The 144,179-nt window shown below is 40.2% G+C and overlaps 1 protein-coding gene across 1 annotated transcript; it reads right to left on the reverse strand.

Annotated features, from left to right (window-relative positions):
• Positions 1 to 11,455: 11,455 nt before the first annotated feature.
• LOC137503025 (uncharacterized) lies at positions 11,456 to 82,374 on the reverse strand. Its single transcript, XM_068230403.1, has 5 exons — positions 82,261 to 82,374; positions 56,699 to 56,825; positions 52,038 to 52,133; positions 21,031 to 21,117; positions 11,456 to 11,542 (listed from the first exon to the last, which is right to left on the reverse strand). Exons 2-5 carry the CDS (start codon positions 56,759 to 56,761, stop codon positions 11,456 to 11,458), a joined length of 333 nt encoding a protein of 110 aa, XP_068086504.1. The 5' UTR covers positions 56,762 to 56,825; positions 82,261 to 82,374.
• Positions 82,375 to 144,179: the final 61,805 nt, after the last annotated feature.

The following is a 144,179-nucleotide window of genomic DNA, read 5'->3' on the forward strand; positions in this document are numbered from 1 at the left end:
TCTTAGAGGATCGAATCAAGAAGGACAAGCCCACGTACATGGCATTCGTAGATCTAGAAAAGGCATTCGATAATGTTGATTGGACCAAGCTATTTAAGATTCTGAAGGTGATTGGCATCAGATACCGAGAACGAAGAATTATCTGCAATCTGTACAAAAATCAGTCTGCAGTGATAAGAATCGAGGGCTTTGAATAAGAAGCAGCAATCCGGAAAGGAGTGAGGCAAGGCTGAAATTTGTCCCCCCTTATCAATGTTTAAATTGAACAGGCAATAAAGGAAATCAAAGAGGAATTTGGAAATGGAATCCCAATCCAAGGAGAGGAAATCAAAACCTTGAGATATGCCTATGATAATGTTATTTTGTCTGAGACTGCAGAGGATCTCGAGAAGCTGCTGAATGGTGTGGACGAAGTCTTGGGTAAGGAGTGTAAGATGAACATAAATAGGTTCAATACAAAAGTAATGGAGTGCAGTCGAACGAAGACAAGTGATGCAGGAGATATTACATTAGGAAATGAAGTCTTAAAGGAAGTAGATGAATATTGTTACTTGGGTAGTAAAAACTAACGATGGCGGAAGTAAGGAGGACATAAAATGCAGACTAGCACAAGCAAGGAAGAGCTTTCTTAAGAAAAGAAATTTGCTCACTGCAAATATTGATATAGGGATCAGAAAGATGTTTTTGAAGGCTTTCGTGTGGAGCGTGGCATTGTATGGAAGTGAAACTTGGACGATAACTAGCTCAGAAAGAAAGAGAATAGAAGTTTTTGAAATGTGGTGTTACAGAAGAATGCTGAATGTGAGATGGATAGATCGAGTCACGAATGAAGGGATACTGAATCGAATTGGTGAGAGGAGATCGATCTGGCTTAATTTGACGAGAAGAGGAGATAGAATGATAGGACACATCTTAGGACACCCAGGACTTGTTCAGTCGGTTTTTGAAGGAAGTGTATGTGGTAAGAACGGTAGGGGTAGACAAAGGTATGAATATGACAAGCAGATTAGAGCAGATGTAAGATGTAATAGTTACGTAGAAATGAAAATGTTAGCACAGTATAGGGTGGCATGGTGAGCTGCATCAAATCAGTCTATGGGATGACGACTCAAACAACAACAACAACAACACAACCTCAAACTCATGTTTTTACCCAAAGGCCTTGTAGAATGGGTACGTGTTACCCCTGTTGATCTTAATTCTTTTGATGTTAAAAGTATTAGACTGTTGAGCTTTTACGACAGTGACTACTACTGGATAATGTTAAATTAGGTTTTGCCTTTCATAGACGTGGAAGATGTGAAATTTTGGAAATGGATTCCTAAGGCTAAAGTTATAGAGAAAGGATGCTCTTCCTTCTGGTGTAAAAATTGAGAGATCCGTCTCCTTGATTGTTTGTTAAAGGGAGAAGTTGCGCTGATGTAAAACTTGCAAATAAGGAACTTCTGGCTCATGGTTTCAACGGTTATTCTCTCAAATTCTGTTACGCAAACCCTCGAGCTAGAATTGTACTTGATCTATTGTTAATTACTTGGCAAAGTATTATGATTTAAAAAAGGAAAATTAAGGAAACAAATAACAAAGACACTTTCTTTCACCTCTGTGATCCACACAATCCCCGAAATAATAATGAGATATAAACCCCAGACCCGTGCTGTTCCTCGGAACGCATCCCATGATGTTCCTCACATAGTGGGTACTAATCTCAGTGACCCGAATCATCCCGTGGTGTTCCACACATAGAGGGTACTAATCACAGGGACCCGTACTATCCCGTGATGTTCCCCACATAGTGAGTACTAATCACAGGTAAACCCCCAGACCCGTGATGTTCTCCGGAACGGAAACTCGTGGTGTTCCTCACATAGTGGCATTAATCACACGGACCCGTACTATCCATTGGCATTCCTCACATAGTGGTACTAATAACAGGTAAATCCCAGACCAGTGGCTTTCCTCGAAACGCGAACCCATGGTGTTCCTCACATAGTGGTACTAATTACAGGCATCCGTACTATCCCGTGGTGTTCCTCGGAACGAAAAACCCACGGTGTTCCTCACATCTTTCTACAAATCTAAGGAACCCATACTATACCGTGGAGTTCCTCGCATAGTGGGTACTAATCACAGGTAAAACCCAGACCCGTGGTGTTACTCGGAACGCGGACCCATGATGTTCCTCACATAGTGGAATTATTATTATTATTATTATTATTATTATTATTATTATTATTATTATTATTATTATTATTATTATTATTATTATTGAATTTCCCATTACAAACCCAATTTTACAAGTAGAGTAGTAGGGATATAGATAGTGAGACTAAGTTAATACATGACAATTCAATTAAAATAGAGATGACTTATAAATTAGATGGAGAAATTTAGCAAACACTTTATAACAACATCTTCTCTGAAATACCATAATGAGAGGTGCTTGGTATTCTATATTACACATGTTTAAATTCATTAATAATTCATATCTACTCCTGTTAAAAATCGGACACTCAAATAAGAGATGAGGAACAGTTTGTTGCATTTCACAGGTACAACTGTAGGGCTTCTGAACACTGATTCCAAACGTCTCGAAGTATGATCCAAACTTTCCATGTCCTGTCAAAAACTGAGCTATAATATGTCCATGTTGCAAAAACCTACTTTGTAGTCTGTCTTGAATATTTGGAAAGAACAACTCCCTTGTTAGCCAGCCATTAGTGCTGGTGATCCATTGGTTGTTCCACATATCTTGTGTATACGTCCTCAGTTCCTTTTTTACATGAGACAAAGGAGACTTTTCATATATCAACAAAGCGTCAGAAGAAGTAGTAGCTGCTTTGGCAAGTTCATCAGCTCTCTCATTTCCTTCTACTCCATCATGACCTCGGACCCTTTTCATGCAGATATGGTTATTGTAGCCTAATATGTGTGATCTTATATTAACAGCTGCCGGATGAAAGTTATATTTTTCTTGGATTGCTCTCAAAGCTGTTTGAGAGTCACTCAATATTTGTGCAGCACAACTGTGTTTTTGAATCCACATAACTGCCGTTCTATACCGTGTTGTTCTTCACATAGTGGGAATTAATCTCAGGGACCCGTACTATACCGTGATGTTCCTCACATAGTGGGTACTAATCACATGTAAAACCCAGACCCGTGCTGTTCGTCGGAACGCGCACCCATGATGTTCCTCACAAAGTGGTACTAATGACAGTGACCCGTTATCTACCGTGGTGTTATTCACATAGTCGTATAAATCACAGGGGCCCGTACTCTACGATGGTGTTCCTCACATAAGGGTACTTATCACAGGGACCCGTACTCCACCGTGGTGTTCCTCACATAGTCGTACAAATCACAGGGGCCCGTACTCTACCAGGGTGTTCTTCACATAGGGGTACTTATCACAGGCACCCGTACTATCCCGTGGTGTTCCTCACATTGTGGGTACTAACGACAGGTAAAATCTAGACCCGTCGTGTTCGTCCGAACGCAAACCCACGGTGCTCCACTAATGACAGGTAAACCCGAGACGTGCTTTTCCTAGGAACGCAATCCATTGGTGTTCTTCACATACTTGTACAGATCTCAGAGACGCGTACTGTCCCGTAGTGTTCCTCACATAGAGGGGTACTAATAACAGGTAAAGCCCGGACCCGTGCTTTTCCTCGGAACGCAATCCCATGGTGTTCTTCACATACTTGTACAGATCTCAGAGACGCGTACTGTCCCGTGGTGTTGATCACATAGTCGTACAAATCACAGGGGCCCGTACTCTACCAAAGTGTTCTTCACATACTTGTACAGATCTCAGACGTGTACTGTCCAGTGGTGTTCCTCACATACGGGTGTTAATGACAGGTAAAACGTAGATCCGTGGTTTTCCTCAGAACACAGAATACGTAGTGTTCCTCTTTTAAAGTGGTGCTAATCACAGGGCCCCGTACTATCCCGTGGTATTTCTCACATAGTTTTATAAGTCTCTGGGACCCGTACTATCCCATGATGTTCCTCGAACGCAAACCCATGGTGCTTCTTACATAGTTGTACAAATCTCAGAAACCCATACTATCCCGTGGTGTTGCTCGGAACGCAGACGCAAGATGTCCACAACCAGATGATGAAACACCCGAGCGAGGTTAGTCCATTTATATCTCCCTGGGATCCTCCAACCGAATCTGGGTAAAGGGTTAGCCTCCGTCATAGTGGTGGGTACTATACATGGGTACTGAAAACCCATAGTGATCCTCGAACATACACATTATATTCCTCAGTTTGTGGTAGGTACTAATCACAAGGATGATGGATCTAAACACAGATAGTTTGGTTCAAAATTCAGCATCCCTGGGTCTTGTACGCTACCCACAGAGGTTTGTGTGATTGGTCCGCGAAAGCTATTTCATTTCGCTCAAGTCGGCCGGTAAATCAGGTAGGACCCACCTACCCGCCACCTGGGACGCAGCAGTGAGAGTAACACCTCTCCCCTGCTACGACAGCGTAGTAGGTTCGTGGTTAATCTGCTGTAATCTCATGTCGTCTATGCCTCTTGGCTTACCGCCCTTACAACAGTCAATTGCTGCCATGCAGAAGAGCTGCATACGATGACTAGACTCTAAATCTTCTTACTGTAAAATTTTGAAGTCTGATGACGAGGTTAACAATTTTCCACGAGCTGGCGGGCAATCTGTTTAGCTGTTACATTCGCATGACTCTTTCTGGCTGTTGGGTCATAACTTAGACGCTTAAGATTCCTCCAGGCTTGCTGGCTACTCTTCCTTAGATCAGTCTCCTCATTCTCTCCTGTCATTAGATATTGGTTTTAGCAAATCATCTCCAGCTTGGACGGTATCGGAGCTCAAATGATCGTTGTCAAAGAGATCGCGACATTTTCTCAATATTTCCCTAGTTTCTGTATACAGTGTGCAGCCTCAGGGAAGCAAGAAACGAGAACAATGCTTCACGATATTTACATAATCATCATGTGATCCAAGAAAAGGCTCTATGTTCAGAATGTTCTCGTCCCATGAAATGGTACATTTCTCCCAATCAGAGTTCTTAAAATGATATCTTCTTCGAAGAGGAATTCAGATTCTATCGATTTGAAGATAAAACGTATAGAACTAAGACGAGGCCACAGAACTAGCTGCAAATAGAGGATTGTGGTGGCGTTTAGTATATGCAAAGCGGGTTGCAGACTGAACGCCGAAAGGCATAACAGTCTATAATAAAGATGTCTGTATGAAAAGGAACTGTCTGCGGTCAGATTGTAGCATATATCTGGCATATAACAGGACGATGAAGGATTGCTCGCCCCACTGATTTCGTCGATAACTGAGATATGTTTGCTTACGCAGATACTGGAAGATATCTGGATTATATTCATGCCTCCATCTGGCAATCTTGAATGATGCTGGAAGTTTGTTATAATGCTCTAGAATTAGATCACAGGAGTCTTCCCATTCTGCCCCATCCTCTCTGCTTCTGTCGGTACCTGGGTAGCCCCAAGTTGTATTATGACTATTGAAATCGTCATCCACAAATTACACATACCGACGCTGGAAGGCTCCACAAATCTAAATATACTACCTGGTGGCTAATTAATTGAGTTCTACTGTGAGGGTTTCAGTGTCATCACGGGAGATATATAGGGCGTTGGATAGCACTGAGTGTGTTCAACCATTAAACGCATGCTATAATTTCTGAACGTCGAAGATTCTATATTCGTTGAGTTCCCCGAATGCATATTATTAGCGTGTGGAGAAAATTGTGAGGGTATATATTCTGCGTTGTCTTTCAGATTCTTAGAATTAAGTGGTGGCAAAAGGGGCTCTGGTTAAGACGCAGCAGGTCGTTATGCTACTTAGGTTCCAAAATGGGTAAAATATAAATATGTAAATAAATTCAATGTTAATTTTAATCTTATACCAGTTGTATAGTATTATTAGAAGTAATTTCACATACCGTACTGTATATGAGTTGACTATGTTTGTAAGATATTATAAGTAGAATTCTGTAAACAATATAAATTTATTAAGGATGATGTGTGTGTTTAATAGAAACAATTATTAGCGTAAATTGTATAATATTGTATTCTAGGAAAATTTTCTTCGTCTCCTGTTAATTTAAAACTTAGTGCTTGACAATAATGTATTTTCGTGTACCATTTGCCACCGAGGTAGGCACCTCATTTGCAAATAAAGAGATTTTGATTTTGAAGTCAATAATAAAAATAAAATTATCAAAATGCAAACTATTATTATGCAAACTTGCGTAAAATAAACCAGTAAACCCATACATGCAGAGGACGACGATGAGCAGAAAATGGGAGATTATAAGAGTTAAATAAGGTCTGTGCATTCCAGCAACTTCTAGAGCGTACTCCGGTGTATTTTGCTATGGGTAGGCCTTATGTGACCTTGTATTATTTTAGTGAAAGTTTGTCACAGTTTCAACTATTAATTTTGTGCTGAGAAGACATGACGCGAAATTTACGATGCTTGCATGTGTTAGAACTGTCATTTTAACAGAAAATGTATCATATATTTCTTCAGGATGGGACGTTAAATTTAGTGCAATTCTCAACGAATTTGTTCAGACGTAATGAGAAACATGTTTGCAGTAGTGCAGTGAAGTTTAAAGGAATCTTAAGTACGTTAATTTGCAAGATATCACGTCTACATACGTAGAATCAGTTATGTATGCAAATTGGAAAGTAATTTGTAAATATCAATAATTATTATTTATTTGGCGTACGGCTACATCGCTAAAACAAGTAATATTTACAATAATAATCTCGTACTAATAACAATAATAACAGTAATAACTTATGGCATCACGCTAGTAAGTTGAAGACAGGGGAGAGTTATATTTTAATCTATCTACGCAGTATAACTAAGGTATTTAGCATAAGAGGTTGCCTGAAGATTTTTTTTTCTGGCAAGGTAGCTAATCATAAAATTCATATTAAATGTTTGGCCTTCTGGATGGTCTAGTTTTTGTACTCCATCCAACAATAGGCAAGAATGAATTCAGTTTCTGGAAAAATTTCAAGCAATTGTACCTAAAACGAATCCAAATCTCATATAAGAAAACCGGATACATGAAAGGACCTACTCGATTCTTACACAAAAAAAAATCTGGTAACTCAGTTTGGCAAAATTACTCAGATAAATTATTTCAAATACGTGGAGAAATCATCCAACCATCTGCATTAACTCATGAGACAAACAGGGAGAGGTTGCTATATTACAAGTTGGCCATAGAATCACGTGGAAAAGGTACAACAAAAACTCAATATCCCGGAACGCTAAATTAAAACATTATAACACCATAATTAAGCGTGAAGCATTACACACGTCAGAAAACTTAGGAAAGATCACTATCCTAAATTATACATACATACATACATACATTATCATTATAGACTGTTATGCCTTTCAGCGTTCAGTCTGCAAGCCTCTGTGAATTTACTAAACGTCGCCACAATCCTCGATTTGCAACTAGTGTTGTGGCCTCATTTAGTTCTATACCTCTTATCTTTAAATCGTTAGAAACCGAGTCTAACCATCGTCGTCTTGGTCTACCTCTACTTCTCTTACCCTCCATAGCAGAGTCCATTATTCTCCTAGGTAACCTATCCTCCTCCATTCGCCTCACATGACCCCACCACCGAAGCCAGTTTATGCGTACAGCTTCATCCATCGAGTTCATTCCTAAATTAGCCTTTATTTCTTCATTCCGAGTGCCCTCCTGCCATTGTTCCCACCTGTTTGTTCCAGCAATCATTCTTGCTACTTTCATGTCTGTTACTTCTAACTTATGAATAAGATATCCTGAGTCCACCCAGCTTTCGCTCCCGTAAAGCAAAGTTGGTCTGAAAACAGACCGATGTAAAGATAGTTTCGTCTGGGAGCTGACTTCCTTCTTACAGAATACAGTCGATGGCAGCTGCGAGCTCACTGCATTAGCTTTACGGCACCTTGATTCAATCTCACTTACTATATTACCATCCTGGGAGAACACACAACCTAAATACTTGAAATTATCGACCTGTTCTAGCTTTGTATCACCAATCTGACATTCAATTCTGTTGAATTTCTTACCTACTGACATCAATTTAGTCTTTGAGAGGCTAATTTTCATACCATACTCATTGCACATATTTTCAAGTTCCACTATATTAGACTGTAGGCTTTCGGCACAATCTGCCATTAAGACCATGTCGTCAGCATAGGCCAGACTGCTTACTACATTTCCACCTAATTGAATCCCTCCCTGCCATTTTATACCATTCAGCAGATGATCCATGTAAACTACAAACAGCAAAGGTGAAAGATTACAGCCTTGTCTAACCCCTGTAAGTACCCTGATCCAAGAACTCATTCTGCCATCATTTCTCACCGAAGCCCAATTGTCAACATAAATGCCTTTGATTGCTTTTAATAATCTGCCTTTAGTTCCATAGTCCCCCAGTATGGCGAACATCTTTTCCCTGGGTACCCTGTCATATGCTTTCTCTAGATATACGAAACATAAACACAACTGCCTATTCCTCTCGTAGCATTTTTCAATTACCTGGCGCATACTGAAGTCTGATCCTGACAGCCTCTCTGTGGTCTGAAACCACACTGGTTTTCACCCAACTTCCTTTCAACGACTGATCGCACCCTCCTTCCAAGATGCCAGTGAATACTTTGCCTGGTATACTAATCAGTGAGATACCTCGATAGTTGTTGCAATCCTTCCTGTTCCCTTGCTTATAGATAGGGGCAATTACTGCTTTTGCCCAATCTGAAGGTACCTTAACAACACTCCACGCTAATTTTACTACTCTATGAAGCCATTTCATCCCTGCCTTCCCACTATACTTCACCATTTCATGTCTAATTTCATCTATTCCTGCTGCTTTATGACAATGGAGTTTATTTACTATCCTTTCCACTTCCTCAAGCATAATTTCACCAACATCATTTTCCTCCTCCCCTTGAGCTTCGCTGTTCACAACACCACCAGGATGATTTCCTTTTACATTGAGAAGATGTTCAAAATATTCCCTCCACCTCTCCAGTGATTCCCTGGGATCTATTATGAGTTCACCTGAATTACTCAAAACACTGTTCATTTCCTTTTTCCCTCCCTTCCTAAGATTCTTTATTACTGTCCAGGAAGGTTTCCCTGCTGCTTGACCTAGCCTTTCCAGGTTGTTACCAAAATCTTCCCCTGACTTCTTGGATTCAACAATTATTTGTTTCGCTCTGTTTCTTTCATCTACATACAACTCCCTATCTGCCTCGGCCCTTGTTTGGAGCCATTTCTTATAAGCCTTCTTTTTACGTTTACAAGCTGCTCTTACTTCATCATTCCACCAAGATGTTCGCCTTTTCCCGTCTTTACACACAGTTGTTCCAAGGCATTCCCTGGCTGTTTCTACTACAGCATCCCTATATGCCACCCATTCACTTTCTATATCCTGAACCTGCTTAATGTCTACTGTTCGAAACTTCTCGCTAATCATATCCATGTACTTCCGTCTAATTTCCTCGTCCTGGAGATTTTCTACCCTTATTCGTTTGCAGACAGATTTCACTTTCTCTACCTTAGGCCTAGAGATACTTAGTTCACTACAGATCAGATAGTAGTGTGTATCATCGAAAAATCCCCGGAAAACTCGTACATTCCTAACAAATTTCCTGAATTCGATGTCTGTTAAGATATATTCTATTATGGATCTGGTACCTCTAGCCTCCCACGTGTAGCGGTGGATAGCCTTATGCTTGAAGAATGTATTTGTAACAGCTAAACCCATACTAGCACAGAAGTCCAGCAAACGCTTCCCATTCCCATTAGCTTCCATATCTTCCCCACATTTACCAATCACCCTTTCGTATCCTTCAGTTCTATTCCCAACTCTCGCATTGAAATCGCCCATTAGCACTATTCTATCCTTGCTGTTTACCCTGACTACGATGTCACTCAATGCTTCATAAAACTTGTCAACTTCATCCTCATCTGCAACCTCACATGGTGAATACACGGACACAATTCTAGTCCTAATTCTTCCAACTGACAAATCTACCCACATCATTCGCTCATTTACGTGCCTAACAGAAACTATGTTCCGTGCAATGGTATTCCTGATAAAGAGCCCTACCCCAGACTCTGCCCTTCCCTTTCTAACACCCGTCAAGTACACTTTATAATCTCCTATCTCTTCCTCGTTATCTCCCCTTACCCGAATATCACTTACTCCTAGCACATCCAGATGCATCCTCTTTGCTGACTCAGCCAGTTCTACTTTCTTTCTTCCATAAGCCCCATTAATATTGATAGCTCCCCATCGAATTCCATTTCGTTCACCAAGTTGTTTCCAAGGAGTCCCTCGCCTGTCAAATGGGAGTGGGACTCCGTTACTACCATAGGTCCGAGGCTTGCTTAAAATGTTCTGAGCTCGGTAAATTCATGAAGCAGGATGCTGCCCTACTTGCACATAGTCCAAGTGAGAATCTCTCCTCTAACGGGTTATGGACCACCGGTGGATTGTATAGTCCTAGCCGCCTGAGCACAAAGAGGACCACGACTCAGAATATGTCCGAGATGCCCACTCCCATTCCATAGCAACTGGTATCCCGACCTTCAGGACAAACTTACTAGGCCACTCAGCCGTTGCCCATGGTTCACGAACAAGGACGTGACTACAGTAACCCACAAACATGAACCATCCTAAATTATCAAATAAAAAAAGAAAGAGAAGTCCTCAGGGTTTGATTGAACGTTATAGCTAAAAGTTAAAAGGAATTATTTTCACAGGTTTTCATGAATTTATTCTAATCACCGTCTTCAACCTGTTGTTTTGGTTCATTAAACGTCATTCATTTAATTTCAATAACACTGTTTTATGTTGTGTAATTTTACGCCCTTAATTCACTGGCACTTGCAGTCCTCTTGTTCTGGAAGGTCACTTTGGTCATCAGGCACGTTCAATTAACTTCAATGAGAGGTCACTTTGGTCATGAGGCACGTTTCCTGAACTTTAAACATTAATGCAGTTGGTGACCATGATATCTCAGTGATGTGAATTCGAGGTTACTCAGATTCAATTGAGGGTCCAGGTATCTCGTCCCATGCAGATGGTCAGTTAGTGGATGGCATAAATTCAAAAGGTCTGGAGATCACTTCCTGATATTTATTTACACATTAAAAAATCGGAAGCATAATGCACAGTTGCTTTGGAGGCGAACAGATCGAATGTCATGTTGTTGTTTTGTACTTGACCACAAAGTGGTTTTCTGTAAATAGCCCTTCAGGCTTTCCTTTGTGCTGGATATTAATTTCAACCTGAAATCGTCCAGCCGCAGCGTTATATTAATATCACTGACTGCAGACCACTGTTTATGGCCATATTTGAAAACACACCCACCTTCGTATTTCATTGTTTTTCTATGAAAAAATATAGTCAGATTATGTAAGCTTTTAATTTATGTAGGCCAAACTCGATACCCAATAGTCCTGCCTGGAAGTGACGAAGAGCCATTAACACCACCTGAGACACAAGATTAAACAATTTATGCTGAAAAACTGGAACTGTCAAAGAGGGTTCAGTACTCAGTATGTCTCTTCAACACTTGCAACTTTGTGATATAAGAGATTTTTCCTGACTTTCTCATAGCTTCATTTCAGAAAAGAGAGTGGCCAATTCTCTGCCACCAGGTAAACAAAATTGGAGAAATTTAAGGGCGAGTATACTGCAGCTGTCGACATACGATTTCTTACTTAGACGCCCCTTCGAAAACTACGTGATCTTCATGAAGTTGAACATTCATTATGCACTTAGAACCGCTTGACAGGCACAATATTATCGTACAAGTGCCGAGGGAGCATGTACAGTTTTGAGCTACTGGTCTACACAGGTGTGCTCAGTTTTCAGCAACAATTTCTTCAATTGCATACTCTATTATTACTTGATAGGCACTTATGAATCCCCTGAATTGTTTATTCAAAAGTTTAAATATTTCTTTCCTGCACTTCTAGTTCTTCACCACTTGTCTTTGCTGTATGATACTTCTGTGTTCATCCGGATTACTTCTTCTCCTCGCATCTCGACGGCCCCCTTACGATTGTCAATGAGCACATTTCTACTTTAGTCCGAAAACAGAAAAAGGGTCGTCCATGGTTGAGAACAAGCGGATGTCATATACCTGTGATTGGTGAGGAGATAACACATGAAATGTCCTTTGCTCTTTTCGCAAACGGACCTGGCATTATGTTACCTGAAGATTTTCTCTCAAAGAAAATGACACAAAGGGATGGACCGCTTCCCGCTCTACATCATGAGGTGTGCCGAGAAAGTGCCGTTCTTGCAGAAGAACTTCATTATTTCTCTGCTGTGTGTGAACGCATGTCCCTGGCTACATCTCCTGAATTAGAGGTCTTGTGAAACTCGGAACTCTCGTGCAGTAGTTAGTGGGACGTGAAGCAAAATAACATCACAATTAAATCACGCAGGGCTTCATCACGGCGTGACGTAACGCACGTGCGCCGTCCCACCTGTGTGCACCGACAGCGTGGTGCTGCATGCGAATGATTTACCACTAAAAGCGGAGCAGTGCAGCATCTGTCAAGTGTGGTTCACATGTGCATGGTTAAGTTACATGATGCTCTGAACATTTTATCGCACTACTCGTGTGTGTTTAAATCGGAACTGTTAGAATACTTCCTGGCTGAACATTTGCCACAGACATTACAGCAGGATGGCCCCTGACCTGTGTGATACCGCACGTGAACTGCTAGGCTGGTTTTGATGCCGAAGAATTTTCCACATATATTCTTGCAATAACACTTATGGCCGGTGTGAGTCAGCATTTGAACTGCTGGGTTGCCATTCGGGAAGAATGATTTGCCAAAGACATTGCAGCAGTATGGCTTATCGCTTGTGTGAGTGCGCATGTGGTCTGTTATATGGAATTCATGGCAGAACGATTTCCCACATATATTGGAGCAGTGTGGCGTCTGGCCTGAGTCTACATGTGCAAAGCTTTGTTAGGTTTTCGTGATTGAGGATTAGCCACAGTGTGGCATATTTCCTGTATGAGTACGCATTTGACCTGTAAGATAAACTTTCTGGTCGGATTTCGCACAGACGTGGCGGTAGTGCTGCTTATCGCTAGTATGAATACGCTGGTGAGATGTTAGATGGGCTTTTTGGGTAAAAGATTTCCCACAGAGAATGCAACAGTATTGCTTCTCGGTTGTGTGAGTACGCATGTGAATTACTTGGTTGGTTTTGGTCCTGAAGAATTTGCCGCATGCAATGCAGCAGTATGGCTAGTCGCCTGAGTGTGTCCGGATGTGAGCTGATAAGTTGCCTTTTTCAATGAATGATTTTCCACAGAGATTGCAGCAGTGTTGCTTACGACCTGTATGAATACGCATGTGACGTGTTAGATAGACTCTCCGGCATAAGGATTTCCCACAGACGTTGCACATGTGTAGCTTATATTGTGTGTGAATATGCATATGATCTGTTAGATGGACTTTCTGCCTGAAAGCTATCCCACATACTATGCAACAGTATGGCCTTTCGCCTGTGTGAGTACGCATGTGTTTAGCTTGGTAGGCTTACTTGCTGAAGTATTTGCCACAGATATTGCGTACGTGAGGCCTCTTCGTTGTGTGTGTCCGCATGTGATTAGTTAGACTACCTTTCTGGATGAATGATTTGCCACAGACATTGCAACTGTGTGACTTCCAGCCTGTATGAAATTGCATGTGGTTGTTTAAGTATATTAAGTTCCTGAATTTTTTATGACATACTGAGCACTCCTTGGCTAAGGGATTTTTATGTAAAGCATTTATTGCAAAATCCGCACACTAGAAGTGGGTGGATCCTGAGGTGTTCCGACACGCTGCTTCTGCTATCGAAGAGCTTTCCGCAGTGATCGAACTTGAAGGGACGATCATCTTTGTGTCTTTTCAGATGTCGCAAGAGGCCCACCTTCCCAGGCAGGACTTTACTGCACACATTGCAACTAAAACAAGGTGATTCACCATCCGGAGGTTGATGATCTCTATAGCTCACCTCGGCTATCGACCTACAGTAACAAATTAAAACCATGTGACCAATAGTTCAACAGCCAACTCCACTGCATCTCTCATACAAAGGAATTCTTACTGGACATTCCAATCACACATTTCCGTGCTGAGAGCCCATTATTCATATATATAACATTCCTGAGAGTATGCATTTTCTGAGGTCAAATTCTGAGCATAGACTTAAATTTCAAAACCTCTCACTTGTTTCGAGGATGTGTTGCGTCTTATCCCTCGAATCACGATATCACGTGCAGAAACTTGTCACGATTTAAGAATGTACGAGTTAATAGACAACCTCATTTAAAGAATGCATGACCGGGCGAGTTGGCCGTGCGCGTAGAGGCGCTCGGCTGTGAGCTTGCATCCGGGAGATAGTAGGTTCGAATCCCACTATCGGCAGCCCTGAAAATGGTTTTCCGTGGTTTCCCATTTTCACACCAGGCAAATGCTGGGGCTGTACCTTAATTAAGGCCACGGCCGCTTCCTTCCAACTCCTAGGCCTTTCCTATCCCATCGTCGCCATAAGACCTGTCTGTGTCGGTGCGACGTAAAGCCCCTAGCAAAAAAAAGAATGCATGAGAAATGGTCCAGCCTAAAAGGAGAAATACAAGTACTTTAATCCGTCTACCGCACCATATCATTTTATGGTACGTTTACTTTTCTGATGTCTTCACGTTCCTAGCGAACTCTATTATCTATCAACTATTACTCTTTACCCTGATGTGTCGTTACCACTATGTAATCCTTCTCTATTCCGACAGATGGCGTCATATACGATAGGATAGGTCAAAGCATTTCTTTCTGCCCCGTCTTGTGGGATTATCTTTATGATGGATTTTTTGAGAACCTTTCGACTTGAGAAGATGGAGGGATTCGATTTTCAAGTCGCTTTAATGGCTTATAAAAGATATCTTAAGAAATTCAAGATGTCTTTGGACACATCTCAACCTTTTGAGTATGCTGTTTGCTTATATTATCGAGGTATTTATTTTTCTTTAATCTTCTTTTAGTTGGGTAATAAAGGCTTCTCTCATTACGTGTTTTTCTGATTTATTCGTGTGTTAACCTTGATTTCTTTTACTGATTCACTATGTTTATTTTGAGAATAGAAGGTAACACGAATTCATGTGTATGTATGAGATTGTCTGCTGTGTGCGACCGAGACCTTTTACCCATGTCGCTTTATTAACATTCCGCTTGAGCTCATGTCCTATTATTTTATCGCGTGTGTTGTATAATTCATATCCATTTCATTGATCTGGTATGAATTCAAGCTAACTACGCGTTTTGCCTGCTTCTGTGTGTTTTGGTGTTAAAGACACTCCGTCTCCTTTGATGGACCACTTTCTGGATCATTCTGTCTGAGCTCGAGAGCGGTTGTTTATTTATTATGTGCTGTACGTCGACACTCTTATATGTTCCTTTATTTGCGACAACCTAACCTCTTGGTCTCTGTGTGAGCGTGGGTGGTTCCGACTTTCGATTCGTGCTACCTTTTGTGCTTAATTTACCTGTTTATTGATAGTTTCATATCGCCGTCATTGGCTTTCCTTACTTATTTTCTAGTTTAATATGTTTTATTCCTTGAGGGTTGCCTTTCCATATATTCTTGTTGTGTTGGGTGAAACTATGGTAACCGCCCCTTTTGCTTTTTCTCTCTGGTTGAATTTTAAGAGCTCGGTGCACCCTTCCCTCTTCTCTATTTATGCTCTTTTTACTTAATGTTATTGTATTCTCGGGGATGTGATTATTATTGTTGAGAGTCTTGATGCCTTGACGGTAGAATCGAATGAGAGTACGTTATGATGTGAGGCTATTACTCTCTAATCTTATGATTGTCTTGACCTGACGTGCTATAAAGAAATGTTTTGTACCGTCTAAACTCATATGCTTCAGCTAATTGGTATAGATACCATATATTTATGCTAAACTTTTCTTCACGTCCTTTACGAAGGTAAGCGTTTGCGAAGGTATTATCACCATTGTGTCTGGTGTATTTTAATCACGGGCCACATATTATTAATATTGCCCATTTGATTTTCGGCCCCCGTTTTACTTATGCTATTTTCTTTTGATTTTATTTTCATAATAAATTTAAGTTCTTACCCTTGTCACTGTTATGTTTTATTTTCTTTGCGTCTCTTATATGTTTCTTTTACCTATAAGAGGCCCAAGTCCAGTTCCTGGCAGTTTTCTTTTCGCTAGATTTGACCAAATCCACTGCACTGGGTCTTCGTCGTATCCTTAGTGTCAGTTCATCCGGCACACATTTATCTATTGAAATCAGTATATGTCTGTTCTCCTACATAAAGGACGTCATATGCTTTGGAGTTTTGTTCTTGTTGAACCACTCTGCGCTTTGTGGCAGGGAAGTAATAATTTTTGTAAAAGCCCTTGTTGTTGAGGTTGTTTAAGAGAATCTCAGTGTTGTAGATATTAATAAAATTAGAACAGTAGTTGCTGACGGTCAGCGAGATTGCTGAACCATGGCTAACATTTTATGAATGTTATTCTATCACACAAATATACATATTGCATTTGTACATTGTTATCATATCAGTGTTGCATTCTATTACGTCACTGTGTAGCTTTGATGTGCAATCAAACAGAGCCAACCTACATATAGGACGGTAGGTTTATACAAGGACGTTCATGCTTGCTACCATGTATTACATCGGTCTACGTTTTAATTTATGTCTTTAACACAAGCCGTATGCAACGTGGAATCCACTCATCCTGATGAAATCCTGTAAAAGCTGAAATATAACATGTACATGGCGGCTCTCTTCCTAACACTGATGCTGTCTTTCTCCTCCAGGTACTGTTCTTATAGACATTACGAAGGCAAGAGAGATTATGGCTTTGGTGGTAGTGTTTTATTACAATGCTCTGATATCATGAATTTGAACCCAAACGCAAGCTATCATGCCCTTGAATATTCTTACAAGTATTCCTTTAACAATACGGCTAGAAAGAACATGGAAATCAAGGCATGAGCCGAAATTCGAGAAGACAAGACCTTGAATTGCACCGTAATGGATATTGCTGCTATGTAAAGGAAGAAATGAGATTCCATTTATTTCAAAAGATCACGGACAACGTGATTATTTTTAGTGGATTGATAACATAGTTGGATAGCATTCAATTCTGTGCATGCCTCCCAACCGCAGAGTGATTCAACATATTCTAGGAGAGAAGGGCGAGGAATACAAATTTCTTGGTTAAACGTGAGATCCGCTTACAACTGGCACATGGGAAAAGTCGATCACGCAGGCCACAGTATACCGTAACATGAACTGGTACTTCCCAATTCATCCTGTGTGTACTGAATTCATATGGCCCAGTCGAATGCATGACATCCTCACAAGGAAAGTAATGGGTGGCTCGACCACGTGTTATTAGTGCACACTTAGAAGAAAACAAGTGGATAAATAAAAGAGGAAAATTGATTCCAGATATGACAGACTCGACCTCTTGATCATCTCACAAGATATTGATGTTCACACCACTAGACAACAGGGAGCAGAAAAAATGACAGTGGATTGTATGTCATACGTTTTGTGGCATATCACGCCAAGCAAAAGGTGCAAAAAATCTGTAACTGTTCTTCTTTTACGTGATTGCGGTGATTCTTGTGACAAGTGATTTATCAGGTTCACAATTATTTTTTCATTAACATGGTATTTCATTTTGCATTGATAAATATTCTCTACGAATCAGCTATACTGTTGTAACACGTGGCGCATTCCAGGTGACGGATACAGGTTCTCCACTGGCCTGGCAACAGACTTCAGCAAAATATAGAAGCTGTCACGTACCAAACACGTACAAAGTCTTTAATGGCAATTTTGGCGGATACGGTACGGAGCTGTTGGCAGAAGACGTTTTCTACTTGTCTGGAATTTAATGCAGATAAGAGCGTAGCGTTTCTTCTCTAGTGGAGCGGCTGCAAAAGGCGTCTGTTCCCCATGTCCGGAGCGACGTAACTACCTGCTCTCATGAGCTCTAAAATGCTTCAAGACAAGCCGGCCGTAAATTAATACCGTCATACGATTACAGAAATATGTCTCATTGAATCGGAACCAATGTTAGGGCATCCTCTGAAAGGGACGCGTGTTGGCAGGGCCCAGTCAGCATGAGATGTATGCAAGGGTTACCGACGCACGGGCTGTGACGGCTGAGCAAGTGAGTACCCCCATTCTGAATCCCATCATACAATTATGCCTGGATGAAGTAGCAAATAAGCCACTGCACTTGAGAGAAGGCTTGTAAGCATCTGTGAGATGCAGGAAAAAAAATGGGGTTGAGAAAAGTCATGGGAGAAGGGGTGTGGCTACTAACTGATGTTCTACGGAAACCGAAGAACAGCTCATGGTGTTGACATTGTCATATCAGCAAAATTTAATGGTTCAGTCTCCGAGGTGCAAAAGTCTGACAATCGCTTGATGTAACTCGTCCGCAATGGGGAGGGAAGGAAATTCTAATTTCCCAGTGCAACCCTCCACAAACTGGCGTGCGCACCAAAGATGCGTTCTGGGCACTGCCTGACAAGAAGACCGCTGACTATATCGTCGTTGGCGATGATCTGAATGGACGTGACGGACGGAGGAAAGAAGAACACACAGTCTATGGCGTCCATGGATATGGATAAAAGAACAACGACGACCAACAAATTCCCGATTATGCAGAAACTGATCAACGTGAACACACGGTTCCAAAAGTGTGATATTCATCTAGTCACGTACTACAGTGTCTCCCATCCAACTCACATTGACTACATCCTTTTGATAGGAAGAAATCTATAAGATGTTCTAGAGACAAGAGTTGTCCCTTATTAAATCGTTGCGATGCAACATCTACCAGTCATCTGTAAGCTGCGGATAAAGTCAACAAGGAGACTAACTTTGTTGCAAAAGTTACAGAGCCACAGATCACCATATCTGAAGTGAGCCGGACTAAACTGAAAGACGCTGTAAGCTCAGAAATACGTGTATTTCCACAAGTCAGCAATTAGGAGATTTTATGAATCCTAAAACCTGTTCTTCTGTAATTGAGTACGAAACTGGCATGGGAAATATTTTAGACATTTTAAAAGAAGTCATTTAAGTTGCTGCATGATATTTGTAGACAGCTGAAATGAGAGTCAGGATAAAATAACGCCTGATGTGAGATATAAAACATAGTGGGAAGCAGTAGATAAGATCCGGTCAACTGAATCCTTCAGAAGCATCTAAAATCTATGATATACAATGGACTAAGCTACCTCTGCATAAAATATGTTTAGGAAGTATGAAGCTAATTTAGACTCCATCAAAAAAAGAAATCGGCATTTTGTGTGTGAAAAGCATTCATAAGCAACATCTTTACTAGTGGTCATAATATAAGATTGTTCTCTAACGTAGCCCATTGTGTCCTGTTACACGTGAATTACAAAGAAACAGTAGGATTTGAACCTCGAAGAGTTGACGTATTAGTGCGATGTTCAGTTGTGTGCATGGTTCTACTTTGACTAATGAGAGAGTGTAAGCTGGTATTGGTAGTTCTGAGGACTGACATGAATATTTCTTGCCACTAGTTCTGAATGTATAGTAGGAACAAGTCAATGCATCGCATACGGGTCGAGAATACTCTAACCACCCTCAAAATCTAATACACTATTCAGAATTTGTAGTTTCTATCACTAAGCCGGTTTGAAGTAAAACCTTGGGCAGTGACTAGCCATTGCATGACCTGCCGATATAAGGGCTTGGTTAAGAGCAATATTCCGAGACTATACAATCATTTTCCAGGGATTATCAAAGATTATTTCACACAGTAACCAACAAAGGTGTGAGGGCAAAAAAACGAGATTAAATGTTTGAAAACAGAATATACACTTGTGCTACTTTGTAAGGTCAGTGACAATGATTAAAATTTTGAAATAATATTATATCATTGCATTATTTACCTACTTTTATGAGATAATAAATTCACTTGCATAATTCGGAATGTTTTAGGCAAACTGCACAAGTTTAAAATTCCACTTGTAGCTGTCCAATTTATTAGTGTATACTAACTGTGCAAGTATGGTTGCAATCAACTCACTACAAGCACTTACACTAAAATTGTTCAGCAAGTGCGACCACAACACTGGAACGAACATAAATTCAATACCAAAATTTTTTACGCTTACAACAATGCAGACATTTTATATGAAAACTATAATATCGAAGATGTAGAACTACTGATCTGAAATTTCATTTCTACAACACATTATCTTCTATGGCATCCGCAAATGGAGGAATCTGGCTTAACACACAAGAGAACAGAAATGATCATAAAAAAGGAATCTAACCAAATAATTTTAAAATGACATTCTTTGAGTTATTTCATTATTGAACTCAGCCATCATTATATTGATTAATGAAACTGATTATGTCAGTAGAAATAATTATATTGTTTAAAATGTAAATAAAACTTAACAATTTTAAATTATGTAGACTTAATTTTAATCTACAAACATTGATTTTTCTGTGTGTCACTGTTGGTATCAACATACAAAAACTTACTCAGAATATCTGGAGGCAATAGATTCAGGTGGCATTTGAGATGATAAGAATGTGATGAACAAATGACGCAGAGACAGTGAAACAAAGAACACTTTCTTCATATTTGCTTAAAGGTATTGTAAATAAATACACTTCAAAAATATTCAGCTTTACCAGATATTCTTTTCGTAGATATATATTCAATAAAACCATATGATGGAACATTAAATATGATCATAAAGTTCCTGAATATTCTAGATAATTTTAAACAATAGAATTTTAAGATATTTTCATTTGAAAGTAACCTTGTAAGGAATTAAACTTACGAAAATGGCCAGTTTATGCAAATAAACCAACCATTATTGAACACAGCTGTGAATAGGTGCAACATATTCCTAATTGTACAGTGTACGTACTTTGTTTCTTCTTTGATGTATGGCAAGAGCTGTTCATTGGTATGTTCTTCTATGAACATTTCCTCCTTAGTACCTTCGGAAGGCTATAAGTGAGAAATAAAATACCAGAATGAAGAAGTAAGGGAATAAAAATATATTGGCCTAAACAAAAAATAGCTGAGAAAATAAATTTCTTATAATTATAATTGATTTATCTCCCATTTAAAAATATATACTGGAAAGGAACAATCAAATCAAAATCACTTTAAATGCAAGAGAGGTGTCTACCTTGGTGGCAAATGGCACACAAAAATACATTATTATCGAGCACTAAATTTTAAAAGAAAAGAGAAGAAAACAATTTCCTAAAATACAGTATTACACAATTTGAGCTATTTTATTCTATTAAACACACAGCTCGTTCTTAATAAATGTACATAATATACAAAATTTTACTCATAATATCTTCTGTATTACAAACATAATCAACACATGTACAACTTATGCAACTACTTGAAATTATAGTACACAACTTCTATTAGGTTAAATTTACATTGCATTTATTTATTTTATTCTTTTACCCTTTTTGGAACCTAACTTGCATAATGACCTGCTCCGTTTTAACCCAAGTCCCTATAGCCACAGCTTTTCAGACAACTGATAAGAGAGATAAGAGCATGTTGGATAGCAGTAGACGAGGTAGCATAGAAAAGGAGGAACATTTGTAAATACGTAAATTTAAAATTACCTACATATTTGTGATTATTCAGCAGAGTATATGTACACATACATGTTTCCAAATTCTTACCCAATACCATTTCTTGCTTCTGTTTCTCTTTCTATTGGTCCCCATTTCCTCAAAGACTTGCTATTTTCTTCATCCTCTTATATTCACATTCCCCTGTTCCCATCTTTCTATATGTGAATCAATGAACCAATCAAACAACGGCATTTAGGGCTGTTGGTTGTTTATGTAGCAAAGATGAAAAGAGTGTGGAAATATATGAAAAAACTCCCTTGGTAAATTATTTCAATCACTAAATCATCTTCCTATAAGTGAATATTTTCCAAAATTTGTCCCCATGAATTCCAACTTATCTTCATGTTGTGACCTTTCCTACACTAAAAGAATATGACTGAAATGTATTCATCAACTAATGGCATTCCAAGCCATCTCTCCAATTACATTTCATAATTTACAGCTTAATCGAACAGCTTGTCTCCTTTCTCCAAGTCTTCCCATCAACACAATAATTAAATCAGAGAGGACTCTAATTGTGAAACAGAGAACCTGACTTTCCACACCGTTTACCAATATAGCATTCCTAATGTCCATCTAACAATATTGTCAAGGACTTTTTGCAGTTACTCAAAATACTGAAACTTATTTATTACATATATAAAAACAAGTCGGTCTGAAGCGATGTATATGTAAATATTTAAAAATGAAAAAGGCGTGAATTAATGAGGCACTTCCAGAAATATCTGAAATTTGAAACTTGGTACGGGAGAAACTGATGACCCCAGGATCCCCAGAAAAATCGAAAATTCTAAAAATTCCCTGCAGGGGCACGCTGGGGACCTCAAATTTTGGGCTTAGCATAAGAACACAGTCCGATAATTTATCCAAAGCGACAACCTATAGGTTTCAATGGCTTTATATTTTCAGGAACTCCCTAATTTTTATCCAAATAAAGATGTGGGCACAACCTGCCAAAAGAGATAGAAAATTGAAAATTGGATACATTATAGCTTTTAGTCCATAACCGAAGGAAAAATTCCAAGATGTTCAAAATTTTCACTTTTTACCCCCAAAGATATCGAAATATGGAGGTAATTTTACTGAATGTGCAGACATTCCTTTTGAGCTGTTTGTTCGCAAAGCGTTTACTCGTATTACATAACGGATGGCACGACCTCGGCTCAATTTGGAGTGATCTACAAGTTTGGTTCTATAACATTTTGTCGTATCTCTTTCCCGTTTTCGTTAGATTTGGCCGTATTTCTGGATTGTTCGTAAATTTGGTGATTTCTACAGGTATGTGTCGTTGTTTGACACACTTATAGGAATGATAGGATCATCAAGTTAGTTGCACACATTGGCACGATCAAAGTCCATATACGGACCAAATTTCATGATTCTAGCTTAGGGCCTATACATAAGTATGCAAAAAGTAATGTACAGCGTTAAAAATGTACCCAAATTTCGCCCTATTCAAATTTCTCAACTCAATTTATCCCCTAAATATGGTAGATACGAGGAAATGGTTTAGAAAATTCATGGAGAGCAATAAAAGAGGCGTCTGTTGGCGCAAACCGTTTGGTAATATCATGCACCGTTTAGGAGTTATGAATCTCGAAGTGGAAGTCTGCACTTTTAAACGTGCTCATGCTTATCCGTTATCTATCTATCTATCTATCTATCTATCTATCTATCTATCTATCTATCTATCTATCTATCTATCTATCTATCTGTCTATCTATCTTACCTTACTATATATAAAAATGGATGTATGTATGTATGTGTGTAAATGACACATCTCCTCCTAAACCACTGGAGCAATTTCAACCAAGCTTGGTACACTTGTGACTTACTATCAGGAGACGAGCAATGTGGGGGTAAGCCATCCGTAGCTCCCTTATGAGTGGGGTTCAGGGGGGGCGCAAGGTATGGAAATTATGGAAATAATGGAAATAATTGAATAAAATAGTACAATCCACAGTTTTCGGGGTCACTGAGATGAATAGTGACACTCCCGATTTTTAAAAGTCAAAATTCAGCTCCCTTTTGGATAGGGGGCGAGGGGAGAATGATATATAAAATTAAAGGAAAATAGTGTCGAATACATAGTTTTTGGGGTCGCCGAGGTGAATTGTACACTCCAGATTTTTAATATCAGGAGATAAACCACGTGGGGGTAAGGCAGCACAGGAACCCTTACGAGCGGTGCGGGGCGAGGGGTGTGAAATATAATAATATTCGAAAGTAGTGTCGAATCCATACTTTTCGGGCTCGCTGAAATGAATAGTGACACACCGGAATTTTTTAATGTCCAAGTTCAGCCCCCTTCGGGGTGGGGACGATGGGGGTAATATATAAAATAATAGAAAATAGGATCGAATCCATAGTTTTCGGGGTCGCTGAGATGAATAGTGACACAACAGATTTATAGTATCAGGATACATAGCACGTGGGGTTAACACCCCAGGAACCCGTAGGGTCAGGGGGCGAGGGGTGTGAGATATAAAAGTCATCGAAAAAAGTGTCGAATCCATACTTTTCGGGGTCACTGAGATGAATATTGACACTCCAGATTTTTAGTATCAGGAGGCAAACCATGTGGGGGTAATACACCCCAGGAACCCTTAGGGGGGGGGGCGAGGGGCTGAGATATAAAAATCATGGAAAGTAGTGACGAATCTGTACTTTTCGGGGTCGCTGAGATGAAAAGTGACACTCCGAAATTGTTTAAAGTTCAAGTTCAGCCCCGTTCTTGGTCGGGGGCGATGGGAGAGTGATATATAAAAATAATAGAAATTTTATCGAATACATAGTTTTGGGGTCGCTGAGATGAATAGTGACACTCCGAATTTTTAGTATCAGAAGGCGAACCACGTAGGGGTAATACACCCACAGGAACCTTTAGGGGGGTGGGCGAGGGGCTGGGATATAAAAAAACATCGGATGTAGTGTCGAATCCATACCTTTTGGGATCATTGAGACGAATAGCGACACTCCGGAATTTTTTAAGTCCGAGTTCCGCTGTCTTCGTGGTGGGGTGAGTGATATATACAAATAATCGGAAATAGTGTCGAATCCATAGTTGTCAGGGTCTCTGAGATGAATAGTGAGACTCCGGATATTTTATAAGTCCAAGTTCATCCCCCTTTGGGGTGTGGGGTGAGGGGGTGTGATATATAAAATTAATTGAAAATAGTGTCCAATACATAGTTTTCGGGGTCGCCGGGGTGAATTGTACACTTCGAATTTTTAGTATCAGGTAACAAACCACGTGGGGTAGAACACCCCAGGAACCCTTAGGGGTAGGGGCGAGGGGTCTGAGATATAAAAATCATCGAATGTAACTTCAAATCCACACGTTTTGGGATAGCTGAGATGAATAGTGACACTCCGGAATTTTTCAAAGTGGGGGGCGATGGGAGAGTAATACATAAAAATAATCGAAAATAGTGTCGAATCCAGAGTTGTCGGGGTCCCTGAGATTATTAGTGAGACTCCGCATATTTTATAAGTCCAGGTTCACCCTCCTTTGTGGTGGGGGGCGAGAGGGATTGAGACATAACAATAATCGACAATAGTGTCGAATCCATAGTTATCGGTGTCGCTGAGATGAATACTAGAACTCCCCTTTAGGGTGGGGGAGGGGGAGTAAGATATAAAAATAATCGAATATACTGCCGAATCCACAGTTTTTCGGGTCGCTGAGATGAATAGTAACATTCAGGATTTTTTAAGTCCAACTTCATCCCTCTTCGGCATAGGGGGTGAGAAAGTGAAAAAATAAATTGTCAAAAATGACCGAGATAGTGGACGTGTGTATGTCTCAGTATGGCTTTTAAGTACGAATTACTACCTGGAAAACCTACTTTGGGAGTTAGACGCCCCTAGAACCACTATGGAAGCGGGTGAAATATGTTCCATATTAATGAATGAAAGTCAATTTGGAGCGATCTCTTTATACTGTACTATATATATGAATTAAGGCATAAAATGAAAAAAAAACGTGAATTAATGAGACCATTCTAGGAATCCTATAAACTTAAAACTTGGTACCAGACAAGCTGATGACTTCAGGATCCCTAGATAAATCTAAAATTCTCAAAATTCTCTGAGGGGGATACTCTGGGAGTTTCAAATCTGCAGAAGAACACGGCCGGTGATATTTATCAAGTACGATAACTTATAGGTTTCATGGGCTTAAAAGTTTTCTTAAAATCCTAATTTTAACCCCCACAATCTCCCAGACGAGTTAGAAAATTGAAATATGGCAAAATTATAGCTTTTTCTGTACGTTAAATTTGGCTGTATTTCTGGATTTACCTAACTTTTCCAGTTTGTACACGTATTGATGGTTTGGTTCACTTATAGGAAAGATAGGATCATCAAATTCTACACGAATATTGGCCCACCCAGTAGCCATATGTGAGCCAAATTCTATGTTTGAAGCTGTCGCATACGTATGTGAAAAGTAATTCACTGTGTGAAAATCTTACACAAATTTCAACCTATTCAACGTTTCTAAAACAATCTTACCTTTAAATAGATGTGATACGAGGAAATATCATAGGCCAGCCACTTAGATCGCTAAATGAGGCCAGAGGCGTCTTACCGTACAATCCGCTTTTCGATACCGTGCGCCGTTTAGCAGCAGTTATTCTGTAAATGAAGCTGAACATGCATACACTTCCGTATGTCGATCTACGTTCATTCACTGGAGTCGATGTGTAGCGATCTGGAAGGGGTGTGTGTCTGACATTGTAATTAATACTTTACAAATCAATAGTGACTGTCAGCTGGAGGGCGTCTACTGCTGTCATCAGTACTCCCCACATCGACTTTAACTGGCAGTAGGAATGGGGTCCTCCTCCAACGCCTATGTGCCATTGTAATGAATAATTCCCTTTTCGATTTGACTAGCAGACGGCAAGGGAGTGTGCATTTTTTCAAAACTCATTTAGCTGATTCTCTTTATCACTAGGGAATCGGGTGAAATAAAATCCATACTAATAAATAGAAGTCAGTTTGCCGCGATCTATACATACTGTTATATATATATAAATTCTCGAGCGATAACATATTGGTTCCATGGGCTTAAAAGTTTCCTGAAAGTCCCAATTTTGAACCCCCTCCCCCATATCAAGATTGCAGCACAATCTCCCGCACGAGTTAGAAAATTGAAATTTAGCAAAATTATAGCTTTTAGCCTGTAACTGACGGAAAATTTACGAGATGTTTAAAAAAAATTTTTTACTCCCGGAAAATATCGAAATATGGAGGCAATTTTAATGACCGTCCAGGCCTTCCTTTCGAGGTATTTGGTGGCTAAACGGTAAGTCGAATCACAAAACGGATGGCACAATCTCCGTTCAATTTGGAGTGATCTACAGTTTTGGTCCTATGACATTTTGTCGTATCTCTATCCCTTATGTTAAATTTGGCTCTATTTCTGAATTTGTCTAAATTTTTGCACTTTGTACACGTGCAATTGATGGTTTCATTCACTTATATGAAAGATGGGATAATGAAATTCTACACGAATAGTGGCCCACCCAGCCAAATTTCTTCGTTTGAAGCTGTCGCTTAAGTATCTGAAAAGTAATTCACTGTGTGAAAACCTTACACAAATTTCACCCTATTCAACGTTTTTAAAATAATCTTGCCAATAAATAGATGAGATACGAGAAAATATCATAGGGCCATCCGTTTAGATCGCTAAATGAGGCCAGAGGCGTCTTTTCATACAATCCGTTTTTCAATATCAAAGCACCGTTTAGCAGCAGTTATTCTGTAAATGAAGGTGAACATGTATATACTTCCGTATGTCGATACATTTACTAATTTGAGTCGATTTGTGGCGATCTAGAAGGGGTGTGTCTGACATTGTAATTAATACTTTACAAATCAATAGTGACTGTCACCAGGAGGGCGTCTGCTGTTGTAATCAGTACTCCCCACATCGACTTTAACTAGCAATAGGAATGGGGTCCTTCTCCAACGCCTGTGTACCACTGTAATGTATAATTCCTTTCTTGATTTGACTAGCAGAAGGCAAGGGAGCGTGCATTTTTTTAAAACTCTTTTACCTGATTCTCTTTATCACTAGGTACAGGTGCCCCCGATTATAAACAAATTTATCCATAAAAATGTGACTGATGTTGCGCATAGTGAATTGCTGCAGACAAGTGGACCTGTCGTTATCATGTCAACTCCGCAACTGGCACATTACATTGGAAACAATGACTGCTTTTTCTCGGAAAACGCCAAGAGACATGCAATTAAAACATTCTTATTCACTTCATGTACAGCAATTTACTTCGATATCCGTATACATTGTAGAATACCGTAGCAAAGCACGGGTATATTTACTAGTGTATATGTATAAAAGCAAGTCGGTCTGAAGCGATGTATACATAAATATTTAAAAATGAAAATAGGCGTGAATTAATGAGGCAATTCCAGAACTCTCAGAAATTTGAAACTTGGTACGGGATCCCTAGAAAAATCGAAAATTCCCAAAATTCCGTGAAGGGGGCACGCTGAGGGGCCTCAGATTTTGGGCTCAACATATGAACGCCGTCGTACAATTTATCTCGTGGTCTTAAACATTTTCAGGAATTTCCTAATTTTTATCCCCCGTACCCCAAATCGAGATGGCGGCACAACCTGCCAGAAGATGTAGAAAATTGAAAATATGATATATATTATAGCTTTCAGTCTCTAACCGACGGAAAAATTCCAAGATGTTAAAATTTTTCACTTTTTACCCCACAAGATTTCGAAATATGGAGGCAATTGTAATGCATTCCTTTTGAGGTACTTGTTGCCTAAACAGTAAGTCGTATCACAAAAAGGATGGAACAATCTCAGTTCAATTTGGAGTGATCTATAACTTTGGTGCTATGACTTTTTGTCGCATCTCTCACCCTTATACGTTAGATTTGGCTTTATTTCAGGATCGTTCGTAAATTTGGTGATTTTTACAAGTATATTTCATTGTTTGACACACTTATAGGTATGATATGATCATCAAGTTAGGTGCGCACTTTGGAACGATCCGGGGCCATATGTGAACCAAATTTCATGATCCTAGCTTATATATAAGTATGCAAAAAGTAATGTAAAGCGTTAAAAATGTACCCAAATTTCACCCTATTCAAATTTTGAACTCAATTTACCCCCTAAATATAGGAGATACGAGCAAATGGTTTAGAAACAAACATGTAGAGCGGTAAAGGTGGCGTCTGTTGGCGCAAATCGTTTGTTGATATCAGGCACTGTTTAGGAGTTATGAAACTCGAAGTTGAGGTCTGCACTTTTAAACGTGCTCATGGTTATCCGCCACTGTACATATAAAAGCATGTCGGCCTGAAACGGTGCATATATAAATATTTAAAAATGAAAATAGGCGTGAATTATTGAAGCACTTCTAGAATCCTCGGAAATTTGAAACTTGGTAAGGGAGAACCTGATGAACCCAGGATCCTTAGAAAAATCGAAAATTCAAAAAATTCCCTGAAGGGAGCACGCTGGGGGCCTCTAATTTTGGGCTCGACATAAGAATGCACTCGTATAATTTATCCAAAGCGACAACCTATATGTTTCATGGGCTTAGAAATTTTCAGGAATTTCGTAATTTTTATCCCCCGTCCCTCTAAATCTAGATGGCGGCACAACCTGCCAGACGAGGTAGAAAATTGAAAATTGGTTAAATTATAGCTTTTAGTCCCTAACTGACGTAAAATTCCAATATTTTCAAATGTTTCACTTTTTACCCCCAGAAATATCGAAATATGGAGGCAATTTTAATGAATGTGCAGACAATTCTTTTGAGGTATTTGTTGGCTGAACGTTAAGTCGTATCACGAAACGGATGTCACAATCTCCATTCGATTTGGAGTGTTCTACAACTTTGGTCCTATGACCTTTTGTCCTATCTCTCTCCCTTGTACGCTATATTGGGGTCTATTTATTGATTGTACCTGAATTTTGCCCCTTGCACACGTACGTATAATTGATGGTTTGAATCACTTATGGGAAAGATAGAATCATCAAATTCTACACGAATATTAGCCCACCAAGTAGCTACATGTGTGTCAAATTCTATGTTTTAAGCTGTCATATAAGTAGCTGAAAAGTAATTCAATATGTGAAAAGCTTACACCAATTTCACCCTATTCGACTTTTCTAAAACAATCTTACCTTTAAATAGAAGAGATACTTGAACATATCTTAAGACCAGCTATTTAGATCGCTAAATGTCGCCAGAGGTGTCTTATCGTACAATCAGTTTTTCGATATGATGTATCGTTTAACAGCAGTTATCCTGTAAATGTAGGTAGACATCCATATACTTCCCTATGACGATCTATATTAATTCATTAATGTCGATTTGTAGCGATCTAGATAGGGTTTGTCTGCCATTGCAAATCGATAGTGACTGTCAGCAGGAGGGCGTCTGCTATTGTAATCAGTCCTGTCCATATCGACATTGACAGGCAGTAAGATTGGGGTCGTCCTCCAACACCTGTGCACCTCTGTAACGAATAGTTCCCTTCTCGATTCGACTAGCAGAAGACATGGGAGAGTGCAATTTTTTCAAAACTCTTTTACCCGATTCTGTTTGTCAGTAGGCAGGGGTGTCTCCCATTATAAACAAATTTACCCATCTAAAATGTGACTGACTTTAGGCATACTGGCCTGCTATTGTAATGGAAACTCACCAACTCGGTGAAATTTACCCATCTAAAATGTGACTGACTTTAGGCATAGTGGCCTGCTATTGTAATGGAAACTCACCAACTCGGTGTGACTGGCAGTAAGCTGACTGGCATTAAAAAATGCGTCTGCCATTATAATGATAAGAACACAACATAATTTTGACTTGCAGTAGGGAGCGTCCTTGCAAATATAAGAAAAGTTCCTTAACTATGATCTATCTGAAAGTAGGAAATGGGGTCTGCCATTGTAATGAAACCTCCCCAAATCGACTTTGTCAGCGAACAAGGCAATCGGGCCTGCCGTTGAATGAAAATTACTAACTTCTTTGTGAATTGCAGTAGACAAGTGGGCTTTACGTTATCATCGCAATTACGCAAATCGCACTTACATTGGAAATGACGTCTGTGGATTTCACAATGCTGTAATTTACTTCGATATCCGTATATAATGTAGAGTACCGTAGCGAAGCACGGGTACATTTGCTAGTTGTATATAATAAAGGTCTCATAATACTGCCCTGTGGGAGCCAATCCAATAATTGTTACAGGATCAAATAAAGCTTCACCTACTACAATGCTCTGAGTTTTATTTTCTAGAAATACACCAGACGTGGCCAAATTCTAATGGTGAAACGTATATTTTTATCTTTATGTAAATTATCAACCTTTATAGCCTAATCCTTGAAATTGTTTGATGGTTACCACTTGGAATATCCCTGTCTACACTACTGTATTTTTTCATATAGTGGCTACAGTGAGAACCACAATGTAATTTCATTATTTCTATGGTTTTGTGTCATTTTTGTTAGTGAACATGTTCTGTTGTTTATTGTCTATATCTGCATATTGTTGCTGTATGGAAGTAAATAATGTGACCTATTGTTAAGACTGTGCATTCTTTAAGTTACACGCAATATTGATACTATTCACGAGTTCGGTTGACATTTCTTCAGAGTGGTTCTAGAGAATTGTAAAATTTTGAGGTTATGGGGAGACGAAAGGATCTTTCGGAAAGAAAGGCATTGTCAGAGACCTGCTTTTGAGAAACGTTATTCACAGCAAGAGATAGATTCTAGATCGAAAATATGGCAGCAATTTGTAAGTAGAATTTTAAAATGTGATGAAAAGGGGGAGACAAAATGTCAACAACGTGTTGGAAACTGTGAGCGAAAGAAGAAACTAACCCCAAGGAGGAAGCAAAACTGATTAATTTGTCAGTAAACAATCACAATGTTACTAGTTCAGATTTACGTAAGAAATTAGAAGAGTATGGGTTACTGGTACCAGCCAGGGCGGTGACGCGAGAGCTGTTGAATGCTGGAATGAAAGCAAGACGACCTCAAGGAAATGGGAAGATTACTCCTGCCATGGTTGCAAAGAGGTTCCAGTGGGCCAAGACTCTCCAGAATTGGTCATCTGATGAATGGAAACAGGCAAATCCATGGCAATTACTGTAATTCCTAAATTATCATTCATTATTCCATTTTAACCCAATGCAAGTGATGTAACCGTACAGTACAGTAAATGTATGATTTTTTAAACCGTAAAGCTTATTGCATTTCATGTTAGGCTTATTTGTTTTATTTATTTCAGGTTTGTTTTAGTGACGTATCAGTATTTTCTGTCGAAGAAGAAACAAGTCAATATGTCAGAAGAAAAGGGGAAGTATTCCATCCAGATTGAGTGAAGCAGAGAGTGAAGCATCCAACTTCAGTGATGGTATGGAGTGTGTTCTCTTGGTACGGGTGTGGACGAATATATATTCTAGAAGGAACTATGAAACGTGAACAGTACAGTATTAAGAACCCGTTTGGTAGCTCAGGTGTTAGAGTGGTTTGGCCAAAGTGACTTTGTTCTTACGCATAAAGCCTAGAAATAGTCCAGACATGAACCTCGTCGAAAATCCTCGGGCAATAGCAAATAAAAATCGGAAAAACAAATATAACGACGAAAATTGGCTTGATTGAGAAGATTGTTCAGATCTGATGTCATGACGATTTAAAGAGCCAGTGTAAAATACTGTTTGAGGGTATGCCCGGTCGAATCAAGTCACTCATGAAAGCTAAAGGGTGCATATCAAGTACTAAAGTCATCAACTAAATATTGGCAATATCTTATGTGTTCAATGCCCATTTTTTAATGTTTAATAATTTGGCCACCTCTTTATAGTCACCCATCCAGCCACTATTTTATCTATCTCAACAGCACTAACTTTGTCAGTAGTTTCCCGAGATCTAACCTATCATAATCCTTAGATATGTCAATCGTGATACATTTGACCACCTGAATCAAATATATCTGCTATATCCTGCTGTAATATACAAGATGAGCTTTAGTGGAGTAATGTTTCCGAAACCTGACTTATCTTCTATCGAACCAGTTGGTAATTTCGTAAATGTTTATTAATTCTGGGATATGACTTTTTCGTCACACTGGTTTGATAATTGAATCTTTTAATTCCTCTATTCGTTTTAATTTTTTGGACATTAGGATTCCATTATTGAATTAGTCAGATTTTCCTCTTTCACATCTTTCTCCCGTTCGCCAGGACTATGTGTAGTGTAATCGTTCTCAGTCTGTACAACTTGAAAATTTGTTAATTGAGTTTTTTGATGTTGTAACCTCTAAACTAGGAACTGTTAACAATGTAGAATGACACAGCGTAAGCACTGTACAAACCTACCTACTTTAAAGTTCTACACTACAATTTATTCCGAAAATGCAATTATCACACCACACATAGGATTTCTACAAAATATATTACTAATTCAAGAACGCATCAATATATCAAAATAATACACATATAATACTTCTGCATCATTTATACAGTAGTATATACTGTGGAAAGAAATATGTCATCTACAACATATTGTATCAGAATATGGCATAATTTGAGTTAAAACTGAGATTGTCGCAAAAGCCTAATTTAACTCGGTCAGTGGCCCATTAATAACAGCTGTGGTGAAGGCCAGGATCTGATAACCTTGGAGCAAGTCACCTTTAAGCTCATAGCTGCATGGCCGCATGGCGATCCGTTCCTTTTCTCTTATTGGTCAAGAGCTTAGCTTGTGACAGATATGAACAGTTAACGTTTTCAAGGCAAGCACCGCCCAGCATGTTTTCAGAACACTTCACAAGATCAGTTTCGAAGCATGATATTTTAAGAAGACGAAGAAAATTTCTGATAGGTTTGCAACTAATCACAACTTATAGGCCTAGAAGTGATGAAGGCAGTGTGTAATCGAGGCTCAACTTACTCAACTCTTACTCGACTGATATTTAAGTAGGAATGGTTGGACCACATATTAACGTGCTGTTTTAGTTTCAGTATGTGTGAGAGTGTGTCTGTACGTGTATGAGTGTGTTTGCGAGAAAGCCTACGGTTACAAGGAGCCTACAAGGAAAGGAACAAGGGGAATCATCATGCTGCTTGCAACAGAAAACTCTATATTCATCACGGTGCACCTTGCAAGGGATATTCCTTCCGGAATGTGCTACTAAAATGGGAGATCCCAGCACACCCTAAAGGGTGCTAAAGGGACCAATCGTGAGACGTTGCCAGCCAGGACGGAATCAACTTCCATCATAAAAATTTAAGTACCATTTTTAAATATTAATTTCCTTTTCAGGACTTCATTCTTGAAATAATATTTTCTATTATTTCGTGTTGTTACAGATTCTTACCGCTTCTTATCCACTTATTGGTGTTGGTAAATTTTGTGAATGATTGATATACACTCATGTCCATAAAATCCAGAACACCTTGAACTAGAGATAGGAAGTTCATATTCACACGACATGTGGACTAGTATGTTCTGAAGAAATGATTAGCATTTGAAGCATGTCGACCCTCAGGTACAAGGTCCACATCGATATCTCTGGGCACCACCATCGACTGCTAAACTGTGCCTGCGGATCTCGTTGTCGCTATAAACCGAAGGTACGGGATCAGTGTGACTTGAGCAGATGTGCAGGATGCCTCGCGGACGTATGCAAGAAAAGTACTGTCAAATGAGTGAGTTTGAAAGAGGGCGCATGAGTGGCATGAGAGAACGTGATACATCTATCTGGGGAAAATGCAGCTCGTGTGCGAAGAATTGTGTCGGTAGTGCAAAGGGTGTGTACAGAACGTTCACAGACGGCTGTAGAACACGACCAGATGGGTCTGGTCGCACCACCCGGACCACCCCACCCCCGAGACGATCGACACCTCAACCGAATGGCATTGCAGCAGAGATATGCGTCATCCTTGTCTCTGGCGCAACAATGGAACAGTGTAACATGTCGTACATTCAGGAGTGACCGTCCCAGTTTATTACGATCTGGATTACCGGCGCGTCGTCCACTCCTCCGCCTAACTTTGACTAATGTACATACACATGCCAGACTGCAATGTTGTATGGAACGATGTCACTGGGGACAGGAATGGCAGCAGACAGTGTTTTCAGACGAATCCAAGTTTTTCAGTTTGAAAATGATGGCCGCTTTTTGGTTCGCCGCAGACTGGGGGAGAGATATCACACTGACTGCATTGGCACAAGGCATACAGAGCCCACTCAAGGCATTATGGTGTTGGGTGCCAATGGGTACAACCATAAATGACAGTTGGTACGTGTCCAGGTCACTGTTACCAGTTTGACCTACGTGAATGACATCCTGCGAACTTAGCCATACCCCTTCTGCACGACACTCCAGACGCCTTATTTCAGCAGGTCAATGCGCGACCACATGTCGCTGCACGAACACGTGCTTTCTTGTTGTCACAGAATGTCAGACAGTTGTCCTGGTCCACCTGATTACCGGACTTGTCGCTAAGTGAAAATGTGTGGGATATGGTGAAAGGACGGGTGAGGTGCTGTGACACAATGCCAGCCACCAAAGATGGACTGTGGAACCAGGTGAATGCAGCATCGATGCTATACCCCAGGACGCTATTCGCGCCTTATACGTGTCGATGCCATCACACATGGAATTAGTCATCAGTGCCCTTGGAGGAGCAAGTGCCTACTAGGCAACGAAACACATGCCGACTCTGGGTGACTGAAATTCTAATCGTTTCTGCAGAACATAGTACAAAGTCCTGGGAATATGAACTTCCTATCCCTAGTCTTTCAAGGTGTTCTCTTTTTTATGAACATGAGTGTAGTTCTATCAGATAAAATGTGTTGATGTTGTAAGTCTTCAACTGAATTTCATTTAGAGCACAGTGCACTAACAATCAAGTGTTAAAAATCATAGACCAATTTGTTTAACTTACAACCTAAAAGACTAATTGGAATGGATACAATGTATTCTTTTGTGAATATTTATACATATTACGCCTCACCTTGCATAATTTCATCAATGAAGTATAAATTGTCACCTAAATGTTACTCATGTACATTAGGGACTAAACTTGTGATACAAAATCAGTTATATTGAAAGTAATGGACGTGGATGTAAATGATCGAGTGTTAATAATAGACCTTAATGACATAGGATGCTGTATTTGTGAAGGCAGATAGTGCTGAATGGAAACAGCCTAGCCTTGTTAAATGACAGAATGATACCACTGCTCATATTTATGATCACAGAGGAAGTAGCAACGAATACCGCATTATGGAGTGTATATTATTGAGCACATGAGGCGACATGCACAGTTCAAGATAATAATCACTCTCTGTGCTCACTCAAAAACCCCGAGCTTGTCTAATTAAAAACGTGTCCAATTAATACAAATTTTAAACCATTATTAGTCTGTCTTTAATGTGTGAAGATAGATTGACAAATCTTCTTAATGTCCTAAAGAGATCGTTCTTCTAGTTATTCGATCATGATTCATATAGTGAGAGAGACATAAGATCTCGAATGTTCATGAAGCTAAAATTTTCAATGAATGATGAAGATGCATAATGTAATAATTATGTCTAAATATAATGATCAACCTCACATGACCTTACATTGCCGGGGGGGGGGGAATTTGAATGTAGGGCTTGGCCAAGAGTGCCCGCTTAACGGGCACGGATTCGACTCGGGGCCTAACATCACAGGCCCTGGATTCTGCTGCTTGTTGATGCTTGTTGTTTAAAGGGGCCTAACATTGAAGGTCATCGGACCCAGGCCCTGGATTCAACCCTAGGTTTAACATTACCAGGTCATTAGATTTACAGACTCAAGTTTGATGTTCAAGGAGTACTGACGGAAACCAACAGGCATGGATTTGTTTGCCCGGTTTAACCTTACAAGGGCGTTACATACTCCAGTTGAGATTCGATCCCAGGCTTAAGCTAGCTAGACAAGGTGAGATATGGTCCATGGGCTTTAGGAGCTGAGCTTAAAACTGGATGGCGGCAATTCATATTATTTTAATAGGATTAGGGAGATGGTGTAAATCTTAATACTTGTGCTTCATTCATAGGGGCATAATGCTGAAAGGTGACATCAGGTCAGCTGAGTGACTGCAAAAGGCCAAAAGCACAAAATGTATACAGATCAACATGGGAAAAGGACAAATGTGCATAAGTGTTACATAGCTAAAGGACAAAATGGCAAAAGGACTAAAAACTAAAGGGCTATGGTCTAGGGCTCAGAGCTGAACGTGGAACAAGATGGTGGTATGAAACTACGGAGATAGTGAAAGGTTTAATACATGTGCATTACTCACAGCGACATGCCTTTATAAAGGTACTTCAAGGTCCTTAAGCTGAGCGACTGCAGAGTCAAAGATGCATATGGGCTGATGCGTAATGTGCTGTTGGCATTTAGCGTTTGGAACCCTCATTTTTATCATGACAATTCTAGGTCAGAGATTTGAACATAGAGACGTACAGTAGCTTATAATGCTGTTGATATCACTCAAGAGATTAAAACTTAAATGTTCAGTAAGGAAAAAAATATTCGCACAACACGTGACTGGGAATGGAACACAGGGCTCATTTCTTTGGACTACTGAGTAGCAAGCTAAGTAAATAACTGCACGCTGAAACTGTACATTAACAGCTTATGTGTTTCATTGAAACACCTAGCTCTGTGTTACAAGATTCAAAGTTAAAAATCACCAACAGAACTAGGATTTGAACCTGGAGCTTGCTTGGACCCAAAGCTGAAAATCTATTCAAATATCTAACGCCGAAAAGTCAAACTTTTAATTCTGAGCAAAGAAAACAATCCATGATTTGGGGTCTCAAAACTGGAGCCCACTTGGACTCAGAACTCATGTTATTAAATTCATAAGATGAAAAAAAAATTTAAAATCCTCAACCCGACCCGGAATCGATGACGAGCTTTTCTTCCAGTGAAGACTAAGTGTGAATGATTAGCACAAACCATGTTCCGGCATTGAGCTCTACGCTGCAGATTTGAAACCCGGTGTCGTGTAATTACCTGCTGTAATGATTACATCACTTGGCACCCAACATTACAGCAGCGAGCAATTAAAACCCCGCAGGCCGCCTGGAAATCAAACTCGGCACACTTTCCCTTGGACTGCTGACTATCATAATAACTAAAGGATTGTGCATTAAATACGAAACACACAACCTTCGGAATAAAAAGAAATTTAAAAATCACCAACCACACTGGGAATCGAACCGGTGGCTCCTTTACATGGGCAAGAAACAATCATACTCACTAAATGACTGTACGTTAAAAACTTATGTGTTTAATTGAAACACATCAAGTTCAACTTCCTTTGGAGGTGGGGACAATATTCGCTTTACGTCTTACCAAATACACTCGAACGTTTGAGAAATTCGCAATAATAATTTTGAAGATCCAAGCTTCTTTCATCCTGAATACTCAACATTCGTGCACAATAAGAAAGATAAGGTCAGCACTTAAACCGCCAGAGCTACTCAGCTCGGCAATTAATTTCCTAAGTTGCTAAGCGCAGAAATGTGAATCCCACTTCAAACAGTTTTCGAAGATGTCGACGTGCCGGAATTTAGTCCTGTAAGTTTTCTTTTATGTGCCGGTAAATCTAACGACATAAGGCTGACGTATTTGAACACCTTCAAATACCATTGGCTGAGCCAGAATCGAACCTGCAAAGTTGGTGTTAGAAGGCTAGCGCCTTAACCGTCTGAGCTACTCAGCTCGACAATTCAACTATTAAGTGCCGAGAAGACACACACACTAACAATAATGATGACAAAAATAACAACTTGGAGGATTCAACCCAACTTCGTACTGAATACTCAACATGCATACCCAATAACAAAGTAGTCCCGCAGGAGTTTGCGTCTTATCAGAATCACCTACCTGGTAATAAATAATAAAATCTCCGACCCAGCTGGGAATTACAAAATCTAATATATTTAAACCAGCGTGGATTACATACACACACACACAACAATAATACAGTAATAATTTGCAGGATCCAACCCACCTGTGTACTGAATACTCTACATGCATACCTAATAAGAAAAAATCTGGTTCCGGAATTTAGTCCCGCAGGAGTTCGCGTCTTACCAGACTTAAACAATAAAGAAAAACCCAATCCTAACTGGGAACTACAAAATCTAGAATATTTAAATCAGCCTGGATTACACCTACATGCACATTATTAATGTAATATTAAATCGTTACCAAGCAAAGTGCTGGTCCTGAACCATAGATGTGTTCCACACTCAGTTGTCAGAGACTAAAGGGGTTACTCTATTGCAGTTTCTAAAACTAGGCTTACAATCATAATGCTGACAAGTAAACAGGAAACTTCGTGTAATTGTATACTTCGGACCTCGCAAGCTAGATGTGTGCAAAAATCATCAGAACTGTTGGAGCTTATCGGCATTATTACTGCGACCCTAGCAGTTAGAAACTACAAACAGAAACCCATCCGGTCTCTGACAACTGAGTGTGGAACACGTCTATGTTTCAGGACTAGCACTTTGCTTTTTAACAATTGAATATTACGGGAATAATGTGCATGTAGGTGTAATCCAGGCTGTTTTAAATATCCAAGATTTTGTAATTCCCGGCAGAGTCGGTGATTTTACTCTTTAAAAATTCTGATAAGACGCGAACTCCAGCGGGACTAAATTCTGGCACCAGATTACTTTTTCTTATTGGGTAAGCATGTAGAGTATTCAGTACGAAGGTGGGTTGGATCCCCAAATTATGATTATTATTGGGTGTGTGTGTGTGTGTGTGTAACACTGGCTGATTTTCCTGGCTGTGACGGGGATGTTATGCTTCATTATGTGATTCTGATAAGACGATAACTCCTGCTAGACTAACTTCCAGCATCAGATAACTTTTCTTATTGGGTATGCATGTACAGTATTTAGTATGAAGGTGGGTTGGATCCTCCAAACAATCATCACTATTATTATCATTATTAGTGCATCAGCCTCCGCAGCGTAACGGTTAGTGTTATTAGCTGCAGTTCTCGTACGCCCAGGTTCAATTTCCGGTACTGCCAGATATTTCAGAATAGCAGGAGGGCTGGTATGTGGTTAAAATGGCGCATGCAGCTCACCTAAATTGGGGGTGTGCCTGAAAGGAGCTGCACCAACTCAGGATAAGGACACGAGTTTACTTATTATTAGTGTTTGTTTTCGACACTTCATAGTTGGACTGTCAGGCTGAGTAGCCCAGACGGTTAGGGCGCTATCCTTCTAACACCAACATGGCAGGTTCGTTTCTGGTTCAGGCCGATGATATTTGAAGGTGTTCAATTACGTCAGCCTAGTGTCGGTAGATTTACTGGCACGAAAAAGGAAACTTGCAGCACTACATCCTGGTACGTCAGCGTCTTCGAAAACTGTTTGAAGCGGGGATTGCAATTTCAGCACTTAGCAAATTAATTGCCAAGCTGAGTAGCTCAGACAGTCAAGGTGCTGCCTTTTCCTTTCTTAGTGTGCATGTATGTTGAGTACTCGGCATGAAAGCAGCTTGGATCTTCAAAATTACAATTATTAATATTTGCCAATTTTTCAACCGTTGGAGTGTAGTTAGTAAGATGTAAGGTGAATATTATTATTGTCCCAACTCGAAAGAAAGTCGAACTAGAACTCATTTACTTAGCATGCATGTTTGCTTCCCAAGTAAAGGACCCACCGCTCGATACCTAGTTGGGTCGGTGATGTATTTAATTTCTTTTATCTCGATGGTTGGGGGTCTGAAATGAATGCACAAATATTTATTTACTATGATAATCAGCAGTCCAAGAGAAAGAGCGCCGAATTCGATTCCCAGTTGGGGTGGGATTAGTTAAATTCTCACAGCTCAAACATCATGTGTTTTAATTAAATGGATGCTTTCAATGCGCAGTCATTTCCTTAGCACGATACTCAGCAGTAAAAACGGCAAGAGCCCTGGGTTCCATTCCAAGTCATGTGCAGCGCGAACAATTTTTTTCGATTCCGAACACGAAGTTTTATTCCCTAAGTGATGTCAACAATATTGTAAGCTACTATAAGTCAGTTAGTGTTCAAATCTATAAGCTCGAAATGTGACAATAAAATATTCAGAGTTCCAAACACTAAAAACCAACAGCGTGTTACGCTTCAGCTCACATGCCTGCACCTTTGACTCTGCAGCCGCTCAGCTTTAATAACTTGTAGTAGTTTTATATAGGTATGCCCCTATGAATAATGCACATATATTAAACCCTTCACCATCTACCTAGTCCTATACAACCATCTATACCAAGTTCAGCTCCGAGACCTACCCCATAGCTCATTCCATTTAGCCCTTCTGCCCTTCAGCCATTCAGCACTTTCCTTTTAGTCCTTTAGCCATTTAGCCCTTTCATATTATAGCCATTTAACCCTTTGCCCTTTTGCAGTTTCTCAGCTCCATGATCTAAGACCACCTTTCAGTGTTACGCCCTATCTATAAAGCATATATGTTAAGCCTTATGCCATTTCCCTAGCCTAATAAAACAATGTGTGTAGCCGCCATTGTCTTCCGAGAACAGATCCAAAAGCCACTGGACCTTGTCTCAACTTGTCTGGATAGGTTAAGCCTGGGATCGAAACAAAAAATCGAGTCTGAATGTCCTCGTAAGGTTAAGTTGGGCATCAAATTCGTGTCTGTTGTCTTAAACTAGCACTCATGACCCTAATCACATTGGCAGTTGTGTTTAGCCAGCACTCATGGGCATCAAACTTGAGTCTGTAAAGCTAACACCATTGTAAGGTTAAGCCTACGGTGGAATCCATGGCATGTGATGTGAGGCATAAAGTCGAATCTGTCTCTGTTAGGTTAAGCTTTCACTCTTAATACAGCACGTTGTGTGGCGGAGGCGTATCGCAAGGGCGTATGGTGGCAGTGGCCGGCAAACCTGTGAATAGTATCTACTAATATCTTCTTCCTTCAGTGTTACTTAAACCATGTTCCATACCTTCCAAGGACAGTGAAGAATATCTTCAAAGTATTATATATTTATATTGTAAAAATTTGAGTGTGTTGATTTTCAATTAAAAAAGACGTTAATATTGAACAACATCAAGAAGACTTAATTTTTGTAATTCTTACGATTTATGAGCAGTTACGCTTTAAATTAAATGTAGTCTCCTGTTGCACTTTGTTTCATTAACCAGACGTGTTCCAATATCCCCCAAACTACTCTGCACCCAACTGGTCAACACAGGGATTCCAGAGGTGGACCGTTTGTATTAACTTATCAATGTTACTCCAGGTTACAGTTAAAAGTCCCTACTTTTAAGAACTTGCCGGATTACTGTCTTCACTGATAATCCTAACAGTTTCCATTGCATTTGGTCTGGTCCAACCCAACCAGTTCCTTGTCAGATGACCACATGGATAGGGATGTCCTTGTATGTACCGATTATTACAAGAAATTTTATTTAGTGAAGATAACTCCCTCAATTCATAACAGATAAGCCCGAAAGAACAACTTGTACAAAATCTACACTACTGTCCTAGGAACAAGCCACTGCTTGAAATGGGCAATTCCTGCAATATATCACAAGTAGCAATGATACCAACTGCCATACATTATGTATATTGCAAAGAATCCTGGAACGGTATCAGCTGATCCATTGCCTAGGAACAAAGCCAGATGTCACACAGCACCTAGCAGTGCATCACAGTACTCTGTGGAAGACATAGGAACTACATATAGAAAACGAGAATATTCATATAAAAACTACAACGTTTCTAAGGAACTTCAGACTTAATGCTTAAAAATAAAGAGCGTGGTAGTAGAGATGAGTGATTTCTAAGAGGAAGTGCCATTAATAACCATCCTATAAAAGAAGGGGTGTCTCAGTGACTTTGACTATATTAAAAATGCTCTGAAGAACTTTAAGTCTTAATGGAGTCAAAAATAGTAACCTCCATAAATCCAGCACCTAAGAATAATGGAACTGAAGCAAAGTATTATTTAAATCAACAGAATTGGTCGATATTACAAAGGTCTGGCTTCCAAAAATGAAATTACCAAGTTTCGATGGAGACATAATGTTGTGAGAATATTTAAGGGGCACTTTTGAAAATATGATCACTAAAACTTAAGGCTTAATTGGAATAAAAAAGTTTCAATATATCACCTTGTTCCTGAATGCTTAGAGAAAGAAAACCATGAAAACACATTCCCATGATCAAACCCAATGTCACCATACTATACAACTTAATTCATAACCATTGCCCTAAGCTGGTTGCATCAGAGTATGCTGAACAAGAGGCTGAAGACCTTCTTACTTCCACAAATCTCAGAGAAACAAACCGGGTTTGTTCCAGGCAAAGGAACTCGTGAGCAGATCCTAAACATCCGGCAGCTCATAGAGAAGACAAGGGAATACAATATCAAGATGTTCCTGTGCTTCGTGGACTACAAAAAAGCCTTCGACAAGGAAAAATGGTCAAAGCTCTGGGGTATACTCACTGAGATGGGGACGCCAAGACATTTAGTGTAGCTGATCCAACAATTGTACTCTTCGAACACTGCGACAGTGAGAGTTAATAGCGACCTCTCAGACGTCTTTTCTACTTGTGCTGGTGTGCGACAAGGTTGCATTCTTCCCCCCTCTTATTTAATGTATACAGTGAGTATATTATGAGTGAGATTCTCGAGGACTGGTGTGACGGCATCACAGTTGGTGGCAGGAAAATTAACAACCTCAGATATGCAGATGACACCGTGATTATTGCAACAGATGATCATGAATTAGAAACCATCATGCGGAGGCTAGACGAGCGAAGCAGAGAATATGGTCTTGAAATCAACAATAAAAAGACCAAAGTGATGATTGTAGACAGTTTTAATAACAACAGACCTGCCATAACTAGAATTGCGGATTATGAGGTTGTCAGTCGCTTCGAGTATTTAGGATCTATTGTCACAAATACTGGAGACTGTGAACCTGAGATCCGCAAGTGCATTGCAATTGCGAGAAATTCAACAGCAAAAGTTACTCGCATCTGGAAGGACACCTCCATCACTTCCAAGACAAAGCTCACCCTCATGCAAACTCTGATCTTCCCTATCGCGACCTATGCAGCAGAAACTTGGACGATGAAGATGGCGGATCGCCGCAGGATTGATGCTCTAGAAATGTGGTGCTATAGGAGATTACTGCGAATACCATGGACAGCACACCATACTGATGAATCGATCCTGCAGCAGCTCGGCATCAGAACAAGACTGTCGACCCTTATCAACCAAAAACAGCTCGGATATTTTGGTCATATTGCCAGAAGACAGGAGGCAATGGAAATACTTATCACAGAGAGAAAAGTCGAAGGCCGAAGACCTAGAGGACGTGCGCCGTTACGATGGATGAACCAGATCAAGAACTTAACGAGGATGAGCTTACAGCAAGCAAGCCACCATGCCCAAAGCAGAGACTCCTGGAGGAAGATCACCAAAAGGATTGCCGCGTGATGCTACTACACCCTTACAAAGGGTTGGACTAAGAGAGAGAGATGTTAAGCACATACTCGAATCCACAAATGAGTTGTGCTCTACCTGTAGCATTATAATAAGTCAGAAAATGTTATCTTCACCTGGGCATGTTCATTAAGGCTCTTCTCTACTCCGTTTCACCTTTTACTCTGAATTGGTTGAATCGAACCAGATTTAATTTCCAATTGCTTGTAACTGATAAAATATGGAATGTATACGCCCAAAATTTTGTGTGTTAATTCATCTCATTTAGCAGTCACTGACAAGATTTAAAAATATGTATTGCTTGCTGACTACCTGTTCAATAAATTACAAATATGATGAATGTGTCAAATTGACCCATCCATTAATTTCAATGCTGCCCTACCTACCGGTCACTACAGAAACAATGTTTGACCACCTCTATGACTAGGGAGTGCTGCAGTAAGGAATGCAATAATCTGTTCATTGTTTCCATGTTCAATTATGGCTGGTCATAAGCAGTTATATGAGAAATCTATATAAAATACCTTGTATGAAATCAGTCAGGGTGAACATGTACAGGAAACTGATCCTGATTTTGTGTTTCTCAAAAAACTGATGATGAGGATTGCGTTTCTCTCGAGGGAGAAGAAATAGAGAAGCTCCAGGTATCTGATAATGAACTACAAGATGAATTTGACTCTGTACAACAAGAAGTGTACGTATCTTGAAATGGGACAGAATGGAGAAACCAACCTTACTGACAATCATGTGTAAGGTATGTTCAACATATACAGTAGAAACCCTATTTAAGGTTTTTATAGGGATCTTACTTTATTAAACTTAAATGGGGGTTTGCCTGAAATTGATGTCTCAGTAGGAAGCACAAATTTGTAGAGATCTTTGCCTGTATTAACATAAAATATACCATCATACATTACTTACGCAATGACAGCAATAAAGAAGGAGATCATTACCCTACACACTGTACTGTAGTTAAAGTTGACAAATTTTTGTCAGTGAATGTAAATTACTTCATTTAAAGTTTTTCTTATAATGTCATACATGATTTTCCATAAAAGTCGGGAAAGATAACAAACTTGCACAAAAACACATTAAAATTGACATGAAACGGCAATTGGTTTGTTTAAACATTTTGCGTATCTTTTCCAAAAAAGCAGTTTCTTCATTAACAGGTATTTTCTAATTCCAATAGTCTAAACACACATATTCCATTTCATTCTGAAAAAAATGTAATAGCATCAATGCAGACGATTGTGGCAAATGTTTCCAACTCCTTATTTAAAACAGCGTCTCCTAACCTAGATTTACCGTGCACATATTATGAAGACATATTTCAAGCTCCCTATGGAATAATGATAATCTCACTATAAATTTACAAGCGAAAGTACAGAACCTAAACTTTCATTACTTATACACACCGCTGTATCTTGAGGAGTAGATGTATCACATTCTTATTTTATTTCTGTTCATATTATTAACATTAATCAATAATTTATTCAGCTTTTATTTCTAAGGAGTTAACAACAGCTGTCATTGCACTAATTGCAGAAACATGTATACCGATGTTTAGTACCGTACACCAGTTGGAGATGGGAGAAGACTTCAGACTTGATTAACATCAATTCGCTCCTGGGTAGCAAGGAATCGATACCTAAGATGATCAATCCCATTGAATACAAATGCTGAAGCAGTGTATATATACTAATAATGGATAAAATCTATCATGCCCAAATTTGTCCGTGATAATGCATGAATCAGTAAAAGAGTCCTCACTGTAACCAAAGGAGATTGCACAGATTAATAAAGGAATTTTCGAAGGTTATAATAATATTTTCATTCTACTACACTGGCCACAGTCAGATGTATCAGAATCTGACATCTGACTTCAGACCTAAATGCCCGTGCTCTAAATTCCTCTTCTGCCTTGAATCACTCTTAGCAAGCTTATGACTCTTTTGCACAGGTTCTCAATATTCCAAAACCAAAATGAACAGAATAAAAAATTGAGAATTTTAACATTTCCTTAATGCTAAATACGAGTTTTGCTCTATTTTGAATTATGAAATCGAATGGACAATTGAATTTCAGTTATGGAATAATTTTCGGGACTGGAAATTTCTTCTGTTAAAAGCGGGTTTATGCTAATTCAAGGTCATGCAAAATTAGGGTTATACTGTAGTAGAAACAATATTATTGCTTCATTTACATTCTTTACAACGTATATCTATAGGCCTATAATCATAAAGATATCAGTAGGTTATATTTATAATACATGAAAGAAACATAAATTTCAATTACATATTTTCTAGATTGCATAACATAATGAGAATTGCACCTGGACCCAGGAAATGTGCTCTTCAGAGGACAGGCAATTCCCAGATGTTAGCAATGAAGTTTTTCTTCATTGACAAGATGATGGAAACCACTTTAGGGGAAATAAATTATGAATGGAGAGGGTTTTCGTAGATAAAGGAAAATCCCCCAAAAACACATTTACTTGATTAAGCTTGAATCAGTTTTAGGTATGTACAATTTCACAATTTAGTAACAATAACAGTTTCTGTCCATATCGTTGACTGCTAATAATCACTACCAACAATAACATGCAATTATGTATACATACAGGCCTCGTTTTGCTAGCCGGAGTCTAAAAATCAGCTGGCAAATCACTTCAAGAATTATGGAAGGAAGCAGAAGGTCGTCTTATCCTTTGAGCTGCAATGTCTCCCAATTGTTCCAAATAATAACCCAGTTTTGAGTTTCGATAATAAGGAAGACAGACCAGCCCTTAGACGTAATGGCATGTTAGCAACAATAAGGGATGTCTTTGACATGTTCATTTCACAACCACCTAAAGTGTTTGTTCCATACGAAATTACTATTGTGGGTGAACAGAAGGTTCGCTTAGGGGAAAATGCCCCTTTAAGTAGTATTTACCAACCAAACCAAGAGTAAAATATTGAATAAACGTATGGCTCATCTCGGATTTGGAAACAGCTTATGTGTTCTCTGCTGAAGTTTAGAATGTAAACCAGTAAAAGCACACAGAGAAGTGAACCAGGGAAGGAATATGGTATTGAGATATGTCAAGGATATTGAGGGAACAGGGAGAAATGTGACTACATACAATTACTTCACCAAACTCACCCTGGCTAGCAAACTTCTGAAAAAGAACCACAATTTTAACAATGACTGTTATTGTCTTTTTAAAATGACTGATCATCACCTCTCGTACTGGAGAATTCCTAGAGACTTAAGACTTGCTGATCCCATCCTCCATACTCCTCGAACAGATCTATTCCCAGGAACTCAAGTTTTTGTGCAGCATTTTATATTGGAACAGAAAACTCATGAAACGTAACCAGTTTTCCACAACACAAAATTGACGTGAATCTATGATGGATAGGTGAGTTTAATTCCATACAAAAGATAAAAGACGATCGTCGAAGAGACATTCGCAAGTGCCAGCCAACCAGGGGGGTATAACTTGGATGAAACACGGGGGAAGGTATGAATAACACATAAACAGTCACAGCAATACAAGTGTATGAACAAAACTGGCTACTTCAGATGTATTGAAACAAAGGACACATCAAGTTACCAATAGTAGAGCAACAAAAAATATCAAAAAATATTTCACAACAAATCACAAAGGAAATATTACAACGATCAGTTAGAGGGCAAAATTTACAGTTAGATTCATTAAAAAGAACAGATGATCCCTAACCAACTGTACAATGAGAAATAAGAAACATTAGAGAGGATATCATAGAAAAAAAGAATAGGAGAAAACCGCTGACTTAGTGTGAAGATGACTACAAATGAACACAATCATCAACAATACAGTTTGTTGCCATGGTCCTAGATGATTGAACCAAGATCCCTTGAGTAGTCAAAATGAAACCATGATACCCAAGTTAATCTCTAAATACAAAAAATGCCACTAATGCTTCTTACAGCAATGCACGGTAATCGATTCATAAAAATGTTGCAAGATAAAACAAGGTATAGGGAGACACTGTATATTGTTTGCCAATTATCTGAGATTAATTCAAAATGTTACAAAAGTTTATTGAGATCCACCTATTCAATACACATTGGGTTCTTAAAATTAAGATTTACATCTTGTCGTACTAATTCAATGGGACTTGTTTCGCCCATTGCACGGGCATCACCAACCATGATATCATGCCTAAAGGATAAAAATCAGGATCCTGATTACTCTAGTAAAAGTGTTACATACAGAAACATGTGTGTTATAAAAATGAGGAAACTTGTTGTAAGTTCACAAATGACAAATTACACAATTGAAACATGTCTAAAAATATGTATGAGAATAATGGTTAATTTTAGTGCAGTCTTACATTGATATCCTTACAACATTTTTACAAATAGCCAATCTGTCTATATTTATATGAACGATAAGAAAGTCTATGGCTAAAATTATGGCCTCAAGTTACAAGTATGAATCGAATCTGGTTTAAGGCAACTCAATTTGAAGTCGTGGAATGGTTGCTATGAACGTTAAGTAGTTTAATCATTGAAAGATGACACTGAATATTCTTGTAGGAAGCATGTACTGTTATCATGCAGTGTACAGCTTGTGACTGATGGAGTTGTTATTGTTATTAAAAACCTATTTGTATGGTGGGTCCACAGTATTCTTATTTTTGTTGAAGAAGTGAAAAAAGATTCACAACTGTGTGTGGCCATGTATGTTTTTACTAGCCGATTTGATAGCCTCCTCTTCTACTATTAGTCAAATGAGGACGCTCCTGCATGAAGTTGGCTACTGCTTGAATTTGAAATCTATTGACAGATATGTATTGAAAAATCAGTAACGAGAGGAGGGTAGAAAGATTTTTAAGATTAGAGGAAAAAGGGTTAAATTTGACAAAAAACACTGTGTATTCATTTACTTACTCCCTCGAAGTTTCAGGTCTGAACTAGCTGCGTTCGCAGCATCAGAACGAATGACAGTTGCACTTCTTGTATTGTATCTGTGTGGAATTGAGGAAATGGGGTATGGCTGAGGAGAGGAGATGGGCGGAGCGTTGGTCTTATGAACTGTTGGCTATAGGCTGAACATTTACAGCAATAACCGCACAAGCCTTTCTGGAGCAGCTAAAGAAATCAAGGCCTTTCTGCAAAACAACCTTCAGAAAACCAATTCTTCACACAACTGCAGGCATGTGACAGACATGCCATTTCATCCCTCCTGCAGCACCACACTTTGGTGGAATCTGGGAAGCAGCTGTCAGGAGTCTGATATATCACCTCTGAGGAATGATGGATTCTTATCGCTTCACTAACAAAGAATGGACCACTCTTAAAACGCATACTAATATCCTATCACCAAATATTTTTTAGACCTGTTTTAATTATGTAAAGCGTCGTTTGTGAACTTACAACAAGATTCCTCATTTTTATAACACACATGTTTCTCTATGTAACACTTTGACAGGAGTAATCAGGAACCAAATTTTTATCCTCTAGGAATGTGATCATGGCTGAAGATGTCCATACAATGGGCGAAACATGTCCCATTAAATTAGTATGACAAGATGTAAATCTTAATTTTAAGAACCGAATGTGTATTGAATAGGTGGATCCCAATAAAATTTTGTAAAATTGTTGAATTAATGTACATTTCAATATGAACTAGTCATGAGATCTGTAACATATAATTATCTGAGATTGTCGTAAACAACCCATGGAGTGAAATTAAAGTCCACTGTTCTTATTGGAGTTGAACCCTGTACACAAATGATGGATCAATGTTGTGTAGGAAACTATCAACTTATATTAAGACTATACATCCAATCATAGATTAAGAAGGCAATCTTCACATCGGCAGAAGACTGCACAATACTCCTATACTAGTGGAATGGAAACATTACAAATTCTGTATCATATAATCTCATAAATATAATTACAATGGCAGAACACCTCAACTTCTTCCTCCTGGCACTCAACTCTCTGAGAGACAAGTTTAGGATATCATCAGTAAGGGGGATGGAAAGAAGCCACACGCATGCACGTCTCAAGTGTTCTAAGTTGAATGCAGATACCTCAGAACAATTAATACGAAATACACAAAGGGTGCATGTAACCTCAACGTACCCATTCCTTAAAACTAGCATAGATTATCCTGGCCAAATTCTCATAAAAAGTGGTGTGAGATCGAATAAGACCAGACTGCCTAGCTACCAAGGCAGCCTACATAGACATTATATCTTATCTCACCACAACAATGTATCTCTCTGCACTGTATCGACTTGGTTCTAATAGAGGTCAACCCCTGAACATATACAGTGATAACGGCGCAAACTTCTTCGGAGCAGCTAAAGAAATCAAGGCCTTTCTGCAAGATAACCCTCAGAAAACCAACTCTTCACACAACTGCAGGCATGTGACAGACATGGCATTTCATCCCTCCTGCAGCACCACACTTCTGTGGAATCTGAGAGGCAGCTGTCAAGAGTCTGGTATATCACCTCAGATGAGTGATGGATTCTTATCACTTCAACAACAAAGGATTGACCACTTTTAGAACACATACCCACATCCTCTCACCGAAGCTAAATGATGACCCTTTTGACACTTCTTACCTAACTACATCCCATTTCCTTATAGGAGAGCCAATTACTACACTCCCTGATCATGATTATACTTGTCTCCAATCACAACCTTGCCCACATGGCTATATATTCAGCAGCTAACCCAGAACTCCTCACAGAGATGGTCAAATGAATACCTCGACAAATGGGCAATGAAATACCCAATAGCAACATAATCATACTGAAAGAAGATGGCACACATGCTATGAAGTGGACATTAGCAGTGATCAAATGTGTATCCTGGTAGTGATAAATGTTCAGGTGAGTAACGGTGAACTTACAAGTCCTATTCACAAACACTATCCCTTACGAATTATGAAGCAGAAAGGCACGATAACATCTTAGGGCACAATTTTAAGTTTCTTTTTGGTCTCTCCTAGCAACCTCTGATGCATCATTTAATTTCTCTGTTGTCTCCTGATGAAGAAAGGCAAGGTTGATTTTGAAACGTGTAGAGTGTGTTTATAATTAATTACACGGCATAAGCCCAAAATATACTTTATGAATAACTCTTGACCAGCTTATTTATTCATTGCATGTTTAAGTAATATTCTAAGTCACAATGGACTAGTAACACCACAGACCATATTAGGAAGAATAAGAATATTTCTGACTTGCCATGAGATGGCTGCAATGTGTGTGCAGTATATACGTGAACGCTCACAGTAAACAGGCCTGCAAATTGTATCTACAAATAATTGTATTAGATAGAAATCAATAATTAATATAATCAATAAGCTTACAAAGGTGTTACATTTGGAAGCAACTAGTAAAATACCCTGTAATAGTAACATAAGAATGTATCTTATAGCTACATTGCATTGGAAAATATTTACAAGTCAAAAGTATTAGTAGGAATGACAAGAGCTCCAAAATGAGGTGTTTGGAGCAATCCTAACTGCTGCACAACTCATATCGCAAGATCGGGGAACAACTTGAAGGAAATATGAAAATAGGTAAGTAAACAGTCAATCTCATAAAAAAGTATATTTTCCGTAGGACTATCAATAGTGTGCACTGAAATGATGGGTCAAACAGTGATATCTGTTCAGCCATATTCTAACCACTTTTATTACCTGACAAGGGCATATCAAATTAGGTACATTACCTCAAGAGAGTTTTCCTGTGTTGACCTTGGCTCTGTTAACTCTGATTTAATTTCCTCTTTCAGAGTTATCACTTCTGACACATGTTCAAAATTTTCCTGTGGAAAATAATATATATTAGGTATGCTCGTAACACATATCTACACATATAGTCAAGAACAAATGAGCATGTTAACACGTTGGGTGCCACGTGCCGCCATATGGCGTCACGGTGGTCTTCAAATTTGAGATGGCGTGACGCCATATGGCGGCACACCGTTCTTGAAATCAGAGTTGGCGTGACGCCATATGGCGGCACAGTTGAGTTTCAGGCGATGCACCATAGATAATCAGCTGTGACATCTATGCGCGTAAAATTGGTACTATGTGAAGGGCGAACTTCAGGGTCTATTCCAGCTATGTGTTTTTACTCTATGCCACCATGTGGCGCCACAGTATTCTTCCGAAGCCACTGACTGGCCAGTGGTCATTGTCACAGGTGAAAGCGCGCCAGGCATTGTTTATTCCTCGTTTACGTACGTATTATCACTCAGTTTATATAGTTGTGCAAAAATATAAAAAATGGAAGATATTGGTAATAATCTTACGAGGGAACACATACATGTGTTACACTCGGATTCGGTTGAAATTTGGTAGGAATATTCGTGGGAGGCAGTAGAATGCAAAGGTGAAAACTGCATGTACCCAGCGCAAGTTTAAACGCCAAAATTGAACAAATAAATAGTCATAAAGTTAGAAGTGCCGCGGGAGTATCGGGGTGTGGCGGAGAGGTAGGGAGGAGCGAAGCAGCGGACGTGAACCAACCGGGCTGCGTCGAGCTGCGCCAGCAGCCAGGTAGCGCGTATAGTTAGCGCGTTCCCCCTTAACTTCCCGATCAGATGTGCAAAACGTAAATATGAAAATAGCACATGAAACAAGTGTACAAAGGACGATGTTTGAACAACGATGCCAATAAGGTTTGAAAAATTACAACGAGTAACAAGAACTCGGGCGTGCCGAGAAGCATATTTTCATTGTTTAGAGTTATCAGAAAACTGTTCACAACAATATGTAATGTAATATAAGTACTTGTTTTGCATTTTACTAGGTTTTCATAAATATTGCGTTAATTTGAATTAGCAAATAAATATCCTGTATTTGAAATTTGTATTGCACATTCCATGACAAAAAATTCTGTGACACCATATGGCGTCACGCTATATTTTATCTTTCCTAAAAATTGATGTGACACCATATGGCGTCACACATGACCATGGTATGGTGAGATAAAATTTACTTAGTACATCATATAAATACATCCCAAGATTATATAAACAGACTACAACGCGTACAATTGCTTTGGCACCAGCGGAATGCAATTCAAAAACATGCCTGGCACCAGTGGAATAGTGTGCTACAATCGGCTCGGCACTCAACGTGTACAGTTACTTTCAGAATTTCACTAATATTTATGGAAGATTACCACCAGCAGAGGATTGCTATAACCAAAGGCTGTACTGAGAATGTTACTATTCTTCCTCACTCCTTATGTGAGATAAAGAATGAGACTGAGAACATAATATAAAATGAGAAACATTTCCTAGCCATACCAGAATATATACTAACAGGGATGGAATTGGCACCATCTCGCACAGAATTTGGTAGGAAGCTGCCATAGGCATACGCACTAAATTATATGAATTGTTTTCACATGTAAAATCATATCAAGCAAATCTTAAAAGTTGTTTGAACCAATTGCAAGTGCTACAACTGCTCTAAATAATTTTTTGTTCTCAGCTTAGAGTTTGTTTACAGACAGATTAAAATACCTTGAAATATTGGAATCACATTCTCTACTTTGGTTTTGCCGAGCTTACAGGGGCTACATAAAGCATTAAGACAGTTCTGTTTCAAACAGCATATTTCAATGCTTCCAAGTGCAAAATAAGAAAAATAAACATGAAACAAGCAGGCTTATCATAGCCATATACCATCAAAAGATGTGATGTAGCCCAAACTCAAAGCAACCACAAATGAAATATTTTACTACTACAATCATGTTATGTAGTGTTCTGTGAAGAATTATGGGGATGAGGACACTGTCAGTGAAGAGTCAGCAGTGGTGGAGAGTACATCTGCAGTTTCAGAAGATCTTTTATGATCTACTACGAGACCTTTAAATTTCTCACTTGGATTCATAAAACCTTGCTGGCACTAAAGGGGGGAGGGACTGTGATCAAAAGCTTATGTTCTAGTATAAGTTAACCTACTAATCATAGTAAATTAAAGTATGAAGTTCTAGAATATACTGACTTAACCCATTAAATGCAGAACCAACTTAACCATTCAATACAGAAGAGAACAGTAGCTGAACAAAGGAATGGATGAAAAGGATGCACAAAAAGGAGAGGGAAATAATGACAAGCAGGAGAGAAATTTTTTTGTTTAATGTGCCTTAAGTTGTCACAGTGTCAGAGCCAACTAAGAAAATTATCTCAGAAATCATGTTTTCTACTGCCCTTAGACATGATTCTCTATATATCATAGAGTGTGATCTTTATTTGAGGAATAAAATTAGCTAATCGATATTCTCCTTTTCTAAATGGATTCAATGTCTGAACAAAATTCTTATTTTGAGAGAATGTACATTCAGATTTTGAGCTATTTTATCTCTCCTATGCGATAGGCAAATCTGCTCTTTCCTTAACACACATCTCTTCCAGCACACTGTGGATGTGACGGTAACCCAGAGTAATCTTATCAGTGTTGACATTTTGTTTAGCAGACTGGTGTATCCAGTCTCAAGATCACTGACGAAAGATTTGTGATTTAACTTCTTCTACACTAATTACGAGAGGAGCAATAAATTTTAACATGTGGTTCTAATGGTGGTGCGGTAGTGTTGAAAGATATTAGTTTTTAAAAAAGTACAATGGGCCAACCATCCCCTAGTATAATTACAGGGGAAAAATAGAAGAGGTACAACCCCTAAACCAAAGTAATTTCGATACTGACAGTAAAAAGTACAGACTAATCCAACCCCAACCTTTATATACTTGCTAACAGTTTCCGATACTGGCACACATTTCTATAACGTAATTCTCATATCTGTACGAGTATGAAGCAGTAGCATTATAAGAAATATTAAACCTAGAGTTTTAAATCAGGACTGTGCTCATATGCCAGGTTCAAGTCTGATATAATAAGAAATACCAAAGGTAGACATCTTGAACAACAGTACTCCCACATTTTGGATATGTTCAGACACCATTCTCTTCTGGAGTACCTGTAACTCAGAACTAAAAAAGCACACATTTATTCTGAGAGTAGATCTCATTAATTGCAGAATTTTAGCTTTATGAATCATTGAGCAATATCTCATCTGTAAATTAGCAGTTCACAGTGTTTGCAATAGGTTATTGCTTTCAAATCACAGTTATTCATTGAACATCTCTCTTCAAACTGTCAAGGTTTCCAAAGACTCTGAGGTGCCAGAATGATGTGCAGGAATTTACTTTCAAGCCAGTAAAACTACAGACATAATTCAGCTTCTGCAAATACCTCTAGACCGAACCCGAATCACACTCGCCGACATGAAATTAGCATGTCATCAGTTCACCCCCGAGTTATAAGATGAAAGGCCATTGAACTGAAAGCCACACACACAGAAGATTGCAATGGACTGTGATTAGAGTAGCGACAGACAGAGCACAGAAAGACGGTGAAAATATCTTGCATCTTCTCCAAAATTTTTCACAGCATCTCCGCATTCATCAGGGTGTTTGCTTTAGACAAACTATACTCACAGTGAATTTCCAAGCCAGAATTTTAATACATGCTCACGCAACATCCGTGTCATTGTAAAGAAGTTTAAATGATGCAAACCTGACTGGAATTTGTTTTGGAGGAAAAATGTTCTCCATGAGAGCCAGGGACCTACTGGCCATAAACTAATTCAATCTAGCACCCACCATTTTCCAGCAACTCAGCAACTACTAGCACTACAATTGGCTGATATTATAGGAAATGATGTCAATACCACAAATATTCCATCACGAAACAATGCAGAATAAATAAATGACCACACACCCTCCAGAAATACATTTCAATAACCAACAGAGGTAATCAATTAACAACAGACAGTCAGTCAAGAGTACTTAACACATGAAATGCCCTGAAGCCTCAATCTTGAGACACTGCTAATCACTACTTTGTCACTAGCTGGACCTAACCAAGGTTGCTTCAACATCAAGCCTACACCACTGATTCAACTTTATGCCACTATAAAATATAGAATGCATAGCGGTCTCCTTAGCAAATGCTAGTGGCTAATTAACCACACGGCGGCCCTTATCTGGTGGCTTATACCACCAGAACCCCTTTCCTTGTCCCATGAATGAAGTTTTTGTCACTAGATTGACCCATAGACGTACATCAATAGTGTGGTTTATAGTTCCTAAGGGTTGACAGCTTTATGTAGCGCACTGCAGCATACGGTACTCCCAGAAAAAAAAAAAAAAAAAAAAAAAACAGAGTCATACTATGCATAGATGCTCATGCAGCAAATGGTGACTGCTGGTGTTAATATTGAGGAAGCACGTAGAAAATTAGGCCCCTGTGAAATTTATTCAGCTACAAAGGGCTAATTATTGACCTCTATAAAGTTGTCTGGAAAGAGACTTACAAGTGATGCAGTTGTTCCTTCAAGCCAGGCTGGTTCCTCTTTTATCTTTACTTCCAGGTCCATTTCACACAGCAACTGAAGTAGTTAGAAGGTACTGGGATTGTTGATTACTTCCAATGACCTTACACTGAAGCATAAGCCAGAAAAATGTATTACATTATTGCAGTCATTGCTACTTATGTTATTTGTCAACAGAGTAAGCAACAAGCTTGTAATTTTACATGACCGTCAATATTATGTTCATACCGAAAAACTCGAAATTTAACATGACTTCTAATACAGTGATCATTTCTATAGGAAATATAATTTATCACATCTGTCGATATTGAGATCATAGTCAGAGGACCCCTAGTTTTACTTGGCACTTTACTGGTATATAGCATTAAGAGCTATATACCGTAACATACAGTTTTATACGGAACTGAAAGCGCAATACGAAGACATTTCATGTTAAGAATCAAACGTACATCGCTTGTGATCGAAAAGCACAAAACTTCCTGATAATCAAGTGACTATTCCAATTGTTGATTCATTACCTTTTTATTTGAGACATGTTCTATCCATCTGATCTTCAACAACTTCTGAAAACACGGCCTTTCAAAGGCTCGAACTCTGTTTTTCTCGGCACCAGTTATTATCTATGATTTACTTCAATACGGTGTCGTACTCCACACTCAGTATAAACATAACTTTTAAGTTTTTCAATCTGTTGAGCCTAAAGAACATGATGGAGAACAGATGGGAATTTAGGCAGGATTTAGTGATGATATATGTCGATATTGAGAAGGCGTATGTCAGTGTACCACAGCAAGTAGTCTTGGATGCATTGATAAACGAGAAGGCAGGGAGTGGAGAAGAACCAGTTATAAAAGCCATCAACGAAAAGTAAGTAAGCAGTATGAAGACTATGACATGACAAACAAACCGGTTCAAAGTAGAAACAGGACTTCAATACGAATGTGTATTGTCCCCTCCACACTTCATTACAACCATGGATGAAATCTACAAGAGTATACAACAAACAATGGAAACCAAGGAGGCAGATGACACAGTAATATGGAGAGAAGATGACATAGAAACACAAGAACGAGATACTGTATGGAATAACGAGATAGAGGAATATGGAATGAAAATAAGTGTGGAAAAGTGTACGATAGTAGTGGTGACGAGAGGTAATGGAGAAGGAAGTGAGAATATTGGAACCTAGCTCGATAGCTGCAGTCGCTTATGTTCGGCCAGTATCCAGTAATCGGGGAATATTGGAGGAAATGGAAGACCATTAGAAGTTGTGGAAAGCTTCAAGTATTCGGGGAGAATAATTGCAGAAAATGGGAAAACAAATTAAGAAATTGGAAGGAGAATTGAACAAGCCAATGGGTTATACCAATTTGTATAGTCTGTAACTGGGACGTCCCGAAAGAATGCAAGAAAATTTTGCATCCAATGTATTACACACCAATTTTAACATATGCTTCAAGCATATGGGCAACAACAAAACATGATGAAAGCAGAATACAGGAGGCCAAGCTGAAATTCCTTAGAGAAGTAATAGGGAGGACATGAAGGGATAAAATCAGAAACGTAATTGGTGAGAGGAGATCGATTTGGCTAAATATGACGAGAAGAAGAGATAGAATGATAGGACACATCTTAAGACACCCAGGACTTGTTCAGTTGGTTTTTGAAGGAAGTGTAGGTGGCAAGAACGGTAGGGGTAGACCAAGGTATGAATATGACAAACAGATTAGAGCAGATGTAGGATGCAATAGCTACGTAGATATGAAAAGGTTAGCACAGGATAGGGTGGTATGGAGAGCTGCATCAAACGAGTCTATCGACTGATGACTCAAACAACAACAACAACGAAATGTGTAAGGAAAAGTGAAACGAAACGCCGCAAAAGTCACGCTATTTATTTTCATCTCGTAGGCTTCTATCATGGTTGCAATCTTTTCATACCGGTACCTATGAGCTAAATGGTTAGCACGTGTTAGTCTTTGGTTGAAGGGTCTGGATTGGATCGATGATTTTAATTTTCCTCGATTAATTCCAACGGTTCGGGGGCTGTCTGTTTGCTGAATTAAACATTAGAATTCATCTTAGGTAGGGCCGCATTTTCATATGCGCGTAGATCGCCTATCACGCGACAACTCGAAAGACCTGCACCCGGCTCCGGAGCCCACGCGTCTTTATTGTTGTTGTTTCTCCTCATTTCCCTAGTATGCCTCTTCAGTGATGCCTAGCCTGTCTATGACAGCCTTTGGTGGAACTGTGGAGGATCAGACCAGCCTTCGGGCTGCTACTGTTTTTTGCTAGTTGCTTTACGTTGCACCGACACACATAGGTCTTATGGCGACGACGGGACAGGAAAGGGCTAGGAGTGGGAAGGAAGCGGCCGTGGGCTTAATTAGGGTACAGCCCCAGCATTTGCCTGGAGTGAGAAAGGGAAACCACGGAAAACCGTCTTCAGGGCTGCCGACAGTGGGGTTCGAACAAACTATCTCCCGTTTACTGGATACTGGCCGCACTTAAGCGACTACAGCTATCGATCTCGGTAAATTTCCTTTTAATCTGAAGTCTACTAACAGAAAGAAACTATAAATTTAGCTTCAAAAACATTCAAATTTTCCCTATAAGCAATACTTGCCATAATGTCATTACATTACGGTAAAGCAAATTTGCATCATCATATTGTTTCTACATGATTTGTACATTTCTTAAATCATCCAAATTTTCTTCAGTGCTTGACAACGCATTACGGCATTCCAAAAGGGGTAACTTGGAACAAAACCAGCCACACACATATGTATTTTCATGAATCAAATCAAACCCACAGATCACATTTACAACAATACATCGTACTGAAGGTTAACTGCCCCATTATACAATAAAATAAGCTTATTATATTTTAAGCCAGTTAAAACGTGGGTCGCGCAGGTCAGAAGTTTAGGAAGTACAATAAAAATATCTTTTTAAGTGGAAGAATATATATGCAAACACAATATTTACTTACATTTTCTTGTCGCGAGGGAAACGGAAAAAAGTCCGCGAATCCTTCTGCACTACATAGTTATTGCAGCCAAACACAGCACGTATCTTTCCACTCATATTGAGAGGAGATATAAAGGAATGACACACGCTACAATTTATTCATGTCAACTCAATGCAAACGCATGAATAACCCCAAAAACTGTACAAACAAATGCACGTGCTCTTATGATAGACGCACTAACTATCAGGTCACACAGCTAGATCGTTGCCTACGAGGTACATAAGGCCGGGAAATACAGCACACTAGATTCCACCTCGAGATACTTCCGACAAGCGCCGCTAGAGTTCTCTTTACTGAGCTGTCGCGCCCACTCATTGCAACACCTTCCAGTACGAAAATCTATATAAAAAAGCATTAAAACAATCAATTTCACAAGACACCAAACAGATGTGAGATGAAAAAATTGACAAAGAGCAGTTGTATGACTTTTCTACATCGTACTTCTTATACTTTGCCTAAGCGAAATAAGTAATTCACGGAATAAGCAGACGAAGTCTATTAGCGAGTTTGTCACTTCTTCCCGTTTTCTCTAATTCTGCCTCAGTATATCCGATAATCTGATCGAGATTGCGGTCATAAATAACTTTGGGTTTAATCACCATATTATGCATTATCAGCTGTCATACCTTTTCCTCCACACATCTGTTGTTGCGACATTCGTATTGAAGCCGCTGTTTGGAGAGCGATGTTATGCCCGTTTCGCTATTAGAAAATCCTATATAATTTTTCAGCATCAGCTGATGTACAGTTAGGCAGTGCAAGGATCTCAAATCAGTAGCCGGTAGGCGATTTCCTAAGCCAGAGGACGCAAATTTTTAGCGTCGTTTCTCCGTATTTCACTCTTTCTTCCTGTAAGATTCAGTTTATTCTAACACGAATAAAGCTACTAAATGACATTCAAAAAATTCAAATTGATATTCATCAACCATCATCAATCACTAGTGATCTACATTTAGGGCAGTCGCCCAGGTGGCAGATTCACTATCTGTTGTTTTCCTAGCCTTTTCTTAAAAGATCACAAAGAAATTGGAAAATTATTGAACATCTCCCTTGGTAAGTTATTCCAATCCCTAACTCCCCTTCACATAAACTAATATTTGCCCCAATTTGTCCTCTTGAATTCCAACTTTATCTTCATATTGTGATCCTTCCTACTTTTAAAGACACCACTCAAACTTATTCGTCTAGTGATGTCCTTCCACGCTATCTCTCCACTGACAGCTCGGAACATACCACTTAATCGAGCAGCTCGTCTCCTTTCTCCCAAGTCTTCCCAGCCAAAACTTTGCGACATTTTTGTAACGCTACCCTTTTTTTGGAAACACCCAAAAAAATCGAGCTGCTTTTCTTTAGATTTTTTCCCGTTCTTGAATCAAGTAATCCTGAAGGGGGTCCCATACACTGGAGCTATACTCTAGTTTGGGTCTTACCAGAGACTAATATGCCCTCTCCTTCACATCCTTACTACAACCCCTAAATACCCCCATAAACATGTGCGGAGATCTGTACCCTTTATTAACAATCTCGTTGGGGAGAATTCGCTTGATTGATATGCTTACACTGAAATCCGATATATTAAAATGCAATCTACATACTCGTGCCTCGAAATAGATTGCCTGCATTTCTCCCTTAAACAGGATTCCGAGGGAAAATTATGGAACGTCACATTTTCTTGCTTTTTAGCGGCATCCGAAGTACATAGAGGTACAAAACAGTGCACCATGCTTTCCAACCTTACAGACACTCACCGACAGAAACAATACGCACAATAAATTGCATAAAATCAAAACAACATCACAGTTATCCGTATATCACAATGTTCAATTCCGCCAAGAGCAGAACAGAAATCTGACATCTAGGGGCCAAACCGTGAACAGAGTCTTTTCAGCGGCAAACTAGTAGCTATGTCCCGGCCTTGTATATCTCGTAGGCAACGGCTAGATAGAGCTCTAATTGCTGTCCCTCGATATCTCGCAGAGTGTCGCGTATTGTCTCTACTGTATTTAACAAAAGCACGGTGATAATCGATAATGTGATTATCAATACATATACCGGTCGAATTTAAAACTCTGCATCTCGTATTACAAGCTACTATCAGTAGTATAATAGGCGGGTTCTGCCGCCACCTCCCCCTCAGGCTCCCAGTGGCCACCTCCACCTCCACCTCAGCCAGAGGCCTCCCAGTGGACACCTCCACCTCCACCTCAGCCAGAGGCCTCCCAGATGCCTCCTCCACCTCCCGCGGGAAATTTGAATTTGTAAACAAAGCCACGTGCTTTTTGACAGCTGTCATCGACAACAACGCATCGCTAACCTCAGTACTGCCATCTTGACGGGCCTAAACCTCAGTAGTGCCAACTTAACCTAACTAGCATGAGGTAAACAAAGCCACGTGCTTTTTGACAGCCACGTGCTTTTTTGACAGCTGTCATCCGCCATCTTTAAACCACAAAGCACTGTGCTACCCTCTTTCGTCACCTGTCATCGGCAGTGCTGCCATCTTGACGGGTCTAAACCTTAGTGCTACCAACTTAACCTAACTAGCGTGAGGTAAACAAAGCCACGTGTTTTTTGACAGCTGTCATCCACCATCTTTAATCTATAGAGCACAGTGCTGCCCTCTTTAGCTACTTACCTTTGAAATGCGGTGGCGGATAATTTGAAAAATGCTTTTTTTGACAGCAGCCATCTTGCATCGCAAACCTCAGTGCTGCCCTCTTTAGCTAGATACCTGTGGTGGCAGACAATTCCACGTGACAGCAGCCATCTTTAATCAAGAGAGCACCGTGCTGCCCTCTATGTGGTGGTGGTAAATTCCACGTGGTCTTGTTTGGAAACAAACTCACGCGCTTTTTTGACAGCCGTCATCCGCCATCTTTAATCACAGTGCTGCACTCTATGTGGTGGTGGCAAATTCCACGTGCTCTTGTTGGGAAACAAAGCCACGTGCTTTTTTTTTTGACAGCTGTCATCCGCCATCTTTGAGCACTGTGCTGCGGGGAATTTCGTCAGCTGTCATCCGCCATCTTTGAGAACAGTGCTGCACTCTATGTGGTGGCGGTAAATTCCACGTGCTTTACAAACCTATGCGCTTTTCTGACAGCTGTCATCCGCCATCTTTGAGAACAGTGCTGCCCTCTATGTAGCGGTGGCAAATTCCAAGTGCTTTACAAACCTATGCGCTTTTCTGACAGCCGTCATCCACCATCTTTGAGAACAGTGCTACCCTCTATGTGGTGACGGCAAATTCCACGTAGAAACAAAGCCATGTGCTTTTTTGACAGCTGTCATCCGCTATCTTTAATCACCGTGCTGCCCGGTGGCGGCAAATTCCACGTGCTTTACAAACCTATGTGCTTTTTTGACAAAAAAAAAATTCTGCTCTCGAGATACTTACCGAACTATACTTACGAAACTGCTCATCACCTTCTTTCTTCTTCTATGAGTAATAAACAAAAACTCTATCTTGCAAATAAGGAGCGGGAGGAAGGTGATACCTAACCTAAAATAAAAGAATATGCTAATTCTACATTATTTATTTACATCTTGTATGTACACGTTTTATCTCGAATCATTTTACCCCAGTGATGTTTTGCGTACTTCTCGATGCAATTCTTGAATGTACAAGTTTAAACTTGCCGTACTACACTCTCAGCGTACCTCTTTGTGATGTAAGACAGCGTAACGTGAGTACACACACCTCTAGCATAATGTTTATGTAAAGTAGTACTTATCAATACTACTATGCCCCCAGGCTAGCGTGTTGGTAGAATTTGGGATGACAAACCGTTTACAATCATCGCTATTAAGGGCTACCTTACTAATTAAATGAGTGTACAACTGGTGCTTCTTGCTTCTAATGACAGACATTAGCTTATGCAAAACAGGTGGATTACTTTTAATGCAATTGTTATAGTTTTCAAAACTTAGCTGATTCTGAACGACATTCTTTTTATCCCCCTTCAATCTCTTTATTTGTAATTCATTTAAGAGTTTTATGCAATATGACTTAGATTTAGTACCTACAAATGAATCGATAATATTCCCAGCACATTCATCTTTCATTTTACCTAGAACCTTTTTGTTCACTAGCGGTAGATGATATTGATTATCTGCAGGATAGTTACTTGTATCAAACCTACCCAAGTCAGGCTTTATATCATTGTAATAGTCATCAGTTTTGATTTGATAAATAAACGAATCGGTATCTGTGTAGAGCAATTGCGCATTATGCGCGTACTTCTTCATCATGTAATCGTAATGGAATTCATACATGAGTGTTTTAATCAATTCAAGTACTGTGAAGCCGACGTAGGTAGGTTTGTCATACTTAACCTTGACACGATTCATCTGTATAATAACTAAATTCTCGTGTATGATGGTGCAGCTCTGGAAATTTGGTTTACTTATTAAATAGTTAGCACCATACCTTTTCTTAATATTATCCCAGTTTGTAATCAATTTTACATCAACGCGTTTGTCAACATTCTCCATAGTCTTACCAAACACACTGTTATTCATGAGCTTGTAGAAATCTTTTTCAAACTCGTTAACCGCATTCGTTCTTAAATTATTGTTCAGATCGATATATGGCTTTAGCCACGGTGACTGATTAAATTCTAGTACGCGATGAATTTTGGATAACTTCAAACCATGCTGCAAACACTGTTTTAAATTTCGGTAATGAATGATATACTTAGATTTATCGCATAAATTAGCAATGAGCATTTTCGTCGTTGATGTAATGTACGGGGACTTCATATTTTCAGGGCAGAACGGTAGGTCATTATGAGAAGTGTGTAACTCTTTAGGATACTGTAAGTCAACTTCGAGGAAATAACCTTTATCAGCTTCATCGCCTAGGGCGTGTAGCTGTAAAGCATCAATTTCGCACTGCGTCAGCCAGCGGAAACCACTCACCGGTAGATGCTGACTCATCGCCCACCCATACTGATTATTAGCATCGAGGTAAACGATATACCGAGATTCCTGACTGGAATCGAAACTCGGCATGTACTTATTATTAGCACTCGAATACCGGCCGCTGCACTGACTCAGACCGCCTCGAATGGATGCTTTTATAAAGTGCACCATATCGATATCGGACAGCAGTTCCAAATTCACACGCGTGTATTTTAACATCGCGTCCCAACTTAACCCAGGTTAGTAAAATACTGACATGGGTCAAGGCTGTAGGTGTTCATGCAAACACAGCGAAAATTTTCAAAAACATCAGCTAACAAAAGTACATCTGTCTTTAAATATAAATCAGAGTATTCACCCAGCGTTTGAATGTGGAACTGCTCCCAGATATGTTGCGCATGTAAATAGTCATCATCACTAATATCTGCTGAATTCAGCGAGCTGTAAAAGGATTGTTTCGATGGTAAGGCACGTTCTTCGAGGCGGTCTAAGCAGTCGAGATATTCGTAACAAAAAACACCCTTACGCCGAAGTAAATTAAACTGCGTTTCTTCGGGGAAAACGCGTCGAATTTCTGTAAATTGTTCAGGCTGTGAATGACTAGAAAGTTTATCGAGGCTACTCGCCATAAAGCGAAACGAGTCAAGGAATCTCAGTTTTATAGAATGCTCAGCATCTACTTTTACAGACTTTGCAAACGCAATGTACCGCTCTTTATTCTGAGGGATTATATCTACTTTTTCATCTGAAGCTCCAAATTGTGAAATGATGAAATGAGAGTCGTAACCAGATAAGTTATGAAAAATTACAGGGATGAATTTAGGAACTCTATACTTAAGATTACAGCTATAATGAGCGGCACATCTGTAGAAACCAGTTAAATGATCATGATCAAAAACTTTAGGGTCATTTTCGGAAAATTCCCCATCACAAATGCTACACTTTGTAGCACGTTCATGATCATTTAACTGAATGTCGGTGAGTGGCTTCATAGGAATATTACTATTCAGAATACGACCGAGACGAACTGCTTCACTTTCAAGTCTTTCTAAAAATACTTTAGCAGCATCATGTCCTCGATACAGCTCTAACTTGTTAAGCGTACTATCGTAACTACACTTGATGTAATACGCGAAGCTATACGGGACATGCATGTGCGTAGTATTAGTGAAAGAGTTGTCAGGATTAGGTGAGCATGTGTTGCATGGCGTGAGGATGGCTTCAAAGTCTGCATAAATCACGAACGGTACCCACATCTGCTTGTGAAAATTTGTAAATTTTAAAACATTATTGCCTGTAGTAGGTATCTCTGTACGTACATGATTGCAGTCATTCTTGGAATGCTTCGTTAACTGGTCTTCAGTTCTAAAATACTGCAAGCATCCATCACATAGCCACTTTTTACACTTATCTTTTGACAATTGACTACCAACAAGTCTACTCAGATTTTTAATCCAGCAAAAGTGGCTATTCTCACTGTTTTCAATATAGAGTAAATTAACGTGAGTACTCTTCTTATGACATGTATAATACAGAGGACCTACTACAGACTTTTTCTCTACACCATACACATTAATACTAATGTTATTTAGTTCCTCAAAGCGCTTAATATCCTTTATCTGCACAGGAAATTCTATACTATCGAAATTTAGCTGCGTTGAATAGTGTGGATACGATGATGTTCTATACGCTACATTCGATTTAGCAGGATTTAAAGCCGACATCACCGCCCATGCAAAACATGCTTCGTCATTGTTTTGGATGTTTACAACAGCTTTTCTTTGCTGAATCCATGTCGGCAGCTCAATGTGCGAAGATCCACGCATAGGATTGTACTTATTGATGTTAACTTCTAGATACATTATCTCAACTAAAGCCCACCCTGATTCCTTTTCCTGAAATTCCTCGCTCTTAGTTGAAATAATGTTAGAGACATCCCTAAGTACATCACCAAAATTAGTCGACTCACTTATGACAAAATTCTTCGTATTAAATGATTTAATGTCCGTTATTTCGGATTCATCCGTGCTTTTAATGTACAAGGCGAAAAGTTCAAAATTAACTTTAAATAAACTATGATTGGACAAAGATTTAGCAAGAAGCTGTTGTACATCCGGTTGAACGCAATTTAAAAAGTTTGAAGTGCTCTGAAACTTTTGACTGGTGCGAATTCGGTAACTAGCAATCCTACTTTTAAATGCTGTATTAATTTCCTCGATGTTTGCGTTACTACCACTTCTACACGCATTTTTTTATGCGCATTACTCCGTAAGTGCCCCTGAAAATGCGAAGATGGAACATCAGTGTTACAGTGCTCGCAGTGAATAGTTTGAAGTTCATGATTTTTTCTAGGTTTTTTACTATTAGTACTTTCTACAGCTACATCAGTAGCTGCACGCTTTTTCCCTACTACTACCTGAGGGCAAGTAGATATCTGATGTACCTCTGCTAAGTGAGCCTGGTATTGCTCTACATTAGCGAAGTACAGCCCGCAAGCATCACATAAAGCAGATGTTATGCTAGGGTGTTTTGATTTCATATGGCGCATGAAGTTATCTCGCCTTGTAAACGATGTCTCACACTGCTCGCAGGTGAACGTAGACGCTTCTCTATGTTTGGTTTGTAAATGTCGTGTGAGGGCATCTCTTCTTGTAAACGTTATATCACACTGCGAGCAGGGAAACATCTGAAAAGAGAACAACCAATAGAGATTAGCCTAAAGTTGCGATGTTCAACCTATAGAGGTCGGACATGACTGTGAGTTTGAAATTATACGATTAACCTCTCCTATGGCATGCGGATTAAAGAAAATAACTATTTATCAATAGACTAAAGTTACGATGTTTTAGAAGAAACCAAGTTTCAGCCTGTTGAGGGCAGACATAGCTATGTACGCACCTCGTCTATAGCGTGAGGATTAAAGAGAACAACTATTTATCAATAGACTAAAGTTACGATGTTTTAGAAGAAACCAAGTTTCAGCCTGCTGAGGTCAGACATAGCTATGCGTGCGTGTTTGAAATTATAAGATTAACCTCTTCTATGACATGCAGATTAAGGAAAATAACTATTTATCAATAGACTCAAGTTACGATGTTCAGAAGAAACCAAGTTTAAGCCTGTTGAGGACGGACATAGCTATGTGTGCGTGTTTGAAATTATACCACGTCTATAGTATGTAGATTAAAGAGAACAACTATTTATGATTAGCTTAAAGTTACAGAAGAAACCAAGTTTCAGCCCGTTGAGGGCAGACATAGCTATGTACGCACCTCGTCTATAGCGTGAGGATTAAAGAGAACAACTATTTATCAATAGACTAAAGTTACGATGTTTTAGAAGAAACCAAGTTTCAGCCTGCTGAGGTCAGACATAGCTATGCGTGCATGTTTGAAATTATAAGATTAACCTCTTCTATGACATGCAGATTAAAGAAAATAACTATTTGTCAATAGACTAATGTTACGATGTTTTAGAAGAAACCAAGTTTCAGCCCGTTGAGGGCAGACATAGCTATGTGTACGTGTTTGAAATTATACCACGTCTATAGTATGTTGATTAAAGAGAACAACTATTTATGATTAGCTTAAAGTTACGATGTTCGGAAGAAACCAAGTTTCAGCCTGCTGAGGTCAGACATAGCTATGCGTGCATGTTTGAAATTATAAGATTAACCTCTTCTATGACATGCAGATTAAAGAAAATAACTATTTGTCAATAGACTAAAGTTACAGAAGAAACCAAGTTTCAACCCGTTGAGGTCAGACATAGCTATGTGTACGTGTTTGAAATTATACCACGTCTATAGCGTGAGGATTAAAGAGAACAACTATTTATGATTAGCTTAAAGTTACGATGTTCGGAAGAAACCAACTTTCAACCTGTTGAGGGCAGACATAGCTATGTGTGCGTGTTTGAAATTATACCACGTCTATAGTATGTAGATTAAAGAGAACAACTATTTATGATTAGCTTAAAGTTACAGAAGAAACCAAGTTTCAGCCCGTTGAGGGCAGATATAGCTATGTGTGCGTGTTTGAAATCATACCACGTCTATAGTATGTAGATTAAAGAGAACAACTATTTATGATTAGCTTAAAGTTACAGAAGAAACCAAGTTTGAGCCTGTTGAGGACGGACATAGCTATGTGTGCGTGTTTGAAATTATACCACGTCTATAGTATGTAGATTAAAGAGAACAACTATTTATGATTAGCTTAAAGTTACAGAAGAAACCAAGTTTCAGCCCGTTGAGGGCAGACATAGCTATGTGTGCCTGTTTGAAATCATACCACGTCTATAGTATGTTGATTAAAGAGAACAACTATTTATGATTAGCTTAAAGTTACAGAAGAAACCAAGTTTGAGCCTGTTGAGGGCAGACATAGCTATGTGTACGTGTTTGAAATTATACCACGTCTATAGTATGTAGATTAAAGAGAACAACTATTTATGATTAGCTTAAAGTTACAGAAGAAACCAAATTTCAGCCCGTTGAGGGCAGACATAGCTATGTGTACGTGTTTGAAATCATACCACGTCTATAGTATGTTGATTAAAGAGAACAACTATTTATGATTAGCTTAAAGTTACAGAAGAAACCAAGTTTCAGCCTGTTGAGGGCAGACATAGCTATGTGTGCGCGTGTTTGAAATTATACCACGTCTATAGCGTGAGGATTAAAGAGAACAACTATTTATGATTAGCTTAAAGTTACAGAAGAAACCAACTTTCAACCCGTTGAGGGCAGACATAGCTATGTGTACGTGTTTGAAATTATACCACGTCTATAGTATGTTGATTAAAGAGAACAACTATTTATCAATAGACTAAAGTTACGATGTTCGGAAGAAACCAACTTTCAACCTGTTGAGGACGGACATAGCTATGCGTGCGTGTTTGAAATTATAAGATTAACCTCTTCTATGACATGCAGATTAAAGAAAATAACTATTTATCAATAGACTAAAGTTACAGAAGAAACCAAGTTTCAACCCGTTGAGGTCAGACATAGCTATGTGTACGTGTTTGAAATTATACCACGTCTATAGCGTGAGGATTAAAGAGAACAACTATTTATGATTAGCTTAAAGTTACGATGTTCGGAAGAAACCAACTTTCAACCTGTTGAGGGCAGACATAGCTATGTACGTACCCCGCGTAAGGATTAAAGAGAACAACTATTTATCAATAGACTAAAGTTACGATGTTTTACAAGAAACCAAGTTTCAACGAATAGAGGTCAGACATACCTTAAAATCTTCGCGCTGCAAACTGTTACTCGGATGAATAAAATGCGTGCGTTCAAGCCTGAAAGTTGAATGATAATATTCTGGTCGAATCTAAAAAGAAAAGAACAAACATATATGAATGCAGTGTAGGGTGTATCAGCTAGCCTAGTTATCTTTACAACTCAAAGTTCGAAAACATACCTTAAAAAAAATGAATGTGCTGCAGACTGTTACTCGGATGAATAAAATGCGTACTTTCAAGCCTGTAACTCGAACGGTACCTAAAAAAGAAAAGAACAAACATATATGAATGTAGTGTAGGGTGTATCAGCTAGCCTAGTTATCTTTACAAACTCAAAGTTCGAAAACATACCTTAAAAATGCATGTGCTGCAGACTGTTACTCGGATGAATAAAATGCGTACTTTCAAGCCTGTAACTCGAACGGTACCTAAAAAGAAAAGAACAAACATATATGAATGTAGATGTCTATTACCTAGCGTAGAAGTTGCTTTGCTAACAGTTCTAGCTTACCTTCAGATAAAGGCTGAAGAATAATATTCACAGCAGACAGTACTTAGACGGGAGATGTGTACGTGATAAACGCATACAGAGAACTGTGAGCACTTCACGCAGACTGCGGTGAGTAAATATGCTGCTTGTTACAAGCGGATGTGAAAAAATCGCTGACAACTGCAGTACAGTCGGAACGAATGCAACAAGAGCACTCCTGTAGTCCCGCAGGCTGACGTATTTAAGCCGGAATCGAACCTCCTGTTGACGCCGAGGTGTCAGAATTTAAGAGTTCTGCAGTGGATCGAGCCTTGGAAAGTTAGCGCGCGATCCTCGACTTCTGGACTTAAACGGGAGGGTACTAAGCTACATCCGCGGTATTCCTTACCTGTAGGCACTTAAAGGTATTGGGCTAAAACTACATTTAGCTAGATCATGTAACGACGATCGCGCAGGCCCCTCGCCTAGCATTTACGGCTTATAGTTCGAACCCGCTATCTACCGAAGTAGCGAGAATGATTGAAGAATGTTGAGGGTGATTCATTCGTCGGATGGAGGCGTTAAGCTATGTGCAGGCTTCTTCTAGTCGGTGTACGCGATTCAAATCCTGGTAACTTATGCCGTCGGGAAGGGCATCTAGCTAGATCATGTTATGACGATCGCGCAGGTCCCTCGCCTAACATTTACGGCTTCCAGTTCGAACCCGCTATCTTCCGAAGTAGCGAGAATGATTGAAGAGTGTTTGAGGGTGATTCATTTGTTGGATGGAGGTGTTAAGCTGGCTTCTTCGGTAGGAGTAGGCTATGTCGGGATATCGATTTAAAATCCTAGTCAGGAAGGGCAACCGGCCGTATAAAGCTATGGTGTGAGGCGGGGTGTGCAAAAAAGCTAGCTATAAGTAAGGGCTGTTGATGGGGACGTTAAACCTTGTGCAGACTCCTTCGAAAATGATTTTTGAGTACAAGACTTGACGGTGATTCATTTGTCGGATGGAGGCAATAAGCCTTGTGCAGGCTTCTTCAGCGGAGTAGGCTATGTATCGGTACCGGGATATCTAGTTATAAAACCCGCTACAACAAATTTATCGCGTATACTGCGATTTAAAATCCTAGTCAGGAAGGGCAGCCGGTCGTATAAAACTATGGTGTGAGGCGGGGTGTGCAAGAAAGCCAGCATTAAGTAAGGGGCTGTTGATGGGGACGTTAAACCTTGTGCAGACTCCTTCGAAAATGATTTTTGAGTACAAGACTTGACGGTGATTCATTTGTCGGATGGAGGCAATAAGCCTTGTGCAGGCTTCTTCGGCGGGAGTAGGCTATGTGTCGGTACCGGGATATCTAGTTATAAAACCCGCTACAACAAATTTATCACGTATACTGCGATTTAAAATCCTAGTCAGGAAGGGCAGCCGGTCGTAAAACTATGGTGTGAGGCGGGGTGTGCAAGAAAGCCAGCATTAAGTAAGGGCTGTTGATGGGGACGTTAAACCTTGTGCAGACTCCTTCGAAAATGATTTTTTGAGTACAAGAGTGTTGATGCTGATTCATTTGTCGGATGGAGGCAATAAGCCTTGTGCAGGCTTCTTCAGTGGGGTAGGCTATGTGTCGGTACCGGGATATCTAGTTATAAAACCCGCTACAACAAATTTATCGCGTATACTGCGATTTAAAATCCTAGTCAGGAAGGGCAGCCGGTCGTAAAACTATGGTGTGAGGCGGGGTGTGCAAGAAAGCCAGCATTAAGTAAGGGCTGTTGATAGGAGGCGTTAAACCATGTGCAAGCTTCTTCACCAGGAGAAGCCTACATGCCGGTACCGTGCAGGCTCTTTCGATAGGAGTAGGCACTGTGTGTGTTTTAACCTCTCCGTACAATCATGATATTTTACGTTAGGAACTTACATAGGCTAAATGCTACACATTCCGTAGCAGAGCCAGGAATCGAACTCGGACCTCCGAGGGTAGCAGCTAACTACTACACCACAGAGGAGGACTATTTCAAAATATTTTACAACGTTAATTGGTACTGTGTTTTAAGAGCTTGAATGGTACTCAGCTAAGAAGACCTTCACGAGTTACAAGCTGCTTATCAGCATGTAGTGTCCTCGTTCAAGGTCGAGCCGGAAGATACGTGTACAATTTCAGCTAACACACGCATTCCACACAACTCGCTCAGAATGACTGTGCCGATACTTCGAGGACTGTAGAACAAATCTATAGCCTACAGTATGCATGCCTCTCACCCGGTAGTCTCGGGTTCGATTCTCTTGGGAATAAAAATGTGTTTAAATCGCATGAATTTGTTGAGTTGTCCTTCCTGATGCAAAACTAGCAGTATCTAACCTCATACACTATAGTTTTACGACCGGTTGCCCTTCCTGACAACTCGGATTAAAAATCTGTTTTACAACGTCTAACACGGGGAATCGGGGATTTACAGCTAGATGCACTTCTTAGATTTTAAATCACGAACTATTGTTTTACGGCCGGATGCCCTTCCTGACTAAGATTTTTAAATCACAAGAATTTGTTTTAAGACTAGTCGCCCTTCCTGATGCAAAACTGGCAGTATCTAGCCTCATACACTATTGTTTCGACCGGTTGCACTTCCTGACGTCAAAGAACTCGGATTAAGAATCTGTCGAGAATCGGGGATTTACAGCTTAAAGATGGCGGATGACAGCTGTCAGAAAAGCATATAGGTTTGTAAAGCACATAGAATTTACCACCACCACATAGAGTGTAGCACGGTGATTAAAGATGGTGGATGACAGCTGTCAAAAAAAGCACATGGCTTTGTTTCCAAACAAGAGCACGTGGAATTTGCCACCACCGGGCAGCACGGTGATTAAAGATGGCGGATGACAGCTGTCAAAAAAGCACATGGCTTTGTTTCTACGTGGAATTTGCCGCCACCGGGCAGCACGGTGATTAGAGATGGCGGATGATAGCTGTCAAAGGTAAGTAGCTAAAGAGGGGACAGCACGGTGATTAAAGATGGCGGATGACAGCTGTACATGGCTTTGTTTCCAAACAAGAGCACGTGGAATTTGCCGCCACCGGGCAGCACGGTGATTAAAGATAGCGGATGACAGCTGTCAAAAAAGCACATGGCTTTGTTTCTACGTGGAATTTGCCGTCACCACATAGAGGGCAGCACTGTTCTCAAAGATGGCGGATGACGGCTGTCAGAAAAGCGCATAGGTTTGTCAAGCACTTGGAATTTGCCACCGCTACATAGAGGGCAGCACTGTTATCAAAGATGGCGGATGACAGCTGTCAGAAAAGCGCATAGGTTTGTAAAGCACGTGGAATTTACCGCCACCACATAGAGTGCAGCACTGTTCTCAAAGATGGCGGATGACAGCTGACGAAATTGCCCGCAGCACAGTGTTCAAAGATGGCGGATGACAGCTGTCAAAAAAAAGCACGTGGCTTTGTTTCCCAACAAGAGCACGTGGAATTTGCCACCACCACATAGAGTGCAGCACTGTGATTAAAGATGGCGGATGACGGCTGTCAAAAAAGCGCGTGAGTTTGTTTCCAAACAAGACCACGTGGAATTTACCACCACCACATAGAGGGCAGCACGGTGCTCTCTTGATTAAAGATGGCTGCTGTCACGTGGAATTGTCTGCCACCACAGGTATCTAGCTAAAGAGGGCAGCACTGAGGTTTGCGATGCAAGATGGCTGCTGTCAAAAAAAGCATTTTTCAAATTATCCGCCACCGCATTTCAAAGGTAAGTAGCTAAAGAGGGCAGCACTGTGCTCTATAGATTAAAGATGGTGGATGACAGCTGTCAAAAAACACGTGGCTTTGTTTACCTCACGCTAGTTAGGTTAAGTTGGTAGCACTAAGGTTTAGACCCGTCAAGATGGCAGCACTGCCGATGACAGGTGACGAAAGAGGGTAGCACAGTGCTTTGTGGTTTAAAGATGGCGGATGACAGCTGTCAAAAAAGCACGTGGCTGTCAAAAAGCACGTGGCTTTGTTTACCTCATGCTAGTTAGGTTAAGTTGGCACTACTGAGGTTTAGGCCCGTCAAGATGGCAGTACTGAGGTTAGCGATGCGTTGTTGTCGATGACAGCTGTCAAAAAGCACGTGGCTTTGTTTACAAATTCAAATTTCCCGCGGGAGGTGGAGGAGGCATCTGGGAGGCCTCTGGCTGAGGTGGAGGTGGAGGTGGCCACTGGGAGGCCTCTGGCTGAGGTGGAGGTGGAAGTGGCCACTGGGAGCCTGAGGTGGAGGTGGCGGCAGAACCCGCCTACTATACTACTACTATCGAAAGTCAAACAAACCCGATTTGACCGCAGAAAGCGAAACCAAGCGCGGATATTAAAAAACCGTTCAATAACGTCGTTCATCCGTACAACCGTAAAACACACTCAAAATCAGTACATTTTACGAAAAAACCGGAATACATGAGTAGTATAATTGGATGGTTCGGCCGCCTCCTCCTCCGCCCGCGGCGCGGGAAATTTGAATTCTGGCGGGAAATTTGAATTTGTAAACAAAGCCACGTGCTTTTTGACAGCTGTCAACGACAACAACGCATCGCTAACCTCACTGCTGCCATCTTGACGGGCCTAAACCTCACTAGTGCCAACTTAACCTAACTAGCAGGAGGTAAACAAACCCACGTGTTTTTGACAGTCACGTGCTTTTTGACAGACAACAACGCATCGCTAACCTCAGCACTGCCATCTTGACGGGCCTAAACCTCAGTAGTGCCAACTTAACCTCACTAGCGCGAGGTAAACAAAGCCACGTGTTTTTTGACAGCCACGTGCTTTTTGATAGATTTGTAAACAAAGCCACGTGCATTTTGACAGCTGTCATCGACAACAACGAATCGCTAACCTCAGTACTGCCATCTTGACGGGAATAAACCTCGGTGATACCAACTTAACCTAACTAGCTCGAGATAAACAAAGCCACGTGCTTTTTGACAGCCACGTGCTATTTGACAGCTGTCATCCGCCATCTTTAAACTACAGAGCGCTGTGCTGCCCTCTTGCGTCACCTGTCATCGGCAGTGCTGCCATCTTGGCGGGCCTAAACCTTAGTGCTACCAACTTAACCTCACTAGCTCGAGATAAACAAATCCACGTGCTTTTTGACAGCTGTCATCCGCCATCTTTAATCCATAGAGCACAGTGCTGCCCTCTTTAGCTACTTACCTTTGAAATGTGGTGGTGGATAATTTGAAAACTGCTTTTTGACAGCAGCCATCTTGCATCGCAAACCTCAGTGCTGCCCTCTTTAGCTAGATACCTGTGGTGGCAGACAATTCCACGTGACAGCAGCCATCTTTAATCAAGAGAGCACCGTGCTGCCCTCTATGTGGTGGCGGCAAATTGAAAAATTCCATGTGCTCTTGTTTGGAAACAAACTCACGTGCTTTTTTGACAGCTGTCATCTGCCATCTTTAATCTATAGAGCACAGTGCTGCCCTCTTTAGTTTGAAATGTGGTGGCGGCAAATTCCACGTGCTCTTGTTTGGAAACAAAGCCATGTGCTTTTTTGACAGCTGTCATCCGCCATCTTTAATCAACAGAGCACCGTGCTGCTATCATGCGGGCAATTTCATCACCTGTCATCCGCCATCTTTAATCCACAGAACACCGTGCTGCCCTCTTTATGGCTACTACCTTAAGCACGTAGTAGCGGGCAATTTGAAAAGTTCTGCTAGCTATCATCCACCATCTTTAATCAAGAGAGCACCGTGCTGCCATCTTTAGCTAGATACCTTTGAGATGTGGTGGCGGCAAATTGAAAAATTCCACGTGCTCTTGTTTGGAAACAAACTCACATGCTTTTTTGACAGCTACCATCCGCCATCTTTAATCAACAGAGCATAGTGCTGCCCTCTTTAGTTTGAAATGTGGTGGTGGTAAATTCTACGTGCTCTTGTTTGGTAAACATAGCCACGTGCAGCTGTCATCCACCATCTTTAATCCAGAGAGCACCGTGCTGCCCTCTTTATCGTAGTAGATGTAAATTCATCACCTGTCATCCGCAGTGCTGCCATCTTTAGCTAGATACCTTTGAAATGTGGTGGTGGATAATTTAAAAAGAGAAATTCTACGGCGGCCCTCTCTCGACGCTAATTGCATAAGATGGCGGCTATACATGACTCCTTAAGGGTGCTTACGCAAGATGGCTGCTATACACAGGTTCTTATGAGACGCCCTTGGGATGCTTGCTCAAGATGGTAGTTATACATGGCTCCTTATGAGATGCCCTAGGGATGCTTACTCAAGATAGCGACTGCTCTTATGGGACGGCTTAAGTGTCCTTGCACAAGATGGCTTGAGACGCCCTAAGGATGCTTGCGCAAGATGGCGGACACAAGATGGCGGCTATACACGTCTCCTTATGAGACGCCTTAAGGGTGCTTGCGCAAGATGGCTGCTGCTCTTAGCTTAGAGGCTAACGTGTCGTGCTAGTTCGATTCATTAAATTTGGGGCTTAAATGCATAATGTTAAATATCTCGAAAACGGTGCATCGTAGAGCAAAACGGACAAAATTTTTCTACCCAATACCTCGGTTCGCAGTATGAGGTACATGATAGCATAAAAAAACATAGTCTAATGATGAGATCAACGGTTCGGTTCCTACTTAGGCCCTTTGGCATTCGCTCTGTTTTAGCCTGTATTGAAGCAAGTATTCGTAACATGATCAGGTTTAGCTATGGTAGAGAGTATAACGTGCCGTGCAGGTTCGATTCATTAAATTTGGGGCTTAAATGCAAAATGTTAAATATCTCGAAAACGGTGCATCGTAGAGCAAAACCTGATACCTAGGTTTGCAGTATTAGGAACAAGAAAAAACATAGTCTAATGATGAGATCGACGGTTCGATCCCTACTTAGGCCCTTTGGCATTGGCAGCTATCTAATTCTACAAGATGGGGGCTATACATAGCTTCTTATGAGGCAGCTTAAGAGCGCTTGCACAAGATGGCTGCTGCTCTTATGAGACACCCTAGGGGTGCTTGCGCAAGGTAGCAGCGACAAGACGGTGACTATACACAGCTCCTTATGATACAGTCTAGAGGTGCTCACACAAGATGGTGGCTGCTCTGATGAAGAAAGCTAGCTTTGCATCGTGCAGGTATCTTTACTTCACTAAACCTCATACCTTTGAAATGTAATTTGAAAAATTCTACGTGCTTTTTCTTAACAGCAGCTACCTTTAAACAATAGCGGCTATACATAAGCTGTTAAGGCCTCCTCTTATGTCAAGGCATAAACCTGCATCGGGATAGCTAGAGTAAGCACGTGCTGCAGTGATGACGTCATTATGCATGTTTAGACTTGCAAATCACTAAAGAAACATAACAAGACTAGAATCGAACACTGCACTCTATGCTGTTAACTTTATCATGTGATCGGAACATTGATTGAAGTGTTTAGAACACTAAATAAGTAGAACAGAACACTGTACTGAATACAACATGTCAGGGGATACCTTTGTTCTAAGAAGATTAGATTACCGCACATTCCTTGTAGGGCTAATAGGCTAAAGGGCTAATGGGCAAAAGGGCTAATGGGCTTAAGGGCTAAAGGGCTAAAGGGCTAAAGGGCTAGGGTGCCTCTCCTCTCTTTATCCGGGCTTGAGACCGGCTCTACAACTAGAGGCGGAGTTAACACCCTAAGGAAGGGAGAATGTTGGGAAATAATCTATACGAATATAGCTACTCGATCGACTATATACTACAGATGGATGACTTAGGTGAGGGTAAGCGCTTACTTAATAATACCAACACGACGTAATTCATGCTCTATTTCAAAAATATCTTCTTTGTACTGTGTGTAACCAGCATCATGATAGGCTCTTAGCAGTTGTAAACGTTTTACCAGTACGTTGGGGTCTTTACAGTAGCTTATATCTACATAGGGTAACAGAGGCTTGTTGTGAACTTTGAGTCTATATGCAGACAGTTGATGTGCAGGGACTTGTTTTGATATAATACGTGCTTCAGCAGTAGCGTTTCTAGGTACAAACATAACTTGTTTCGATAGCGATGAAGCGTTGAAATTTCCTTCTTCTTTACCTTGCATCTCTTCTTGAGATGTTTGCACTTCGACAGAACGTGTAGTAGGCTTAGGAAATGAAGTAAAATCATCAAGCTGTAATGGCAATGAATTTTCTTCTTCTACTACTTTCTCTTTACTACTGTTTTGATCAACATCATTATCCTTATTATCATAATCATGATCTTGCCTCTCTTTATCTTGAAGTTTGTGCTCAGTAACAGAACTTGCAGCAGGCCTAGACAACAAGGGAGAATTAAAAATCTCTCGCAGAGGTGTACTTTTTAAACATAAATCAGTGTTCGCTGGAATATGGTCGAGCTCTTTGTATTTTGTTCCCGACGAAGCTACATTACACGCGGCTTCATGACGTTGAGCGTTGTATGCGTTCTTGAACTCTCTTCTACAATGTTTGCATTGAAAAATCGTCCTACATGATATCTCATGACGTCTCCTGTGATAGCTTCGGGAAAATGCTTTTCCACACTCTTCGCAAATATACCTAGAAATAGGTTTTTCCATGACGGACTTTTATCTTCTGCTATCAGATTCTTCTTTAAATCTACTCGACATTTGTTACTCTCAACTTCGATGATGCGAACAGCTTAGCGATTAACAGTAAACTAACACAAAAGCGTATAACCAAGGTAGCAACAGTAAGGTTTAAGCCCATCAAGATGGCAAGAGTGAGGTTAGCGACGTTCTGCTGTTGGATTTTAAATTCCGCGCTATAACATGCATAAGGTGGCAGCCTTGAGGTTTACTGCCGTAAAGATGGCAGCAGTGAGGTTAGCGACGCTCTATTGCCCTTCAAAGTGAGGTTAGGGTCCGTCAAGAAGACAGCTGTCAAAAAAGCACGTGGCTATGTTTACCAAACAAGAGCACGTGGTCATGACGTCACGGTCACGTAGTATGCTGCTTCAGCATGCAAAGTTCAATGTCTACACCTACGTAGTTAACACTCTGCTATGTTCACTTACACATAACTATTTTTTATGCTTTAAGTTCGTGCACATAGGTTATGTTAAGATAGCAGCACAAGTGCAAGCGATGGTCGCACGCTCGCGTAGAGGTTGTTTAGTACGATAGTTGATGTATGCATTATCAAAAGGTGATATGTACACGCTTGTAAACCTTGCTATTCTTACTGCTACTATGTACGCAAGATTTTCAAACATCGCTATTCTTTATGCTTTCAGTTCGTTCGCTTAGGTCATGCTAAAGTAGCAGCGCAAACACATGTGAACGTTGTACATTCTAGCGGGATGTGTTAATATAGTTGATGGTTTTCCGTGGTTTCCCATTTTCACACCAGGCAAATGCTGGGGCTGTACCTTAATTACGGCCACGGCCGCTTCCTTCCAACTCCTAGGCCTTTCCTATCCCATCGTCGCCATAAGACCTATCTGTGTCGGTGCGACGTAAAGCCCGTAGCAAAAAAAAGTTATAATAAATGTGAAAAATCTATTTTAGCGTTCCTTTCATTTGCTGCTAGTCCTTAAGCTATCCCTGCCCTTAAAATTTTCTGCACAGCCGATAAGCGAACGGTCTACCCCTGAGACTCTCGCACACCGGCCGAGCTGAGCCCGGCATGACGGGTTCAGTATCTTGGTATAATATTAGACTCAACACTTTCCTGGAAAAGACATATTGATTATGTAATCAGCAAAATTAGCCCTTTGATAGGAATAATGCACAGATTAAGATACAGTAATTTTTCTCAACAATTGAAGTGTATATATTATGCAATGATCCACCCACATCTAACGTACACAAGCTTTATTTGGGGAAGATATAGGAAAGATTACTTTAATAATTTGGAAATCCTACAAAAAAAGAGCCATCAAAATCATGTATGGATTTCCCTTCCTCAAACCGTCACATGAAGTTTTTTCAGAGTCTAATATTCTGCCATTCCATAAAAAAATTGCTTTATCATCAGCAGTCTTTATGTATAAGCTAGACAGGAAATTAACCCATTCTACTGTTAACTTCTCCCATTTTAGTGAAATTCATGGATATGAAACTAGAGGATCATAAAGGATATATCCCTCTCACTCTAATTCAGTAAAGTATGGAGCGAAAGGCATAGAATCATCAATGTTTAGGGAATATAATGTGTTGCCTCCTGTTATAAAGAACTCTAAAACGGTTATATGTTTTAAGAAAAAACTGAAGGAATATTACTCTTTTACAGATATCTTAATATAATCTCTATATAACTTTCTTTAATTAATACAACAATATATATATTTTCCAAATTTAGTATATTACAGCCATGCAATATCTGAATATACTTCTGAAAAACTATGGTCCTAACATGTAAAAAAAAGTACTTGTCACTTTACAGAAAAAGAAATTGTATATGAAATGTAATTATTGTGTCGCCTTAAAAAAAGTATGTAGCCTACTGCATTGTCCCTATCACGAGCCAGAGGCTCATGGGACCTTTTGTCACCAATAAATAAAAATAAACCTATATTAATGTCGAATTCATTGTTGTGGTCCTCTGAATATCGTTTAAGTCGACGTTCAGCCTCCTTTGAGACGGGACACTGAAAGGGGTTTTGTAGTAAATAGTCTAAAATGACCGAGATTAGTGTTGAATCCACTGTGTTCGAGACTGATTGGAGAGAGTCTCATTGACAGTTGAAATCGTGTAGGTCATATCTGTACCGTGACGGATAAATTCATGAAGTTATCACTTATTATCTTTTTGAAAGGATCAAATACTTCCAAATCAATTCAAGCTTCCACAAAGACAAAATTTTACTCGAAAATAAAATCATTTAAAACTTGAAATCAAACACATCTAAGTTACTCTAAAACTATATAATAAATGGTAAAAATCCATATCCCAGAAAAGAATTATATAAAAATTTACTTTAACATAACTAACTGGTGATACTAATCTTAAAAATCCTAAATCAACCGGGCTACGCCGGGTAGTACAGCTAGTATGATATAAATACCTATTCCTCAATGAAGAAAATCCGTAACGCACTTAACGGAATAAGATATACAATTGGCTAATACGCGCCTTATATAACAACATACCAGCCACTTCAAAACCAAATCGTATATTTGAATGTTGTTTAATCACTTAAACGAACTCTTGAAGAACAAATTTCATTTGTAACAGTCAGTAGAACAGGCTGAATTTAGGAAAGGATGCATTACTAATGACAACTACAGAGTATACGCCACTTACTGAAGAAAGCACTGGCGGCGCTGGTTGCAATGTGTCGCTATGTCTGGCTCAAAGGATTTATCAGTGAGAAAGAACCTCTCCGGATGAGGAAAAAAAAAGTACGAAAGTAGGTCTATGAGTCTTAACGTACAGTATGTGGACAGCCATGGAAGGAGGGTTCAACTCTTCGTATACTAAAGGAAATAAAATCGTAGGTAAACTTACGGTTTTTATACATATATAGGCCACATGCATTAACATTATAGTCCCTTATGCCTTTCAGCGTTCAGTCAACAAGCCTCTGTGAATTTATTATAACGGCACGTCGCCACAACTAGTGCTGTGGCCTTATTTTGTTCTATACCTACCTCTTATCCTTAAATCATTAGAAACTTAGTCTAACCATCGTCGTGTTGGTCTCTCTCAACTACTGGTACCGGTAATCTTACCCTCCATAACAGAGTCCTTTATTCTCCTAGCTAACCTATCCTCCTCATTCATCTCACATGACCCCACCACCGAAGCCGGGTTATGCATACAGATTCATCCAATGTGTTAATTCCTAACTTAGCATTTATTTCCTCATTCCGAGAACCCTCCTGCCTATGTTCCTACCTGTTTGTACCAGCAATCATTCTCGCTACTTTCATGTCTGTCACTTCTAACTTATGAATAAGATATCCTGAGTCCACGTAGCTTTCGCTCCCGTAAAGCAAAGTCGGTCTGAAAACAGGCCGATGTAAAGATAGTTTCGTCTCGGAGCTGACATCCTTCTTACAGAACACTGTTGATTGCAACTGCGAACTCACTGCATTAGCTTTACTACGCCTTGATTCAATCTCACTTACTATATTACCATCCCGTCAAACGGGGCAATTTCGGACACAGATGTGGTTCAGGACAGCATGGCAGATTTGCCGTATTTTGTCGCATAACAACGAGCCGCCGGTGCTTTGCACTTCCGCACGTATTTTAGTTTGACCTTGAAGTTATGTCTCCCGCGTTCTGTGCTTTTTGTTACGAATCGACTTCATACTTTGGAAAATTTCCCGTGGGCACTGGCAATGTTGAAAGTTCATGCATTATCATTAAACGGATACTTTCGATTGTCGCGGTCGGAAAGAATGCATTATAACTATGGTTTTTAGTGAGTTCAACTGACTGAAGTGTTTATAAACGATTACTGTGGAATTTTGGTGTAATTTAGTGTTTTACGCACATTTTAATGAAAATTTAAAGCAGTCTGAGTGATTTCGGACAATGCCTAGAAATTGTCAGAGGCAGAAAGAAGCTGCTTCGAGGGGTAATTACGAACCAAAATTGTTAGAAAAAGCCGTACGTGATATTAAAAGTGGCAAGTTGTCTTATAGGAAAGCATTTGATTTCTATGGTAGGCCCTACAAAATAAAGTGCGGAATGTACATCCTAAAAATGGGAAGACAACCAATGCTAAATGAGGAAGAAGGAAATGCTCAAGGAAGCTCGTCACCCTCCGGCCATGCTCCAACCCAACACAACCTGCTACTTCCCGTCGCCGCCGCAAATGAAATGTTCTTCCCGGGTAGTCGATTTTTGGCCGTGATTTCCGCCGAGATGAAAGCAGTGCAGAAACAAGTGATGACGCTGGCAGCAGCAGTGAAAATAAATGCGATGATTGAATGTAATGGCGTTCTGGTGTTGCAAGAAGAGGCTTTCCTTGTTGCAGATTATAAATACAAGTTGAGGAACAAAGAGCATACAGGCAGTATTTTGGCCTGACCTGAAATATTCGTTCAAGGGATGTGGATGTCAAATCTTGCGCCCATATAAAAACTGCAGAAAAGTGTTTGTGTTCCCTAACATCCCTGCTGAGGATACAATAGCTAAAGAACAAATTTCGAAAATACTTCCAGTCCAAGTTGAGAAGAGAGGAATGTTTATTTACAAAGAAAACTTATTTGAGATATATTCCAGAAAATGAGTAATGTGTTTAAAAGCCGCAGTCTAACTTTAGGGACTAAAATCAGACTTCTGCACTGTTATGTATTTTCTGTCCTTTTATATGGTGTAGAGACATGGACCTTAAATAAAAACACAGAGAAGAAGCTGGAGGCCTTTGAAACATGGCTTTATAGGCGGATCCTGAGAATATCTTGGGTCCAGAGAATTACAAACGTGGAAGTAATGAGAAGGATGAACACAACACCTCAGTTGATCAAGATAGTGAAATGCCGAAAGCTGCAGTATCTGGGACATATAATGCGCAACACATGTAGATACAACCTACTCCAAAAAATAATCCAGGGGAAAATCAACAGCAAAAGAGGTCCTGGAAGAAGAAGAATATCTTGGCTTGACAATCTTAGAGGCTGGTGCAATATGTCATCAGTTGAACTGTTCCGCGCTGCCACAAACAAGACGAAAATAGCCATCATGATCGCCAACATCCGAAACGGATAGGCACCGAGAGAAGAAGAAAAGACCGTAGCAACTACATGTTCATTGTATCGAACTTATTTTGCTCTGAGATTTGTATCGTTTGTAAGAAAACTTTATTAAGGTTTCTGTACAGTTTATAACTATTAATATTTCAATTTAGACCGGAAAACTTTACATTTATCTTGTCAGAAAAAAAGGATCGATCAGTAACACATTACATTTATCATTACAATGATTTTTACCAGTTAGTCATATTTTGGACACCCTCAGAACACTTTAAATATCACAAAACTAAAGCAAAAAGAACGAGAAATTGAATAAAAGGACTATTTATGTCCGAAATCACCTAATACGTTTTGAAACTTCGGACAGCCGTTTAAAATGCATGTGCGTCCGAAGTACGGACACTACTTTTTGTTTCCTGTATTGATGTACAGGTATTTTTCGTTTGTAGGGTATTGCATTAATTGGATATATTCCTCATTATTAGGACAATAAACAATACAATGTAAGAACCCCTTCATGAGTTAAGATGAAAATAACCTCAAAACCGTCCGAAATCACCCCGTTTGACGGTCCTGGGAGAACAAAGAACCTCAATACGTAAAATTATCTACCTGTTATATCTTTGTATCACCTATCTGACATTCAATTCTGTTGTATTTCTTACCTTCTGACATCAATTTAGTCTTCGAGAGGCTAATTTTCATACCATACACATTGCACCTATCTTCAAGTTCCAAGATATTACAGTAGATTGCAGGTTTTCGGCACAATCTGCCATTAAGACCACGTAGTCGGCATGGGCCAGGCTGTGTACTACATTTCCACATAACTGAATCCCTCCCTGCCACTTTATACCATTCAGTACATGATCCATGTAAAATCCGAACAGCAAATGTGAACGATTACAGCATTGTCTAAGTACCCCGAACCAAGAATTCATTCGACCGTCAATTCTCACCGCAGCACAATTGTCAACATAAATGCCTTTGATTGATTATAATAATCTACCCATAATATCATAGTCCCCCAGTATGCCGAACATCTTATCCCTCGGTACCCTGCCATATGCTTTCTCTAGATCTACGAAACATGAACACAACTCTCTATTCATCTCGTAACATTTTTCATTTACTGGTGCATACTGAAAATCGGATCATGACAGCCCCTCTGTGGTCTGTAACCACACTGGTTTTCATCCAACTTCCTCTCAACCACTGATCGCACCCTCCCTTCCAAGATACCAGATAATACTTTGCTTGGTATACTACAGTAATCAATGTGATACCTCGATAGTTATTGCAATCCTTCCTGTTCCCTGCTTTTGTCCAATCTGAAGGTACCCTACCAACACTCCATTCTAATCTTACTACTCTATGAAGCCATTTCATCCCTGCCTTCCCACTATACCTCACCGTTTCAGGTCTAATTTCATCTGTTCCTGCTGCCTTATGACAATGGAGTTTATTTACCAACCTTCCCACTTCCTCAAGCGTAATTTCACAAACATCACTTTCTTCTGCCCTTGAGCTTGATGTTCGCGACACCACCAGGAAGATTTCCTTTTTTACGTTGAGAAGATGTTCAAAATATTCCCTCCACCTGTCTAATGATTTCCTGGGAACTATTATGAGTTCACCTCAATTACCCAAAACACTGTTCAGATTTCCTTTTTCCTTTACTTCCTAAAGATTCTTTATTACTGAAAGAAAGGTTTCGCTGATGCTTGATCTAGCTTTTCCAGGTTATTACCACAAACTTCCCACGATTTTTTTGGATTCAAAAACTGTTTGTTTCGCTCTATTTCATTCATTTACGTACAATTTCCTGGCTGCATCAGCCCTTGTTTGGAGCCATTTCTGATACGCCTTCTTTTTACGTTTACAAGCTGCTGTCACTTCATCATTCCACCAAGATATTAGCTTTTCCCCACATTTAAACACAGACGTTCCTAGGCATTCCCTTGCTGTTTCTACTACAGCATCCCTGTATGCCACCTATTCTCTTTGTATATCCCGAAACTGCTTACTGTCCACTGTTCGAAACTTCTCACTAATCATATCCATGTACTTCTGCCTTATTTCCTCTTCCTGGTGATTGTCTACTCTTATTCGTCTGCAGAAAAATTTCATTTTCCCTATCCCAGGCCTAGAGACACTAAGTTCACTACAGATCAGATAGTGGTATGTATCACGGAAAAATCCCTGGAAAACTCATACATTCCTAACAGATTTCCTGACTTCCAGACTTCCTGTTAAGATATAATCCATTTTATGGATCTGGTACCCCCAGCTCCAAATGTGAATAGCCTTATGCTTGAAGAATGTATTCGTAACTGCTAAACACAAACTAGCACAGAAGTCCAGCAAACGCTTCCTATTCCCTTTAGCTTCCAAGTCTTCCCCACATTTACCAATCACCTTTTCGAATACTTCAGTTCTATTTGCAACTCTCGTATTGATATCGCCCATTAGCACTATCCTGTCCTTGCTGTTGACCCTGACTACGATGTCACTCAATGTTTCATAAAATTTGTCAACTTCATCTTCATCTCCACCCTAACATGATGAATTCACTGAGACAATTCTCGTCCTAAATCCTCCAACAGCCAAATCTACCCACACCATTCGCTCATTTGCGTGCCTAACAGAAACTATGCTGCGTACAATAGTATTCCTGATAAGCTGTCCTACCTCATACTCTACCTTTCCCTTTTTAACACCCGTCAAGTACCCTCTATTATTTCCTGTCTCTTCCTCGTTATCTCTTCTTATCCGAATATCACTTACACCTAGTACATCCGAATGCATCCTCTTTGCTGAATCAGCCAGTACTACTTTCTTTCTTCCAAAAGCCAAATTAATATTGATAGCTCCCCATCGAATTCCATTTCGTTCGCCAAGTTGTTTCCAAGGAGTCCCTTGCCTGTCACATGAGAGTGGGACTCCATTACCTCCATTGGTCCGAGGCTTGCTCAAACGGATCCGAACTCAGTAAATTCATGAAGCAGGATGCTACCCTACTTACACATATTCCAAGTGAGAATCTCTCCTCTAATGTGTGAGGGACCAACGGTGGATTGTGTAGTCCTAGTCGTCTGAGCACAAGAAGGGTCAATAAACAGAATGTCAGAGAACCAATTCCCGTTCCATAACAACTGATATCCCGACCATCATGACAACTTACTAGGCCACTCAGCCGTTGCCCATGGTTCACGAACTGGGACGTGACTGCAGTAACCCACACCATTATTATTATTATTATTATTATTATTATTATTATTATTATTATTATTATTATTATTATTATTATTATTATTATTATTATTATTATTATTATTATTATTATTATTATTATTATTATTATTATTATTATTATTACCGTGGTTTGGTGGATCAGCAGAGGTGAAAGAAAGTGCTGGGATGAATAGGTCTCAATATACGAAATTAAATTTCATTTAAAATTTAACAAGGTTATATTTTCTTTTCAAGATCAAGAAATAACAAATATAACAGGTACTCAGTAGCCTAGCAACAAATCGAGAATGTACAATTACAGTTGTTACAGAATTTGGGCTCCGAGACCCAGACACACAATTCTTGAGCAATTAGCCCAACTTTAGCCAAATACCAGTTTGACAAAGGGGCAGAAAACCCCAATCATGCCCAGGAGCACTTGCTCCCTATTACTCAGTAAAGCCTCCTAGAGGCACACAGAAACCAAAATTTTAAGAAAGAGCAACCCGCTCTTAAAGTTCAAGCCTATCAAAGGCCACACCAAACTCGACTTTCAAGCTGACCTCCAAGCACATGAAAACAGGGGTAAAAATACCCAACCTACTGAGGCCTATTCAGTAAAGAAGCAGGTTAATTACATGGCCTCCAAAATACCAACTTGAGAGGAGGCGAAACTGCACTCCTAATACATTTCTTTTAAACCTATTTGGCACTAGGCCGCTTATGCAAGGGCTAATCCCATACTAAAGAGGTGACTTATATAAGAAAATGATTTATATTACATTAGGAAGGGAAGAAACGGTTGTGAAAATAAGTTCACCTAAAAGCAATAGGAGTGGGAGCTCGTGAGGATTAAGCACTCTCTATCCCAACATGTAGTTTAAAGAGATATAATCTATACCCAGTGTCTTTTACATTTTAGAGGAAAGTTACATGGTAAAATGTATCGAACCTGCCCCGAGAGTTAAACTGCTGAGCTAGCAACAAAATAAGTTATTAAAAGGCCATTACCTTATTGATGAACCGCTGCCCGAAGAAAGAGGCGCTTCCCGCCCCCTGCTACATAATTTACACAATGATAGATGTTACTGAAGTGGCCCGGAGACCAGAAAATCAGCAGTTTATATACCCTCGTGGAACATTCGAGACCTTTCATGAATGATAACACCCGCCCACAAGCTTTTCATTGGACGGCCAAAAGATTACATGTCAAAACTGGAGAAGAAAACCAGGGTTGGTGGAAAATTAATTACAGAAATTTACGATTGGCCAATTTCAAAACTGGCGGAAAGAACGGATTAACATTGCCAACTTAAACAAGGGCTGAAAGAAATTTAATAAAGAACAAACATATAAATACTAAATTTCTTCAAAAAAAATGGTTCCTTCACTTCGCACTAGGGTGCACCCTTGTAGTTCTTAAGTAGTGTCATCTAGAAGAGAATGTTCACACTTCTTGCTACAGAGAAAACAAAAATGAATCGAAACTGACACAGTTCAGAACACTTCAAAATTTACAATAGCGACATCTTCTGATAAACTTTAGAATGAATGGTTGTTAGATTTCAGGCTTTCTTCAGAAGAGGAGTTTCAACTGGCTCAAAGTTTGAATTAGCGGAGCGGAGGTGTACCGCCCGGTACAATTATTATTATTATTATTATTATTATTATTATTATTATTATTATTATTATTATTATTATTATTCATGTAATATCGTGGATCACAGAGGTGTAAGAAGGTGCTGGGCTGAATGGATGGGCAAGGATTGGACAAGAGCATAATTTAATGCACTAAATTTTGAAATTGTTTCCTTCCTTCTTGGTTCTCTTGTTTAAAATTTGGTAAACAGAAGATCTGAATTAACAATAACAATACAGTAATGAACACGTTACCTCCAACAACAACGACATAAAGTCCAAAATTATAGACAATTATAGAGAGAATTATTAGCATGATATTATACGGGGGATGAGTATTTTTAGCTCTGAAACAGGTGCACTATTTTATAAGAGCAGGTTTTGCACCATTACCTTCCGTAGCCTAAGTGTCTGAGCTCCAAACTCTAATACAGTCCAGTTTCTCAGAGGCATACATTACTTATAGCGCACAACGTTATACAATGGCAATCTTCAAATGAGGTATTCACAGTCAGTTCTTATCAATTATTTTCATATTACTTTCCTGAAACATAAAGAGGGGCAATGAGTGCCCATACTAAATGGCCATAATTTAAGATGGTAACGGTTCATAATGATCGTTCAAAACCAACATTCAGGGAGGCGGAAAACCTGCACTCCTTCTAGAAAACTTTTAAAACTTCAGGTGGGCTCATAGCCCCTAGATACATAGGCTAAGGCTATTCTGCGCCAGGGCGACTATATGATTAACATTAAATATCAACTGGCAGAACTCATAAGGGGGTAAATTCGGGTACCTCGGCGTCTCGTGTTGTCACCATAGCATGTTCGATCCTGGCTCAGCCCGGTAGTGCTCAAATACGTTAGCTTCGTGTCGGTAGAACTCTTGAGGGACTAAATTCCCGCACCTCGGCGGCTTCGAAAACAGCAGGTTCGATCCTGGCTCAGCCCGGTAGTGCTTGGTATATTTACAAAGAACCCTTGAGGGACTAAATTCTGGCACCTCGGCATCTCCAGGTTCGATCCTGTGGCTCAATCCAGTGGTATTTAAAGGTGCTTGGTTAATTTACGAAGAACTCTTGAGGGACTAAATTCAGGCACCTCGGCGTCTTCGAAAACCGCAGGTTCGATCCTGTGGCTCAATCCGGTGGTATTTAAAGGTGCTTGGTTAATTTACAAAGAACTCTTGAGGGACTAAATTCCGGCACCTCCGCGTCTCCAGGTTCGATCCTCCCTCAGTCCGGTGGTATTTGAAGGTGCTTAGCCTCATGTCGGTAGATTTAAAAAGAACTCCTGAGGGACAGGCAGGGGATACCGTAGATGTTGGCTCAGCTCAGTGCCCGAGGATCGCAAAACTCAGCTCAGCACCCCGTCTACGCTACCTAAGTGCAGGCAGGGGAAACCGTGGATGATGGATCTCTCTCCTTTTGCTGAGTTCAGCACCCTGTCTACGCTCCCTAAATTCAGAGCTCGAGGATTGTGCGCTGGCCTTCTGACCCCTACATAGCAGGTTCGATCCTGACTCAGTCCGGTGGTTCAGCCTTATGTCGGTAGATTTACTGGCAGAACACATAAGCGGGTAAATTCCGGTACCTCGGCGTCTCGTGTTGTCAACAGAGCAGATTCGATACTGGCTCAGCCCGGTAGTGCTCAAATACGTTAGCTTCGTGTCCGTAGAATTCTAGAGAGACTAAATTCCGGCACTTCGGCGTCTTCTAAACCAGCAGGTTCGATCCTGGCTCAGCGCGGTAGTGCTCGGTAGATTTGCAAAGAACTCTTGAGTGACTAAATTACGGCATCTCGGCGTCTTCGAAACCCGCAGGTTCGATCCTGTGACAGAGTCCGGTAGTGCTTGGTTAAATTACAAAGAACTCTTGAGGGACTAAATTCCGGCACCTCGGTGTCTTCGAAAACAGCGGGTTCGATCCTGGCTCAGCCCAGCAGTGCTCGGTAGACTTACAATGAACGCTTGAGGGACTAAATTCCGGCACCTCTGCGTCTCCAGGTTTGATCCTGTGGCTCAGGCCGGTGGTATTTAAAGGTGCTTGGTAAATTTACAAAGAACACTTGTGGGACAAAATTTCCCCACCTCGACGCCTTCGAAAACGGCAGGTTCGATCCTGTGGCTCAGTCCGGTAGTGTTGGGTTAATTTACAAAGAACTCTTAAGGGACAAAATTCCGGCACCTCGGCGCGTCTCCAGGTTCGATCCTGTGGCTAAGTCCGGTGGTATTTAAAGGTGCTTGGTTAATTTAAAAAGAATTCTTGAGGGACTAAATTCCGGTACCTCGGCGTCTTGTGTTGTTAACATAGCAGGGTGGATACGGTAGGGCATACCGATGACGATACCCTCTTTCTTTCGGCGCGTTGCTGTTAACTTAGAGTCGCTTCTTCTTAACAACCCTTCCTCGGATACCAACACGGGAAGGAAGAAGGGCTTTAGTCTACAGCTAACTTTGAAGGCCTATGTTTTTCCCCCAACCGCTTAGTAAGTCAGTGCATAAAACTTCTCTTACAACTGCACTGAAGACGTATGCAGTTTGCTTCGCTGCATGGTAACCAGTCGCAGTCCAACGCATGGCAGTTGCAGTTCCCGTGTGTGTTAAGTGTGTGCATATCAGGAATTTACTCTATTCCTGTACTTTGATTCAAGCTCATTATCGTCCGCTGTCTAATAGTAAAACAAAAGGTACGGTTAATTCTTTGATTATTATTATTATTATTATTATTATTATTATTATAATTATTATTATTATTATTATTATTATTATTATTATTATTATTATTATTATTATTATTATTATTATTATTATTATTTACAGAGATATCCGTGGTAGTTAGAGGTGAAAGAAGGTGCGGGCTGGAATAGGTCTCAACTACAAAATTAAAGTTAATTTAAAACTTTAACAAAGGTTACTTTTCAAAATCAACCAATAACAGAGTATAACAGGTACCAAGTAGCAGATCAACAAATTAACAAATTACAGTTCGTTACAAGATTTGGGCTTCGAGCAGCAAGTTTAATTTCTGAGCTCTCAGCTCACAACCACAATTGCTAAAGGGCAGAAAACCCCTAAGTACAAGGAGCACTTGCTCCTAATTACAACGTTAAGGAAAAGAACAGACCCGCTCTCAATTTTACAAGCCTATCAAAGGCTACAACAAACTTCACTTCTATCTGCCCTTAAGTCACACAAGGAAACAGGGGTAATTAATACTAAACCTATGGGGCCTTCGCATGAAGAAAACAAAACATCAGGTTCAGTTACTGGCCCAAAGTACAGAAGGGATTGGAGGCCGGAACTTGCACTCCTAAATACACTTTTAAAACCTAAGTGGCTCTAGGCCGAAACACAGGGGCTAATCCCAAGCTAAGGAGGTGACCCGTATGAGAAACTTTAATATTTTAAGGAAGAGAAGAAACGGTTATGAAAACGTAGTCACCTCAATTTCCAAATGAAGGGGAGTTCGAGAGGGTAAAGCACTCTCTATCCCCGCTTTATAGATTTTTACATAGCCAGAAAAGAATTTACATTTTAAAAAAGCAGGTTACATACTAAAGGTTTCGAACCCTCCCCGAGAGTTAAACTGCTGAGCTAGCAAGAAATGAAGATATTAACAGGCCATTACCTTGTAGAAGAACTGCTGCTTGAAGAAAGAGGCGCTTCCCGCCCCCTTCTACATTTCCACACACACTAAGTTAGATGTTACTGAAGTGGCACCGAGACAAGAAAATCAGCAGTTTTTATACCCTCGTGGATAATTCGAGACCTTTCAGGAATGAGTAGACACACCCTTTCGCTTTTATTGGATAGCTTAGAGCAACATATCTATGTCGAAGAAGACGTACATTATTGGTTGGGAATAAATTAAAGAAATTTGGGATTGGCTAAATTCATAACAGGCGGATAGAAAGGATTAATGTTGCCAATCCAAAGATAACAGAACAAAATATAGTAAAAACAAAACTTATGAATACTAAATTTCTTCAAGAAGGTTCATTCCTTCGCACCAGAGTGCGTAATCATAGTTTTAGTAGAGACATCTGGTAGAGAACGTCCACACTTCTTGATCAAATACAACCAAAAACACATCAAAATTCACACAGAGCTATCTTCGGAGAAACTGTTGAGTTAATACAGTTTGTTAAAGTTCAGGCTTTCTCCTGTAGAGGAGTTTCAACGGGCGCAATATTTGAACTAGCGGCGCCGAGGTGTTACACCCGGTACAAACCTCCTCCCCCCCAAAGTCCTTCCCAGGGGTCACACCGAAGAAAAAAAATTGTTTTAAAACAAAGTCCCAGTTTTTTTGTTTTTGTTGATGAGTTGAAGAATTTAAAAGAGAAACATATAACTTTTCAGTAATTGGAGGTCTCAGAAGTTGTTTGATATAGGTGGGATTAAATTAAATCCAGTTTTATAATTCTTTGTAGTAGCTTTTGATGAAAGGCCTGTATGTTTGTAGTAGTTGAATTCAGAAAAAAACTTTAATTCCTGAAAGAATTTTTTTTTCTAAGATCACCAAAGGTTGATTTGAAGCAAAGCCGTATTAATTGCAGAAATAGAGTGTCCATGTAGCTGAAGAAGAACATTATCTGTCGCTTAATTTTGACGACAAGACCTGCCGCCGCTGCCTGTGTCCAGAGGAGGCCGCTCCGACCCCTTAAGTACCCTGAGATACCGCTCTCGCGCACTATGAGAGGGGTAGTCGTGCTGCACGCCGCAGATGCGACGTTTGTTTACAGTCCACACGTAGCTTGCGGGTGGTGCGCCGCACATCAGCCTTGGCCGGAAGGTGGACTCCGGCGCGCCGTACACAGGTTGACCTCGCTGGAGTGGAGTGGGCCCGTACCCCACCTCAGTGGCGGTACGGCGCCGCACGGCTGCGGGGTCACTGAAACAGTAAGATCTCGGCGGCAGAATTTCTGTTGGACATCAAAGTTTTTAGGGTACAGTCTTTGTGGTTGAGGCTGAGGGGCCAGCGGCGTGGAAACTTTTATTTAATTTCAATTCCACTGGTGTGGTTTAGCAGGAGACGGGAGCTTGGTAATGGCCATAGGGAGGGGACAGCAGAGTAACTTTACGGAAGATTTCACAAAATTTATACAGAGCAGATAACAAAAAAAAACGAAATGTAACACTATAAGGGGCAGAAGGCCTAGGATTTAGAGAAAAATATAACCTTTTGGGGCTCTTACAAGATGTTAAAAATCCATGGAGCAAGTAATATTCTCTCGGTGGCTGGATTGCTCACTAACAATGTCACCGGCGTTAAAAAATCCAAGACGGTGCACGGCCCATGAAATCTGGGGGCAAGCTTTCCCGCGGAAACAAAATTCTTGACCATAACTTGGTCTCCTACTTTTAAATTGGTGGGCCTCCGTACACGATCATATTTTTCCCTAACCTTTTCATGAGAAATTTTAAGATTGGCCTTAGTCTTCTTCCAAAGATCTCTAATATTATCTGGATCTATTGCCTCAGGTAGAATATCATTAAGAGACCAAAGGTTAGAGAGCGGCGTGTTGGGAACAAAGTTGAACGTCAAAGAAGCTGGAGTAAATTTATGGGATTCATGAACCGCCGAATTCAAAGCGAAAGCTAACCAATCCAGGGACGTGTCCCACCTAGAATGATCGTCGTGATGATAGGCAATAAGAGCCGACCTCAGATTACGATTGACCCGTTCAGCTAGAGATGGTTGAGGATAGTAAGCAGAAGTAGTGACATGAGAGATGGACAAATCAAAACAGAATTTACGAAAGAGATTGGATGTGAAAGCTTTAGCATTATCAGACACAATTTATTGACACGGACCAAAAGAAGCAAAAATAGAGATTAAACAAGAAATAGTGGACTGAGCGGTAACCAGCTTAGTCGGAAATAACCGAGAAAATCTTGTGATGCCATCTACACACACAAGGAGGAACTTGTTGGCATTCCCCTTTGACTGGGGGAAGGGTTCTACGTAGTCGATGTAAAGACGTTCCATGGGGCGCGACGCTTGGTGGACATGGAGGGTTTACTAAGCCAACAAGTTTTACAAGCTTTTACCAATTCACGGATTTTTCCGTCCATACCCTTCCAAATGAACATTTCACGGATCTTTTCACGGGTTTTGAAGATGCCTAAATGCCCCCTAGTAAGGTCTCATGGTAGTACTTGAAGATCATTGGTACGAGAACAGCTGGAACCACAACCTTCATCTTCTTATCATGCCCCGACGGGCAACATCAAACACTATTCCTCAATACATAAGGGACTACATGTTCCCCCGAAGAAAGGGTTTCCATGATATGGGCCAGCGTCGGATCTTCACGTTGACATTTTTCAATATCCCTAAAGAGCATGGGAGCATCTGTTAGAATGGCATTAACCTCAGTAGGTATGGACTCGGGATGTGAAGAACTATCAACCTGTTCAGTTGTCTCAATATCATTGGCAAACATACGGCTTTGACCATCTGCCACAACATTTTCCGTTCCTCCTATATGCCTGACATCAAATTGGAAGGCAGAAATTCTGATGGCCCAGCGGGCTATGCGACCAGTACGACGCGGCCTAGCTAAGACCCAGCTTAAGGCTTGGTTATCAGTCTCCGAGTCGAAATTGACATGTTCCAGATAGAGGCGGAACTTTTCCAAAGCAAACAAAACTGCTAAACCTTCAAGTTCGTAGATGGAATACTTGGATTCTTGGGCCGATAATGTCCTAGAGGCATAGGCGATGGGACGCCTCCCTATTTCATTCTCTTGAAGAAGGACTGCAGCTACCGCCGACGACGACGCATCGGTTTGGACGATAAATTTCTTAGAGAAATCGGGCATAGCGAGGACAGGGGCATTACAAAGGACTAATTTGAGATCTTCAAAAGCGGCTTGTTGAGAAGGTCCCCACTCAAATTTGACGCCTTTCCTACGAAGAAGGTTCAAGGGCGCCGCTCTATTAGCAAAGTTGGGAAAAAATTTTCTGAAAAAGTTCACCATGCCGATGAACCTGGCAATACTTTTGACGTCCTTGGGAGGTTTGAAATCACGGATGGCCTGTGTTCTAGAATGATCGACTGCGACCCCATCGGGCGACACAATATGCCCTAGAAATGACATGGACGGTTAAGCGAAGGCAACCTTGGACAACTCCACCGTTAACCCTGCCTTACGAAGGCGACTCAGGACCTCTTTCAGATGATCAAGGTGTTCTTCAAAAGTAGTATAATAGGCGGGTTTTGCCGCCACCTCCACCTCAGGCTCCCAGTGGCCACCTCCACCTCCACCTCAGCCAGAGGCCTCCCAGTGGCCACCTCCACCTCAGCCAGAGGCCTCCCAGTGGCCACCTCCACCTCCAGCTCAGCCAGAGGCCTCCCAGTGGCCACCTCCACCTCAGCCAGAGGCCTCTTCCAGTGCTGCCAACTTAACCTAACTAGCGCGAAATTTGAATTTGTAAACAAAGCCACGTGCTTTTTGACAGACAACAACGCACCGCTAACCTCAGTACTGCCATCTTGACGGGCCTAAACCTCAGTAGTGCCAACTTAACCTCACTAGCGCGAGGTAAACAAAGCCACGTGCTTTTTGACAGCCACGTGCTTTTTGACAGATTTGTAAACAAAGCCACGTGCTTTTTGACAGCTGTCATCGACAACAACGCATCGCAAACCTCAGTACTACCATCTTGACGGGCCTAAACCCCAGTAGTGCCAACTTAACCTAACTAGCATGAGGTAAACAAAGCCACGTGTTTTTTGACAGCCACGTGCTTTTTGACAGATTTGTAAACAAAGCCACGTGCTTTTTGACAGACAACAACGCATCGCTAACCTCAGTACTGCCATCTTGACGGGAATAAACCTCGGTGGTACCAACTTAACCTAACTAGCTCGAGATAAACAAAGCCACGTGCTTTTTGACAACCACGTGCTTTTTGACAGCTGTCATCCGCCATATTTAAACTACAGAGCGCTGTGCTGCCCTCTTTCGTCACCTGTCATCGGCAGTGCAGCCATCTTGGCGGGCCTAAACCTTAGTGCTACCAACTTAACCTCACTAGCTCGAGATAAACAAATCCACGTGCTTTTTGACAGCTACGTGCTTTTTTGACAGCTGTCATCCGCCATCTTTAATCCATAGAGCACAGTGCTGCCCTCTTTAGCTACTTACCTTTGAAATGTGGTGGCGGATAATTTGAAAAAATGCTTTTTTGACAGCAGCCATCTTTGAGCGCCGTGCTACACTCTTTAGCTAGTTACCTTTGAAATGTGGTGGCAGGCAATTCCACATGACAGCAGTCATCTTTAATCAAGAGAGCACCGTGCTGCCCTCTATGTGGTGGCGGCAAATTGAAAAATTCTACATGCTCTTGTTTGGAAACAAACTCACGCGCTTTTTTGACAGCCGTCATCCGCCATCTTTAATCAACAGAGCACAGTGCTGTACGCTTTAGCTAGATACCTTTGAAATGTGGTGGCGGCAATTTGAAAAATTCTATGTGCTCTTGTTGGGAAACAAAGCCACGTGCTTTTTTGACAGCTGTCATCCGCCATCTTTAATCAATAGAGCACTGTGCTGCTATCATGCGGGCAATTTCGTCAGCTGTCATCCGCCATCTTTAATCCAGAGAGAACAGTGCTGCACTCTATGCGGTGGCGGTAAATTCCACGTGCTTTACAAACCCATGTGCTTTTCTGACAGCTGTCATCCGCCATCTTTAATCTAGAGAGAACAGTGCTGCACTCTATGTGGTGGCGGTAAATTCCACGTGCTTTACAAACCTATGCGCTTTTCTGTCATCCACCATCTTTAATCTAGAGAGAACAGTGCTGCACTCTATGCGGTGGCGGCAAATTCTACGTGCTTTACAAACCTATGCGCTTTTCTGTCATCCACCATCTTTAATCTAGAGAGAACAGTGCTGCACTCTATGTGGTGGCGGCAAATTCTACGTGCTCTTATTTGGAAACAAATTCTACTCGCTCTTCAGCTGTCATCTACCATCTTTAATCAAGAGAGCACCGTGCTGCCCTCTTTGTGGTGGCGGATAATTTGAAAAAATTCTTTTCGACAAGCAGCCATCTTTAATCCAGAGAGAACAGTGCTGCCCTCTTTAGCTACTTACCTTTGAGGCGGTTAATTTGAAAAATTCTTTTCGACAAGCTGCCATCTTTAATCCAGAGAGAACAGTGCTGCCCTCTTTAGCTACTTACCTTTGAGGCGGTTAATTTGAAATATTCTATTTAACAAGCTGCCATCTTTAATGAAAAGAGCATCGTGGTGCTATCTTGCGGGTAATATTTTACGTCACAGCTGTCATCCACCATCTTGCATTGCTAACCTTAGTGCTGCCCTCTTTAGCTACTTACCTTTGAAACAAAAAAATCTATTTGACAAGCTGTCATCCGCCATCTTTAATCCAGAGAGAACAGTGCTGCACTCTATGTGGTGGCGGATAACTTGAAAAAATCTTTTTGACAAGCAGCCATCTTTAATCAACAGAGCACCGTGCTGACATCTTTAGCTACCGCCATCTTACATCGCTTACCTCGCTGCTGCACTCTATGTGGTGGCGGTAAATTCGAACAAGTTTAATCACGCATCGGGAAAGCTAGAGTAAGCACGTGCTGCAGTGATGACGTCATCATGCATGTTTAGACTTGTCCGTTTTCTTAAGAGTAAGTCGGTGTAAAGGAATGTGGTAGCGGTAAATTCGAACAAGTTTAAACATGCATCGGGAAAGCTAGAGTAAGCAAGTGCTGTTGTTATGACGTCATTGTGCATGTTTAGACCTGATCGTTTTTCTTAAGAGTAAGTCGGAGTAAAGCAATGCAATAAGTACAACATTTTTTGAATGCGATCAAATATTTATTTACAAATGTACTACAACAGTGTTCGTTTTTGCTGCTGACAAGGTTAGTGTGCTTCTTAACAACGTATGCTTCTGAAATGCCTCCTGCAACATTCAAATTAAACAAAGCATTTAGAAATATATTATACTAAGTATGTTATGCTTTACAGAGAAGATCATATACTTCTTACCTTGCTGTTATTCCTTTTCGGAATCATCATCATCATCATCATCATGAGGTACCAGAGAAAGTTCATTCATACACTGTGTACAGTGTTCAATCCTAGGATTTGGTCCATCCCAATCATCATCACCATTTTCTCCTCGATGCTTCTAATGTCGTTCACAAGTTCTGCATAAAGCTACTTCGATTGACATCTTACTGTGTAGAGGAAGGATGTCCCAAAAATTATGTACGTAAGAGGCAGCGTACGTATATAAAAATCCTGGTGGTAAGTATTGAATAAGATGTTTCGGCATCGACGATCTACGTTTATAGAACATCTTAATAGCCTCACTCACTCGTGAAACATAAATAAGATGTTGCGTATGAGCATGCAAACAGCATGCACATTTACAGTTTTGTTCCATAGCGTACGATGTCGAAGCACACACTAATGAAAATGATAAAGATCTATTCTTATTTATAGTCTCGTAACAATATTCGTTAGCGGATGGTAAGTAACATCACTCATATGAATAATAAGACAATAGGCTGCTGTGTTAGCAGGAATGTTTTCAGATGTTTCAAATTCTAAACGAATATCAACTGGAGATTCTTTTATAGATTCTTCGTGATAAGAGCAGTCTATAACTACAATCGGTGCTTTATTTTTAAATTCTTGAGGTGTAAATAGCGGACGATCTTCTTTCTGATAATACGATGATTGAAATTTACAAAACATGTCATAGAGCATCCCAAACTTATTTTTCTCAAAGTTAATGTCGATGTTTTCGTAGGGATACGTAATTCCATTGAGATATAGTCTAACGTGTCTTAATTTGCAGTGATCAAACAGTGAGCTATCTTTTTCGTGATTGAATTTACGATTAGTTTGAAATCCAAAAATAATGTACAAGGGCTTCTCAGTAAAACGTGATGTTTTAACAGCCCAGCTATGCTTGTTTGTAGGTGGTAACACAGGATATTCATGCAGCTCCCAACTTCTAAAACGTATAGGTAATGGTGTATCATTTTCTACAATCTTGAGCAATCGAAGTCTTTCACGATCAGATAAGGTTACATGTGGGATCCGCCACAGTATACGATGCAGTGTTATTTTCGATTCTACAGGTGTTTCTACTGCTTTAAGAGAATTGTAATCACTTCGATCACGATTAGAATAAGCTCTTGTTTTACGTTGATTATAATACGTGTAAAGTCTTCTGCGAATCCAAAAATATGTTTCAGTGATAACATACCCGTAAAAGTTCCATCCTCATTAATCAACCAGTTGTTAGTAGCTTTTGGACACCATCCAGCCATCCGCAAAAGATTACTTTCTTCATCACAGAAAGAAGGGTAGAGTTTCATTGCGCTTGTAATACCAACATTCTTCGTTCGATCTATTTCAACATTATTTACTTCATATCGCGCTTCAGAAAAGAGAAAAGCTAGAGCATGGTTGTTTAGTTGTGAAGTGCTTGGTCCACTTCCATCAGACTTTTCTAATCGTCCTTCAATATAGAGGTAGCTTTCGTGTGGTAAGGTGTAAACATCTTGTTGATTAATAATAAAATGAATTTCATCATTGTTATTTAATCCAAACGTAAAAGGTTGATAGGAATGAAGCTCACTTCGTACTACACCTTCACGACTTTCTACTGTATTCGTAATGTCTAGCATTTCTTCCATTCTGTTGTAGTAGTGTATATCCTAAATCTTGGAGTATCTGCTTATGGGTATCTGTTAACTCGATGAGTCTCTGCACACATGTAGTATGTCTTCGGAATGTACACCGTGTTTTATAGATGGTTTTCATACTGGTTTAAGATGTAGTTTGTAAGCTACGTGCTGATCTAAATGAATAAGCTGATTATGTTTATTTACAAGTCTAAGAGTAATGTTGCTAATGTGTTTTACAGACACAGGATGATAAAGAACTACTGCTGGTTTCTCACAAATAGTATATCCACGTTCCTCTGTAACAATAAAGTCGTGCAGGACGTGCGAAGGTTGTAGATTACTATTCAAGTCTGTAATAATATTACAAGTAATGTTCACATTATAATCATCGAAGAGTTTTATAGGTTGATCAGACTCGTAACGTACGTTCGGTAGGAGCTCCCTCGATGAAAATCCAAGCAGTGGACCAATCGAATCAGGTTGTGATTTGAAGTCAATCTTAAATGATGATTCAATAACACATTTATGCGTAATGTTGCTTATAGTGATTGAGAACTTGTAATTATGATTACTAAAACTATCTTCCCCAAACTGATCAATTAACGTACTTTCAATATAGTCGTGAATATCATCTACTGTATAACTACCTGAGGGTAGTGTTAGCACATACTCATCGTAATAGAACTTGTTTAAACCATCACGCACATTATAGATTTTATTGTAGCTTTCAAACGATACTAGTCCAAGACTATGCGGCTGATAACCAAGTTCGATTGGCGGATTAAAATAGATGGTTGTTTCAGGTCCTTCTCCACGTACAGCAAACGTTCTTTCACTGTTCGTCATCACGTAGATACTAATACACTTTTTCTATTGTCTGGGTTTGATATAAGAACATAAGACATAATCGTCCGCACATGCGTGTATTAAAGTTTTGCACACGGTTTTTATTGTAAACAATGTCTGCACTGCTTCCGAAATAACGTATGAGCTCAAAAGGAGGAGGTAAATCTCCATAGCTATCAAAATACCATACTTTAGATTTACGTTTTACATAAGCAACGTAATGAGTTCCAGGTCCACGACTGTCGTCCAAGTTAATTACGGCACTTTCACGTTCACGTGGACGTGCTGGTAGTTGATCGCGCATATACACTCCTCGAAAATAATGAATTCCTAGTTGTTTAGCAAACGTAAAAACTTCATCATGCGTTAGAGCTCGATATGGCAGTGCATTCAGTAGACGTTTTTTGGAGAAATGTAGATACCAAGCCCTTTCTTGTATGGCGCTAGCTTCATGTTCACACCTTTGCCTCGTAACGCAATTGCCTCCATCGTCTTGTTATGACGTTCACTCTCTTTCAACTGTTGTTTCGCTTCTTCTACAGCTTTGACAGTTCTCGCTACAGCACTAGCACCACCTAGCAATGACCCTAAAGCTGCTAAGCCAGCAAACAGCGCAGGAAGAAATCCTCCTCGTTTTGGTACAGGAATAATTCGCGCACGTTTACTAAATATTGCTCTGCACTTTGGAGAAATTCTCGCTCTTGCTGCGCGTAACGCCTTAGTAATAGCTACACGAGGATTGTATTCCCCTCGAATAGCTTTTTGCGCAGCCTTTATAACATCTTTCCATCCAACAGTTTTTACTTTCTTCTTCTTCTTCATGTCGTTTGGATATCGTTGTTTCACCATGCTGGACACGACTTTACTAGTCAAGAGCAAATCATAAACTAACCGTTGCCTCTTGTTTCGTTTAATATATATATTACTATTACGTACTTTATGATTCAGTTATCATGAAGATTATAAAGCAGCAAGACACGCTACCTGTTACCGACATTGTACCACATCTCTTACCTAGTTCTAGTACAACTACAAGAAAACGTCATGGAACGTTGTTTCCTTTTACTGTTCGATGTATTATATCAGGTCCGTCGGGATGCGGTAAAACAAATCTTTTACTCACACTTATTACTTCTGTAAATGGTGTACGCTTCGAAAATATTTACGTTTTCGCAAAGTCACTCTATCAGCCGCTATATACTATTCTACAAACTGTAATGCACGATCTAGTTAAAGATGGAATAAGATATTTTAAATTTAATTCACATGAGCAAGTACCATCACCAGACGATGTGCTTCCTAATTCTCTAATGATCTTTGATGATGTCGCAACAGAACAGCAAAACGTTATTCGTGCATTCTTTAGTATGGGTCGACATAAATATGTTGATTGCATCTATTTGTGCCAAACCTATTCTCGTGTGCCCAAGCAGTTGATACGCGACAACGCAAATGTTATTGTGCTTTTTCGGCAAGATGAGCGCAACATGCGACATGTGTATAACGATCATGTTAACACTGATATGACATTCGATGACTTTAAACGTATGTGTGCTAAATGTTGGTCATTACACCGTTACAGCTTTTTAGTTATTGATAAAGAAAGTGATGTACAGCATGGACGATATCGCATGGGTTTCGATCATTTTATATGCATTAACACAGAATTACAGTAACTACTTGATTAAAAACCACCATCATGTTAACATCTAGCAAGGAGATCACAAAACATATCATCCAAGCTCGAAACAATATTCGACGGAAATTTAAAGAGCTTAAACGTATTCAAGCAGACACGGATTTATTTTTAAAAACACAACTAAGTACACCACTCAAAGAAATTTTTAATTCTACTTCATTACCGCAGTCTACTTCAAGTTTTGCTTCTATGCAAACATCATATCATAAAGAGAAGCATGAAGAAGAAAAGCATGAAGAAGATACGGAAGAGAAGAAGCAGGATGTAGATCAAGAAGAGGAAGATAAGGAAGAAGAAGAAGAAGAACTTAATGATGCATCACCATCTAAGCGTGTTGAGTTTTAACTACAGATGTTATTGCAGAAACACCTACTACATCGACGCAAAATCTACCATCTTTGTCTGAGGTTATGATTACACCAGAGTATCGCAATCAGTTTAGAACTTTTATTCAAGATACCTATGGATCTCTCTTTGCACCTTATATAGAAAAACTTTTTACAGGACAAACTGACACTACCTATGGTATTCGCTACGAAGATGACTGTTTCCGGATAGGAAATTCAAATGTTAAGATTAATAGCAACAAACTCATTGTAAAAGGTGTTACCTATAAACCTACGAAAGGACTCTTAGAACTTCTTTTCTCACGAATACCTGACAAGGATATAATTTTACAAGATGATCTTAAAAAGTATAAAGCAATACTTTTTGCTACCGATGCAACACGACGTAATTACAAGAGAACAGAAGCTGTAAATGCGAATAAGAGTTACAAGTATCGTGAGTTTATTTCTAAGCTGTTTCCGACTGCACGTAGTCTAGACGTTATCTACAAGCCTTTGTTGCCGTATGTGGATGTAAGATACTGGAATGACCCAAACTTACTCGTTGAACGATTACAACTTTTAAGAGCATCGCAAGAGGCTGGTCACACGGGTCACGGATCAGAAATTCTAGAAATAGAAAGAGAACTACGTTATGCCGGTATTATTTTGCAATGGCTCGTCAAGAGAAGATCTCACCTGTAAAGGTAAACATCGCACATGAGTTACATAAACCAGCACGTCGCACCTACTGTCGCAGACGCGTTATTACACGAGGAAAAGATGATCTCTGGCAAGCAGACTTAGTAGAAATGATTCCATATGCTTCTAGTAATAAGGGCTATAAGTATCTACTTACTGTTATCGATGTGTACTCAAAGTTTGCTTTTGCACAACCCGTGCGTTCTAAAACAGCAGCTCAAGTTAAAGAAGCATTTAAACATATTGTTGAAGAATCGAAACGCTGCCCAAGGCTTCTTCAAACTGATCAAGGTAAAGAGTTTTACAACAAGGATTTTTCTTCTTACCTCAAGTTACTTGGCATTCAACACTACTCTACGTTCAGTAATCTCAAGGCAAGTGTTGTAGAACGCTTTAATCGTACACTCAAAACAATGATGTGGCGAGAATTTACAGCGCAAGGTTCATATCGTTGGATTGATCTGCTACCTAGACTTTTATCTACCTACAACGATACACCTCATCGCACTATCGGAACAAAGCCACGTCTTGTTACAAAGAATACACCTCGTCTAGATGCTAGTCATCTTGTAATCAAAACAGCTGATCCACGTCGCTATCGCTTTAAAGAAGGTGATTTCGTTCGCATCAGCAAACACAAGTCTATCTTTGCAAAAGGATACACACCTAACTGGAGCACTGAAATTTTTCAAATCAGAAGTGTTAAGCTTACTAATCCAGTTACGTATTTACTTCGCGATCTCAGAGGACAGCCTATTGAAGGAGGATTCTACATCGAAGAACTGCAGAAAACAAAATATCCTGATCACTATTTAGTTGAACGTGTTATTCGACGTCGTGGTAATAAACTGTATGTTAAATGGCTTGGTTTTAATAACAGCTTTAATTCATGGATTAATAAAGAGGATGTACTTTAAATCCTATGTGTGTTTTCTTTTAATCCTCTACGGTTCCTTTCTTCTAATTCACTAGAACATGCTGTAGGATTAAACAACACCTGTAATATGTTTTGACAATTCATATGTATTTTAGAATATATATACATACATTTTTATCCTTTGTTCATGTTACGGTCTTTGACACTCAGTTTTCGTTTTATTACACCAACAACGACAAGTGCTGCTATATTCTTCTGAGCAGCTAAAGCACTAGGTAATAACACATACACACACAGCATAACTTTACGAAGCAGATTTTAACAGCTACACGACATACTCTATGCAGGCAGCATGTAACTACATGTCAGGCGAACGTGTTCTAGGGCCGCAGGGGAGATGAAGCACGAAGAAAAGAAGATCAATCACTCTATTGATGAGTCCACGCCCAACATGCTTCCTCATCTTTCTCCCAGCACGTTTCTTCACCTTTTCCTTGTTTACTCTCTCCACAGCCATGATAAGTGTTTATAAGCGAAGACAACTCGTTAGTTTTAGGCCCGTGATACAGTTTAATTAGTTGACATGTACGGCACTGTCTCACAGAAGGTCTTCTAGCTAAACTCACGTGTTCATGATGTAAACTACACGTTTGAAGCTCTGACAAAACAGGATCTTGAGTCCACTCACGAGGCAACTTATCCCAAATCTTCTTTACAGCATTCGCAGCTACATTGACCAAAAATGCCTTTGGTAATGCATTTAACTCTTCTTCAGTAAAAGTGTTTAGTTTCTTTTTGCATGCATAAAACTTTACGATCGCCTTTTCAACTGCGTTACACTTAGTATCTGTTAGAAATGACATGATGTCTTTACTCTACAAATGTTTCTTTTACACTAAGGTTATTTCGACACTGCAGTTTACATATGTTGTTCACTTCCCGGCATGCACTGCGACACAACCAATCAAAGAGCATGCATACATGTTGTAAAGACTGTTTAGTTGTTTCTCTACTATGCTCTTTCGGAAGAGTTTTAAATGATGGGCACCCCAATTCATGCATGTCGATAACTTCACATGATGATGGTAGAAAATCACGCAACCATTCTTTCTTTTCACAACCCTTTAAAAGAACAAGATCTGCTCTTGACAAATGTGCATTCATCATTAAAGGTAGAAAACGATAAGGTATTCCTTTTTCTTCCCACTTCAAACCTAAATTGTTTTCAATCCACTGAGTCTGCTTTTTATCTTCATCTGTTTGCAAACAGTAAGGGAACGGTGGACTAAATACTAAACTAACAAGTTTTGGTGCCCACAACACACAGCAATCTAACACAGCCACCTCTTTAAACACAAACTTGTTTCCGTTTACTTTAAAGCCTTGCACATCAACTATTAATGTTTTCGTCATGTTTGCACTCCACACTCTATCACTGTTTCCCGAAGACTAAAGCTTTTAGTCAACGAACGGGTTTAAACATGCATGATGACGTCATCACTGCAGCACGTGCTTACTCTAGCTTTCCCGATGCGTGATTAAACTTGTTCGAATTTACCGCCACCACATAGAGTGCAGCAGCGAGGTAAGCGATGTAAGATGGCGGTAGCTAAAGATGTCAGCACGGTGCTCTGTTGATTAAAGATGGCTGCTTGTCAAAAAGATTTTTTCAAGTTATCCGCCACCACATAGAGTGCAGCACTGTTCTCTCTGGATTAAAGATGGCGGATGACAGCTTGTCAAATAGATTTTTTTGTTTCAAAGGTAAGTAGCTAAAGAGGGCAGCACTAAGGTTAGCAATGCAAGATGGTGGATGACAGCTGTGACGTAAAATATTACCCGCAAGATAGCACCACGATGCTCTTTTCATTAAAGATGGCAGCTTGTTAAATAGAATATTTCAAATTAACCGACTCAAAGGTAAGTAGCTAAAGAGGGCAGCACTGTTCTCTCTGGATTAAAGATGGCAGCTTGTCGAAAAGAATTTTTCAAATTAACCGCCTCAAAGGTAAGTAGCTAAAGAGGGCAGCACTGTTCTCTCTGGATTAAAGATGGCTGCTTGTCGAAAAGAATTTTTTCAAATTATCCGCCACCACAAAGAGGGCAGCACGGTGCTCTCTTGATTAAAGATGGTAGATGACAGCTGAAGAGCGAGTAGAATTTGTTTCCAAATAAGAGCACGTAGAATTTGCCGCCACCACATAGAGTGCAGCACTGTTCTCTCTAGATTAAAGATGGTGGATGACAGAAAAGCGCATAGGTTTGTAAAGCACGTAGAATTTGCCGCCACCGCATAGAGTGCAGCACTGTTCTCTCTAGATTAAAGATGGTGGATGACAGAAAAGCGCATAGGTTTGTAAAGCACGTGGAATTTACCGCCACCACATAGAGTGCAGCACTGTTCTCTCTAGATTAAAGATGGCGGATGACAGCTGTCAGAAAAGCACATGGGTTTGTAAAGCACGTGGAATTTACCGCCACCACATAGAGTGCAGCACTGTTCTCTCTGGATTAAAGATGGCGGATGACAGCTGACGAAATTGCCCGCATGATAGCAGCACAGTGCTCTATTGATTAAAGATGGCGGATGACAGCTGTCAAAAAAGCACGTGGCTTTGTTTCCCAACAAGAGCACATAGAATTTTTCAAATTGCCGCCACCACATTTCAAAGGTATCTAGCTAAAGAGTACAGCACTGTGCTCTGTTGATTAAAGATGGCGGATGACGGCTGTCAAAAAACCGCGTGAGTTTGTTTCCAAACAAGAGCATGTAGAATTTTTCAATTTGCCGCCACCACATAGAGGGCAGCACGGTGCTCTCTTGATTAAAGATGACTGCTGTCATGTGGAATTGCCTGCCACCACATTTCAAAGGTAACTAGCTAAAGAGTGTAGCACGGCGCTCAAAGATGGCTGCTGTCAAAAAAGCATTTTTTCAAATTATCCGCCACCACATTTCAAAGGTAAGTAGCTAAAGAGGGCAGCACTGTGCTCTATGGATTAAAGATGGCGGATGACAGCTCTCAAAAAAGCACGTAGCTGTCAAAAAGCACGTGGATTTGTTTATCTCGAGCTAGTGAGGTTAAGTTGGTAGCACTAAGGTTTAGGCCCGCCAAGATGGCTGCACTGCCGATGACAGGTGACGAAAGAGGGCAGCACAGCGCTCTGTAGTTTAAAGATGGCGGATGACAGCTGTCAAAAAGCACGTGGTTGTCAAAAAGCACGTGGCTTTGTTTATCTCGAGCTAGTTAGGTTAAGTTGGTACCACCGAGGTTTATTCCCGTCAAGATGGCAGTACTGAGGTTAGCGATGCGTTGTTGTCTGTCAAAAAGCACGTGGCTTTGTTTACAAATCTGTCAAAAAGCACGTGGCTGTCAAAAAACACGTGGCTTTGTTTACCTCATGCTAGTTAGGTTAAGTTGGCACTACTGGGGTTTAGGCCCGTCAAGATGGTAGTACTGAGGTTTGCGATGCGTTGTTGTCGATGACAGCTGTCAAAAAGCACGTGGCTTTGTTTACAAATCTGTCAAAAAGCACGTGGCTGTCAAAAAGCACGTGGCTTTGTTTACCTCGCGCTAGTGAGGTTAAGTTGGCACTACTGAGGTTTAGGCCCGTCAAGATGGCAGTACTGAGGTTAGCGGTGCGTTGTTGTCTGTCAAAAAGCACGTGGCTTTGTTTACAAATTCAAATTTCGCGCTAGTTAGGTTAAGTTGGCAGCACTGGAAGAGGCCTCTGGCTGAGGTGGAGGTGGCCACTGGGAGGCCTCTGGCTGAGGTGGAGGTGGAGGTGGCCACTGGGAGGCCTCTGGCTGAGGTGGAGGTGGAGGTGGCCACTGGGAGGCCTCTGGCTGAGGTGGAGGTAGAGGTGGCCACTGGGAGCCTGAGGTGGAGGTGGCGGCAGAACCCGCCTATTATACTACTTTCAAAGGTCTCAGAAAATACGACGACATCATCCAGATAATGATACAAGTACTGGAATTTGATGTCAGAGAAGACCCTGTCCTGCAGTCTCGTAAGCACGCCTGCCCCCGTGGGGAGCCCGCATACAAGTTCCAATCCGTGGCAAACGCTGTCAGGTGTTTAGATTCCCCTGCTAGCGGTATCTGATTATAAGCCTGATTAAGGTCTAAAATGGTGAAGAACTTAGCTTTACGAAACCATGAAAAACAAAAATGACGGTCGGGAAGGGGCACAGATTGTAACACCACCTTCCGATTGAGAGCCAATAATCAATCACAGGCCTGAAGCCACCTTGGGGTTTCGGGACTAGAAAAATAGGCAAAGAATACGCCGACTTAGAGGGCCGAATAATACCATCCTTCAACATCTGATCTATGATTTCCTTCAACGCTTTCATTTAAGGTGGAGACAGCCTATAAGGCGGAAACCGGAATGGGATCGAATGCGTAACCTCAGTCTTGTATTCAATAAGGTCAGTAACACCAAGAGTATCTGAGAAAACCTCTGGAAACGACTGACACAACTTACGAATACTATCAGCCTGCTCCTCAGGTAGATGTCTAAGATCTAACAACATCTCATCCTGGGTAGGCGAAACAGATGAACATGATACAGAACTACATTTTAATAAAGGGATATTGAATTTACTATCAAATTTGAAAGTGCACAACTTGCTCTGAAGGTCGAGCACTAGACCAGTGTGAGACATGAAGTCCGCTCCCAAAATAATGGGGCAAGACAAGTGCTTCGCCACGAACAGTTTTACTTTCCAAGTGAATTTCAAAATGCGTATTTTGGCATACAGAGAATTTCTAATGGAGAGGAATTTGCCGAACGATATTGAACCGAAGTCGAACAAAAATCAGGAGTTTACAAACAGATTTCAATTTGGAGTACCACTCGGCCGAAGTAATGGAACAAACACTGCCTGAGTCTAAAAGAGCAGTTACGGGCTCATTATTCAATTCAATTTTGAGAAATGGGACAGGTGCGGGCGTAACCGCCGCAATCCTAAGACATTCTTTGGGACATTCAGATGGTAATGTCGAATAGTTCTGACTTTTTCCTGAATTTTCGTCAGGTTTAACCGGGGCTGAGCCTTGTGAAGAGGGGTTAGCCGACTCAGCCGAAGCCACTAGTCACTTATGATTGTTGGTGGAAGTTGCACTGGAAGTTGAGCAGGAAGGGGTGCTGTTAGCATTAGGGCAGTTCTTGGCAATATGTGAAAAAGCGCCGCTTTTAAAACAGCCTTGGGATGACCCTGCTCCATTCCTGATCCCATTGGATTTAATCAAGGGGTACTTGTTCCGAATATGATCTGCTGAGCCACACGCATAACATTTGCGAGTGGTGACGGATCGGCGAGGCGGAGGCCGAAAGTTACCTGAAGACGGAGGGGGATCCCTCGCAACACGTAATGTGTCAGCATACCTAACTCCTTCGGCTGAAATAGCCATAGCTTCCAACTCGGCAAAGGTTTGCGGATGCGACACTAAGCACAAATATGACCTGTAAGATGGTGAAATTCCTTCCACAATTCCTTGAACGATTTGATCTTCGGGAAAATGAAGGGCAAATACCCTAGTATAAAATTTGAGGTCTTTTATGAAGTCTGCCAGGTTTTCATCAAGTCGCTGCACTCTATAATAGTACTTCTGAATTAGAGATGACCTAGCTCGAGCCGGAATAAAATTAGCTAACAGATGGGCGTGGAAGTCTTCTATGGATGACTGTTCAGCAATTGCCCTAACTATCTTGTCTGATAGAACCCCAATTGCATAGGGATAAACGATATGCAAAATTTGACACGGAGAAAGAGAAAAAACAAGGGCATGATCCTGAAACTCAACTAAAAATCTTAAGAATGAAATAACGTCACTGCTAGTGTTAACAGAAAACTTAGAAATACCCCTGAGCAACATTGCTAATGGATGAGGCAAACTGCTGAACCCTGGTGACATAGTGGCGAAGAAGCTAATTCAGAACGTGCATTATTCAAAGAGGTACGGCGTTCAGACTCATTGTCTAATGGGGAAGAGGTTTGTTGCAGTCCTACTGATTTCCTATTTTCTTCTCCTTTAGAAGAGTCTTCCTCGCTAACTAAGTTTACCGTAGCAGGTTGGTCGGTCTTGGGAGGGACTGCCCCAGTTAATAATAGGCTAACCTTACTGGACAATTCTGAAAGGTTTTCGAGAACAACACTAGCTTCCTTCCTTTGAATGTCATTCAACTTCAGAGACAACAGATCGTTAACTCTATTAGAAAAATGGAATAACCTGGCTTGCACGCGTTTAAGTTGATTAGGAGAAGGATCATTTTCTTAAAAAAACTAACTACGGATGCCAGCTCAGTAGTATTGTCAGTGATCGTGGAGAGAGAGTCGGCAATCTCTTTCTTACCCAAAGTGGGGATGGAAATGGGCAAATTCAGGGAATCTTTAAGCTTATTGGTATATACCGCAACCGTGCCTCCAGATTGAACATTTCTAATGGTTAAATTCATAGATCAACTCCTCCTTGCGCAAATAGCCGGGATGGAGGACATCGCGAGGGCTGGGCATGATGACAGAATTTTACAAATTTAGAAAGAAAAGAAGACCAGCGAGTGAAAAAGTTGTCAGAGTTCAAACAAAAAGCAATCTTTAGCCGTCAAAAGGGGCTAAATTGAGACCCATTCAACCACGCTGTGCTACAAGTTGTTACGGAGATATCCGTGGTAGTTAGAGGTGAAAGAAGGTGCGGGCTGGAATAGGTCTCAACTACAAAATTAAAGTTAATTTATAACTTTAACAAAGGTTATATTTTCTTTTCAAAATCAACAAATAACAGAGTATAACAGGTACCAAGTAGCAGATCAACAAATTAACAAATTACAGTTCGTTACAAGATTTGGGCTTCGAGCCCCAAGTTTAATTTGTGAGCTCTCAGCTCACAACCACAATTGCTAAAGGGCAGAAAACCCTTAAGTACAAGGAGCACTTGCTCCTAATTACAACGTTAAGGAAAAGAACAGACCCGCTCTCAATTTTACAAGCCTATCAAAGGCTACAACAAACTTCACTTCTATCTGCCCTTAAGGCACACAAGGAAACAGGGGTAATTAATACCCAATATGGGGCCTTCGCATAAAGAAAACAAAACATCTGGTTCAGTTACTGGCCCGAAGTACAGAAGGGATTGGAGGCCGGAACTTGCACTCCTAAATACACTTTTAAAACCTAAGTGGCTCTAGGCCGAAACACAGGGGCTAATCCCAAGCTAAGGAGGTGACCCGTATGAGAAACTTTAATATTTTAAGGAAGAGAAGAAACGGTTATGAAAAGGTAGTCACCACAATTTCCAAATGAAATGGAGTTCGAGAGGGTAAAGCACTCTCTATCCCCGCTTTACAGTAAAATAATTTTTTAGATTTTACATAGCCAGAAAAGAATTTACATTTTAAAAAAGTAGGTTACATACTAAAGTTTTCGAACCCTGCCCGAGAGTTAAACTGCTGAGCTAGCAAGAAATGAAGATGTTAACAGGCCATTACCTTGTAGAAGAACTGCTGCTTGAAGAAAGAAGCGCTTCCCGCCCCCTGCTACATTTCCACACACACTAAGTTAGATGTTACTGAAGTGGCACCGAGACAAGAAAATCAGCAGTGTTTATACCCTCGTGGAAAATTCGAGACCTTTCAGGAATGAGTAGACACACCCTTTCGCTTTTATTGGATAGCTTAGAGCAACATATCTATGTCGAAGAAGACGTACATGATTGGTTGGAAATAAATTAAAGAAAATTGGGATTGGCTAGATTCAAAACAGGCGGATAGAAAGGATTAATATTGCCAACCCAAAGATAACAGAACAAAATATAGTAAAAACAAAACTTATGAATACTAAATTTCTTCAAGAAGGTTCATTCCTTCGCACCAGAGTGCGTAATCATAGTTTTAGTAGAGACATCTGGTAGAGAACGTCCACACTTCTTGATCAAATACAACCATAAACACATCAAAATTCACACAGAGCTATCTTCGGAGAAACTGTTGAGTTAATACAGTTTGTTAAAGTTCAGGCTTTCTCCTGTAGAGGAGTTTCAACGGGCGCAATATTTGAACTAGCGGCGCGGAGGTGTACCGCCCGGTACAATTATTATTATTATTATTATTATTATTATTATTATTATTATTATTATTATTATTATTATTATTATTATTATTATTATTGTTACGGAGTTATCCGTGGCAGGCAGAGGTGAAAGAAGGTGCGGGCTGGAATGGGTCTAACTACAAGTTCGAAAGATGAATTAATATTTATCAAAACTTAACAATGGTGACATAGAATTTGAAAACTTAACAAGTCAACAACAAGCCAAAATCAGATACAAAGAAATGACAAGTGTTAGGGGATTATTACAAGGTCTGGGCTTCGAGCCCCACAATCACAATCCTTGAGCTATTAGCCCAACTTTACCAAGGTACAAAATTGAACAAAGGGGCAGAAAACCCCATCATGCCAAGGAGCACTTGCTCCTAATTACAATCTTAAGCCTCCTAGAGGCACACAGAGATCAAATTTAGGAAAGAGCAGACCCGCTCTCAAAGTTCAAGCCTATCAGGAGGCCATAAGCAGACTTCACACTAACTGCCCTCAAGGCACACATGTAATGGTACAGGGGTACCTCGTACCCAATCTACTGGGCCTTCTCAGGAAGGAAACAAAACGATCTAAATAAATGGCCCAAAATACAAAATTGAATGGTGGCGATTACTTGCACTCCTACACCAATTTTTTAAAAAAATGTATGTGGCGCTAGGCCGATAATACAGGGGCTAATCCCAAGCTAGGGAAGTGACTCGTATGAGAAAACTTTAATACATTAAGGAAGAGAAAAACGGTTACGGAAACGTAGTCACATCAATTTCAAAATGAAGGGGAGCTCGAGAGGGTAAAACACTTTCTATCCCCGCTTTACAGTAAAAGAGATTTGTAGATTTTACATAGACAGAAAAGGACTTTACATTTCAAAAAGATGGGTTACGTATTAAAGGATTCGAACACTCCCCCAGAGTTAGACTGCTGTGCTAGCAAGAAATAAAGATGTTAAAAGGCCATTACCTTGTAGAAGAACTGCTGCTTGAAGAAAGAGGCGCTTCCCGCCCCCTGCTACATATCCACACACTGAGTTAGATGTTACTGAAGTGGCACCGAGACACGAAAATCAGCAGTTTTTATACTCTCGTGGAAAATTCGAGACGTTTCAGGAATGAGTAGACACCCCCCCCCCCATTTTATTGGCAGACAAATAATTACACATGGAAATTCAAAGAAGAAAGCAATGATTGGAGGAAAATAAATTACAGACATTAGGGATTGGTTAAATTCAAAACAGGCGGAAAGGATTAATGTTGCCAACCCACAAACCACAGAACAAAATTTAGTAAAAACCAAACTCAGGAATACAAAATTCCTTCAGGAGAGTACATTCCATTACACCAGAGTGTATTGCCATAGTTTTTGGTAGAGACATCTGTTAGGGATCAATGATAAACAAAAACACATCAAAATTCGCACAGAGCCATCTTCGGAGAAACTGTTGAGTTAATACAGTTTTTCAAGGTTCAGGCTCCTGTAGAGGATTTTCAATTGGCGGAATATTTGAACAAGCGGCGTGGAGGTGTACCGCCCGGTACAATTATTATTATTATTATTATTATTATTATTATTATTATTATTATTATTATTATTATTATTATTATTATTATTATTATTATTATTATTATTATTATTATTATTATTATTATTATTATTATTATTATTATTCAATAGCGGCTGTGTGACAGGACGTATCGTTTGCGTGTGATAGTGTATTGGTACTTATAAAGGCAATATTGCACAATATAGACTGTATTGTGAAGAGTGTAAGAAGCAAACGCTGATCAACGGACAATAAAGGTGAGTCTGTGTGAAGTATTTAGTGTCGTTAAGAATCACGAACTATGGTTGCATGAAGGTATTTAACCTAAATGAATAAAAGTTAGGAATCGAAGCTTAGACAACATCGAAACGTCATAAGTAGTTCACAAGATCACCGCTAAAGGCATATTGGAGCAATAAGTTTGTGGAACTATCACTTGAGTTGTGAGGAAAGAACACTAGAGCGCAGTTATACACCTAGCGCTAATGTGAGTCGTTCGCGTAATGTTCAGGTGATAAATGGAAACATCTACTAATACAAACACGCGTGATCAAAATCAAATGGTTACTCCGAGCATTAAATCATCGAATAAACTGAAAGAATCAAACGATGTCTCGGGAGATACCGACCTAATAACCCTGTCTACAGCTGTACAACAAGGTGAGGGAGAGGGGGAAGATGACCCAAACATGGTCGAGGCGGCAGAAACACAAAACAAGGAGCTTGTATTTGTAACGTTAGTCAATGAGATTAAAGAATGCGACAAAGTAAAATGGATCGAAAGATTGCAGCAGATGATTGATGCACGGTTTAGCAGGATGCCCCGAGGATGGTGACCGAAAATAACCAAAGAGTTTCAACAACGCTTTGACCAAGGAGCTCGTCAAATTGATGTCAGAAATTTGTACAATCGATTCAGACACAAGAGTCAGAATATTAATGTATGTGAAACGGATAACCTCAAAGAAAATAATGCAATACAAATGCCATCTATGGTGAAGAACACAGACTTGTTCCTCAAAGTGAAACGAACGTTAATGACAAATATTGATGAATATTGTAAGAAGAAAGAGACAAAAACAAGAACTAAGAAAATATTTAGCCAGGAAATAAATCAAGAAATACTCGAAGTGATGAATGTAATCATAAAATCGGAACGAGTAGAACAGCAAATAACCACGATCGCCGAAATGAATGATGTGTTGTATGCATGTCAACAGACGTATGAGATGGTGACAGCTAAAGAAAAGAAGGCATCTGGCTGGAAAAGCTCTATCGAAGCCAAGATCAACAAATTGAATTGAAAATTGAAATAATTGATGCCCACCGCCCAAATGAAAGAGCAAGTAAAGAGTTGATTAGAATGTGTAGAGAAAATCGAATTCATTCAAACAAGAGTAGTTATATTCAGAAGATGCGTGATACGATTCTTGAGAAAATAGCTATTTACAAGAAGAAGATAGTGATAGCTGAAAATCGTATAGCATCTAGGAACCAAACCGAAAGTTTGAGTTTAATAGGAAGACCTTCTATCGTGACCTTGAAGGCGATAGATTTACAGTAAGTGAAGATATTAATCTTGAAGAAACCAAACGATTTTGGACTACAATTTGGAAATATGATGAAAGACAACATTATGAACAACTGATCCAAGAACTAAGTCCAGCGGAAGTGGAGGTAGACATGGATAGAGAAAAGATAAAAGAGGTCATATCCAGGTGTATAAAGTGCCTAGCGAACTGGAAAACAACAGGACATGATTTTGTATATATAATTACTTTATTAAGAGGATGTATGCATTACATGAGAGGTGAGAACAACTAATCTACGAAATAATTCAAAACCCAGACTTGATCGATGAAGAACTTTATGCTGGGATAACATATTTTATTCCAAAAGTCCCTAATGCAAACATACCGTAGCTCTTGAGGAAAATTACATGCCTTTCGAATTTATTCAAATTAATCAGCAAAGTGTTTGCGGTAATAGTCAATGATTTCTGTGACGTGAACAATATTATCTCAAGTAATCAAATGGGAACACGCAACCGATGTCAAGGCGCTAAGGAACAAGCTCTTATAAGCAAAACTGTACCGAGCGGAACACCTCTACGACGCAAGTTCAAATCTTGCACCAATTGAAACTCCTCTACAGGAGAAGCTCTGAACTTTACAACTGAACTAATTCTACGGTTTATCAGAAGATGTCACTGAGTGTTTTTGATTTGCTTTTGTTTTTCATGGAACAAGAAGTGTGGACATTCTCTAACAGATGTCTCTACCACAAACTATGATAATGCACTCTGGTGTAAAGGAATGTACCTTCTTGAAGAAATTTTGCACTCATAAGTTTTGTCTTTACTAAATTTTGTTCTGTGGTTTTATGGATTGGCAACATTAATCCTTTCTATCCACCTGTTTTGAATTTAGCCAATCCCGAATTTCTTTAATTAATTCTCAGTCAATCATGTATGTCTTCTTCGATATGGATATGTAGCTCTAAGCTATCCAAAAAAGTTGAGGGGGTGTGTCTACTCATTCTTAAAGGTCTCGAATTTTCCACGAGGGTATAAAAGCAGCTGATTTTCTTGTCTACGGGCCACTAGTATAACATCTAACTCCGTGTGTGGAAATCGCCTCTTTCATCAAGCAGCAGCTCTTCAACAGGGTAATGGCCTTTTAACATCTTCATTTCTTGCTAGCTCAGCAGTTTAACTCTCGGGGAGGGTTCGAAACCTTTAATATGTAACCTACCACTTTAAAATGTAAATTCCTCTTCTGTCTATGTGAAAACTACAAATCTCTTTTACTGTAAAGCGGGGATAGAGAGTGCTTTACCCTCTAGAGCTCCCCTTCAGTTTGAAATTGAGGTGACTACGTTTTCATAACCGTTTCTACGCTTCCTTAATGTGTTAAGTTTCCTCATACGAGTCACCTCCATAGATTGGGATTAGCCCGTGTATTAACGGCTTAGTGCCTCTTAGGGTTAAATATGTGTATTTAGGAGTGCAAGATCTCGCCTCCATTCCTCTTGTATTTAGGGCCGTTTAAATTAATCTATTGTTTTTTCATTTGAGGCCCAGTAGAATGGGTGCAAGTTGCCCCTGTTTATTTATAAGTAGGCCTTAAGGGCAGTTGAGTGTAAGGTCTGCTTATGGCCTCCTGATAGGTTTGAACTATTGAAAGCAGGTCTGCTCTTCCCTAAATTTGATCTCTGTGTGCCTTTGGGAGGCTTAAGATTGTAATTAGGAGCAAGTGCTCCTTGGCATGATGGGGTTTTCTGCCCCTTTGTTCAATTTTGTACCTTGGTAAAGTTGGACTAATAGCTCAAGGATTGTGACTGTGAGGCTCGAAGCCCAAAACCTTGTAAAGAAACCCTGAACGGTTAAAATCAGTTTATACCTGCCTTTCGCTGTTATTTCACCTAGTGGAAATTGTTAAATGTTGTTATCTGTTATTTGTTGATTTTGAAAAGACAATATAACCTTTGTTAAAGTTTTAAATTAACTTTAATTTTGTAGTTGAGACCTATTCCAGCCTACACCTTTTTCACCTCTGATTACCACGGATATCTCCGTAACAAGTGGTAGCAGAGCGTGGTTGAATGGGTCTCAATTTAGCCCCTTTTGACGGCTAAAACTTGCTTTCTTTTGAACTGTAACAATTTTCTTAGTCGCTGGTTTTTAGATTTTTTCTAAATTTGTAAAGTTCTGTCATCATGCCCGGCCCTCGCGATGTCCTCCATCCCCGCTATTTGCGCAAGGAGGAATTGATGAATTAACAATTAGAAATGTTCAATCTGGAGGCAGGGTTGCGGCAGACACCTCGAAGCTTAAAGAGTTCCTTGATTTGCCGATTTCCATCCCCACTTTGGGAGTTAAAGAGATTGACAACGCTCTCTCCACGATCACTGATAATACTACTGAGCTAGCATCTGTAGATAGTTTTTTTGAAGAAAATGATCCTTCTCCAAATCAACTTAAACGTGTGCAAGCTAGATTGTTTCATTTTTCTAATAGAGTTAACGATCTGATGTCTCTAAAGTTGAAGGACATTCAAGGGAAGGAGGCTAGTGCTCTTCTCGAAACCTTTCCACATTGTCCAGTAAGGTTAGTCTATTATTAACTGGGGCAGTCCCTCACAAAACCGACAAACCCGCCACGGTAAACGTAATTAGTGAGGAAGACTCTTCTAAAGGAAAAGAAAATAGGAAATCTGTAGGAGTTCAGCAAAGCTCTGCCCCTTTAGACAATGAATTTGAACGTCGTACCTCTTTAAATAATGCTCCTTCAGAATCAGCTTCTCCGCCACTTAGGCCTCTACCTACTATGTCACCTGGCTTCAGCAGTTTGCTCCATCCTTTAACAATGTTGCTCAGAGGTATTTCTATGTTCTCCGTCAATTCCACCAGTGATGTCATTGCCTTTCTAAGATTTTTCGTTGAGTTTCAGGTTCATGCACTTGTTTTTTCTCTTTCTCCGTGTCAAATTTTGCAGATCGTTTATCCCTATTCAATTGGTGTCCTCTCATACAAGATAGTTAGGGCAATTGCAGAACAATCAACTATTGCAGAGTTTCATGCACACCTGTTAGCAAATTTTATTCCGGCTCGGGCAAGGTCATCGCTAATTCAAAAGTACTATTACAGAGTACAGCGGCTAGATGAAAATCTTGCCGACTTCATACAAGACACCAAATTCTATACTAGGGTATTTGCCCTTCATTTTCCCGAAGATCAAATCGTTCAAGCCATTGTGGAAGGAATTTCACCCTCTTACAGGTCCTACTTGTGTTTTGCGTCGCGTCCGCAAACTTTTGCCGAGCTAGAGGCTATGGCTGTGTCAGCCGAAGGGGTTAGGTATGCAGACACATTGCGTGTTGCGAGGGAGCCCCCTCCGTCTTCAAGTAACTTTCGGCCTCCGCCTCGCCGAACCGTCACCACTCGCAAATGTTATGCTTGTGACTCAGCAGATCATCTTCGGAACAAGTGCCCCTTGATTAAATCCAATAGGACACAGAAGGGAGCAGGGTCATCCCAAGGCTGTTTTAAATGCGGCGCTTGTTCCCATATCGCCAAGAGTTGCCCGAATTCTAATAGCACTCGCTCCTGCTCAACTTCGGGTGCAACTTCCACCAACAATCATAAGTGACTAGTGGCTTCGGCTGAGTCGGCTAATCCATCTTCCCGAAGCTCACCCCCAAGTAAACCAGCCGAAATCTCAGGGAAAACTCAGTCTTCGAAATTACCTTTTGAAGGTCCCAAGGAATGTTTTAGGATTGCGGCGGATTCCCCCTCACCTGTACCATTTCTCAAAATTGAATTGAATAATGAGCCCGTAACTGCTCCTTTAGACTCAGGCAGTGTTTGTTCTATTATTTCGGCTGAATGGTATTCCAGATTAAAATCTGTGTGTAAACTTCCTGATTATTGTTCGTCTTTGGTTCAATGCGTTTCGGTAAACTCCTCTCCATTAGAAATTGTAGGTTTTCTGTATGCAAAAATTAGAATTGCCAAATTTACTTGGAAGGTTAAAATGTTGGTGGCTAACTACTTGTCTTGCCCCATTATACTAGGAGCGGATTTCATGTCACACACCGGTCTTGTCTCGACATTCAGAGAAAGTCGTGCACTTTCAAATTTGCTAATAAATTCAATATCCCTTTATTAAAATGTAGTTCTGTATCATGTTCATCTGTTTCGCCTACCCAGGATGAGATGTTGTTAGACCTTAGACATCTACCTGAGGAGCAGGCTGATAGTATTTGTAAGTTGTGTCAGTCGTTTCCAGAGGTTTTCTCAGATACTCTTGGTGTTACTGACCTCATTGAATACAAGATTGAGGTTAAGGATTCTATTCCAGTCCGGTTTCCGCCTTATAGGCTGTCTCCACCTAAAATGAAAACTTTGAAGGGAATCATAGATCAGATTTGAAGGATGGTATTATTCGACCCTCTAAGTCGGCGTATTCTTCGCCTATTTTTCTAGTCCCGAAACCCCAAGGTGGTTTCAGGCCTGTGATTGATTATAGGGCTCTCAATCGGAAGGTGGTGTTACAATCTGTGCCCCTTCCAGACCTTCACTCTTGTTTTTCATGGTTTCGAAAGGCTAAATTCTTCACCATCTTAGACCTTAATCAGGCTTATAATCAGGTACCGCTAGCAGAGGAATCTAAACACCTGACAGCTTTTGCCACAGATTGGAACTTGTACGAATACAACCGCGTGCCTTTCGGGCTCCCCACGGGGGCAGCCGTGCTTACGAGACTGCTGGACATGGTCTTCTCCGACATCAAATTTGAGTACTTGTATCATTATCTTGATGATGTCGTCGTATTTTCTGAGACCTTTGAAGAACATCTAGATCATTTGAAAGAGGTCCTGAGCCGCCTTCGTAAGGCAGGGTTAACGGTGAAGTTGTTCAAGGTTGCCTTCGCTAAGCCTTCCATGTCATTTCTAGGGCATATTGTGTCGCCCGATGGTGTCGCAGTGGATCACTCTAGAACACAGGCCATCCATGATTTCAAACCTCCCAAGTACATCAAAGGCATTGCCAGGTCCATAGGCATGGTGAACTTCTTCAGAAAATTTATTCCAAATTTCGCCAATAGAGCGGCGCCCTTGAACCTTCTTCGTAGGAAAGGCGTCAAATTTGATTGGGGGCCTTCTCAACAAGCCGCTTTTGGAGACCTGAAATCAGCTCTTTGTAATGGCCCTGTTCTTGCTTTGCCGGATTTCTCGAAGAAATTCATCGTCCAACCGACGCGTCGTCGTCGGCAGTGGCTGCGGTCCTTCTTCAAGAGACCGAACTAGGGAGGCTACCCATCGCCTATGCATCTAGGACTCTTTCGGCTCAAGAAGCCAAGTATTCCATCTACGAACTTGAAGGTTGAGCAGTTTTATTTGCTTTAGAAAAGTTCCGCCTGTATCTGGAACATGTCAAGTCTGACTTGGAGACAGATACCCAAGCCTTATGTTGGGTCTTAGGTAGGCCACGTCGTTAAGGTCGCATAGCCCGCTGGGCCATCAGAATTTCTGCCTTCCAATTTGATGTTAGGCATATAAGAGGAACTGCAAAATGTTGTGGCAGATGGACTAAGCCGTATGTTTTCGAATGATGTAGAGACCCCTGAACAGGTTGATAGTTCTTCACCTCCCCCGAGTCCATACTACCTGTGGTTAATGCCATTCTAACCGATGCTCCCATGCTGTTTAGCGATATTGGGAAATATCAACGTGAAGATCCAACGCTGGCCCCTATCATGGAAACCCTTTCTTCTGGGGAATATGTCGTCCCTTACGTATTGAGGAATGGGGTTTTTTGTTGCCCGTCGAGGCATGATCAAAAGATGAAAGTTGTGGTTCCAGCGGTTCTTGTACCAATGATCTTCAAGTACTACCATGAGACCCAATTAGCGGGGCATTTAGGTATCTTCAAAACTAGAGAAAAGATCCGAGAAATGTTCATTTCGAAGGGTATGGACGGCGAAATTCGTGAATTAGTAAAAGCTTGTAGATCTTGTTGGCTGCGTAAACCCACCATGTCCACTAAGCAAGGGCTCTTGTCTTTTCATCAAGCGTCGCGCCCCATGGAACGCCTTTACATCGACTACGTAGGACCCTTCCCCCAGTCGAAGGGTAATGCCAATAAATTCATCCTTGTGTGTGTAGATTATTTTACAAGATTTTCTTGGTTATTTCCGACTAAGCTGGCTACCGCTCAGTCCACTATTTCTTGTTTAAATTCTATTTTTGCTTCTTTTGTTCCGTGTCAATATATTGTGTCGGATAATGCTAAAGCTTTCACATTCAATCTCCTTCGTAAATTCTGTTTTGATCTGTCCATCTCTCATGTGACTACTTCTGCTTACTATCCTCAAGCATCTCTAACTGAACGGGTTCAGTGGTATTCAGACGGCCTTATGTCAGTTACAATCGACATTGCATCCTCTCGAACGTGTGTTTTCTCTGTAACAGTCTGGCTGTGATGACGTAGATAAGGAACGGCATTAGCAGGAGCTACGAGATCATGTTTCAGCGTGTCCTAGAGATGAGTTCCCACTTCTCTGTGGTGATATTAATGCGCATGTTGTTCACATTAAAAACTGTTATAGCTGCCATGGTGGTAATACCTACGGTATATGATATGATGATGGAACTCATATTTTAGATTTCACCGAGGCAAATGACTTGGTTTCTGATAATACATTCTTCAAAAGTCACATCATCACCTACACTTATGGTGACTTCAGCAACCAAATTGACCTTATCGTTGTTCGGCACCGTGATCTCCGACTAAGAAAGCATGTCATATCGTATGACTGTATACCACCTCACCATAAGGTAGTCATAGCGGATTGAATGCATCATAGAGGTGGACGGAAAAATGCCCCCGAGAATATCTAGTGGTGGAAGTTTAAATACTATAAGAAGACGCTAGCGGACAGCATAAATTTTCCTCTCGTTGACCTGAATGCAATTGACAACATGTAGACACATTCTACAGATCTTCACAATAAACTTGGGTACGACATAAACTACTTCGTACTGTATTGAAAATCAAACGTTTTTATGAATGATTCCAGTCCACGAAAAGGTGTAGGAAAAGACAGAGACATACTGTATATAAACTGGGTTTCACAAAAGACTTAAGAACACAGGGTAAGAATTGTCCTTGCCGAACGTGTGGCTAAGAAATCTGTCGTTGAATCGAGGCGCACTCACTGTAATGACCTGTGTATCAGAACTATACTGACACGCTCTTCGTGTGATGTTGTGAATGATGGCTCAGTCGGATTGCCGGGGAAATGTTTCTTCAGGGCGTGCAGATCAAATTGACGGACTTGCTGTATTTGCTATGCGGGAGAGCCAGTCGCTGTGCGTCAGAAGAGGGAAGGGAGGGGAAATGAAAAGTGAGAGGCAGAGGTAATGTTCGATGCAAATGCACAAGTTCATTTCGCATAGTCGCTTCCGGGCTCCGGAGGGAGTGTACAGTTTGTTCTACGTAAATGGACTACAATGTGAACCTCATAGGAAGAGAAGACATTCTTGTACCAAGAACACAGGCAGCTTTCCAAGCCGTTCGCCACACATTACACGTCCTGGACAGAGTCCAAAGGTCACTCACTACTACACCACTGTGAACTATGCACCAAGGTATGTCGTCATATTGAACATCTACTGTAATCAAACCACTGGGTGTATTGATTCCTTCGTTCAGTATTTCACAATGTTGTGAGTGAAGACCGGCCCCGCGGTGTAGGCCTGTCACCCGGCGGCCCCGAGTTCGATTCCCGACCGGGTCAGGAATTTTTAATTGTAAATGATTAATATCCCAGGCCTGGGGACTGGGTGTTTGTGTCGTCCTGAACGTTTATTTCCTCACGTTTAACACTCTACACTTCCGCAATTCCAGTTACACGCAGGTTCATATCATATGGTGTAAGTAGTGGCAAAAGATCTCTAGAGATCGGCGTCACAAAAAAATATCATTATTAAAAGAAAATGTTGTGTGTGAAGCAATACACAATCGCGACGCGTCAGCGTTGCTTCTTCGAGCATGTTAATTAATATAGAATATTACTGCGACAAACAGACGAGAGGAGAAACAATCTGGTGCTTTCCTTGACCGACAAGTGTGTCTTAAATACAGTGTGTTCTTTGACTGTGTGTGCAGTCACGGCTATTAAATAAATGAACTGTGGATATTGCATGTTAGAGACAATCCTACCGAAGTCGTGTGAGGAATCTTCATCATACACTCCACAGCCCCTTCCTACCCTTGTCTTCCGTGAAACACGGCAGCAGCTCATCAGTTTGAATCGTGCACCCGCAAGTAACAATTTAACATTATTTTCTCAAAAAGAATAGCTTTACCCGCCAGCCTGATTGAACCATTATTCCTAACATAACACGAAGGGCGTACTTCTTTTTGTTTGTATAGTTCCGATAAACACTGTACACCACTGAACTGAAAGGAAGGAGAAAAGAACTATTTTCTAGCTGACCTAAATTGACTTACGTATTGAGCACTCTGTGTGAATTAGAGGCAAAAATGACCAGTGATTACAGGACAAACAAGAAATCCTCTAACATTGGCAAAAACATTTGTAGAATTTTGCTGCACTGAATTCCCACATCACCCTATTATAGATGGTTAGTCCCATCTTATGCATCATGTCAAAGGAAGTCGACAGTGCCATTAGGAATATGAAGAACCAAAAAGCGCCAGGACCAGATGACCATCTAGCATACTTCTGGAAGTTGTAGCAAGTTAAAGAACTCGTTATCAACTGGCTGGCAAGCTCGTTCAGTGCCAGGCTTGACCCTGGCTCTGTTCCCAGTCATTGGGCTACAAACACCCTTGTGCCTATTTTAAGCAAAATGACGATCCAGGCGAATGTGCACATTACCGTTCAATTTGCCCCAATTGTACATGAGAAGATCTTTGAAAGTATCCTTCATTATTGACTGGGTGAAATCGTCGGCATTATTGCTAACCAGTGCATCTTCATTAAGGGTGCTGGAACAACTCGTGCAATTTCACTTCCAGAATGCTAATTGAAAAGCACTGAGAGCAGCAGCAGGCAGTGTACTTTGCCTTCCTTGATAATGAAATGACTTTCGACCGTGTTCCACACCGGTTGATCTGGTCTGCACTCGTGACCATGGTGTACTAGAAATGCTTATAATTTGGATCAAGGTGCTATACACGAACACCAGAGGTTGTGCATGTTGCGTTGTCAACGTCTCTGGGAGCTTCTCAGTGAAAATTGGTGTGTACACCAATGTTCCACTCTGCCCCCATTGCCCTTTGTCCTCAACATGGATACCCCCACATGGGACCTGCAAAAGAGTGTTCTTAAGACTCTCTTATGTGCAGATGGTGTTGCACTTGCTGATAGACCCAGAATGGGACTGCGGCATCAAGATGAAGATTGGTATACCTGTTTCTCACTATACAACCTTAGCATGAACAAAGATAAGAGTGAATACCTGGAGTCATCCGAACCATATAATGGCTCCATCCAATTTGATTCAGGTATCTAGGATCTTGCCTACAGACTGATAGTGGGGTAGTTGTTGAAGTTCGAATTATGATAAAGTCAGCATGGGTGAGATGAGGGAATTCACAGGCACACTCAGTGACTGAAGAATACCACTACATCTAAAGTTCAGAATATACGTCATGGTACTATGTCTTTTTGCTGTGTACATTGTTGAATGTCGACAGACTGAAAAAGGTATGGAGTAGCAATTACACAACATGGGAATGTGTATACTCCCTTAGTCGATGGGCATCGCAGTCCTGCATCACATAAGGAAGACACTGTTCACAAGCAAATGAGCATCGCACCCGTCAATCATGAGGCATAAGATATGTCACAAATGGTATGGTCATGTCCTTCTGCAGTACCTGACGCAGTTGACAATTTCACCCAATCTTTTGAAATTACGAGTACTTTGCAATATCCACATGTACCTACAGTAAAAATTATACATTGAAAATAAGGTACAAAAATTTAAAAGTAGAAATGCTGCTGGGATTGGTAAAATTTCTTGGCATATACGAAAGTCAATTCGTTGAGATATCGAATCAGATCTGTAGTGCTTAATTGATTAGTGCATGTATGAATGAAGGATTTGTGTAATAGCACCCTGTGTATAAAGAAAATGTGATAAACCTAAAGTCAAAAATTACACACCAGACATCTTGACTGGTGTTGCATGTCAGCTCTTGGAATGCATTCTTTCTGATTATATTATACACATTTACGAAATTACCAATTGGTTCGATAGAAGTTAGTTCAGGTTTAGGAATCATTATTCCACTGAAGCTCATCTGGTGCATTCCAGCAAGATATATTAGATTCAGGAGGTCAAATGTATCACGATTCACATATCTAAGGCTTTTGATAGGGTAGATCTTGGGTGACTACTGACGAAAATTAGTGCAGTTGGGCTAGATAAAATAGTGACTAAATGAGTGGCTATAAATTTGTGGCCAAATTATTAGAGTAAACACTAAAAAATTGAGGATGGAACACATAATGTGTTTCAAATTTTTAAGTTTATGACTTTACTACTTGGTATGCATCGCCTTAGCTTTCATGAGTGACTTGATTCGTATTCTACACAGACTTTTAAAATCATCATGAAACGAGATTTGACCGAGCTTCTCAATCAAGCCAAATTTTGTCGTTGTATTCGGTTTTTTTTATTTGCTGTCGTCCAAGTATTTTATACGGGGTTCATGACTGGACTGTTTCTAGGCCAATCAAGCAGTTTTACATAGTTTTCCTTTAAACATTCCATTACTTTTTTGGCTTTGTGGAAAAATAAATTCACTTTGGCCAAACCACTCTTGCACCTGAGTTAGCAGACGGGTTCTTAATACTATACTGTTCACGTCTCATAGTTCCTTCGACAATATGTTGTTGTCCCCAGTTGTACCAAGAAAACACACTCCAGATCGTCACTGAAGTTGGATGCTTCACTCTCTGCTTCACACAATCTGGATGGAATTCTTCTTCTTTTCTGCTGACATATTGACTTGTCTCTTCTTCGACAGTAAATACTGATTCGTCACCAACACAATGGCTTGGAATGACATTAGTTGATGAATAAATTTACGTCATGTTCTGTTTTAAATGTTGGAAAGTTCACAACATGAAGATAAGGTGGAATTCAAGGGGACAAATTTTGGTAAGTATTCACTTATTCGAAGATGATGTAGTGATTGAAATAATTTGCCAAGGGAGTTATTTGATACATTTCCACAATCCTTTTCAACATAAACAACCAACAGACATAAATGCTGTTGTTTGATTGATTGATTGATTGATTCATTCATTCATTGCAACGTTGATTATTTTATGATTTTTTGGTCTTAATGTGATGTACAGAGAGGGATGATGGGTATTTCAAAGGTTATGATATAAGCATTTTATACTTTTTGGGAAAGTATTGGAATAATGTGGGATTATTTGATATTACTTTGAAGTGTTTTGGGAAAGAAAGCATATAGGAAAATGGAAATGAGCAAAGAGGTGACAAGTCAAGTCATGTATAGAAAGATGGGAACAAGGGAATGTGAATATAAGAGGATGAAGAAAATAGCTAGTCTTTGTGGAAATAGGGATCACAGAAAGAGAAACATAAGCAGGGAATAGTATTGGGCAATATTTGGAGATAGTGTTTATTATTATTTATTTTCCTTAAACTGTACATGTACACACACACAGTTGTGCCTCTATCCCCACATGCATGTGTACATATACTCTGCTGAATATTCACAAATCTGTAGGTTAATTTTAGTTTTCATATTTACAAAGGTTCCTCCTTTTCTACTGGTACCATGCCTGCTGCTATCCTACAGTGTGCTCCTTTTCACATTCTTATCTCTTATATCAGTTGTCTGAAAAGCAGTGGGGAAAGGAACTCGTGTTAAGATGCAGCAGGTCGTTATACAAGTTGGGTTCCAAACAGGGTAAAAAGTATAATTAAAAATAGCAATTATATAGTATTATTTGAAGTAATTCCACATGTTGTATATGAGTTGATTATGTTTGTAAATACAGAAGGTATTATGTGCAGAATTTTGTACATAACATAAATTCATAAAGAATGAGCTGTGTCTTTTGTAGACAAAAATGAATATTTATTGTTTAATACTCTATTTTAGGAAATTGTCATATTCTCTGTTCATTTCATATTTAGTGCTTGATAATAAAGTATTTTTGTGTGCCATTTGCCACCAAGGTATACACCTCCTATGCATTTAAAGTAATTTTGATTTGATTGTTTCTTTCCATTCTTATTTTTTCAAAATGGGAGATAAATTAATTATACTCTTTTTGTGCCACTATGAAATTTATTTTCTCAGCTGTTTCATGTTTAGGCCTATATATTTTTATTCCCTTCTTTATTATTACGTACAGCCTTCTGAACATATTAAGGAGGAAATATTCATAGAAGAACATACTGTTGATCAGCTGTTGCCATTCATCAAAGAAGAAACAAAGTACGTACACTACAAATCCTATACAATACGGAATAAGTTGTACCTACTCATAGTAGTGTTCAGTGGTGGTTGGTTTATCTCCAAAACGTGGCCATATTCATCAATTTAATCCTCTGTTACAAGGAACACTAATATCTTTAAATTCTACTGGTTAAAATGATCTAACTTGAAGTTCATATTTAATGTTTCATCATGTAGTTTTATTGAATATATATCTGCAAAAAGAATCTTTGGTAATGCTAGATATTTTTGAAGTGTATTCGTTTACAATACATTTAAGCATCCATTAAAAAGTTTTCTTTCTTTCACTGTCACTGCATCATTTGTTCATCACATTCTTATCATCTGAAATGCTCTCTGCAACTATTAACTCCAACTATTACACCGAGCCCTCGTGCCACTGGAATTATCCAATTAATGTTACAATCCCTGACCCGGCCGGGAATCGAACCCGGGACCCTCAGGACCGAAGGCCAGTACGTTGACCGTTCAGCCAAGGAGTCGGACATAATGTAACTTAATTATATAATATTATTTCAATATTGTAATTTTTATCACTGACGTTAGAAAGCAGCACAGGTGTAAATCCTGTTTTCAAACATGTAATGTAGTAATGTTTTTTTTGAACTGTAGGTTTGCCATTGGACTACTTGCTAATTAATTTTTTTGCTCTCCCACGTTTGTTGGTTACTGTGTGAAACGATCATTGATAATCCCTGGGAAATGATTGTATAATCTCGGATTGGTGCTCTCAACCGAGCCCTTGTGTCAGCAGGTCCTGCAATGACTAGTCATAGCCTAAGGTTGGACTTCAAACCAGATTAGTGATGGAAACTATGAATTCTGAAAGGTTTATCTGATCTTGTGGGTGGTTAGAGTCTTCTCGACTGTTATCTGATGCATTGACTTGTTCCTAATGTACATTCACAACTAGTGGCAAGAAATATTCATTTAAGTCCTCAGAACTGCCAGTACCATCATACACTCTGTAATTAGTCAGAATAGAACCATGCACACAGCTGGAGATCGCCCAAATACGTCAACTCTCAGAGGTTCAAATTCTGCTGTTGCTTTGTAATTCTGGTGTAACAGGACACAATAGGCTATGTTAGAGAACAATCTTGTATTATGACCACCAATAAAAATGTTGCTTATGAATACTTTTCACACACAAAATGCACATTTCTACTTTTGGATGCAGTTTAAATTAGCTTTCTTCTTCCTAAACATATCTTGCGCAGAGGCACTCTCGAACCAGCAAAGCAACAAGATTTCTGTGTGTTTTCTTTTTCTTTGTTATACAAGGCAGAGGACTTCCCATTGTCTTTATAGCATAGTCCATTGTGTATCGTAGATTGTAGATGCTTCTGAGGGATTCAGTCGACCGGATCTTATCTACTGCTTCCTATTTTGTTTGTTTTATATCTTACCTCATGTGCTATGTTATCCGGACTCTCATTTCAGCAGTCTACAAATATCATTCAGCAACTTAAATGATCTATTATAAAATGTCTAAAAGATTTGCCATGTTAATTTGGTACTGAGTTATATAAGAACAGGTTTTAAGATTCAGAAAACTTCCTAATTGCTGACTTGTGGAAAGACACATACTCCTGAGCTTACCAATTTGTGATGAGATTACCTTATGTTACTGGAGAGACACATCGCCCTGAGCTATATAATTAGTGATGAGGCTAACTTCTGTTTGGGTAGAGACACATGGTCTTGAGCTAACCACTTAGTGATGCCGTTTCCTTCCACTTGTAGAGTGTCGAGTGTCACATAGCCCTAAGCTGACCACTTTGTGCCACTCCTCCATGGTCTTCATATTTATAGACTTGATTGGGGTGAAAATAACGAATTGATTATTCTGATCGTCTGCTATCTACGACGGATGTATGCAGAAATATGAATGGCAAAATTCCATTCAGGCTAGAACGGACCGCCGAATTTAAAGCAAAAGCTAACCAATGCAGGGACGTGTCCCACCTAGAATGATCTTCATGATGATAGGCAATAAGAGCCGACCTCAGATTTGGAATGAAGCGACCGTGGCTTTAACTATGGTACAGCCCCAGCATTTGCCTGGTGCTAAAATGGTATTACCACCAATTATATAATGAACTACCTGTATATAGACAAAGGAAGTCAAGTTTAACATATTTATTAAGTGCGGACACAATGTTAAATGAAACAGTATTTAACACTTAACATTGAATATGTTGACGGTGTCACCAGTTAATATTTAACCTTTTTAATATTTAACATGTTGTTAAATATTAATCAGTGGAGACCGGCCTTAACGGTAAACGCGTAGAGAAAAGATACCCCTCCTTCTGAAGTAAAAATTAGGAGATCCGTCTCCTTGATTGTTTCCTAAAGCGAGAATTGTGCTGATGTAAAATTTCAAAAATTAAAACGAGCTTCTGGCTCATTATGTACATTGTTGTTCTCTTTAATTCTGTTACGCAAGCTCTCGAGCTAGATTTGTACCTGATCTATTGTAAATTACTTGGCAAAGTATTCAGTTTTTAAGGAAGGCATAAGAAAATAAATAAAACTGCCAATTATAAAGTTCAAAAACAATCTTTCGATTTCCGCATATCCACCCATTCGTGCCCGCACCTTCATTCAGCTCTGTGATCCACACAATCCCCGGAACAATAATGACAGGTAAAGCCCATACCCATGCTGTTCCTTGGAGCGCAAACCAATGGTGTTCCTCTCACAGTGGTACTAATCACAGAGACCGTACTATCGTGGTATACCTCACATAGCGGCACTAATGGCAGGTAAAACCCGTGATGGTCCCCGGACGCAAGTCCATTGTGTTCAACACATAGTGGTACTAATCAGAGGGACCCATACCATCCCGTGGTGTTCCTCACATAGTGGCTACTAATGACAGGTAAAACCCAGACCGGTTGTGTTCCTCGCAGCGCAAACCCATGGTGCTAGTCACGTAGTTGTACAAGTCAGAGGGCCTCGTACTATACCGCAGTGTACTTCACATATTTTTACTAATGACAGGTAAAACCAGACCCGTAGTTTTCCTCACATAGTGGTACTAAACACAGGGACCCGTACTATCCCGTGGGGTTCGTCACACAGTGGGTACTAATGGCAGGTAAAACCCGTGATGGTCCCCGGACACAAGCCCATTGTGTTCAACACATAGTGGTACTAATCAGAGGGACCCGTACTCTACCGCGGTGCTCCTCACATAAGGGTACTTATCACTGGGACCCATACTATCCCGTGGTGTTCCTCTCACAGTGGGTACTAATGGCAGGTAAAACCCAGACCGGTTCTGTTCCTCGCAGCGCAAACCCATGGTGTTTGTCACGTAGTTGTACAAGTCTGAGGGCCTCGTACTATACCGTGGTGTACCTCACATAGTGGTACGAATGACAGGTAAAACCAGACCCGTAGTTTTCCTCACATAGTGGTACTAAACAAAGGAACCCGTACTATCCCGTGGTGTTTCTCACATTTTTGTACAAATCTCAGCGCCCCGTTCTATCCAGTGGTGTTCCTCGGAACGCAGACCCATGATGTCTACACCTGGATGCTGAACCACTCGAGCGAGGTTAGCCTCTTTTTTCTCCCTGGGATCGTCCAACCGAATCGGGACAACGGGTTAGCCTCTGTCATAGTGGTGGGTACTATACATGGGTACTTTAAACACATAGTGATCCTCCAACAGACACATGGTATTCTTCAGTTTATGGTACTAATTACAAGGATAATGGAACTAAAATATGTAATTTGGTTTAAAATTCAGCATTCCTCGGCTTCGTCCCCCACCCACAGACGTTTGTGTGATTGGTCCGCGAGAACTATTTTATTTCACTCATGTCGGCCGGAAAATCTGGTAGGAGCCATCTACCCGCAACCTCGGACGCAGCACGTGGGAGTAACACCTCTCCCCCTGCTACGACAGCGTAGTAGGTTCGTGGTTAATCTGCTGTGATCTGAATTCGTCTACCCTCCTGGCTTACCGCTCTTACAGCAGTCAATGGCTGCCATGCAGAGGAGCCGCATAAGATGACTAGACTCTAATTCTTCTGACCGTAAAACTTTGAAGTCTGATGGCAAGGTTTACCATTTTCCACGAACTGGCAGGCAATCTGTTCAGCTGTTACATTCGCATCACCCTCTCTAGTTATAGGGTCATAACTCAGATGGTTAAGAAACCTCCAGCCTTGCTAGCTACACTTCCTTAGATCAGTCTCCCCAATCGCTCCTGTTATTAGATATTGCTTTTAAGAAATCTTCCCCAGCTTTGATGATATTGTAGCTCAAAGAATCGTTGTCAAAGAGATCACGATAGTTACTCAATATTTCCCTACTTTCTGTATATTGTGTGCAGCCTCGGTGAATTGAGAACAATGCTTCACGATATTTACATAATCATATTATGATTCAGGTAAAGGCTCTATATTAAGAAAGTTATCGTCAAGTGAAGCAGTACATTTCTCAAGATCAGCCTTCTTAAAATTATATCTTATTCGAATAGGAACGCAGATTTGACTATTTAAAAATAAGACGTATAGAACTAAGACGAGGCCACAGAACTAGTTGCAAATAGAAGATTGTGGTGGTGTTTAGTAAATTCCCAGTGGGTCGCAGACTGAACGCTGAAAGGAATAGCAGTCTGTAATGAAGATGTATGTATGGAAAGGAACTGTCTCCGGTCAGATTGCAGCATATATCTGGCATATAACAGGATGATGCGGGATTGCTTGCCCCACTGACTTCGCTGATAACTGAGGTATGTGTTTGCTTACGCAGATATTGTAAGTAAATACATCTCGATTATACCCATGCCTCCATCTCGCACTGTTGAATGATACTGGAAGTTTGTTATCATGCTGTAGAATTAGATCACACGTATCTTCGCTTTTGACGCTACCGGGTAGCCCCATGGTGTATTATGATTGTCAAAATCAAAAACCACAAACTTCAGATATTGATGCTGGAAGGCTTCACTAGTCTAAATACAGTATCTGGTGTCTAATTAATTGAGCTCTACTGTGAGAGTTTCAATGTCATCACGGGAGAGTATCTCGATTTTGGATAGCACTGATGATGTTCAATCGCTAAAAGAATGCCCTTGAATTTTGGACGGCGAAGATTCTAGTTTCGGTGAGTTTCCTGAATGCATATGATTAGTGCGTGGAGAAAATTGCGAGGTTATATATTTCTTGTTGTCCATCAGATTCTTAGAATTAAGTCAATAATAGAAATAAAATAAACAAAATGCAAAATATTATTACGCAAACTTGCGTAAAATAAACCAATACCATACTGTACATAAACCATAAACCATACTGTACCCGTAAAAATGTGTTCATATCTTTAAGGCGCTTGATATTAAATGAACGAGCATGATTCTTAATCAAGGGAGTGGCTTTATCATTGGAGCTGGTACAGAGAGAGGTATAGTTATCAATTTGAGAGATTATTTTGATAAATTGAGTTTATTGATCATCAAAAGCAAGTTCATATCACCTTCGTACAGCAGCGTGGAAGTGGCGTGGCTGGTTGGTACCTCCAAGTCCTGGGATGGTGCTGGATGAGGAGTTCTGGAATGTCTGGAGGTTCTGGAAATGTCTCGACGTTCTGGAAGTCTCGACGTTCTGGAATGTCTCGAAGATTGGCACACGTTCCTGGGTTCGATTCGAGACGTAATTCACACCTGAATTTCCTGCACGGCACTCCACACATTCAGGGCACTGTCTGAACAGATATGACCCTTTAATTATGGTTACTGCACTCTAGATATTAAATCAAAACGTTCTGGAATAATCACTCGAAGAACAAGTACTGGTAGAAATGCAAGTTCATAATGCAAGCCCACTGTAAGTCAGAATGTTCTAGAGGATTACTGTCACTGCAGTCCTAAATGCATAGTTCTGAAGATTTAAAACATATTGGCAATGAACTGAATAAGTAGCACTCGGAAACTGTCCTGTTGCATTAATAAGCGAAGTGAATAGCCATTAAAGAAAATAATATTCGAAAGAAAAAGTCTGACTTCATAAATTATGGATCACTCAAAATACTGGAAAGTTCTAGGCTTTCGGGAAATGCGATATGCGTATTCCGAATTGTCACAGTCTTTAAGAATCAAAACATAAGTCCCTGTGCAGCACTTGGAAAGCATTGCATATTTCGCAATTAAACATAATGTTGAATATCCCCTAAGTTCAAATTTCCAGAAATTGATTCAAAAATATAAGTTCGAATAAGTTGGAAACGTAAGTTCAATGCGATACACAACACACGTGAAATTCAATCGTCGTCGAATAAGTAAGTCCTTATGTGGCACTTAAAAAACAAAGTTCCAATGTATAGAAATAACAAAGTTCCAATGTGCCAAAATGTTAAAGTCCCAACACGACACTCGAAGAAAATAAAGTTCCAACGTGTCGAAATGTTAAAGTCCCAACACGACACTCGAAGAAAATAAAGTTCCGATGACAATGTTCCAGTACGTCACCTTAAGAAAATCATAAAGTCTTATCGCGACACTTGGAGAAAATAACTAAGTTCCAATGAGACGCTTCAGAAAAAAAACAAAGTTCTTATATGGCACTTTAAGAAAATATCAGAGTCCAATCACGACACATGTGTCAATATGACTAAGTTCCAATACGATGCTCTCAAAAGTAAAGTCCCATTCAGGCACTTCAAGAATATGACAAAGTCTTGATACAACAGTTAGAGAAAATACCGAACTTGGATTTCGCAGACTGTCGACTAGAAGTTCGACACGCACAACACTTCTCTTGTCACCCATGTCACAGAGACGGCGGAGTGACAGACACTCAATTCGTAGGTCGGGTGGGCCTCCTTTTATACACGTTCGCATGGAAGTGTCTAGAACTCGGGTACTATTTACCCTTATAAATTCTATAATACTCGGCGGATTTTCTTGAAATCTTAAGATATGATGTCCATTGTAAAGGCTTTCAAGTTGGCAGTGTCAAAATAGCGATGTATTAGCTCAAAAATGTACTTTTGAGGACGAGCTGGATCATTACCATATATGGTAGCGGATAGCTGGCTTACGGCGGCCACGTCACTCGCTGGGCACGTCACTGCGTTCGGCGGGCTGCCTACCTTCCACCTCGCGCGAAGTTCAACAAACATACTTCGGACTTCTGTCGTAGCGGTGTTCCCGGTACATGTCCCCCCCCTCTTAGGGCAAAGAAAATTCGACAAGGATTTTCTTTAGGCTTCTCTCTCGAAGTATGTTTTTAGGCTAGAAGCATTAAATATTCCCTCGGCGGTTCCATCTAGTTTATCCACTTTGTATGCGCCATTGGCGAGGTTTTCTCCAATTTTATAAGGTCCTATGAACAATGGGCAAAACTTTGCATAGACTCTTCTTTCCGGATGTGACACGGCTGGTTTGCGAATGAGTACAAGATCGCCGACCTGCAATGGTTGTCTAAAGGCACAACGTTGTTGTCTTCTCTCCCTAAGCTGAGCTGCATGTCTTAGCTTGCCTAAGGCATTTCCTATCCTTGTTTGTTGGTTAATGTCCACCTCAGGGGGAGCGTGTAACCATTGGTCCCATGGTCGGTCAGGTGTTATACCTCTGTGAAGTCTTAGTGGAATGTCCCGAGTTGATTCATGGGTCGTGGAGTTTATGATCTCCTGCATGATTGGAAGCACCTCTATCCATTTCCAATGTTGGGATCCGCAGTAGATTCGGCAAAACTTTGCGATTTCTCGCATCACCCTCTCGGCAGGATTGGCCTCTGGATGCCGTATTGAATTCATGATACGTCGTATTTGCATGTCTTCTATTGCTACTCGGAACTCGTCGGACGTGAATTGAGTCCCGTGGTCAGTCAAGAGGAACTTAGGCTTCCCGATCTCTGGTATAATGTTTCTCTTGAGTCGCCTTAGGATATTAGCAGTGGTGGATCTTTGTATAGGCAAAAGCATCGTGTATTTTGAGAAAACATCAACTACCACAACGATGTGCCGATTGCCTCGAGTAGCCTTTGGCAAAGGGCCGTAGATATCTAAGGCTAACACCTCTCGCGGTTGCTCTGGGATGATTGGTCTAGGAATCTCTCGCAATAGCCGGTTGTTAGGCTTAATCCTCTGACATAGATCGCAAGTTCTGATGACCTTGCGGACATCCCTTCTCATATATTCCCAAGTGAATTTCTCCAGAATAACGCTGGTGACTTTATCCGTGCCAGCATGTCCTGTAATAGAATGGCAGTGCCAAATTATTGCAGAGCGTAATTTAGGTGGGGCATAGATCCTACTTTTAGTCTTTTCCCGATCTACATATTTGCATATGAGTCCCCCGTAGTAGCAAAATGACTTAGCTAGTTGACGAATGCGAGGGTATTCGTCATCGTCGGCAGGAATGGATCCCTTAAAGTATCTGATGAGCTCATGGGTTTTCCCATCCCTTCCTTGCATCTGGGGAAGGTAGCGAAGCTTCCTTTGGAATTCCTCATCATCATTATTCAGTACTTCAATAGACTGGACCGTCATTTCTTCCACGGGATTGCGACTTAAGGAGTCCGCGAGTGTGTTCTTTTTTCCAGGTCGGTGTACAACAGTAATATTAAACTGCTGAATGAACTGCGCCCACCTGGTCACTCTCTCACTTGTAAGGTCTGATGACATTATGAATGTGAGGGCCTTATGGTCGGTGTAAACTGTAACTGGGTATCCGAAAACAATCTTTCGCCAGTACTGTAACGAATAAACAATTGCTAATGCCTCCAATTCCGTCACGGTGTATGCCTTCTCATGAGGCTTGAGTTTCCTACTCATGAAGGAAATGAAGAACCTGGAGTTGGGATCAGCTGGGTCAACTTGATATAATACTGCCCCAATGCCAATCGTACTAGCATCACACTCGATATTGAATGACCATTCAAAGTTCGGATACGACAATTTGACACAATTGCTAAGCATTTCCCTGGTGGCTAGGAATGATAGTTCACAATCCTCTGTCCACTTCCATCGATTGTTCTTTCGCAACAACTGTTGCAACGCAGCTACCGTTTCCGTATACTTCGGGCAATGCTGGGAAAAGAACTGACATAGACCCAAAAATTGTCGGACCTGCTTAATCCGAATTGGCTTTGGAAAGTTCAAGATACATTCAATTTTCGCTGGGTTGGGCTTGATGCCATCTCCACTAATCACGTGGCCAAGGAACAGAACTTCAGTTTAAAAAACTGACTTTTCTTCACATTTATTTTAAAATTCTTGGCTTCTAGTTCCTGCAATACTTTCTGGACATCTTCTCGATGCTTCTCTAATGTTTCAGAGGCAATCAGGATGTCATCAACATAAATGGTGGTTACGGACTTCACCACGTCAGATAGTTGGCTTTCTAACGCCCTTATTAATACGGCTCCTGAATTTCGAATTCCAAATGGAAGTCGTTTAAGACGTACGTGATATTGTCAAAAATGAAGCCTGTAAATACTTTACTCTCATCGTCCAGCACGATGTGAAAGTAAGAGGAAGTCATATCCAATAGAGTGAAGTATTTCTTCCCATAAAATTTCCGGAGAATGTCTCTAAGTAAAGGTGGGTGGTCGTACTCCATGACTAATCTCTCGTTTAAGACCCTAGCATCCAAACATACCCGCAGACTACCGTTGGGTTTTCGGGCTATAGCCAAAGGGTTAACGTAGGGTGTGACGCACTTTGATATTATCCCATCTTGCTCCATCTGTTGAATGAGTGCTCTCGCTTCGGCTCTATACCTTTCCGGTATAGGATAGGGACGTTTTTTATAAGTGGAAGTATCCTTTACATCTAAATGATATTTAAAATCTCGGATCTCTCCGGGTTTATCAATGAACACGTCTGGATAAGTTTCGAAGATTTCCTTAACTGAATCCGCAACGTCTTTGTTGGCCACTGGATCTTCAATCACACTGATTACAGAGCTGACATAGTCTGGACCGTCGTCGTACATCTCATCCATCAGGGTACATCTTCGACGGGTCCCACCTCTTCGGGATCACCCTCTTCATCTCCGACTGGTGCAGCATCGCTATTTCCACCATCGAATTCTTCTTGCGGGGTATTTATCCCTTGTATCCGACCGTCGTCTCCTTCGATCAGCTGTAATTCTACAGGGTCAATTTTATAAAATGTAATGACATTTGCTGTGTAATCAATCACTCCTCCATATTTGATGAGAAAATCCGATCCAAGGATAACATTGAATTTCATCTGAGAGATTACTAGAAAAACATGCTCAAATTGAACATGTCCCACGACGAATTCCATAAACGCCTGTAGTTTACATTTAATGCACTTATCTGGAACAATCCCTTTGATCCTAAGTTGGGAAACAGGCATCGCAAGTACATCACGTCTCTCCTTTATGGCTTCTAATAGTCTGGCTGAAATAAGTGAGGCTTGAGCTCCTGAATTTACCAATGACAACTTTAATATTGCCAACCCTAGTGGTGATTACTGGCAGGCTACGTTGGATTCTTGGCCTAGACGGAGTCATGTTTTCATGGAGTAGTTCCGAGTCCTCTACGTGCCAATAATGTACCTGAGTTACGCAGAGCGGCTCTTCCCTTCTTCCATTTTCAGGCAATCTTCTTAAGAAAACATTGGAGTTTTTTTTTTGCACCCGTTGTGTTAGGGTTCGGGGCAGGTGTTTCGTTTGTCTTACCAGCGGCTTGCTGATACTCTAGCGAGGCGGCTCCTTCTTGATTCTCGCCCTTTCGCTGTTCTTTCAAGTACTCTTGAGTATCTCGCCATCGTCTATTCAATTCATCTCGATAAGAAACCCTATCCTCTACTTGTTGGGCCTCTGTTGGCTTTTTCCATGTTAATCTATTTTGGTATGGCACTTTCCCTCGGTCCGGCCGTCCTTTATACCCTCGATATCGGGTAGGTGTGTTTCGTGATGTAGGCCGCTCCTCTGGTACTTCCGGATCTGGACGTCCTTGTGTCACAATGGCGACAGGACTGGTAGTCATTTCTTTAGTCTAACTCCCTTTCGGTAAACATTGAGCGTGGGCTGTGTCCAATCTACGAAGTATCCCATCCATTTGTTCTAAAGATTGTATGTTTAGCAGCTACCAAAATCTCCTGAACTTGGGCTGGGAATCGCAACGTGATCGCCCGGATCAGCTCTTGCTCAGGCAATGGTGGATCCAAAAATTGCATCTTCTTAAGTTGCCCGATGAAATAATCTGAGTAACGGGATGTGTTTAGAGAAGTATTGTACTTCTTAGCATACAACTGCAACTTAATTAAATGTTGCGTCTCTGAATTCCAAAAACGCTTCAATAGAGCTTCCTTGAATTCAGAATAAGTGTTAAAGCAAGATTTAAAAACGGAATACCATGATGGAGCGCGTCCCTCTAGTAACTTGGAAACGACACGAAGCTGTCGATCAGGACTGATTTTATTTTCTTGAAAATATTCTTCAGTGTTGAGTAAAAATTCCCTAGCGGTGTATTCCTCCTTCCCAGAGAATTTAGCAGGTTTTTCATCAGTCATTCGGATGATAGTGGTAATGTTCGCGTTTTCATTAGTTTTTAATAGACTAGAAGAAAATAAGGGAGTATCCTTCAGTTCTAAATTAGAGACTTTACTACCAAGGGTTTCTATCTGTCCTTGTAGTTCTGTTTTAACATCCTTCACCTGTTGTTTAATAGTATCATCTACTACCTTAACTTCATCTTGGAGATCCTTTTTTAATTCGGATACGTCTCGACATATACGCGTAATCTGAGTGTGTGTAGTATCTAATTGAGATGTAAATTTTTATCAAACTCTCCCTGTTGACTCTTTATAAGACTGACTTCATTGTTTACTCTTTGAATGTCATTTTTAAGCGTATCTCTAAGGTTCTCCTGAATAGAGGCTATTTTAACCTGGGCTAAAGATAATTGTGAATGTGATTCCTGTAACTGAGTTTTTAAGCCTTCCATCTTTTTAGCAATTGCCTGAGAAGTGGGGAGAATGGCTTTGAAGTCATCTTTAAGAAGAGCTACAACTTGGGTTTTAATTTCTTCTTTCATGACCTCCATGTTACTTTTCAATTGGTCATTGATTTCGGAAAATTTTTCATCTACCCTAGCGTTGGACTCTTAAAATTTTTGTTCAATGCGAGCATCAGCCTGAGTAAGTCTTTGTTCTAGGGTGGCATTCGCTTCTACAAACTTCTTATCTACTTCAGCATTAATTTGAACTACGGATTCCCTAAATTGACGTTCAAGGTTGGAACTGGATTCATTAAGTTGACGTTCAAGATTAGAACTAGATTCATTAAGTTGACGTTGAAGATTAGAACTAGACTCATTTAATTGTTCTCTCTGTTCTCTCAAAGACTGTTCAAGGTTAGAACTAGATTCATTTAGTTGTTCTTTGGTCTCAACAATCCTACGTTCAAGATTAGAGCTGGACTCACCAAGTCGGTGTTCTAAGTTTTCAGTTGCTACTTTCATACTGAGCCTAAGGGCTTCAATCGCTGCCATAATCTCCTCCATTTTATTAAAATATATAACTCTAGTACCAAGTACAGAAATAATAATTGACACACTTCAAAAAAAATTTTTTTAAGATTTTCGAAACTTGTATTCAGTCAAAAGTTCAAACTCTTAAGTCCTACTGCCAATGCTTCAACACAAATTAATTAAACCAAGTCTTTGCAAATCACCTCTACCAAATCACTTAAATTATGCACTTATACTTCAGTTAAGTTAGTGTCCACTGAAATTTGCAAACACTTCTATTCTGCTTGAATGTAGTCACCATAGTTTGAGCTGTATGTAAGTCTTTCATGTTAAGCTCCAATGAAATCGGGCCCCTAAAGGTGGGCGCCACGTATACTACCTCCTCTCTGTACCCGTAAAAATGTGTACATATCTTTAAGGCGCTTGATATTAAATGAACGAGCATGATTCTTAACCTAGGGAGTGGCTTTATCATTGGAGCTGGTACAGAGAGGGGTATAGTTCAATTTGAGAGATTATTTTGATAAATTGAGTTTATTGATCATCAAAAGCAAGTTCATATCACCTTCGTACGGCAGCGTGGAAGTGTCGTGGCTAGTTGGTATCTCCAAGTCCTGGGATGGTGCTGGACATCGACTGGGCAGGGACCACACCTGCTCGGATGAGGAGTTCTGGAAGGTCTGGAGGTTCTGGAAATGTCTCGACGTTCTGGAAGTCTCGACGTTCTGGAATGTCTCGAAGATTGGCACACGTTCCTGGGTTCGATTCGAGACGTAATTCACACCTGAATTTCCTGCACGGCACTCCACACATTCAGGGCACTGTCTGAACAGATATGACCCTTTAATTATGGTTACTGCACTCTAGATATTAAATCAAAACGTTCTGGAATAATCACTCGAAGAACAAGTACTGGTAGAAATGCAAGTTCATAATGCAAGCCCACTGTAAGTCAGAATGTTCTAGAGGATTACTGTCACTGCAGTCCTAAATGCATAGTTCTGAAGATTTAAAACATATTGGCAATGAACTGAATAAGTAGCACTCGGAAACTGTCCTGTTGCATTAATAAGCGAAGTGAATAGCCATTAAAGGAAATAATATTCGAAAGAAAAAGTCTGACTTCATAAATTATTGATCACTCAAAATACTGGAAAGTTCTAGGCTTTCGGGAAATGCGATATGCGTATTCCGAATTGTCACAGTCTTTAAGAATCAAAACATAAGTCCCTGTGCAGCACTTGGAAAGCATTGCATATTTCGCAATTAAACATAATGTTGAATATCCCCTAAGTTCAAATTTCCAGAAATTGATTCAAAAATATAAGTTCGAATAAGTTGGAAACGTAAGTTCAATGCGATACACAACACACGTGAAATTCAATCGTCGTCGAATAAGTAAGTCCTTATGTGGCACTTAAAAAAACAAAGTTCCAATGTATAGAAATAACAAAGTTCCAATGTGCCAAAATGTTAAAGTCCCAACACGACACTCGAAGAAAATAAAGTTCCAACGTGTCGAAATGTTAAAGTCCCAACACGACACTCGAAGAAAATAAAGTTCCGATGACAATGTTCCAGTACGTCACCTTAAGAAAATCATAAAGTCTTATCGCGACACTTGGAGAAAATAACTAAGTTCCAATGAGACGCTTCAGAAAAAAAAACAAAGTTCTTATATGGCACTTTAAGAAAATATCGGAGTCCAATCACGACACACGAAAAAAACAAAGTCCCAATGTGTCAATATGACTAAGTTCCAATACGATGCTCTCAAAAGTAAAGTCCCATTCAGGCACTTCAAGAATATGACAAAGTCTTGATACAACAGTTGGAGAAAATACCGAACTTGGATTTCGCAGACTGTCGACTAGAAGTTCGACACGCACAACACTTCTCTTGTCACCCGTGTCACAGAGACGGCGGAGTGACAGACACTCAATTCGTAGGTCGGGTGGGCCTCCTTTTATACACGTTCGCATGGAAGTGTCTAGAACTCGGGTACTATTTACCCTTATAACTTCTATAATACTCGGCGGATTTTCTTGAAATCTTAAGATATGATGTCCATTGTAAAGGCTTTCAAGTTGGCAGTGTCAAAATAGCGATGAATTAGCTCAAAAATGTACTTTTGAGGACGAGCTGGATCATTACCATATATGGTAGCGGATAGCTGGCTTACGGCGGCCACGTCACTCGCTGGGCACGTCACTGCGTTCGGCGGGCTGCCTACCTTCCACCTCGCGCGAAGTTCAACAAACATACTTCGGACTTCTGTCGTAGCGGTGTTCCCGGTACAATACAGAGGACGACAATGAGCAGGAAATAGGAGCTGAAGACAGCTTAAAAAGTCTGAATTCCAGTGACTTCTACAACGTAGTCCATTGTATTTTGCTATGCGTAGGGCTGCTTTTACCTTGCATTATTTTAGGGGAAGTTTATCACAGTTTCAACTACTAATGTTTGTGCTGAGAAGATACGGGGCGAAATATACGATGCTTGCGTATGCCGGAAGTGTCACTTTGTTATAACAGAAATTTTGTCAAGTTTTCCTCAGGATGATACGATAAATTCATTGCATTTTTCATCAGATTCTTTCAGACATAATGATGAAAATGTTTGCAGTAGGGCGACGAAATTTAGAGGAATTGTATTCCCGTTAATTTGGGAGATCATGTCCACTTATGTAGAATCAGTTGTGTATGCAAATTGGAGAGTTTTGGTCAACTTGTAATATGTAAATGTCAATAATTATAATAGCTATTGTTTATTTATTTGGCATATGGCCACATGACTAAAGACAATTAAAATTTACAATAATTATCTCATACTGATAACAATAACAATAACAATAATAATTGATTCCATCCAGCTAGTAGGTTGAGGACAGGGGAGAGTTTGATTTTAATATATCTCAGCAGTATAACTAAGGTATTTAGTATTAGAGGTTGCCTCAAGATATTT

Source organism: Anabrus simplex, chromosome 14 (genome assembly GCF_040414725.1).
Source record: "Anabrus simplex isolate iqAnaSimp1 chromosome 14, ASM4041472v1, whole genome shotgun sequence".
In the NCBI taxonomy this organism is placed as follows: Eukaryota; Metazoa; Arthropoda; class Insecta; order Orthoptera; family Tettigoniidae; genus Anabrus; species Anabrus simplex.

Bases quoted from the DNA above. Each gene is read 5' to 3' on its own strand.
- LOC137503025 (XM_068230403.1), bottom strand. From the start codon at position 56,761: ATGGACCTGGAAGTAAAGATAAAAGAGGAACCAGCCTGGCTTGAAGGA. The intron at 52,134-56,698 runs GTAAGTCTCTTT...TATTTTCCACAG, and splicing joins AAGGAACAACTGCATCACTT to GAAAATTTTGAACATGTGTC. The intron at 21,118-52,037 runs GTAATGTACCTA...TCTCACTTATAG, and splicing joins CACAGGAAAACTCTCTTGAG to CCTTCCGAAGGTACTAAGGA.